Here is a 144,179-nt window from a genome sequence, read left to right as displayed (position 1 = left end):
GAAATGGGATAAATGAGTCTGGAGTTCACAAGGACATATAAATGCAGATGTACGTTATTTTAGCATAAGAATGTATATCGCTAAATTATGCAATCAGCGGTGATTAACATTAGCAAGGCAGAAGAGTGTGTAGGAGCTTCATTCAGACAAGAATAAGAATCTAGGGCAAAAGTTTTATTGGCTTTGGCCACAAGGATAAAAATGGCTGGCTTCTGGCTTTTTCAGGCATAGTGAGATTTGGGATGTAAATGGGATGGACGGGAGAGAACTGATCCAGGAGGGTCACTTCCAGTTAGGAACTTAGGGGAGAAGACAGAAGCACCTAAGGACTGAGACTAAAGGCCGCCTGAGTGGATCGCCACACGTGCGAGGTAGAGCAGATGGGAAGCAAATGTGTGCTGGCGGCCAGCAGGGACTAAGAAACTCGTTGGGCTCCACCAGCCAGGCGGTAAGTCACTGGTCCGCTGATGCATCCCTTGCACCTAGGGCTGCTCTACACCTTCCTCTTGGGCTCTCTGCAGGGAGACACGGGAAACAGGTTGCCAAGAGGGAGTCAATGAGTTTAGTTTCACAGACATTCAGTTTGAGGACACCCACATGGTATCTGGCAGGGAGATAGATAGACAAGTAGGGAAACTGAGATCAAGTTTGATGGTCTTATCAGCACCCCAATTTCTACAAGGCAATGGATAACTTTAATGCATACAATTTCACATCAGGGATAACAAACAATTTTTTAAAAATTATGTAACTAATGTGATCTAATAGGAAAAGCAAGGACCTGAGAATCAGAAAACCTGGATTATCATCCAGACTCTACCACAAATGACTCGTGTGAGCTGGATCTAGTCATTTATATTTGGAGCCAAAGTTTCCTCACAGAGCCTCTCTCCCACAGAAGGTTGAAACAAACAAACAAACAAACAAACAAACGATCAAAAACAAAAATATAAAAGTTAGAGAATAGAGTGCAAAACAAAGGGTGATTATTGTTAACTATTTATCTAGTTCACCCCATTACATAAGGGGCAGGAAGAACACACTGTCAAAAAACAAAACAAAACAAAACATAAAACAAGGAATGTTATGTTGGGTTGAGTTTTCAAATTAGGTACCTAACTGAATAAATGTATTGAATAATTAGCCTAAGGCCCCACTTGGTAAGTACTGTTTAGAAAATAAAAATCCTAGGTTTGACACAGTGGTAACAACTCATGTATTCCGTTCTCCGTTTTCATTTTAGCTTTCCGCCTAGTTGGTGGGTGGGCTAACTAAACAGAGGCCTTTTACATGGTACTTTGCTATTTTCTAAACAGAACCGCTATGCATGTTCTCTGGTTTATATACAATGTATTGTTGTTTTTTAGAGCAAAGCACCATTATAAATACACCGCGTTTCAAAAAATGAAGCATTGCAGGAAATAATTATATAAATTATTTTACATTTGCATTAAATTTTCTATGATTTCTCATTTGTATTTCCATATGTTTTTAAATAACTGTGCTCAGCCCCTAAAATTGTAATAATGTCCTTAACAGATTTATTTTTCTCTTATAGACTAAAAGTTTATGAAAATGAAAGGGTCTGCCTTGTGTGTATTCAATATATGTTAAGATCTTATTGTTTAAGAAAGTTTTGATTAATATAAGAGCAGAAAAACAAAAATACATGATTAATCTGGAATAAGCAAGATAACTCTCCTATTTAGCTAATAAAAGATTCGTTTATTCCCTAGGACCTTCATTTCTTAAGATGACTTGTTTATTGCCTTATGGACCACAAGCAGAGGAAGAAGTTGAAAATGCTCAGAGATAATAATCTCCCTTTAAATTCCGTATTAGGTGACCAAACCAATTGGAACAATCATGTGTCATACAGGAACAATTTCATGCTTTAAAAGATCACCAAACCTTGCTCACATATGTGTATAGCATTGGCTTTATTATAAAACGGCTTTAGAACTGTTTTCCCTGAAAATTCTGATATGGTTCACTCGGTTTTGCCAAGATGTGAAGGCGTCTCATATGGTTGAAAAACTGGGATCCTAGAGCTAGGAAGAATATATTTCAGAGAGTATCCGTATCTGAAAAGTTCTGCTTGAAACTGAAAACCTTTGGAAAGAAACTCAGTTTAATACTGTGAGGAAAATGTTTTCATTAAGCAGTTCAGGTTTAGATTAGACACTAATTGGAAAGGGTTTCATTTTTACTGTATAAATCATTTTCCCTCTCCCTCAGCAATGTGATATATTAAAGCAACTTTCTTCCATGACACTCTGATGTCCTGGAGTTCGAACGCAGTTTCACAAATTAAACACATGCCACAGAAAAGAGGAGACCTGGCTTGACAACATCGCCAGCACAAATACTTGTGCTTATGACAGAGCCACACCCCGATGAGACTCTGTCAGAACGGGAAAGGAGGGAGTCTTAGTCTGCAGGTAGGGAGGTGTGGTGTCCAGGGGTCAGCAGCCTACTAGAATTCTACCAGATCCTGAAAGCACTTGACGTGCCACAGCTAATTTTTGATGCCACATTCATAAAAACGAAAATATATCTCGAAGCAAACCGTATAAATCAGTGGGAAGAGTCCTGTACTCGATGGAGGTAAATAAAGTTTATTATAGTTCTACCTTTGCTGGTCAGAACCTGTGTAGTCGTAAATGAAAGTTATTCAGTCTGTCTGGGTCTCACTCTATGCTGGACATCTCTACGGCAAAAGGGTGAACTTGATGAATAATTTATAAGAATTTTGTTCAGTCCTAAAATTCCAACATTTTTGGCAGGACATTTTGAAGTAATAACAAAGGTTTGTCCTTCCAGCATGCCTGTTCCTCTCCCCTATGGAGCTACTAGCTTCGCTATTTAGGACAAGGGTAGATACAGTAAACAATAAGGTCATTTAAATTTTTATTGTTTTTAAGCTCATGTTAGCCACAATAACCTTGAAACCCAAGGCGTTTGCTTGCAAAAGTGAAGCTATTTCGTAGAGGGTTCCAAAAGCATTTTTAAAAATATGAGAGCCGAATTTTAATCTATGTCTATGTAAATAATGCGGAATGCTCTAAGAGCCAGTTCTTTAGCAAGAAGAAATCAAGTCAGCTATCTGGGAGAGAGGAAGGAGGGGATGCGATTGGTCACCTCAAATGGGGACAAATCCCTGAGTAGGAGCCCAGTGCCCATCTTCTCAGACAAGTGCCAGGAGTGGGGAGGAACAATAAAAAAACGTAAACAATTTTGAGGGTATCTCAGACCACAGAGAACCATTGGCTGGCTTCTCATGTTGGTCGCAAACCTTATAGAGAAACCCAGCACTCACTGTGACATCCTAGCAGTGGAGTGACGTTGGTGGGATGAGCTGTCAGGCGAAATGCCTGGAGCCAGACTCACAGAATCCCCTTCCCCCTTGCAAGATGGGCGCGAGGGACCACCGTATCCCTTGGAGGGACACTAAGTGGCTAAGAGAGAGCGAGAAGAGTAGAGATCTTTCAGAGACAAGAAGAAGAGGATCAAACATGACCTGTTCTGGGAAAACAGATTAAAGGGGAACATGTTCATTTGGATCTGGGTGCTTGGAGCTAGATGTAGCTCATTGAAGACAAGCAAGGATGGTGTATCTGGCCTCTAATGACAGTGAGCCACACTTCTCTGACTCCGAGATGATAAGATTCAACTGTCTATGTCTCAGAGGTGCCTCAAAATCTATGTACCTGAATGCATTCATTATCATGTCTTCAAACCTGTGTCTCTATTGTAAGTCATGGTGGATGACATCAAACAAGACTGTCTGACCGTATCTTGCTTATTAATATCGGTTGTATTTATCTATTTCTTTTTCATTCCTATTATTCTTTGCTTATTTTGGTTTCTCCTAAACTGGAATAAATTCCTAATTAGTTTTCTGCTTTCAGCTTTATTCCCTTTCTGATTAGTTCCCACAATGTTCTTTAAAACAAATCTTTCTAAACCACAAATCTGATAAGCTTAAAACTCTGTTTACCATAGAAAACAAGTTCAAATTTCATAACCTGGCATAAAGAACCACCATAATTTGATTTTTACTCACCTCCCTGGCTTTGATTCTCAATGCTTCCAGCTCTCCTTGTCCTCAAACTTATCGTACGTTTTTGTCTACAAAACTCCTCACAGCTCTCTGCTCCCGCTCTCTTCTTTAATGTGCATGCTTTACTCACTCTCCTCCCTATTCCAAGAATGCGCCTTTTCTGCTTGATGAGAACATTTATTTGCCTTTCAAAATTTGACTCAAACGACAAGACTTTACAAAGTTTTTGATTCTCCATGGAGAAACTAGATACAGTTAAGTACAGAATGTGCTATTTTCTGAGATGTCATATCGGTATTAAGAATGAGCAGGTTAAAAGAATCGAAGAGATGATTCAGTTGGTTATTCAAGACCCTTCATTATTTTAGATTCTGAGAAATTAAACATCAGTGAATTATCTTAGAATTACAATTAAAATAGAACAAGAGAAAGTATGGACTGGACCTGCAGAAAATCTTTTTTTTAAAGATGTTTGACAACGAATGACCACTTTATTGCTTAATTCTATTTTGAAAAAAAGTAAAATAAACTTAAAAAACATAAAAGTAAACGAAACTTGAAATTTTAAAAATCTCCTAGTGCCAGAAAAAATAAATCCAAATGAGGGTTTCGGCCACAGATATGGGCCCTAGATATTGGATACGTTTTTTTTCATTTTGTTTTGTTTTGTTTTGTTTTGTTTTTAACAACCTCCAGGGAACAATAGATGGGGTTTTGAGTTCAAGAAAGGTAGGGAGCTGGAATGAAGCCCCTTGCACAAAACCAAAAGCTGTTCAGATCATGAGAAGGGAAATGGAAACGCTTTTCCACTTCCTAGGAATTCAGCAATAAAGTCACCCATCTGGGACTATGGGCAAGAAAAACAAAGGTACCTATAATACACCATAGGGAGCCCTCAGCAAAGGGATTTGAGATGACAGTGCTCTAATTCGGTGGAGTCCCAGGATAAGAAATTAATGTATTTAAAAACAAATATAAAAGAAATGAATACAAAATATGAAACCACCAGGCCCCACATTGAAAAAAAAAACATGAAACCAGTTTCTGACGACATTTACACACTCTCACAGATCTATAAAGGGGAAAGGGGGGCACACAAGAGCTCATGATATAAATATATAAACTGCAAGAAGACATTAATTATTGAGGTATAATTAGCATATTCAATAGACAAGGAAGTTAGTTCCCCAAGAACTAGAGGTAATAGAATAATCTGAAAATGATTATAAAATAAATATATTTTAATGATGATCAAGGTAAAAAAGGAATAGAACCCACAATAAAAGAATAAGTTTGTATGTAAAACAAAAGGGCAAATTTGAACTAGATCCAAACAAAGCAATTGAAATAATTTAAGATATATGGTCATTAAAATTAAAAATTTGTTAAATGAGTAAAAAAGTAAATTAGACATAGCCAAAGAGAGAATTAGTGAACAAGAAGGTAGGACTTACAAAATTACGTAGACTAAATAGCACAGAGAAACAAAAAGGGGAACAATATGAAAGAGAGGCTAATAAACATAAAGCATAGAATGATAAAATCCAATGTGTTTATGAAGAATTCCGGAAGGATTGATCTAGAATTGGAAAAGAAATCAAAGAGAGAAGGTAAATTACCTAAAAAAGAAATGTCCCTTTGATTGATAGCAGACTTTACATCAAAGATAACAATGTAATCATATCTTCTAAGTTCTGAGGGAAAATAATTTTCAGTTTAGGTATTAAGCTCAAAGAAATTATCAATCAACAGTTTTAGATAAACATTAAGAATATTTATTATTCAAGACAGACCCTATTAAGAACAGCAACAAATAAACAAACAAATGCTAAGAAATATATTCCAGAACTTGAAAGATGGATATCAAAAAAGAGGTAGTGGAATGCAGCTATAATGAACTTATGTCGATCATGTATGCCAAAAATTTAGTGGTAACCATTTAAAAAATAGATGTCAAATATTTAACTTCTCAAATGCTTCTCTAAACATATTTAGAGACAGGATGGAATGTGTAAAACAGCAGAAATATATCTTGGCTAAATTATGAGCCGCAGAACTTTAAGTATGCAAAATGAGAAGATCATGCTAGATATTTGATTAGTCGTCCTAGGCTTTGTCTAGTGTGATTTTATTATCCATGATATCTGAAGTTATTCAACAAGAATCTACACTTGTGAAAAAAGAATACCTTAGAATCATAGATAGTCAGATTGTAAAAGATCTTAAGGTTATCTCGTCCAACCCATGGTTGATATTTTAATCTCAGTACAAAAATACATATTAACCTTAAATAGTTTACTTGCCAGAGCCCATTTCATTCTCAACATTCTCCTAATTGTTAGTTCTTAGAGAAGTGGCAAGTGGGAGGGGAATTGCCGCGAGAACTTTCCCAAGAAAAATAAATAGATTTCCTTTTGAAACTTAAATGAGGAAATCTCCAAGTGGATCAGGGCATAGGTTGAGAAAGTTCCTTTGGGAGTACAACGAATAACTCTCGCATCTGCAAGACTTTATTATAACCAAACCGAATCTAGTAATATTATTAAATTTTTCTTTAAAAAAAAAAAAAGGATCTGCATGATAGGAGAGGACGAACTGTGCTCAAAAGCCTAGAAAAAGCAAATTCCCAAAGCACACTCTATGCTCTATGCTCGAGTGCCTTCTGACCGAATCTGCAATATGAGAGGTACAACCTTAATTCTCTGAGACCCTGAGAGAAGAAGACCTAGGGCATGAGAGTTTTAAGAGTGACAAGGAATGTGAAAAAGAGTAGCCTATGGAAGCTTGGAGTCAGGTGGGAGCCATGGCGGAGTAGGGGATAGAGGGGGAAGGGAAGCCACAGAGACTTTGTGCAGACTCCACTCGGGGCAGGCCGTCACGTGTGGGAAGGAGGGTCGTGAGGGCTCACCACGCTTGACTCAATCTGTACATTTTCAAACATTAATCCTACTCTGAGAACATTGCTTCGTATCTTCATTGACCAGATTTGGACCTTTTCTAACTCTTCTCACAACCTAAAAGAAGTGTGAGTAATTTAAATAAAACTGCTGCTTTCTCCCGTGATATCACATAGCTATTCAATTAGATTTTTGTTAGCACTGTGAACGAACCAGCTAGCTGGCTGTGTCTGAGGACATAATGTTTTTTATCTCCTATTTTCCTCTGACCATGAAATTATTTTTGCTAACTCCCATGACTCTTGAATTGATTTTCACTCATACTAAGGTTGTAAAGGAAAATTAGGTATATTCTAAGGTTTTTGCCCAGCCAGGAGGATGGTGGCACGTACACTATAAAAGGAATTTATTTAAGGATAAGTAGAGTCATTTAGGAGCTAATTTGGGCAAAGAAATAAACAACACACACGCGTGCGCGCGCGCACGCACACACACACACACACACACACACACACACACACACAGAAACACATTTATTTTCCCAAAATTATTCTGTGGAAAGACCTACGACTGGTTTCAATCTGAATTTGATTTGCCATAAATTACAGATTTTAACTTATTCTACATTGAATCGAAGGTCAAAAAGTTCTAAGTAAAAAGCTTTTGTGTATTTTTAAAGGAAATCGACCTTGAAAATTTGGTGCGAACTTGGTAAAATCCTGGTGGTTTGGTTGTGAGCTTTAAACTAGAGTGACCACAGGCTGCCTAAACTATGCATTGTTTATTCTTTCTAACCCAGTTTTCATGCTTGATAATACTGGTGGTGTAGAATTTCAAAGTTCTTTTACCCATTCTTGTCTGCATATGAACAATGAAAAGTGTCCATTTATCAGTGCTTTGAGATTTCATTCCACTCCTTTTCTTAAAATTGAAGAAGTGTCAAAATTAAGTTTGACACATCTAGCTAATTCTCTAGAGTGAGATAACCAATCCGCACCTAGTTATGATATTACTTGCTCTGGGATGCCACCTGCCCCTGCTTAACTCAACAACTAGAAAAGAATGTAGATCATAAGAAAGGTTGTCTTTCCATTTCCTTCTCTCCTAACATATGATAATAAATGGAACTCAACTTAAGGAAATGAGAAATATTACTACTTTAGATACGTTCATTGTAACCACAAGAAATATTTAACGTCAATATAAATGAAATGTTATTAAAATAATTACCAATTCGTAGCTGGCATAGTGGGCAGCATATATTATAAGGAAAAGATGTCATTCCTGTCCTCATGTACTTACATAACATGGAAAAGATTAGTGACCTAAACATTTTGGAGATATTTCATATTTGGGGCAATTCTTTTCGGAACTTTTAAAATTGATCAAGATTGAAAGAAATGTTCAATATCGTTATTTGCAGCATTGCTTTGGGAGAAAAAGACATGAGAAGTTCATTTCTTTGATGTTTTCCCATCAGTCTGCTTTCCCCTTAAATCTTCATCTCTCCTGGGCAGGAGAATGATAGTCCTTTAGTCATAGCATCATTTTTCAACCACAGAATAAACTGATAGCCAGTCAAGAGTTGGGTGGCGGATTCTTTTTCCTAAGACATGATATAAAAATGTATGGGGAATGATATCGGTTTTATTTTTGCAGGTGGAGGGAGGTTTATTTCTTTCACCAGTTGAAAAGTGATGCCATGACTAATATGACATCATTTGGTCCCCCACAAAGTCGGCTCTTCTGCAAACTTAGGAAGAGGCAACTGTGAGAGAAGCAAAAATCTTTTCCGCCATTAAAGCGAAGCATATTTTTGTCTGTGAAAAGTATCTACAATTAAGAAGTTTGGGAGCGGTAAGACTGGTGACATCTGAGGACCTCACTGATCGTAATAGCTGAGGGCTCTATGAATACAAATGCGAAGGATTCATTGATTTGTTTTGAGCATTTTCATGCACTGATGCCAACAGCTCACAGAGGAGTCAAGAGGTTTTTGCTCCCCACCAGCCTCTGCAAACGCCAAAGCCAATGATACACCATAGAATGCTATTTCCCCAAGGGTCTCAACTCAGACACCATTAATATGCCCAGCTTTTCCTCCTGGCTCTTTAACTTATAAATATGAACACTTTTCCCCCTCTTCTACCATCAACACTAGTTCTATTTCCAAAGAGGGAATTTAACTGTGATTCAGGAGTAGAGAAGGGTATGTCTGCCCAGAATTAAATCCCTGGAGCTCCCACAACGCGTGAAGGCTAGATTAAAATCCTGACACGAGATGATTGAGATGCTCCGGCAGGACAGACAGCTCCCCTGGCTCGCAGTTGTCACAGCATTTCCTAGGAAGCTAGGACTCTCTTGACTCCAAGGAATCTCTCAGTGTTTCTTTTCATTAATTTTGCACTCCTTGGACCTGAGCTGGGACCTTTATCCCAGTTTAGTTATCCCTGGACAGAGGAGTGAGCTGGGGATTGAGACCGAAGCTGGCCACTTAGCGGTTCTGGTAAAAGCTTTGGAGGGGAAGAATTTTGAAACTAATGACTAAAACAAGACTTGAGAATTTACAAAAGACCTCCATTAGCCGTGCTCCCCTGCCCCTATCACTGTGGATAAGTGACAATTGGCTGTAGTCACCACTTCCTGGGGTCTGAGGGAGACCAGAACATCAGAGGTCAGGGGGGCCTTGTAAGTGCTTTCTCATGCCTATCAGATTTCCCTAATGATCCATTTCCACCCCCTTGGTATTTCAGAACAGGAATGTCTTCTCAAGCATATTTGCTAAAAGAGGTGTGAGTGCTAAAATTTCACTTTTCCCTTCAGAGGAAAGTTCACGTAGTCTCAGGACAGGTCTGGTCTTGCTGTTCCTTCCTGAGCAGCAGACAGCTTATGTTTCCCTCTTAATTCAAAGGATTTTTGTCACTGGATTTTCACCTGGGAGGATGCTAGGTTTGGCAGGAGAGAAGAATAAGACCGAGTCAGGAGTGTGTGCTCAGTGGGACCAACAGGTGTAGATTTCAAGGCGATAAAGGAAAGGCTGAGGGGTGCCCAGGATGAGGAAGCTGGTGACGATGACTTCAGGCAGGCCTGCCCTGAAAGGTACAGCATTATTCTCCCTCAATGGTTCCAACGTGGTTATTGCAAATGGCCCTTACAATTTTCAAACTACAGCTAAATTGTCTGCACAAGTCAGGTTAAAACCAACATGAGCCTGTTCCAGGGAGTCTGCAAAGCCGAGCATGTCAAATTTCTACACCAGAAGGAGTTTCCAAAGGCCACTGAAAGAACTTGATGTTCAGACTATCTTGGAATCTCAGGGAGCAGTAGGATGCCACCTTGTAGTCGGAAGCTTTTGCCCGTAAACTGGCAAAAATGAATACTTTTCCTCCTCTTCTACCATCAATGCCAGCTTGAGTGTTGCATTCAAAGAACAACTACAGGGTGGGAATGTGGCATCGGCTAGAACATTCAGGCAGAGAGGAAGTCCCGGAGGAGTTCGCAACTCATTGAGGCCCTCATCACGTCACTTAAAGACTTGCACAGCTACTTGAGAAAGTTTCCTAAGGACCAGATGGAACTCAGCATCAGAGACAACCAACTTGGATTATGTGCCTACCGTGAATGCTGCACAGCTAGGTGCTCCAGGTGCAATTATGTCAACGATAGTCATGGCCCTCAAGAAAGTCACAATCAAGTACGGGAAAAGAAAAATTCATATATGAGGTACACACATACACACACACACACACACACACACACACACACACACACTGCCACTATGTCAATCTTGTGTATGCATTTTTTAGTAGCTTCTTCCCTAAGGTCTCATTTTCTAATTATTCTTAAAAGGTTTCTAATGCTCTTGGATACTATGGTTACAGTAGATATTTCCTGCCTCAGCTCTTAAATCTAGTTACTCAAATGTGATTACTTCCTTTGGTTAACCCTTTATTTGGTGGCTGACTGTTGGTCTTGGCATATTTCCTTGGAATTGAAACTTTTGGTCTTCCTGAACCTTCCTACATCCAGGACTCAGACTTAGGCTTTCTTTTCTCTGTATTTCAAAACTGCAGGCCAGTGCCTTATTTTTCAATGTCAAGACCCTAGCCATGGAAGAGAGAAGGCTCAGGTTCCCTCAGGTTCAGAGGAAAGGAGGTTGGGCCCTTGCAAAAGTCGCCCAATTTCCTGAGCCTCAGGTTATCACTCGTACAAAAAAACAAACAGATACATTGTTACCTAAGGTCCTTTCCAACTCTAACATATTGGAATTCTAGGAAAAAAAAATGTGATAGTGGTCAAATCAGTGGTAGGAAAAGAAATTACTAAAGGAAATTGAGAAGGGGCTAAATCTCACAGAGCTGGATGAGTCGGGGGCAGGCTCCATGGAAGATGGTGAGATTTTGAAGGATGATTGGACTGAAGCGAGTGGGGAGGGATTTGAGGGAGAAGATGCTGCACAGATAAGCGGATTCCGAGCATAAGGGGACATGAGGCAAGGTATATAGGGAGAATTAATAAACTAATACATTTCTTTGCCTAAGACACTGATTGATGAGAATACAACTTGAGGTAAGCACTACGTGTCAAACGAGAGTTTTGAGATTCTTTTCCGTGGGCCTGGCAGCAGAGAGCTGTCGGAAGGACAGCTGTGAACTGCTGTGGCTACTTTAGGCAAGGGTGACCCCAGGACCGCACAGAGTAAAGTGTTTCGTTATTGGGGGCACATAGTCTCTCTAGATGACAGCGTTTCTGGGAAGAGTAATCAGTACTCATCAAGAGGAATTATTCTGCCCACGAACAGACTCAGCCGGAGGAGTTAGCATCTCAGAACAACAGCATCACCCGTAGGGTGCATGGATTTCTTGGGATGTGATAATGGCACAGACAGTGGATATGTTATGACCTAAGTACGGCCCAACAGCTGCTGCTCATCTGCAGCAGGTCGGAAAGGAAGACAGATGTCTTGAGGGTGACCTTCTTGAATGAGTGTGTTTGGGAACTTAGGAATTCCCTTGGAGGTTAATGACATGCCATCGCTTGGCAACCACAATGAACAGTGTAGCATTACATACCATAGGTGCAAACAAACCATAAAACTCTGAAGGGAAGGCTGCAGAAACTATAGCGGCCAGGTGGAGGAGGGTGGTGAACAGAAACTGATTTTATGGGAGAATAGGGGGATGGTAAGGAACGTAGAAGAAAAGCAGGGAAGCTAAAGTTACCTTAGGAAGTATCATTAAACAAAGGTCTACAGATTTAGATGGGATGAGAAATGAGAGATAAAAACTGAATGTGAAACAGGAAGACTAAATTCCATATAATGTTCAGACTGTAGCAGAAAGTTGTGAAGATATCAGTTGCCATAGGAGCCCTCACTTAAATGACGTGGGATCATCTCATGAGGGAGCTATTGGCAACCTGTCCCTAACCTACATGAAAAGAGATAAAATGCCATACACTGCCATTAAGCAGGCCCATCTCATACCTTAACCTTAACCTTGGCCAGAGTCTGGCATGTCCAAGCCTTTAATGACCACAAAGAAAAGAGACATTGATACTTCTAATTGCCTAGAGATGTCAATGCATCTAGAAACTACATGTTAAACTCCATTTATATACAAATATTTTGTGTATTTTACTTTACATTTTAAATACTTGAATATATATATACAAATTAAATTAGTAAGGCAATTCACATTACAGAGAGGATTTGTCCCTTCACAAAAAGGATCATTAATATGCCATTAAATTTTCAAATATATTGCTTGTACTTAATTTTTCAGTACCACATCTATTACAAAAATAATGTAAACTTGACTCTCATTTTTCTGAGTAAAAATTATTTTATAAAAACATAGTTATTTATGCAAAAAAATCAAAATAAATATGTATTTATTACCACCATAATTATAGATTTTTTTCATTTTGAAAGATTTCATCTGCTTTTTATTTTTCTTTTCAGAAGTACTTGATTCACTAAGAATCAAGAATACCATACAACGAACACCTTTAATATTCCATTAAACATCAAATTAGATTTCTTACTACCTATCATCAAATAATATTGATACTACATTATACACTAACCTTACTTCAAAAGTGGGATGAACTGAACTGGTATTTCGAAGCTTTAAATGACCCCTTACTGCTTTAGTTGGAATTGAATAGAATGTATGAGCAAAAAAAAAGAGACGTTATAATAGTAAGCACCTATATTATCACTTTGTAAGTTTGTTATTCCTAAGTGCTTTCCACGTAGTGACCCAATTAATCTTTGCTACAACTCCATTAGATAGTTACGATGTCGACCCCTTTCACAGAGGCTGAGAGAGGCGAAATTCCTTGCTCCAGTTCACAATAGTAAGTGGCGGACATGAAAATTTTACTCAGGAAGACTCGCCCTGGCCTTTATTCTCTTAACCATTCCACTCTCTACTTCTAATTAGTTGTTTAGTTTAGTTCCCTTTAGTTTAGTTTAGTTTTAACTTTTTAAAGTAGCTGGATATAGTTTTTTTTTAAATCATCACATGACTCTTGAGACCTGTTCTGCTCTATATGGACCAAGTGCCATTATCTTGTTCTTTAGAGTCTAGAATGAACCTCTCGTTTACTCCTTGGTTTTTGTTACTAAATTCACATGTTTCTAGTTTCAACTCTATAACATTTTCTAGTATGTTTATCCTCTGTATCACACTATTAAATAAGATGACTAGAAATTTAGGCAGGACTGGAACAAATGAAGACTAGTCCTCATCTTTTCTGTATCGACGTTTTCTAAGTCAGAGCAGATCTGTTTGAGAAGAGCGTCTGGGCATTGCTCCTGCTGCATTCCCGTTAGCTTGATTTTTTTTAAGCCTCCACATCCCATAGGTTGAATTCCTGAAGGCTGACCACAAGCATAGCTAAATGCCGGAGGCAGGCATAGGAAGCCCTACTGTCCATCAACCGAGCCAGCATATGCAAATCCTATTTTGACTGTCAGGAGTTTTCTCTGCATTCCTTCCTGAGTACAACATGTGCATTGCATCAAGAATGGTAATGTTCCGTGAGTCCCTCCCAGGACACTGGCTACCATTGACTGCATGTAGAATTCTGTCAACAATTCCTTCCTTTCCCCCACTCTTTAATTTAGCCCACTGCCAAGGGAATAATAAAGATGGATTTTGTGGCAGGAAAATCTGTTTCAGGGATGTAGCTTGTGACACGAGCTACTATCGGTACTGCTACAGCCCCTACCCTAACTTCTACCCCTGCACTTTTTATTTTTTGAATTGCTCTTTATCAATCTTCTTCCTTCATTTAGCAAAAATGGGAAGCTATCGGCTGGGCATCCCCGTTTTCTTAGACCCTGCTAATTAAAATTCAAATTTAGTTCTTATAAATTCCGGGGCTCTTCATCCACTAGTCTGTCATTTAGCTTAACCTGTGGCCCACTCTACAGTTTTTTAGTTTAACTCCTGCCTTATTTTACTTTATTTTCTTCAAAAGAAAAAGTGAAATGGAATTACCTACGTAAGCAGAACATGCTCCCTCACCATGTGTACCTACTGACAAAATTTTAAAATAACTGACTCATAAGAATAGACATATAGATCAATGTAACTGAATTGAAGGTTCAGAAAAAAAAAAACCTTATATTCAAGATCGGTTGATTTTTGAAAGTGAGAAAACAATTTCGAGACGGAAGAAACAGTCCTCTTTTCAAGAAATGGCACTACAACATTTGGATAATCACATGCAGAAAGATGAACGTAGACTATTACCCCACACCATTCACGGAAATTAACTCAAAAATCTATTAGATTTAGAAAAAAAAATCCATACATTTATTGTCAATTAATTTGAGACCAGGCAATTGGAGAAAGAATGGTCTTTTTAATAAATGGTGATAAGACAACAAAGTATTCACATGCAAAAGAATGAAGTTGGACTCCCGCTCCACACAATATGTAAAAATTAACTCAAAATGGATCAAATACTGAAATGTAATAGTTAAATCCATATAACTTCCAGAATAAAACATGTTTAAATCTTTGTGACCTTGGATTAGATATGACCCCTAAGAAAAATAGATAAATTAGACTTTGTCAAAATTTAAAATGTTTGTGCTTCGAAGGACACTATCAAAAAAATTAAGACAAATAATAGAATGAGAGAAAATATTTCCACATAATATATCTGATAAGAAGCTAACATATAGAATTATATAAAGAATCCTTACAATTCAATAATAAAAAAATGAATAATTCAATTTTTTAATGGGCAAAGTATTTGAATAGACATTCCTCTAAAGAAGATATACAAATGGCCACTAAGCACATGACAACGTCATTAGTCATTACAGAACTCAAATCAAAACCATAATGAGATACTACTTCACACTCACTAGGATAGTTACATATTTTTTAAAAAGGTCATTTACTAGTGTTAGTGAGGATGTGGAGAAATTGGAACACTTACACACCACTCGCAGGAACGTAAAATAGTGCAACCACTTTGGAAAATAGCATGGCATTTTCTAAAAAGTTAAAAACACAGTTACCATATGACTCAGCAATCCTACACATAGGTATGTACAATAGAATTAAATATACATAGTTACACAAAAACTTATATGTGAATATTCATAGCTGCATTATTCATAATAGCCAAAGAGTGCAAACAGTCCAAATGTCCATCAACTGATGAATGATTAAACAAAATGTAGTTTATTCATACAATGGAATAATGTTCAGCCATAAAAAGGAATGAAATATTAATATCTACTACAACATGAATCACCTTGAAAACATTGTTCAAAATGAAAGAAACCAGGCACAAAAGGCCCCTATCGTGTGATTACATTGACATTAAATGTCCAGAACAGGCAAATCACTTAGTAGTATTTGCCCGGAGCTCGTGTGAGAACAATGCTTAGGGTATAGTTAAGATCTGTCACATAGATAACTCTGCTTGTAATTCTTAAAAACCTCATAAATAAGAGCTCGTATTATAATACATTCATTAAATGCTTATCTGGATAATTGTATTGATTCTTCACAAAAACTCTGTGGAGTAGGCATCCTTTTTATCATTCTTATTTTTCAGAAGAGGGATGTAAGAAAAAGAGATCGAGTAATTCACCCAAAACCACTCAGTTAGCAAGTAGCATGTCTGAGATTCAAATACAAGGCAATTTGACTCCAGAACAATCCTCTTAACCTTTCTGAGGTGAGACAGTTTCACGGTTATTCAGTAAATCGTGCTTTGACTTTATTAGGCAAAGCATAGTCCATGCCTTAAATAATTATAAGATGATGCACTCATCAAGCATTTCCTTGGGGAAATCTTATTTCAGGGGAATTGGACAGTCCTCTAAATTATTAAAATTATTTTGAAAAACTTAAGTATGTGCAACTGAACCATCAGCTTAGCAAAAGCTGATGGTTCTGGACTGGATAAGGCATAGTTTTCAGATTTGCATTTCATTCTGACCTGCTCGTAGTCTTTCTCTATTTCATACTCTGTGTTGCAGACTGACTCCCCTGGCCTCATAGTGTCTATACATCTCCGGCTAAATTCTAAACAACGCTACCCAATCTACATTCAGACCGCTTCCATAATCCTCGCGCTACAGGTCAAGTGACAGGACTGTAATCCATAGTGGCCTCCAAATGACTAATGTCAGTCAGAGGCCTGACTTGGTGGCTCAGAGGATCCATGCTGCATGTTCATGTCCCAAGCAGTCCGCCACAGGCCACTGGACTCCAAGAAGTGATCTGAGAGAATGGAAGAAAGCTGCTTAGAGTCTTTGACACTGTTAATCCATTTGCAAGAGAGGGATAGTAATCGCCTTCTACCATGTAACAGAAATTTTTGAGCATCAAAAAAGTTAACCATGGTCTATGGCCATGCCACTCTGAACAAGCTAAGCTGCTGTCTGATCTCAGAAGCTAAGCAGGGTCAGGCCTGGTTAGTACTTGGATAGGAGACCACCCAGAAAGACCAGGTGCTGTAGGTGTAAACATAATCAGACCAAATAAATAAATAAATAAATAAATAAATAAATAAATAAGTTACCCAATGTGGCATCCTCTAAAGGCTATAAAGCACTGTAACAACCCAGTCTTGATTTTTCATGTGTAATGCATTTTGCAAATCTAATTTGATTTTTTCCTGAATTTCTATTACACACAGATTTCCCTTCTAAGCTAAGCTTAAACCTGGTCACCATCATTATTGAACGTCTATTTACAAGATCAGACCTGGCCAAAAAGGTTGTCATTGTAATTCAAAACCCTGGAAAACAATGATTTATGGCACTGGGGAAAGTCCACATTAGATCTACCAGTTTTATGGCTACCTAGCAACGTGACAAAATTGCCTACACACAAGAACCTCTTAACCAGATGTTAGTTTTTCTTTAAAATAAATTTAAAAGCATTAATATTCTAATATTAAAGGGAACAGTAAATATTTCTTAAATCCTAACATCTCAGATAAGCTTTTTGTTGGTATTCATGGTCTTTTTAGAATGTACCCTTGTTTTTAGGGGTTGTGTTTTTCTAGGCTTTTACTAATAAGACAGAGATGACTTTCTTTGGCTTTTGCTCGGGGGCGGGGAGGAGGGGGGATGGAGTTTATGTGCTGTATCTAGAGAATTTCAAACCTCATTCATTTCTTGTCTTTTTCCCAAAAGATCAGTCTATCTGCCAGTGTCTTCTCGACCCCCTTTCCGTGGAATCCCTGGGTGAGCACACAAGTGTTGGAACCCATGTGGCTGCCCCGCTTTGGATTATTTAGTGCATATCGCAGAACCAGCGTGTGTATTTTTCTTGTCCATGGGTCATTTCATCGCCACATACCTAAACAGCTGGAAAGAACTGACACTCAGTGTTGGTGATCCTACTCTACGTGACGTTTGTATCTGTGTCTTTTTCGCAATTCGAAGGCTAGTTTGGGGATGAATGTCAATTTTATAAATTATCTTTCCTTGAATTTAACTTGATTTAGCTGCTATTTAATATACTTAGCTTATCTTTATTTTTCTATCATTTATTACAAAGAAACATTCTCGTTAAAATAAATATAGATTATTGTGCACTTTCTTAGAACATCTAATAAACTAAGAGTACAGTAATAGATCAGAGGGCAAAGATCCCTGTAAGAAAAAAAAAAGTCTTTATTAGATAAATAGTTTTCTCTCTGATACTGTGTATTGATCTCTATTGATAGTTACAGGTAGAACAGTCCATCTCTTTAATAAGTTTAGAAGCAAAGTGAAAAGCACATTGAATTAAATTTTGAGACAGATTTTTAGAGGAAAGTTATTTATGGAAAGCAAAATAAAGCAGAAAAATTTTTTTTAATCTTTCTTCATAATAAGTCCTTCCTTAACACATAATCTCCATCAATCTTTTATTTTCTGCCTTAACTGATGTATCATCCTTTGGTCTGACTTCCATCCTGAATTATACTAGACCACGTCCGCAAAGTCAAGCCGCGGAGAGAGTATCAGGAAAGATCGTGTGTGATGTCACCTCAGCTACCCTCTGGCTCTGCCCCCTCCGCCAGCAATTTGGGTGGGTCCTCTTCGACTAAGTGAAGGTCAATTTAATCAAATCATTTGATTTATTTTTCACTAAATCTGTGAGTTCATGATTTTTTCTTTTTTTGAAAAATGGCGACTTCATTCAACCAAATCAAGCAAACGAATCACACACCCGATAGCAGAGCCCGCAGCACTCACATATTTTGGGAGGAAGATGCTCGTAAGGGTCTGGGTAAGGGAGATGTTCTCTTCTCACAGAAGAGCTCTGGGCGTCTGTCCCATCCTCTCTGTTCTTGTTCTACTTCCAGGCTCTAGGAGGCAGAGACTCTAATTGACCTTATTTGGCTAATACAGCCCTATTGTTAGCCGAGGCAAGCATGATTTCACTTGTACACACATCGAGTCCTCCAACCTTATTATCAATTAGAGCATCAACCTAAAACACACATTTTCTTCACCAAGTTGTCTTTGATTGTTTGGCTCGCAACATCCTTCTGTGCCAAATTTGCAAAGCATTCTGGAACGTTTATTCACAAGCCAAGCAATCAAAACTGTGCCTTTTTAGTTCGGGTGGGTTTTTTGTTTTGTTTTTGTTTTTGGAACTGCAACAATTTCATCATGAAAACAATTTCTAACAAAGCTGTCTTCTGTAGTGAAATTGCCTGTTTGCCCACATACATGTATAGGTAACTACCAGGGTTAAGCAGTAATGGTACTTAAGTAATCGTTTTTACATTGTGTGATTATATAATTGTGATTATATGTGGCATATTAATCTAGAGGTTTCCAAAGGCACCTGGCTTTTTAGTGATAAATTTAGAGATAAATTCAGGCTAACATGGTCATTGGACTTATTCGAATTCATGACACAGACTCTCAGAGAACATCAGTTCTCCCTCTTTTCTTTCTTTTTTAATGTATTGATGCAAAATAAAAATATCTGCAAAATGTACTCTTTACTCAAAAAGACAAGGAAGAGTCTGAATCTTTGTTTTTATTGACACAAACATGCAAATTAGCAGAAATATATACATGATTTGAAAAATGCTTATAGAAACTTAAATTTTGTTTTCCACTCGGAAAACGTAAAGCCTTAGACAACATCAGTGAGAATCAGAATAGACCAACGGAGGTAGAAGTGACAATAACAATAATCATAGATGCTTAAGCTAAAATGCCTTTCCCCTCTATTTCTTCCCTTGTGTCTTTAGCCGCAAAGGTGATTATCATCCCTCATCCTTGAAGAGTTCTTACCCTAACCATACTTACTGTCACGATGGATGTTTTTTCCACTAAATCTATGTTTCTTCTGCTGTAAGATCTAGCAAGTAAGATTCCTTCCAAGCCCTTTAGGAAAATAGAAAGTTTCACCGAGCATATTTAGTTCCCTTGAGACATGGAGGTGAAGCATTTGGGAAAAATTGATTGACTTGAAAAATGGTTGGCATGCATTTAGACACTTTTTTCCTGTATAATTTAAGTATTTAGTTATATATTTTCAGAGAAAACATGGTCTTTGAAAGTTTTTCAGGAATGTGCTTAAAACAGCACCTCGTGCTATGTTTTAATCAATTTATCAATTCAAACCATTAATTTTAACTAAACAATAAACATTTCCAGTTTTAATGCAGGTTTCAAAAAACACAAATTTCTAATCACTGTAACACCTCAGACTCTAAATTCTTACAGTGTGGTTTTCATAACCTTTAGGCTCATTCCCAATTTTTTGTTCTAACATATCTCTATTGTATTAACTTTAATGAGAAAAAATTAACTCCTGTAAAACAGAAATTTCAGGATCCAGGAAGTGGCTTAATAAGACCATTTGATTTCTCTTTCCCTGTGAAACTGGCCTCCCATCTATTTTGACTATTAAAAACTATAACACTCACAGGGTAACCTAGGGATTAAGGGCTGTGTCTAAATCCAAGCCTTAACACTTACCAGCCTTGAGCAAAATACTTGCATCTCTTGGCTTCCATTTCTTCCCTAGCATATTGGGGCTCATGTTCTTTCCTGCTTCACAGATGTGCTGGGAGGTATAAATGAGTCAAAGTGCTTTGCCTTAAACATAGTTTCGAACACTTGTTAGCTTTCGAGTAACATTTTAACATGCTAATACTTGCCCTATTTAACTATTGAACCATATTTAAAATTGGTGTCACAGTTTTTACGGCAGGCAGGCCATCGACCTGCTCATGTGGCTGCCATTTTCTTCCAGTCTTTCTTCGATCATCTCTTCTTTTGCACGTATGTATATTTATTACCCCAAGTCTGTGCCCCTACCCGAAACCCTGTCTCTTGTTTTTCGCCAAACTCGTTTTACCATATTGCAAATACTATTCATTTCTTACCTGCTCCATGAAGTCTTTCCAGTAGATAAGCAACTAATTATCAATTTTTTTAGCCAAATTAATTTTTATTAGATTTTAGCAGTTGCTCCAGGAATTACGAAATGCATCTGCTATTTATCCCAATGTACCTGAAGTTATCATATCACTTCAGATTCACGGTTTTAAAATATGTGAAACTTACAATAGTATAATTACAGGCATCATCCTCCAAGCATTGGCTACTAATGTCATGTATTTGAGCTCTACAACCAATATAAACACCAATTATGATGGCATTTTCTGTTTTAAACAGTAATTTGTTTTTACATTACCTAACAGAAAAAATAAATAAATAGTCCTTTACTATTCGCCACTCATTTTCCATCTTTGGTGATCTTAATTCCTTTTAGATTCTAGTTTTTCCCTAGGTCCTTTTTATAATTTACCTTCAACCTGATTTACTTTCTTGTTTATAGTAGAGCAGTTTGCAAGCAACAAATTCTCTCAGCTTTCATGTATCTGAAAATGTCTTAATTTCATATTTAGTTTTGTTTTTTTATTTCTGGTGACATTGGTTAATGAAATCCAGTAAGCTTCAGGTATACAGATAAGTTTCTTATCTATTTATTGTTCTAATCAATTGGACTGCTGCAGTTTGGTTATGCTTATTATATGTTTTCTTTGTGTGTGTGTGTGTGTGTGTGTGTGTGTGTGTGTGTGCATGTGTGTGCATATATGATTCGTGCTTGTGTGGCATATTTTGTCTAGCTTTTTTTTTTAACCCAGGAGAGTGACCTCCCAGTGTGGACCATTGCACAAGTGCTTTTCTGGAGGCCAAGCTGGATCTAGTGTGGCCAGCTGATGGCCAGAGTAACCTGAGACAGTGAGAGGCCAGCCAGGGACCCTTTTTAAACTTTAAAAATACCCATTTGCACATGTTTTTATGCTTCCATATTACAGCTCTAGAGTCAAGACTCATTCTTAAAGAAGGGCGATAAATATATTTATTAACTATATGCCCCCATATACATATAGTTTTCTTATGAAAGAAGTTCCTTTTGCTTGCAAGAAATAGAGAGACCCATTCACAGGTAGTGGGAGACAGTAATCATTTGGATGCTTTTGGGTGGGAACCAAGGAAAAGCTGAACAAAGGAAGAAAAGGAGCCGTAGGAACTGCGAGCAGCGGGATCTTTGTCTCCCGGGTCACCGGGTCACCGGGTCACCGGGTCACCGTTGAGGTGATTCAGCTGCCCGCAGAGTGTTTGCTTCTCTCTCTTCTCACTGCCTCCGGCTCAGAATTGGCCGAAGCCCATCCATCCACAGTCTACCGCAGCCATATCAGATTAACACCTGCTCAATTAGTCACTTAATAGATTTTTTAAAAAAATCGACTCACTTTTTGCTTCCGCCTTAACTAAGTGATTTCATAAAGAATCTATATTTTAAAAAAGGAATCTATATTTTTACCATAAATCGAAAAAAAGCAGTGCAGTGGGAAAGTGGAGAGGGGAGAGGTAGAAAGGGGTAGAGGCGGTCGAATGTATGGCAACGGAAGGAGAGTCGACTTTGGGTGGTGAGCACGCAGCGTGATGTACAGATGGTGTATCATTGAATTGTACCCTTGAAACCTGTATAATTTTATTAACCAATATTACCTAAGTAAATTTAATCAAAAACAAAAATCAAAACAAACGAACGAAGGAACGCAGTACGTCGGCCTTCCCGTACAGGAAACGTGAAGACGAGGACACCTTTAGCCCGCGGCTCATTCTGTCTCCATCGTGACGGAGCAGGATGTCCTCCTCCTTCTCTCTTTTCGTGCCAGCAGCAGGTGCCAACCTCGGATGCATTTCAGAATCATCTGAGTGATTTACAAAATACTTATGCCTAGAGACCACAGCCAGAGAGTCATGATTTTGCGGTGAGGCGTGGCCTTGCATATTTTAAAAGCCCCTGATTAATTCTAATGTGTAGCCAAGGTTGAGAACAACTGTCTCAGAGGTCCTCCCCTCCCACCACCTCTACTTTGAATGAACTTCAGAGACTTGAGTCTCCGCAGGCTGTAAAATAAATGTGAGGCAGACTGTACGCGCCCTACCCTGGAGTATACCACCGGACTCACATGATTTGGTATCAAATAGTGTGTATGCCACGGTTTTAGAAATGCTGGGATGGTTTAGTCTTTCCAATTATTCTATTTATTGTTCTTTTTTAAATGTGTTTGTTTTTTTAACCTCATAGCTTGTTTCTTCAGAACAGTCTGCATCACTGTTGGTGTTACGATTGCTAGCCTGTGGGTCCAGGGTCCGGGGGAGAGGCCAGGGAAGTAGCCGTCTGCTATCGAACAGTGGTGCCTTGGCAATGAGGCTTGGAGATCCTTCGAAACCTTCTTTGAGCGTCGATTGATTTGGACTGGACAGTGTTTTCCACACCTGTCTCATCATCTGAATTAACATAGGATCTTGAGGGTTCGGGTTTTTTTCTATCCAAATCCTAAATCAATAAATCTGATGGAGGGCCAGACTTTGAGAATTTGTGTTTTTTTAATGGCTGTCAGTGAAAACTTAATAGTTACTTTGGTTTGTGAACCACTGGTTAAGCAATCTCTGACCTTCTTTACTTTAAACGTTTATGGTTATAGAATAACCTTTACGATAGAGACATTAACTCTCTTTTCTGAAACCAGTGACCACAGCTCCTATTTACTGAAATTTGCAGAACACAATTTCCAGAAAATATTAATTGGTGCTTGAAAATTAGAGGATAACAAAGGGAAATGCTGAATACGAAATCCTTCTTTGCCTATTAACAATGTGTTAGAAGATTAGAGACTCTGAGAAGACCTCTTGTAAAAAGAAACCCTTTTCTTATTATTGAACTAATTTATTTGCAAATGTGACAACTTGGTCTCAAGAAGCCTATTAATACTCCTTCAAATACTTTCCCCCTAACAGGGTTTGGAGGCTTCAAGTCTGCACAGTGCTCTGTATATAGTGAATTCTCAATAAATACTACTGATTGACAAATGACCAGTGGAAAAAAAAAAAGGCAAAAGGCTGAAACTCAGATTCATCAATTTTATTAATTGTTAGCAGCCTGGGTAAAAGTTTTGATAAAGAGGTCAAAACTAATGGTTCCAATGAGGTTTTAGTATTAACTAAGGTGTCATTCATCTTAGCTGCCAGTGTATTTGATTAATCTACACTAGCGCCTCCTCCCACCCAAAGAGAGTTATAATCTTGCTTCTCGTACCATATGGTGGCGAAACAAGAACAGGACTTACAAATGTGGACTGTAAGCCATTCATCATCCTCTTAAGCCTCATTTGAATTTCAGAATTTCAAGTGCAGTAAAATTAATATCCATTAATTAAAAATACTGCATACTCAGTGCCTAATACATCAATGGTACCTAATACAAGTTTCTTAAATGAATCATAGACGGTTCTTGCATCTTTGCTGTCTGAGTTTTCTTTTTCCGCCATACCTAGAGCATATACTACAAAGAAGTAGGGCAATTCGCATTATTGATATAAGGGAGAGGGAACCAGTGTTGGCCAGAAGTTGATCTTTGTCTCGGGTGGATTAATCACAGCTGAGGTCAAGATGAATAAATCTGTGTTCCAGAATGTCCCGGTTACAGTTCAAGACTAAAAGAAAACAAAGGAAGTTAGAGGCTAAAAAGAGGAAGTGAATGACTCTCCAAAAGAAAATACAGATGTTCTACCAGTCTCATTATTGTTATAATTTGACTTTGTAAAAAGTCCAGTTAGACTCAGTGATGTTTGGTCTTAGTCAACAACATTCTCTATTGTGTCAATTCTATAATGGGATGGAAAAAAGGAAATATCTTTCGGACCGTTTTATGAAAAGTTACATTTACATGCAAAGAAAATATGTACATTCAATGCTTTTAAGTTAAAAGTAATTTATAATATATTATACATGTATTATAATTACTATACATACACATATACACAGTACATATAAACACAGAATCATTGGAATACTTGCTCTCTCCTACAGGAAAAACAGCTAAATGTTTTCCTTTAAAATTTTCCATGCTATTACCCTTCAAAATAAACTAGGACCGTGAATAGCTATATTTTTACAAAAGTCACTGGTTTAGGTAAAAACAATTTAAATAGCTAGATGCCTGCAAATGCACTTAGAATATGTTTATAATATAGAAGATTCATTTCCAGTGGTATTTCACTAAAGCAGTTGCTTACATTATTGGAAATGGGGAAATTGTTGCCACTTGGGTCCGTCCATTTTCATCTCTGACTACCCAGAAGCATATGTGCATATTAACCCTTAGAGAGCTCGCCCAGACTCATTGTCCACTGGTTTCAAATGAATGGAGGTAGAAAATTTACTTGTTGTAAAGCTTCTAGTCTGGGTGTGTAGATAGCATGGTGATAAGCATCATATAAACACAGAGAGGGATGGAATTCAAGTTACCTTTATCTACGCCTCCTTTCATATACAATATGTGTCATAGACAGACACCAGTGTCTCATTACATGACCACCCACAGAACATTACCCAATGTGACATTCTTCAGGGGGAAATGAACAGAAATGTTTTACCACATCAGTCTCTTCCAAGAACACTGATTCAATAATAGTACTTAAGAAGTGACCAGATGCCCATGGAAACTTCTCTCTTCCACTGTTTTGACTGAGGTAGGGGGGAAGGGGGACGAGTAAATGCATGAAATTCTAAAACTACTTAAAGTAGAACGACACAGAAAGAAATACACTCACACACACAAATCCACTCATGGGTACACACACACGCACACACACACACACACACACACACATATTGGTGTCAAGTTATCATCTAGTTGATATTTCTGTTTCTCCAGTATTTTCTCACTATAGGCATATAACCATTTCTCATGATAGTCGAAATTTTTCTACTAATTGTACATAATCATGGTAAACACATAGCAAATGTTTTTTTCGCCTTAAAAAACATTTTTGAAAAGTTAAGAGGCTCGTTAGAGTTCAAAGAATAATGATGATTACAAATGAAGTCTCAGATTAGGAAATTACAACAATATATGGTATTAGAAGTCTTGGAAATCTGAATTCTTATTACCTAATATTTATTTTATCTTATTACCTAATATAAAAAATTTTGTATATATTGTAAAAAATATATGAAATATATGAAAAAAACTTTCACATGCAGTTCCCAATAGCTAGTTTCTAAAATAAAGAGACCCTGGCACAGATTTTGATGCATACTGCTTTTTCGGAGACGCAGAACTGATTTAAGGGTTGATGCATTCATGGGAATGTCCGCGGCAGAAATGAAAGACCGCCATTAACCTCACTTTGTTTTTACATGGACAATATGTTTTTTTCGTGATCTGAGCAGAAAACCGTCTGACCCCTTTTTTTCAATGGCAGGTACAGAATTTGGTGATTAGGAGGGCTTAGATAAGGAGAAAGGATACATGGTACTGTAAAGAGAAGAGGGACTGGTGGGAAAGAGAAACGTGGAGGAGGGAGGGAGGCAGAACCACCGTTCTGGGGTCATGAATTGGGAACAGACCCTGAATTGTGTGTGCTCGGTGTTGTTGTGTGTTGTGTGCGATAGAAGACGGCAAAAATTACAGCACATGTTTTCTAGCTTCATGAGATACTTCATGAGTTATTGCAAGACTTGCTACAACAAGCTAAACTGTCCAATACCACACCGAGTTGAATTAAGTTGACATGAGCTATGAAGAACCTCGAAAGCCCATTTGGATAAAGAGTTGAAGCGCATTCTCTTCTCCATATAAGTGTATAATTATAGTCCCAACTTTGAAACGATCATTTGTGTGTCGTCAATTCATTTTTCACCTAAGTGAAAAGCCAGAGCACATAGGCACTATAAAGACAATCTTTATTTTCCTTTCGGCTCGATGTTATCAGTTGGCCTAAAGATAATCAATAATCCCATAGAATCTGGTATGTAATTTTTTCTCATTTCTCAAAATTAAAAACTAAAAATTTGTTGTCGTTGCTTTTTTTTTTACATCTTCAAACTAACTACTTTGGGGGTAGGAGTATTTTAGAAAGAAACTCTTGGCTGTTTGTTCAGAGTTCTCGACATGTGAGTGAAGTAATCTTAGAAGAACAGGAGGTGCTGATAGAATAATTGTGTTTACTCTTCCCACTTCATGATTTCTCTCTTATAAACATGTTTTAGATTATTGGGCTCCACGCTCCTTTTTCTCATCTGATGTTTTACAAATATTTTTCTAATTGCCTGAGACAGTGTGGTCCAATAAAGTTAAATTGACTTTGGGTTGAACTTGTTTGTCTGATCTCTTGCCAGAGGTTATAGTCACCCACTTGAACTGACTTTCACTCTGTTTCTTCGTGTCTCTCTCTCTCTCTCTCTCTCTCTCTCTCTCTCTCTCTCTCTCTCTCTCTCTCTCTCTCTCTTTTCCTTTCATGTTCTGTACTCATTATCCTATTCCCTCCACCACTCTAATATACGACCCCAGAATTAATTCTCAAGACTTCCATACACAAATTATTTTAAAAATAAGTTCATCTAAATATCTTTCTCTCTCTATTCATCCATCCATCTTCCATCTGAATACTTTAGCCACCTAAATCAACAGATCAGAGTTTCAACCCAAGTCACTAAAGGAGGTGCACTAAATGCTTAGAAAACAAGAGCGCTTGGAATAACCCATTTGTTTGACGTCTGGAAACACTTTACAAACAACCTCCAGGAAAATAACAAAGCAAATAGCGCTGGTCTACCGCAATGGAACAGATATGGTGTGTGATCAGTTAGCTGCAACCCACAAATAAACACAGACAGGCAATCTAGCAAGCAGAAACAGAAACCACATTATTGTCCATCACAGACTGAAGAGTTTAGAGTAAACTTAAAGCCTCGTATGTGTGACTTCTAGACTCTGAAAAGAAGGTTAAAAGCTTCAAGAACTCTTCCTGGTTTTGTATAGTAAGCTCCTGAGTTTCCCTTTAACCCCAAAAATCAACATTTATTTTAACATCTACCCACTTTCACCAAAGCCTAAGTCTTTGGTGCTCATTCCTTGCTTTCTCTGACTGCTCTAGGAGAATGATAGCTATGTGACACTGCGGGCCTTGGCCTCCGGTGGTGCAGTGACAGTTCCCCTGTCATATTTCAAGCAGTCAGACCCGGGACTAGTCCACAGAAACGGAACCATGAGACAAAAACTTTTCCCTTATACTCTACCTAGTTTCACATGAAAAGTTGAAATAAGTATCTCTGAGCTCCAGCTCTACTCTTACCAAGATTAATAAACATTCTCTTCTTGTTTGGAAATGCCAAACAACTTACTTTCTTTCTTTCTTTCTTTCTTTCTTTCTTTCTTTCTTTCTTTCTTTCTTTCTTTCTTTCTTTCTTTCTTTCTTTAAAGTATGCCTGTTGGATCTGCCCTGACCTTCTTCCTCTCAGTCTTTAAGGACATATGACCATCCTTATCTCTGTATCATATTCCAATTAGAAAGGTGAATTGCTCACTTCGATTCCTTTTGGCCTATTTTTAATTATAGACTCATTCTCATCTGACCCTATTTGCAAAGTGGGATTGATCATCACTGAGGAATAATTATGTTTCTCCTGGGTCTGAGGCAACAGTGGTATGCTTGTTTTAAAAACTGAGTCCCTTCGATTTCTCCTGAACAGGCTACTTGGTTACTGTATTTCTGTTTCTTTTTCCTGTGGTCTAGGGTAGGACTACATTCACAGGTTAGGTTTATGAAGATTAAATTAACGTTGCATTAGACACTAAGCAGAGATTTGAGGGAAGAGAGAACACATTTTGTCTAACAAGTTGAGATGAGATAAGTCCTGTGAGTGGGATAAAGAAGAAAATACAAAGTAACTAACTCATTTGTCCATTTGACATTTGGTGCAAACATGATGCTGGTCATCAGCTTTTACTTCTCTTAAGGCTTCTCTTACAGAAAGATGCAAAATAAACATGATCCCTCAGGCTAAGGGACCAATGGCCAACAGTCATTGGGAAGAGATAAACTCTAGACAAACTACCTTTTGACCTTTCTCACTGGTGTTCTGGTAAGATAGGACACCACCCATTCCCCTTATCCCCACAATTTTTTCATCTCCACAAATTTACCAGAATGTATCAAAAGAATTCAATCAGAACCATCATCATGCCTTGGTAAACAAAGACAGAAGACATTAACAGTCAGTGCCATTCTTAGTCGATGCCACTAGTCACCAGAGAGAGGAAGAAAGAAACTGTTAGTCCTCAGCCCAATTAAGAAGAATTATGCAGTCTATTGGGAAGAGCCAGAATCTTTCAAATAAAAGATATATTTTGTTCTTCAACATGTTGTTGACTAAAAAGATAAGTTATGCTCGTATGTAAAAGTTTTGATTATTAAACAGGGCTCAGTAAGAATCTGGTTTGCCCACACCTCTCATTGTTGGGAATATGGAAGCAGAAATGGCAGTTCCATATTTACCTTTGCTCATGTACTGGAACCAGTTCTCTCCCATTATTATTCTTCTCCCATACAGAGCTTTCAAGTGGAATACAGGTAAACACGAGCCCTTCTCCAGCTAATTCCCATGAATCTACCATGCTCCTGAGACTTTTACCGAGGCATGGAACTTTTTGAATGGGGAGGGAATGGAGGTATTGGAGAGAGGGGTTATAAATTAAGAGGTTTGAAGAAGGAAATGCTTGTGAACTGAGGCTAAACCAGCCCACATTCAAGGAGCAAAGAACTCAAATTCACCTCTTAAAAAGAGGAATCTCTAAAAATTTTGGAGAAATTTTAAAAACCACCAAAAGTAGAGATGTAGGTGTATAGATTTTGGTTGCGAGGAAGTAAAGAAATCACTTTCTGATTGCTAATTTGTCAGACTTCCTGGTGCACCACAAGTGAAAATCCAGATTAGCTAGCTCTTATGTTTTCACCTTCTTCTGAGATTTCTCTTGCTATGGAAGACAAATTTTTATGTTTGGCAGCCCAGAAGGTTATACTGGCAGAAGGAGAAGGATTGAGAAGCAAGAGCCGTGGGCAGTATGAAGTTGGCTGCAGGAGCTTTAGCCCACCCCCTGTTATCTCCGAAAACCCCTAGAAGCCGCTCCAGATAAACACACAATAAAAATATTATTTCTGCTCTGCAAGTGTCACTTCGAGACACATTCTCTAGATCTCCATCCTATTCCCATTTTCCTATCAAATTCCCACATCTAAGCTCCTTCAGTACAAACATTCTGGACTGCCCTGGGCTAAGAAAAAAGGTCTCTGCATGTTTCTTAGACTCCAGCAGCTCAGGGGGCCTTGGCTTCTCTGGAGGGCTCTGCCTCCAAGTCACAGGGGGTGACCGCCTTACGTGGAGACACCCACTTTCCTGTAGACATCTGAAATGACACGAGAAAGCAATAGGACCAACCTTTTGATTGACCTATCGGTTATTAAGAACACCCTAAATATTTAACATCTACCCTACATTGACACTCAGGATTAAGTTGGGTGCCAAAGATATAAAAAACGTCTGCCCCCTCCGACCTTATAGGACGTGTAGGGAGCCAGAATATGTGAATCGGTGAACGCATAAAATAATATAAACATGATAGATATTCCTGCAGTGAAGGCATGCAAAGGTGGGGTGCCCAAGACACTTCTTAGGGATTATGTTTGAGTTGCTGGAACAAGAGAGAAGGGCATTCAGGCAGAAGGAGCAGCAGAATGAAACGTGGAAGGAACCGATACAATTGCAAGTAGTGTGGTGAGTATCAAAAGCCTCGGAATCAGAAAGTATTGGTTTCTGATACTTTCAGGATTCCAGTGAGAAGGAGAGGAAGGAGGGACACTCATTAAATGGTTATCTATGAAGGGAAGAATTAACCACTTTTATTCCAATGAGTTTCCTTTTGAGGTCCATTCAGATCAAAAGAGTATCATCTCAGTGTTTGCCTTTTAGATACATATTCAGGATTTGTTTTTTTAAGAGAAGAGAATAAATAGCCCACTATGTGTAACTCATTTCTTTTAGGATGTGCGTACCTGATTTAGGGAAACTAAACACCTACTGAATGTCCTCTTATTCTTACCAATGAGTAACACCAATACTTAAGTAAAATGGATTCAGGAATAAATTTGCTACTTCTGGTTAATTACAAGATGTACCATGAGCCAAATCCTTGAGGGAAAAAATTTAAAGTATGTACAGAATGTGCCCGATTGAATTTTTCTAAGATTATTTTTTGAAGCCAGTCATCATTATTCCCATTTAAAAAATTGAATACTGTTAAAGAATTCAAACTTTCTTGAAAATTTTTTTATTTAATGAAAGAACATTATAGCAGATTTACTATAATAGCTTTTTCTAATTTAATTATAATTTATTTAAAATGTTTTCAGGCTAAAGATGAAAATTTGAAGTAGAACTCCTGTTCTCTTGTAATTATCTTCCTTCTGTTTAGTGCCATATTTCATGTTTTTCTTATATAAACAGCCATGTCTCTTAGATCAAGGGTCAGTAAACTACAGTCCATGGGCCAAATCCAACCCATTGCCAATCTTTTGTGGCCCATGAGCTGAGAATAGTTTTTCTATTTTTGAATCAATTGAAAAGAATCAAAAAAATAATAATATTTTATGACACGTGAAAACTACATGAAATTTAAATTTCAAAGTCCGTAAATAAAGTTTCATTGACGTACAATCACATTTGTTCATTTATGTATTATCCATGACTACTTTCCTGCTAAAATGCAAAGCCGAGTAGTTGCAAAGCAGTCTGTATGGTCCACAAAGCTGAAAATATTCGTTATCTGCCCCTTTGCAGAAAGTTTGATAATCTTAGCTTCGTACAAGTATTGAAAGTGTGTGTCTGCCTATGCAGAATACCATGGGGACACTCCTTAAACTATTAGAATATAAATATGGAGGGTGACAGTGTTTTGCACACTCTTGTCGTCTGAAATCGTATAGTGCCAGGTGAAGTATACTATGAATTGTTTTGGCATCACTGGCCTCACTGCAAACCTCCATACATTTGCACATCTGTGTCTGCAATAAGAGGGGCTAATTGTTCAGCTCTGCTGTTGCTGTTTACGAATCAGAAGAACAAAAAGGCAGCAGAATAAACAAAATGTCATGTTCATACAAATCTTGATTAGGGTAAAATCATTTGGCTGGCATCGTCCGTGTACAACACTGTCCACGGGGCTGCCAGCCAGCGAGGCGAGCCTTCTAGGTCCACTGTCTTGGGTCTTCAAAGCTTGGAACAGCTTATTTGAGGGTTTACATAAGAGCTAGATCAACCCAAAACAGTCAAGATTTAGTCTCTGAGTCTTTGCTGTTATTAACTAATCTGTCTTTAAGAATCGTTAAAGTCCTGAGAGATTTCAAAGTAACTGCAGCATTCATTGTAAGGTGATTACAAAAACATGCTTAATTAATGTCTGAGAGCAGGGCTTGTCAGCCTCGGCACTATTCATATTTTGGGCCAGATCATTCTTTTCATGAGTCCCAAGCTCTGTAGGATGTTTAGCAGCATCCCTGGCCTCTTCCCACTAGTTGCTAGTAGCAATCTCTCAGCTGAGATAAACTAAAATATCTCTAGACATTGTCAAATGTTCCCTAGGGGGCAAAATCACCCCCAACTGCAAAGCACTGTCTTAGACAATTATGAAAATTTGCTTCATTCCATAGTGTAATCAAAGGATCTCAGAGGAGCATTAGGCCCTGAGGACAGAACTAGATTTTTTTTTTTTTTTAAGTCTCTGAATCTGTGTTTTAGGGACATAAAATAAGTATCTAAAAAAGAGGAAATCTTATTATTTATCCAAATTTTCAAAACAGTCTTAAGTTTGCTCATAATAAAGATTAAAAACAGAATATTTGATGGATCTTTCACCTGTTTCATGTCTCACATGCTCTTGTGGATGCAAAGTCTGGACCTTCACACCGGCGTCCTTGTCTTCAGCATCCTCCATCCATTCATTCACCCAACATGTGTTGATTGCACACCTGCTGGGGATTCTGCAGGCTCTCTGCTAGGCAATGGGGCCCAGAGGTCAGAGAGTCAGTCGCCCTTTGATGGCACAGCCCTTGTCTCTGCTTAGAAATCTTTCATGGCCTAGAAAGTAAAGTAAATATTAAAATTAGAATGAGAAAGAGTATTCTTTGTCATTTACTCCACACATCTATTTCATCTCTAGTTGTCCATCTAAGTTCCATCTCAGTTCTGTCTGTAGATTAAAATATCTTGGGGAACTTAAAAACCCAAAGCCTAAGCCGGACCAATTGCTCAAATCTCTCTGTCATTGGACATCAGTATTTTATCAAAGCTCTCCGGGGGATTGGGGCCCAGGGACCTAAGCCATATACAGTGACCCCATTTCCTCTTGCCAATCACTAGTTTAGAAATGGGTACCTGAGAGGGGGCATCCTAATGGGGCATGAGAAATCTGTACATGTGGGAACATGATTCTGGAAAAATGTCCCTCATTTCAAAAGACTAGTCATGGGGAAAATGACCTTTCCTCCCTGGATGCTGTTAGCTCTGGGTATCTGGCCCGGAACTGCTTGAACCCTCTTGTCTCAAGCCTGAGGATGAAGTCAACATGTGGGAGAGGAAAGAGACAAGACTTCATCATACGAAGGCTTAGTGACCGTGCCCAGAGCTTCTTGTTTCATGAGATAATTCACTGTCTTTTGTTTTTAAATGTTTTTAATTTGGTTTCCATTCTCTGTTACATGTAACCAAAGCATTCCAGCATCTACTCAATTCTCCCTGCCCCATTCTCGAAACCCATCTGTCCTCTGAGCACAGGCACATGCTGATGCTGTAGCCGCTCCCGACTGCTGCTGCCCTTCGTCATTCCTCCATAATTTTACTAATATTTTCTCAGTGCAATAGCATCCTTTCTTCACTTCTAGTGCTGTAGTATAATTCTACCTATTAGTTAGAGCAAACTAAGCTTCTATATGAAATCAGTTCAAAAGATACAATTTCTAAAACTTCAGAGAACCTAAGTTCCTATGCACTTAATAGTCTAAAGATGTTTCTTTGATGTAATAAATCAGGAAACTGGATTTCATCCACCTTGGGAATCCTCCATTTCTAGAACCTTGGCATTTCCGCTTGCTTTAAGCCTGAGGAAAGATAAAGAAGGAGCTCATAGAGAGAAAACACCCATTTCGGCGGGGAGAGAGGTGGGGGAAGGCTCAGAAACAGCACATGTAACTTCTCATATTCCATTGAGAAAATTAGTCTGTTACCCACATGTAACAGTCGAGGAAGCTGGGAATATGGGCTTGCCATGAGCCAAGGAAGAAAGGAAACAAGGTTTGTGTGAATAGCGAGTAGTCTCAGCCACAAAAACCCATGTCGAATCCCACTTTTCCCAGATAGACTCTCTCTGTCTGTGGACCTGTGGGAGGTAGAGTATAACTGTGCTGGGCTTGCGAATGGTTTTTCCACCCAGTTAGCATTGTGAGTTCCTTGAGAATAAGGGCTATTTTTATGGTCTCCTCGCCTGTCCACAGTACCTAGCTTGGAATACTTGTTCTGGAACAACAGTTCTCAAACTTTAGATGCCTCAGAATCGCCTGGATTGCTTATTATAGCACGGGTAGCAGCTAAGTCCCACCTCAGAGTTTCTGATTCAGTTAGTCTAGGAAAGGGCCTAAAAAATGTGCATTTCTAACAAGTTCCTGGGTGATTTTGGAAAACCGACTTTAAGCTATACCGTAAGTCCTTGGTTGATTTTGCAATTACCAAACAGTAAGGGGCACACTTGAATTTTGAGCAGTAGGAGAGAGTTCAGAAGTTAGGCTACCTTTTTTATTCTGTACCAATTACTTTTCTCTTTTCTCCATTTCTCTCTTTGTTCTTGCTCCTGAACCAACCCAGTGACGTAGAGGTAGCATTTTGCCTTGCTTCTTTTTTATTGAAAGCATAGATGGATAAAAATATATATAGGAGAGATTTGAAAAATCCATTTTGAGAAGCAATGTGAGTTAAAAAGTGTTCGTTTAATTTTTAAAATCCTGACATTTGTCCTAGGGAAAAGAAGAGAAAACACTAACGAATTTATGATTAAAATAATTCTTTTGGATTGTTGTTATTCCTCATGATAACTGCAACATTTCTAATAAGGAAAAGAACATGTTCTTTGAAATGACAGAGAATTTTAGTTATATTTTTTAAAATTAATGTTTTTCAAGTATAAACTTATTACAGCTTTATTCCACGCAATATATTATACTCTTTCGAAAACTATCACTAGACACCTAACTTTCTCTTTAACATAATAAAGACATTTTTAGTCTGAATATTTTTGACAGTCTAACGAATTAACTGTCTTAGCTATATATGTCTGGAAGACACCGAGTAAAATGATAGAAGATTTATGGGTTGACTGAGTTGCTATGTCACAAGAAATTATGATAGAAGCCTGTTCATTTACGTCATTTAAAACTGAACCACACCCTGAATGAAAGGGGTACAATACAGCCTTGGGGGAAAAGAGGTACAAATGGGACATACTCATCTGACTTCTTCTAGAGTCTGGTAACACTTCACTCTGAACCGGTGGCTTTACCGAGCATCGACCCAATATGTGCTTAGGACGTTTACAAAATTATGGGAAGCCTAAAAAGGAAGGAAGCCCAAGGAGGTGGCCCTGGCAAAGGAGAGGATGTGTAGCCCCTTTCCTCTACATGGGAAGACCAGCTCATGGAGTTTGAGTGTTAAGTGCAGAAAAGACGTAATTGCTGAAAGCTGGAGACCAGTCCAAAGTAGCTTCCATGTTAAAGTAGGTTAAGGCACCACTACCACCCCGTACAATTAGAAAGGTCAATTTACTTTGGATTTAAAAAAAAAAAAAAAGACAGAAAATCTGCACGTCTAAGAAGCTCCATTTAAATTATACTTCTGTCCCCTCAGTGAGGGGTGGAACTTTAAGTTAAGCAGAATATGAAATAGCATAGTGGGTGATAGAGAGTAAGGCCAGAGGGCAATGCTTTTTTGGGCACTAGGGAGAAACTGGGACTGTTTCAGCAACACATGGGTGTATGTTTCCCTAACTAGCAGAAGGAGGAGGATGCTGAACGTACTATGGGAGATTATAATACTTGAAAGATAATGAGAGGCAAACCTTAGCTTACCAGATTAGTTGTAATTCTAGTACTAGATCATACCTCCTGAATTATCTAGACCAGTTTTGAATCTCGATGTTTTAATGTTTAAATCAACATTGTTATTTCCCCCATATCGCTAAAACTCATAGACACCTGTTGATCAGATAATGTGCATAGAGTCAGTGTGGCCTCAGTATTCAGACCTCAGGAAGGAGGAGTGGCTTTGCCACTTTCTAGCTGTAAGATCCTTCCCAACCCTTAGTTGACCTCACAAATTGCAAGGACCTTGTCAGTTTACAATCCCTTATTTTTTACACCTATAGCACCTGGTCTTCCCAAGTGGTCTCCCATCCAAGTACTAACCAGGCCCGACCCTGCTTAGCTTCTGAGATCAGACGGGATCGGGCTCATTTAGGGTGGCATGGCTGTAGACTCGTATATAAAATTTCAATTGAGATTTCTGCTGTTAGAATTACTTATCCTGTTTCACTAAGAGCAGGATTTGACTGAGTCTTGGAGAATGTTCCCAGTTCCTGAGAAATTTTTGTGTTGAAAAGATCACTTTGATTGAGGTTTCAGCACAGAGTGGAGGGGTGTCAGAGCGGCTGTGAATAGTTCACCTAGCAGCATATCACAATAGCCTAGGAAAGAGATAATTCTGTTTTTTCCTCCAGAAAATAAAGTGATCATTGCATCAAACTTATAACCTGATATCGTGAGATAACAGTTTGTTTGGGTTCGTTGGACAAAAAGAAGAAGATTTATGTCTTTGTTAGGTAGATGCTCAAATGAACCTTATCATGCACATTCATTTCAAGTAAATTTCCTGCTTAGAATGCCATAAACTTTATGATTGTGTGCTATTTAAAGGTGAAAATTGTTAACAGCAGAGGAAAAAATTTAGGCATAAGAGTTTAAGAGGAATATTTTTCTAATCCATAAATATATATTGCCCTGCTATACGCAGAGTACATAAATATTACCTGGGCCGGGTTCTCAGAGAATCTCCATATCTCAGACTTGTCTTCAGAACAAGTTCTCATGAAATCATTTTGAATGTAGATGCTCCTTAGCAACTCTTAATGAGTTCATAACTTTGACAATGGCTTAATCTAACTTTATATTCAGAAATGGGAGCAGAGGATTGTTTCCTTCGATCTCATTTATAAGCGTCAGCTCTCTTAACATTTAAACACACGCACGAAGACCCGTTGCAGCCGGCATTGAGACTGTGCGGAGTGTGGAGGAGGAGAAGGGCAGACCCAGCCTCTGGGGAGGCGGGCAGAGCGGAGCGGAAGGCAATCCAGGCAGGAACACACCTGTCTGAGGCATCCACTAGCGGGCGTTGCGAGGTATTTACTCCGTGCGACTCTCATCAGCAAAATACTCAAAAAAGAAATGGACCCCAGGGCAGCCATCGTTTCCTTAAATGCCTAAGAGAAGAAAATTGTCTACCTTGGTGCTGCACAGCTCTTCACACTCTGCCTAGTGTTGGTCCCCGGTGGTCAAGAGGAGAGTGGGGTTCTGGGATGTTTTTTGTCACCTGCACTTGGTCGTGTCCAGATGCAGACGGATTCCGTACATCATGTGTTTTGAAAGTCCCACAAATTACACTTCTCATTTTAAAGGCCTTTACAGCTTGTTGCTTTGAACCTTCAGAGTGAGGCGGGCCTGGGTTTGGACGCTACACTCACTCACTATTCGACCCTGAGCAAGAAACTTAACCTTCCCTCTCACAAGCAGCAAAAAGTGAAGAAAGTTGTTGAAAGAACTAAATGAGATAATGTAAGAAAGAGTCTTTGCGATAACAAGTACTGTAAATTAATGATAATAATAAAATTGGACCTTAATTCTAAGGTTAGAAAATATTACTAGAAACTTCTCATAAAGAATATAGCCACTAACTAATCTTTCATTTAAAGCAATAGAATATAAGCTTTGTTTCTCTTTTGTTCACCATTGAATCTTCAGTAACTAATACAGTGCTCAGAACATATTAAATCCTCCATAAATTATTCTCGAAGAATTAATGAATGAATTATCTAAACCAAAGAAACCTGATTTTGTAACTCAGCAGTGTTACAAACTACTGATCAACAAAAGAATTAGAAAGATCATCTATTCATCAAGGGCTATAGCATGTCTTCCAAGGAACATGTGATAATATTTAGTTTAGTGAACATTTAGTTTAGAAACGCATAGATGAGATGATCAGTAATTTATAGCTTCAAAAAGCTGTTCTAATGGGTATCACTAATTTGGGAGGTTTAATGTAAATAAGATTCCTCTGATTTCTTTCTATTCCCAGGGAAAATATTCAGTGATATTAGAATCATAAGAGAAACAAAAAAAAATCTACTTTTTTATATTTAGATCATCGTTCTCGTCTACGGCAGTCGAGTGACTCTGCTGTCTCTGTAATATATTGTCCTTCGGGCCTCACCTGCGTGCAGGTGTCTCTGTACGGTGATTAGAATGTGTCCAGTCCTGCAATGGAGGTTCTAACAAGGTCTGTAGTGGACTCCAGGGCTCACTTCCCCTTCTTACCTTCATCTTGCTTCAACATGGAGCGCTCCAATTAACTTCAAAGCCCATTCCATGCGTAGGAAAACTCTGATGAAGTGGAACAAAAAAATCTCACTGTATATTTGAAGTTTGTAGGAATGTTAATGAGAAGAGATCATGATTATCACTATGGAAAAAAAAATAGTCAGTGTCTTGCTCTAATCATATATATATTTTTTCGTTATCTGTCACAGAGAAATTCACCCAAGATATGCAAGGCCAAATAAACACAACTCAGTTAAGGTATCTTCTAGATTTATTTACAAGGAAAAATACCATATGTTTGATAACCATTCTTTAATTAAGGGAATAGTTTGTAACTTTCCCTTTGTTTCACATTTCAAACACATTTGTTTTCCATTATGAAATAGTTTGTCAAAAAGCACTGAACCAGAAATTTAACTGTAAGCAAGATGTGATTTCACCTTAGTCCAGTGCTGTTTGATAAAGTATTATTTCCAGAGATTATGGAAAAGGGCCCCCCTCCCCTCCAATTTCCCCTAAGGAATGTCTTCCTTCTCTGGAGGGGAGTGTTGAGTGTAACATACGATCTCCGAGAATCTCTGATGAACTGAGAACATTGATAACAACAAACATATCCTTTAAGTAGAAAATAATAATAAGGAACACATAACTGAACATTCTTGTTGACCCCGTATTTTGTTGCGCCGTTTGGAACTACTTAATAACACAGAACATAGACGAATCATGCCTTTTCGACAAAAGAGGATGGATATGAATAATGACAAAGAGCTTTCTCATTTCAAAATGTGTTTTGATCTCTGGGCTCTGGGGTGATTCAGAGACGACAAATCGATGTGCTTGACATAAGCTCTGGGAGCAAGCCCGCTGGGTACAATGGCGACTGCACCGGGAAGAACCAGAACTGGCGGGAAAGTAGACCAGAGTCCACTCTGGGGTGGACCACGCACTACCCCCTGCTCCTGGGCAGGTTAGGTAACCTCTCTGATCAGTACGCAGTCTGCTTGTAAGAGAAGAGAGAGCGTAAATGAAAGCGCATTGGAAGCAAAATGAAATTATTTTAACCAAGAAGCTTTGCCCATAAGCTTTATTCATAGAAGCCTCGAGAGTTAAGTCTTATCCCTTGGAGAATTAGAAAGATAATCTAGCATATAACCCGTAGTTTTGTTAGCATGATTGTTAGCAAAAGTGTTTCATTTGAAATTTGTGAGTAACGTAGCAAAGCTCAGCCCTTCGGTGAAGTCTGAGACTCCTCCTCCAGGAGCGTTGTGTGGCAAAGGAGTAAAGACACAGAGCGGGCAGGAAGGGAGTGCACGGGCAGCTCACACTCCCCCTTGCACGATAGGTTACCGTGCAGAAAAAGCGCGGGATGGCCAGGCGGTCTCTGGTTATGAGGGCGGCAGCCCTCGGCAGAGCCAGAACCAGACAATGTCAGTGGCTGCCTCCAGGAGCCGAATGGAGATGCGACTCTCAGTTTCCTAAAATACACAGAGTAGCATTTCTCAAGGGGCTGTCTCCTGGCCCGGAAGCTGATATTTTAAATGCAGATTCCTAGGCCCTGTTTCAAAAATGCTGAATCAAAATATCTGGGGTAGAACCAAGAAATTTGCATTTAAAATATAGCTCCCAAGCAACTCTCATGCAGCACAAATTTCGAGATTTTTATCCTCAAGGTAGCTTTTGAAAGTGAGTGAGTAGGCTTGGCCATCTCTTCTGCCCTCCTTCTCTCTTTCTTCTTCTTCCTCCTTTCTTTTTCTCCCTTTCCTCATTATTAAGATTATTATTATTATTATTATGGCAATGATAATCCTAATAATGAGAAGGGTGGGGATTTTTCTACAACAGGCCAATTTACTTATGAGTCAGAGCTTTTAAAAGAACTATGAAAAGGGGTGTTGCCTAGGACAGTCTCTCTACCCTAATTAGGGATGAAAAATTACGATATTGCATGCCCCTAAAAGAGCATACCGTCTCTATGACAGATGCTGCCTCCAGTGAGCTAGCTGCCCATTAGAAGAATCATTTATATACAAAGTCACGAAGAAAGCTTCTTCCCTGTGAAGGAGGTCACATTACTTACGTGAACCCAATAAATGTATCTGTCAACAAGAAGAACAGTAATAATTCAGTTTACGTGTATCTTTATGTGCAGGCATTTTCAAAAATTAAGTTTCCTGTCCTGAGTATATTGTTATAATACATGAATATTTCATAATCTGGAACATTTCCCAAATATTTTGGATTGGTAATACCACTTTTTTGACATTATAAAACCCATCTTCACTTCTCTGAGTGACTCAGGTTATAAACTTTAACAATACTCAGGGTAGTTTTACTACATTTTTTATTTGATGTTTTATACTTTTTTTTTTAATGGTTAAAATGTGCCCTTGGTCTTGACAGGAAAAAAGTAATAAAAATATGAAACAATTGAACTCACACAGGGAGGGAAAGTGTATCTCTCCGAAATGTGCAGGAGTTTCTTAAGCCAGATTCAAAATTTCCCATTACTATGAATATGCTATATTTATAAGCGTTTGATTTATCTATTGTGTTTGGTTCTCTTAGAAAGGCAGTGTACTAGAGAAAGCTTTTCAAAATCACTTTGGAAGAATTTCTTTTACTTTCTATCTTTATATGTTTTAAATCTATGGGATTAGAGAATATTAGTTCAGAGGCGTTTGTTCTAGTTTAAAATTTTATCCTTATATCTTATAATTTTGATATATTTATTGATTGTCTCTTATGTACTTCATAAAAAAAATCATGAATGGACAATTAAAAAATAAAACTGCATATATCAAATGCCAGGCACTGTACATAAATTAACTCTTTATCACAACCTCCTCAGATTCTATTTACTCCCACTTTTAAAGATAGAAATACTGATGTTCAAAAAAGTTAACTCGCCCGAGCTGACATAAGTAATGAATGAAGCAGATGAGTCTCAAACTCAAACGTACATGACCCCAAAGTCTTTATTTTCTCAGTGTACCAGTGACTTCATAACTGCAGGTAACCTTATACTGAAGCAAATAGGCCTGTTCCCCTACAAATTTACTTAAATGCAGCATTTCGAAACAAATTTCAAAAGAGTTAAAATAATTTTTTAAAACTGATACATTTCATTCTATCACTATAATTGAACAAATGATGGAAATACCAATTACTGTATTTTATGAATACCACTTACGAGAAAAAGAATTAAAAATCACATGTGATATCTTCCTTAGACTTCCTTAAGTCTCTTTTTAAAAATGTCCTCCAATTTCTATATTTTATACTTTTTGAAATAAAAAATGTAATTTTAATAAAAATTTTTATGAATTTAAGAATTTCACCATTAAAATAACTTAGAGCAGAAGAACTAACGTGTAAGAATATGACCCGTCAGAACATAAAGCATTCCCTTAACTGCCTTTTCGACCTTTTGAAATTATTCTATTAGTAATTATTGCAGTGCTGCTTCTGGTAACAGAAATGTTGAATCCAGGGATGGTTTTATTTTAACATTTTTTATCATATGTTTTATCAGGTTTTTAAATTGTAACATTATTTTCGGGAGACAAAGCACACATAACAAGACTTTCCCACGTTCCCGGTGGATTCCCTCCTCCAAAGAGAGGTTGGAGATCAAAGTTTAGGGAAGAGGGACCCACTTGGTTGTAACTCTTGGGTCTCAGCCCTGGAGACAGTGGACATCTTATCTCTGCTTAATTCCTCTCCTCCTCAGATCTTACTGTGTGAGGATCAAAACAATACAGAGATGATTATATAACAGAGGCTGAAGAATATCTATTTGCTGCCCAAAGTCTTCTATTTCCAAAAAATCTTTAATGTTTTGATTGTATTGACAAATTTCGGATTATGTTTGTATTTACTTTTTACTCAAAAGTAGTAAGGTTAAATAACTAAACGGTGGCCACATAGCAAGTGAATGGTAGAGTTGAGATTTTGTCCAATTAGAAAGCCTGTGCATTATAGGTGGGCTTTTCTGCTTCTGTGATTACTTCCAGCCGTGTGTTCTATGATTTTATTAAGTCCAGGGCATATTTTGAATATGTCCTTTTTATCTAATAAATTCCTAACATCAGCTTTTTGTCTTTGATTTGTCTCTTTCTCTGAAATGACAAATGATTTAAAAAAAAAATCAGTAAATTAAAGCTTCCAGACTCATTAATCAAACTTTCGAGCATATTAAAAAATAATTCACATGGGCTGGGGAAGTGAGAAAAAGCAGAAATATTATAAAATTTGTTTAAAGCTCTAATTGCTTTTATTTCAACCCAGCAATGCTGTGTTTTAAACCATGGCACAACTCTTGCTTTCATTTAGGCTATTTATTTATTTATTTATACAAAATAGAGTTGGTTAGTTCTATCCAGAGGTAGACTTTTGCCATAAGACTATGTGAAAATAATTTTCTTTTCCTTTCTTTTTTTCACTGATTTTATGTCTGTTTAGTTTTGTAGATTCTAAAGTTTATGAGATCTAAAAGAAACATTATTTTCACAAGGAGGATGATTCTTGAACAAGAAAAAAGAATGTGCAATATAGGAAAGATAGAGGTTCCAGGGCAAGCTCAGGCTGAGTAGATACTGCTGGCAGGAAGGTAAACAATTTCAAAAGGGCATCAACAAACCAGGTTGCTCCTGGCTCAGGCAGCTTAACATTTCTTTTCAGCTAGAAAAAGCCAATAATCCCAAACAATACATGTCAATAGATCTATGAATGTCACAAGTTTCATAATTAGGATAAAAAAAATGTGTTCTGGTAATCATTTCTCTTTTACTATCTGTGTTTATGTGTTGTTAGTCCATATAAGATATCTGCTACTTGTTTATATTGCTGTGGCTTGGGAAAAAAAAGACGAGATTTTTTCTAAAGCTATTTCACATTTTTCAATCTCTTATTATAACTCCTAAAAAAATTATTTTTGTATAGATTTTTTTTTAAGTTCTGTTACTTCAAAAGAATGGCCATTTACCCAATTTGACCCTCTTTTTAAAAATCTAATTGAAGGAACCAAAGCCATATTGCAGTGCTTCACTTAATTTTGTAATAATTATGGAAAATATTTGTATTCTACCCTTTACTGAGCGGAAACAGCAGCAGAATTCCAGCAAAAGTAAAAGCAAGTTCAAATAACTTTCTTGATTAGATGCTTATTAAAACATCTTTCATCTAAGACATTGCCCTTTCTTTCTGTAATACAGACGTCTATTTTCCTAACATGCTTCGAAAAATACCCACTTCCTGTTATCTCTCTAGTTCACTTTTACTTGGCTCCAGTAATTTCAGCTTATCACCAAACCTAATAAACAAACATATTTAGCATGTTTATGCATGTTTTTGTGTTTATTCATTTACATCTTTTTTTCTTTATTTAATTTAGCACTTGTCCCTTTTAAGGTATTTGACAGTCTATGAAGAAAGGGAATTTGCCTTTTCCTGACCTTAAAAATTTGAGCTTAAAAACTTGTCTATGTATGATATTCTCTTCATCCATTACTGATTGATTAAAAAAGAAAAAAAAATACTTCATATTCCTCAACTGGCAGAAATCAAGCCAGGAAAAGGACATCCACCTTATCACAAGAGACTTTATTATCACCTTTAATCACTTGATCGTATCCTTATTTTTATCTTGCTAGATAACTGTTAGGGTTGTCTTTCAAGCAGGAAGTCACAATAACTACTATAGGTGCAAGTCGTCATTTAAAGCAAATATAATATTAACAGACAGAATTATACTAGAAATCCATAAGAATTCTAATCTCACACACACACACACACACACACATACACACACACACACACTGTGTAGTCAGTCATGGGAGCTTATGTAACATAAATCCTGCTAAAACTTAGCTAGTTTGTTCTCTTCAAGATGGATAATGTGTTAGCAATATAATAGAGAGATTTTGTGCCATGTAAACCAAGAATTTAGAATGCAAACCATTGGACCCACAGGATAGGTTTGTTTTATCTGAGCTTGGAAGAAAAGGACCTATGAAAACAAACCAATGTGCTTCCAATCCAAATTATCAACTGGAGAGAGTCTTCAACAGAATACCAGAAACAGATGTGAATGACTTTTCTCCACGACTACAAGCCAGTAAATGATTTCTTGCCATTTTATCCCTTTATGATAAAACCTCAAGCTCTCATCCCCACCAGGAGAGAGGAAAACCCCAGAAGAAATATGATACCATTTGGCTCCATTTTTTTTTTTTTTTCATCTTCCCTGTAGATACTGGATGCGTTACCAGGTCTCTCAACTGCTGATTTTACACTGACAGTATTTTCAGGACATTGCTTCATTAGGATCTCCTTTCTTCAATCTGCAGAAGGAACTTAACTTTCTGAGTTTTGGAGAGTTGACATATTATGCATCTTTCCACTTTTAAAAGGGAGTGGGCTCATGTAGTTATGATTTGATGTACAAAAATAACGAAATTTTCTTTTTGAGAATGATTTATTGTTCTGGAGTCTATATTTTCCAGGAGAAGTTCAATGTGCTAGCTTTTGAAACTTTGGAAGCATGAGTTCAAATTTGGCCCACGGTAAGCAACAATGTTTGGCCTGGTATCAAACTATTCTCTGGGTTTCTACATCATCATACCCCACACACAACTCAACACCATTAACACAACTGGAAACATCTGCTGGAGAAAGATCCCAGATTTGGGAAGAGATGATAGCCAAATACTCACTCAGTACCTCACTATTAGAAAACCAGAACTTCCCGCCAGGGTTCAAAGGCAAAGTCAGAAAACTATTTGAGATTCACATATATTATGGGAAGCTGGCCAAAGGATTCTAGATTTCTTTATAGAAATCTAGATTTTTTTTTTAACTATGCTGCTCACGTACATTTACAACTATCTGCCCACTTGGGCGGGCCCCTCTATGAAGGTAAATTTGTGGAGCCTTGAAAAGCACATAGGTTGTAGGTTTCACGTTGCTGCAAAAATGTCCTAGGTCCTTATGATCCTGAACACAACCACAGACATTCTGGAATGTGGAAAAGGGTTGTGTTTTAAAACACAGGAGCATAGAGCAGCTACAGTCTAAAACTACATGACCATTTTCAGTAACCTACTTGTCTTGTTTTTAGCGACCCATTTCCCCCACATTTTCCATTCTTTAAAAAAAAAGAGAGAGAGAGAAATATTAAAATCTTTGGGTAAGATATGGAGGGCATTCAAATGAAATATTAAGCCTAAAACTATTTTTAAGAGTATTTTTAAGTCTGATAATTATTTGCCGTAAGTATAAAATTTGTCATCTTATAACATCTTATGGAGGCACCTTAACTCTCAGCTAAGCCGCTCATAATTATACCCATTTTACGGACTAATAGTTCATTTTATACTCTTTTAAAATCATATAACAGATATCTATTCTAGTGTATGTGATTACGAGCATTTTAAAGCAAAAAAAAATGATCATCTTTCTTAAGAAATTGTTCTTAAAGAAACAAGGCCACGTGTGAATCCGTGAGAGCAAGCACTCACAAACGTATGTCGAGGACCAAGGGTGAAGGAGAAAAGGGCAGAGTTCAAACTGGCCAAACAGTTTCACCCCAAAGAACACAGCAAAAAACCATCTTCAACATGACATAAGTGATCGCCATTGTATTTGACGGAGAAACTACCGGCAGAGGTGCAGAGAGGTCACAGGGGAAGTGATCGAAAGATGCCCTCTGGGCGGGGCTGACCGCAGGGGCGGATGGCCCTCGCTCCTTTTTCGCGGTCATGGTTCAGTTTGGAATCCGGGAGGACAGAGCGAAATCACGCTGTAGCAACATCTGTCTCCTGGGGTGGCCGAAGCAGGGAGAAACAGATACAGAGTAACTGTGGCAATTTAGTCCATGAAGGCCTCCCGCCAAGTTCCCACTGCTCAGAGCAAACCCGTGGGTGAGACGGAGCCAGGCCCACAACTGACTGTTGCTTAGGCCTGAGATGCAGCAGGAAGAGGAGAAGCAGCCTGGCGATTCCAGACGAAAACTGAATCGTGGGCACGCGGTTCCTTGTGTCCTGGCAAAACTCTAATCATAAAATCCAAGAAATTTTAGAGCAAAGGGAATGGAAATTACCTAGTAGTGTCTTCTAACTTTTTACTTAAGGATACAAACTGAAGAAGGTACAGAGCCAGCTCCAGAATTCAACCCCCAACTCCCAGTTCAGGGTCGTTTCTCCCACCCCTGGGGGCTTCTGTGAGTTTGCAGACACTGAATGGGTCAAAGTCAGAGGCAGTCTCCCCTTCAGGACATGGGATGAGAAATGAGGATGGCAGAAAGGTGAGAGCGTAAATCTAAAGATTAACTAACCAGGAATACAAAGAAAGGGGAGAATTTCAAAAAGAGCTCACACCCGAGTTTAAATTATAGGAGAATTCCAGAAAAGCTAGAACTGCCACAGTGTTTTCAAGATACAAATTCTATGTCCCGTCCTCATACACAAAACAAACTAACAAACTTTTTTTTTTAAGTGGTGAAGATAGATTTTAATCAGTAATAACTATTGCAATAGGAGAAAGAGTCCAGTGTGAACTGAATTCAACTTTGATTTGTACGAAGGTGACTAGGTGATTTAAAGGAGGATGAGGGAACAGGGAAGGAATAGAGTAGGGATTCAATACATTTCCTCAAGGAAGTCTAAAAAAAAAAATTACAAAAAATAGAAAGGAATTTGGTCCATGTGAAATCTATCTGGGTTTGCTATCTCCACTTACCAAACCCAGCCTCATTCCCTCTGGAGACAAGCCTTATCCTCAGGTCAGACTAACAAACTCTTGATACTTAACTTCTTTGATATATTTTTGCAGTAAATATATTCTTCAAAATGCCATCTATTTATTCAGATAAACAAACATACAAATATTGCTAGTATCTTTCTTTCTAATGAGAGTACTTAGAAAAATATACATAAACGAAAGATACAAGAACATTTTCCTGAGTCTTCATTTCATTTGATTTTATTCTCCTCTAAGAAACAAGCCAGTACACTCACGAAAGCATTATGCTGACAGAGTATCTAAGGCCCTGCCCACTTCCGCCACTGCTTAGCTAGGGGAGGAAATCATCTAATCTTCTATGTTAGTTCCCTCCTTTTTAAAATTATGAGGTTAAACAAGTTAATCTCCCGGACTTTTTTTTTTTTTTCAGCTTTACCATTCCCCAATTGTAATTCCTTAGTCCTGTGACATTGGAAGGAGTTTCAACTACTTGGTCTAGGTGGTCATAGATAAAAGTACTTTGGGGTAAAAAGAAATGAAGCTGTCTGTAAAACTTTGGGAAACAGGGTCTGCTTTTTCACTTTGGTATACAGCTATTTTTACAGACTGGTTTCAACGTTATTCAAGGGATGAAAGCCACAGAATTGACTGTTCTCAATAAAGTCAAGTACTAAATCTCATTTGAATCTATGCAGACAAATGCTAAAGGAAAGAAAATATTTAAAATAAAGTACAACTTTTAACCCCTAATCTTTGCCAAACGTATAGAGTCCTTGTTTCTACAAATTCTATTTAGAGAGTATTTTTTCCTTTAAGGACATTTACATATAAGTATGTGTATATACATATACATATACACAGATGTGCAGAAATTGAATACATACCCAACGTAGGTGTGTGTGTGTGTGTGTGTGTGTGTGTGTGTGTGAGAAGAAGTGTGGTATGCACACAGTATAGAAAAAGTTGATCAGAATACCCTTCACCCTCAGAGATATGAGACCTACCAAACTCCTGACTAAAGAGAGAATTACGGTTACTAATAGGGTTCATTCTACTCAGAATGAAGGTATTATAATTTGAGGGTCAAATATCTAATTGATGGTTTACCTTATCTCTAAGAGAATTTAATATTTCCAAAATTTAGACTCTTAAGAACATATCTAATGCTTATTGGCCCTTGCAAAATTGTTACAGGGGCGTGACCTAATCAAAGAGTCTGGGATTATAGTTGACAGCAAATTGCATTAAAGGATGTACCTCTGTTGTTATTTGGTTGGTTCGAAACCAAGCAAACGTGGCACTAAAATGTTGAACTTAGAGTCATAGCTTGTAGGAACTAAAAGATAAATGTCTAAACGTATTTACCACATTACTTTACTGACATCGGATGCACTTCTAGAACTGTGTAATTTAAATTGGTGTAGGTAATTGAGATTAAACTCAGAGGAAATAGCTACAGGCATCTGTGGAAAAGATAGAGAGAGAGATTGGTTAGCCAGAGTTTCCCATTCTTCAGCCATGGTACCCTTGGGTGTCACAGCGTATGGATGTTCTGGGATATTGATCACCCTAGTCCTCTGAGCAGTAGGTTGGACCTGGAGTCTTTTGTAGGTCACCTCCAGCCTCAAACAGTTCCATCCACATAGCTCAATGTGCTGCACAAATATTGTCACCTCTCATGTGTTCCATCTGCAGAGTTAGGAAATGCTGGTTTAGTCTGTACTTGAGAAATACAATGGACAACCTAGAAGCCCATTCAAATGAACATTTGTTCTACCTCCTTTCTAACACCTGAACGTTCTGAGCATCTATTGCCACCAGATAAGCGTGCACTTAAATGAGCTCCTAGGTACCCACAGACACCCCTTGTCTCATAGTAAATAATGGGACCAGCTGCTTTCATCAATCCATAGTACAGAAACAATAAACTCATCTCCCAAATGCTCTCTGCAAATCCACACAAAGGCGTTACAGTAAGGAAAGTCTTACAGAACCTGCTGTAAAGTAGCCTATGAAATAGAGCTGCTGAGCCGTGTACTGAAATCGTGCCCCCGTGTGCACACTTGTTCCAGGAATCCAGAATCCACCTATGCGTGCTCTCTGTGCGGGCTGCTCGCCTCCTCAGCTGATCGCTGGAACTCTGATAGCGACTTAGGGGAGCAGTAGTCAGAAGGGTGAAGCTCTGAGCTGTTTTCTACTTACAAACTAGTATCCTGAGAATTTAGAACACTTATTAATAATGATTACATTACAAGAGCACATTTTCCATTTCTAAGTCAGAAAGATTTATGAAGCTGTGTGGTCATGCCTTGTAGCTGATGTTTCCAGTGAAGACTAATCTAATTTCCCAGTGCAAATCACACTGATGTGACCTAGAGACATTTCTGTTTTGTCACAACAGCATTTAATTTGATCTGAAATTAGCCAGAATTACACCATGTTCCTGGCGAACAGTATGATCCAAAAATATCACCATAGTAACATGTGTATTCTATCAACAAGTCCCCTTTCATATTTTTTAAGGTCTCGTTCTATCAATAATTCTGAAATGCATGAAATAAATTTGTTTTGGAACACCAACCTGTTGCTCTAAGGTATTTGTAACTCAATTTAAATGGTGTATAGGGTTTTTAAAAAATATATTTCCTTTACTTAAGGAAACATTTACTTGCTCATTAGGCCAGATCAACTTTGCAGATGTAGTGAGAGCTCCCAGAGATGTTTTATATGACCAAGTGCTGAAATTCATTTTCTTTTTACTGTTTCTTTCATCACCTTCTAAGAAATTATATGTTCATTCCAAAAAGTTAGGTCTCAACTGACCATGGAAAGGTAATTTTTTAGGTTTGCTTCTTTCAGCTAAGAGAAATCACAGCGGCAACACTGAAAGTTCATATTCTCAAAGAGGCTTCAGTTCTCACTTCAGAAATTGAATGAGAAATCTCTTTCGATTTCGTATATACATGAAGTGGTTATAATTGGCCCTTCGCAGGTTTGAAGGAGTTCATTTCCTCCTTTCATCAGCTAGGTTTGATCGATGTTTATAGAAGAAATAACTTGTACACGGATGAATTTGAAAATGATAATTAAATTTATTGCACTGCTCAGGTTGATGTGTGGGTGGCTAAGAGAGAGAGAAGGGGAGAAACGAGCAGAGAAGAGATAATATTTTAATGCTGTTGGGTGTTACACAATGAAAATCATATATACGACAATTGAAATTTTTTTAAAAAATTAAAAACTTGATGATTTTCCCAAAAAAGGAGTAAGAGTTATATAATGCTGAACACAAGTGTTTGTGGGTGATAGACAAATAATGATGATAGAAGATGGGAAATAATTTCCAAAAGCTATAACTTGGTAAAGGTTTGAAATGCTGTCATCTGAAGGAGGGCCTACTATGTGAAGATCGTGTGTGAGCACATCACCTTTTCTGTGTATATTAAACTTCAGCTTGATACCATTAAGAATGAAAAAAAAAGATTATTTTTTATAAAAAGATTGCATTTGATTAATCATGCTCAGGGCACAGCAAATGAACAATTAACTTTTCAAAATGTAAGCTTTATCCTCATATTTTGTCACTGTCAGTAAATTAATCATCTAAAAAGCAAAACATTATATGTAAAGCCATTTATTTTTTAGTTTGACTTGAACTCCTTGAGTACATTACACATCTATGTTGGTGTTTTCACTTATGAAAACATACTTCGCGAGCTCTACGGCCTCATTTAAAATAGCTCTCTGTTTGTTTCTCTCTGTTTGTGTTTGTTATCTTTCTGGTTGCTTGTATCTTGTTCCATGAAGTTTATAGCAATGAGGACGGTGACCCATACTTTATTTCCTTTTGCAGAATTCTTCACTATTCTTTGATAAACAATCACTTGTAACTTGTGGGAAATTTTGACAGAAACTATAAACAGAAAGCATTTCTTTGGTATAGCATTCAGATACTCAACAATCGTTTAATTAATAACCATGCTGTGCTATGTATTACCAATGTCGGTGGATAGACATGTGTGAACACAATGGACCTGGTTCCTGCCCACCGAAGCAGATATCGAACAAACACATTGCAACGTTTCCAATGATAAACATTGGTCAGCGTCCTAAGCAGGGGTTGGGCCTAGAGAATAAGAGGATGGGACATAATTGGAAAGCTAAGAAATGGCTCTTTACAATTTATTCAAAGAATAAATTTAGTCAAAGAAAGAGAGTGAGTGTGACAGTGGCTGGTGAGGGCCATGTAGTGGGGACACACAGGGATCTATGTCATAAAGAATTAGGAGGGGTACTGACAGATGAGGTCTAAGAGATGGGACGGGGTCAAAAACAGTAAGAAGTTTGGATTTTATTCTAAAAGAAATGTGGCATGATCGTGATATGTTTTCAAAAAGTCTGAAGAATAGATTAGAAGGAAGCATGAGTAGAGACAATACATTAGAAGACTACAGTCCAGGCAAGATATTATGGTGGACTTGACTGGTGACATGGCAGCGAAGATAGAAGAAGCGAACAGATTTGAGATATATTTTGGAGGTAGATCGACTGGACTTGATGAGACAATGAATCAGAAAAGAAGAAAGATAAAGATGACTCTCGAGTTTCTTGTGTTGGGAGGGAGCCTCCACGATAGCTCTCAATCTTTGCTCTCTCCTGATATTCACACCCTTATGAACTCCCTTCCACACCATAGTTGGTCTGTCAGATCAATAGAAGGAGGCAGTAGTGACAGCGTGTGATTCCCAAGGTGAGATCAAAAAGACTCTGTAGCTTCTGGCCTCCTCCCTCCCTCTTGGATCACTTGCTCTGGGTAAGTAGCCCTATAAAAATGGCAGGAAACTGAGGCTTCCTGCGAACAGCCATGGAGGAAATAAGGCTTCCTGCTAAAAACCCTGTGAGAGGGCACAGCTTAGAAGAGAGTCTTCTAGGCCTAATCAAGGTTTCAAATGACTGTAGCCCCAGCCAACAGTCCTTGGACTGCAACTTCATATGAGATCCCAGGACAGAGCCACCCAACTAAGCTGCCTCTGAACTCCTTACCCACAGAAACTGTGAAATAACAAATCGTTCTTTTAAACCATTAAACTTTGTAGTAATTTGTTACATGGCAAAATATAAGTAACGCATTTACTTAAGCAGTTGGAGGTACTATTTACTAAGCTGCTAAAGACTATGGAAGGAATAGATTTGTGAGGAAAGATCGAGAGTTAATTTTACTCATATGGAACTGCGAATTCCTTGAAATATTTTAGAGTTGATGCCATGTGGAGGACAGAATAAATGAATATGGAAATCAGAAATGTGATCTGAGCTAATGATATACGTAATAAGCTTATAGATATAATTTCAAACATAAGAATAGACGTCATCACCTAGGAAGAGTATAATGTATTAAGAGAGAAGATCTAGGAACCTCAATATCTAGATGTCTGTATATTTGCACCTCTTTTGCACCCTTTAGTTTATTTGACCTTGCTCTTATTTCAGCCACTGTTACAGTGACTGGTGCCGTGCTCTCTTCTATGGCCATCGCACAGGTGCAAAGTGACAAGTCCTTCGATCAGCCCACACTGTGCAGCCTGGGACACTCTCAGGAACCACTCTCCACTCATGTAAGAGCAAATAGAAGTCAAGAGCGCTTCTCGCCCATGGGATCACCAACAGGAGATCACGAGATGACGGAGCTATGCTTCTCCTTTTCAGCCCCAGCAGACAGTTCTGAGATGCACTTCATAAGGCTCCTCAAAAGCTCCTGCAGGATCTTGGACTAATTTCCCAAAGTTATTGCACTCTCCTGTCTCTCAAGCTTGCTTCTTGGGATCACTGCCCAAAGAAACTGTCTTCCTGCAAGCCTTTGTCTCCTTTCTGGGAACCCCAGGCATCAATGGTCTAGTACAAAGGACGAGGGGAGACAGCTCAGTAGATGTTAAAGGAGAAGCCAAAGTGGTAAAAGAAAACCCCAAAATGAGTGTCACTAATGCCAAGAGAAAATAAGGGGTCGACTATGTTGAGTGGTATTCGGAGGCCTAGTCAAATGTAGAGAGTTGAAGACACTTTGCCTTTCATCAAATTGTCACATCATCTGACCTTCGCATCGATCTTATGAAGTAAGCGAGACTATTTTTCTCAAGGTCCAGGCAAGATTAACACAGCCAGAAAAGTCAAGCGATGGGTCCAAGTTCGTGTCTTCATGTTCTGACTCGAGTTGGTTTACTTCACAAACCACTGCTTTTATCAAGATCATCAGAAATCAGCTGCCCCGAGTATGAGTAAACCCCATCGTGTATGAGAATTTAATTGCAGACACATGTTGGTAACATACAAATAGTTTAAATTCTAGAAATTCTCTGAGAAATTTTATATTGTAGAGAATCGGAGATTTTTTTTTAAGGACTTATTTCTGACAAAATAATCGTATGGCGTTATAAACTGCAACTATTTTACAGCTACTAAAAAGTCACCTAATAAATTCTGGAGGAATGCAAAAGCAAACACCTCCACATTCTTACCGAAGATTAAGGCTACACCGGTCTGACATTTATTGTCAACACTTCCTTATTTGAGGAAATTTCTAGTCTAAGTAAATCAGTGGGATAACTAGAAAATTTAAATTATCATTGCTCACATAATTGTTGAGATTTGAAGATGCCTGGTAAACGACACCCCTTTTATCCTGCCTCAGTTCTGAACAATCGCCTACATTCTGAATATTTGAAAGAAGAGTTGGTCAGAGGTTACAATGCCAGTTTTATGCAATGACTAGATTAAAAGACATGGCTTAGATATGTAGGCAGTTTTTATTGTTGTTTTGTTTGTTTTTGCTTTATTTATTTATGCTTTAACCATTCCTGCCCACACCACTCTGAACCTACCAGGCTTTGTGAAAATACAGATCCACAACACCTAGTATTGTTGCACTGAATTGCTCAGATAAGGGAAGAAAAGAGGGGCCATCTCTAGTACATCCAGCTTTTGAATAGACGTGCCTTCCCAATTAAGAAATGTTGACTAATAGATGCCATACACCAATCAAAGGTAGGAATGAAAAAGGAGAAGTATGGCAGCCTAGTGAGATAAGATGGCATGGAGAACAACCCTCCATAGCCTCTACAGAAAGTGTGCTTTGGATACACACAATTGCACACGTGGAAACGCACACCATGGTGATCTTAGAGCTTCCTCGAGAGTATGCGTTTCATCTCCTACCAGGTAACCAGCGCCCTGTGTGTTGCGGGCTTTGCTTCCTTTATGTCGATGCACATTACCTGAACGTCCTTACATCCAATATGGTATTTCTTAAGTCCTCAAAACACATCAGTTTGAAAGAACCATGCTTATAAAACTCTTCTTTCAGAAAACCAGTTCCGATAGTATAAAAGTGACACTATTTCATCCCTGCTACACCTTCATTTATCAGATCAACAACTTCTTTTTAAACAGAAAAGGTTTTTTTTAAGTATTTCGAAAGTTAAGTCTTTTACCTGATTTTTAGAGACTGCTTCATATTCCTTGCAACAAATGCAATATAAAATTACCATAAAAGGGGGAAGGGTCAGATGAAAATACCTGGGAAATATCAGAATAATTAAAGGAAAGAAAATCATGGGGAAAATCCAGTCTTCACCTTTTGTAATTAACAGTAAAGCTAATGATAGCTGAAGATGCTCTATTGCTGTATCCATGCAAGAAAACATAAACCAAGCAAAATATTTTTTCCTATGGAATTTACAAATAAACTAAAAGAATTTATAGTGGTGTCCCTTAAATTCCATGAGCAAAATTCCAACCCCAAAAACACATCCTAGCGATCATTATCTCTGAGACTAACAACATATTCAAGTTCCCAAAATTACTAATAACAATGCTTAGATTACACTTGATAGTTATACCTTTTCTTTCTCTGGCTACGTCCCAAGGCAACCTATGTACACTGCGAAGATTATTTTTGTTAAAAAGACTAGAAGAAAGCACATGCTTGGATGCCTAAATATAATTGAGAAAAAATGTTAGGGTAAATCTCCAAACCAATAAAAATGTGATTATGGTTGAGAATCTGTTCCTAGGATGTCTTCCTGCCTTTTGAATTTCAACACTCAAAAATATAATCCCTGTATTTCAAGCCTGCCATTGTTCATTGATGAAAAAAAAAAAAAAGGATTTCATGAATATGTGTTTATTAACCACATTGTGTTTAAATGAAAAACTTTCCATATACATAAACACTCAAAGGGTTGTTTTTTGCCGGTGATGGTTGATACGTATTGCTCTCACTACGCCTAATGAGCATCTGACAGAGCAAAGTTATGCTAGTGGGGGTTTTACAAATGCTAGATCATCTAGTTAATAATTAGGAATCAAAAGTGATGAGCAAAGGTGTTCTACTTAAACTGTTTTTGAAGAACACTGCGTGTGTAGACTGAGAGGTATTTTCTGGGTGCTTTATCTTGATTTTAATGCAGGCTGCCTGCCCATGGAGCATTGGGTCCCTGAGGGGTGGCTGCAGGCCCAGTTCATCATTCGTGGTGGGATTGCCCTGGGATCAGGACGTGATGTAGGTGCCACTGCTACTTCTTCACTGACCGCTTTCTGCAGACTGACCTCACCTGCATTTTCTCAGCTCGCATGCACAACATTTCAATCTGAGCTCAGTAATTAAATATTATACCTTGCCCTGGTTTCCAGTCAATCAAAAACTCTACTCATTCCCACCAAGGACCCTACATTTGGCTCAGTTCTGAAGGAGATTTGAAAACCCTTTCAAACACAGCCCCTGGCTTAAAATCTACAATCAGTTTTGGGGAAAAAACTCATACATAAATGCAACAGAGTGCAATAGAATTGCTATGCTTCTGTGCATATTTTATTGATATTAATATTAATTGCTTAAACCTATCAAGTAGGTTTGATGGACTCTGTACTAAGTGCCTTACATACCGTATCATTTAATCCTCATACCAACCTTCGAAGATAGGCTTTATTATCATCTCTTTTATAGGTGAGCAACCAAGATGCCGTACAAACAATTCTGCCTGAAGACATTCTACTAATAAACACAAAGCAAAGACCAGAACCTAACCTTCCCCAAGTGCTCTGCTCACACCCTCAGCTACTGGGGGATGGGGACTGGCAGCAAGGCAGAAGGTGCCGGGGTCCTAGGTAAGCACTAGCAAAAGAGATTTCATGTTTCAGATTCAAGGTCAAAGCTCTTCTTCAGCTGGGAGAGGCAAGGTCGGGGCCAGGCCAATGTGAATCTAGGCACAGTTCTGAGCTGTTGGGTTTTAAAGACCTAACGCCTGAGGAGCCAACACTGAGCCTGCCAGAGGAGTGAGTTGGCCCTTGGATGTGTGCAAAGGAAAGAGAGGTCAGGAGCAGGCAGGGTCTGACACACCGAGCCTCTCTTCTAGGATCCCCAGTTGTGGAAGCAACAGGCCAGTGCGCCCTGATGCTGTCTCCACAAGAACCTAGCAGGCTGAGAGTTCACTCAGCGAATGGAAGAGAAGGCTGTCGTAATCTTGCATGACGGCCATTTGAGACCAAAATTATATCTCAGCTGTACAGTGGATACAAAATGTATTCTGCATGAAAAATGTAAAATGAAGGCTTTTCATAATATGGTGTGATCTCTTTATTATAACCAAAAGTTTTTCAGGGTAGGAGATAAGCATTCACAAGGCCCAGTAAAGCGAACCATCTTCACAAACTGCTCTAGGGGAAATTGCACTGGACTGTGAGCCAGTTTCCCCCTCCTTTATCCTCACTGACCTGAGTACATCAAAAACTTGCCTTGTTCTCTCTTATGCTGCATTAGAAGCATTCCAATGGCCAAAGGATTAAATGCTTTTTATGTCGCAATCTCCTCTCTTTTCTCCAAACTTGCCTTTAGAAAACTATAGCTGACTTTTCCAAGTAACATTCTCATCACTCTGAGGCTTTCACTTATTATATAATGCAAAATTAGTAAGATCATTTAGACTAATGCGTTTAATCCACTAATCCAAGTTATGCTCCTCTGAGCATGTTCGGGGTTGGAGAAGATATTTGTTCATTGCAGGGGATTATTCTTTGTGTCTAGTGCTTGCTTGTAGGCTGTGCTTCAGAGGTGCCGGGGCAGGTGGGGTTCACAGGGTAAGCCTATCTAAATGCTAGAAAGACGTAGTGGGAGCTCCAGAGTCAAAGGTGCTTTATCTGTGGGTGGCAGTGACAGTGGAGGCCCTTTCATTACACACAGCCAGATTTACCGCTACATTCTGGAAAGCAGTAGAGGAGAAAGAGAGAGTCCCAGCCTAGGACTCAAGGGGCACGCAGGCCATTCCTAGCCTACTGACTCAATATTTGACTGGGGACAAGTGGCTTAACTGTACTCAGATTCCTCAACCCTAAAGTCAGATGAAAATAGCAATTAACATGTTCTAGTGCCTTAGGCATCCTGTCGCTTAAGTTAGTCTATTTCTGACCTAGAGAAGTGAAGTGACTTGTCCAAGGTCAAAAGTTCCTTAATGCCCGGGCAGGGGGGAGTTCTTAGGATTCCTGTCTTGCAAGCCAGTGCTCTGTTCACTGAGCTGCCAGTCCTGGTTGGAGGAAAAGTTTTGAAGCAATTTAAGTGTGCTTTTGCTGAGTATTCAACTCAGCATTTTATGAAGACATAAATCAATGTTCCTTGTTGAGGCAAATGTGAAAAATATATAAATAAGCTGCTTCAGGCTTGAAAGTAAGCTTCATAAACTTGAATTTCATCCTTGTTTAGAATCTGACTCAGCCTAGATTTTATTCAAACTCCTGTTTGAGCTCAAAAGAAAAGTGACTCCCAAATATTAGCCTCTCAACACTTGTGTTTCTCACTGGCCAAAAGGTCCTGGGATTTCAGCGATCCATTTGGCTCCGAATATACAAAAGCTCACATTAAGGTTCCAAAGACAATTTGTCCATTTGTATGTAAACCTTCCTGTAAGTCTGAGTTGATAAATTTCAGTGTGTAGCCATCGATGTATTTCCATTAAATAGAATTGTGAATCTATCTTTCGTATCGTTAAAACCAAGACTACTTTTTTCTTCTTTGCTGATATAGTATCTAGTGGGCGTCATTTTCCAAGAGTCTAGTGTTATCTACGTTGACAGTCTGTTGGGAAGATTGTTTCTCCTCTTGGTAATTTCTACAAGCTGACAGGCAGCCCCTTGGCCACTCTGCTGTCTACACTGGCCGCCTTGTCCCTTACCTTGAGGTTGGGTAGACTCTCATCAGCAGCATTCTCAACACGCTTAGTCTTTCAGTCCTTGAACCAATGCCTGGCCATACGGTGAATTAATATAAGTTCATAGGCTTTTGCCATTGATACTGGTCCTTTGGCTTCACACTTCAAGCCTTTCATTTCTTCCCTGCAGTGAATATGATTGATTGCATCTACTCCCTACTTCTTCCTCCGTGACAGAACCCTGACTGTCTTTAGGCATTCGCTGCCATGTCACGCAGCCAAGTGTCTTCCAGGAAGCTAACACTTTGCTTCACCTCTGCCACCTCGGTTTCAAGAATGAGGTTATTATATTTAAAGGCTCCAATTGCTGTGATCGATTCAGAAATAGACGTGGACGTAAAGCACAAGAGACGATGCATGAACAAACAAAGTGACTGCATTATAGGCCAACGGATAGCTCAAAAATCAAGAATTAAACACTTGCATAATGACTAACAATATCTGTGTTGATCAACAGTAACACAATATTCCTTTGGGGAAGCTTTTGTATCTGACATGAAAGGTCCTAAGAGGACTAACGCTACATAATGTTCTTAGTCTGTCAGTGAGCTTTGATTGGAATTTAGAGGATTTTTTTTTTCCTTGGGTAATTCAGCTTTGCTCATATAGGCTTTTATCTCTGATCTGTGTAGTGAAGAAAATAAAAGGCTGAACTGCTCGGTCATATATGGTATAAGATAAGCAGGAGGGATCGCACTATAGACTCCGATATACCTTCAAGGGTAGAGGTCTTATAACTTAAAATTGCTGGAATATTTCCAGGATTTTGGTCCATTAAATTGGGCAGGGGAGAGAGTGGAAAACTTTTTAATTGTAGAATTTTTTAAAAAATAATAAAGAGAGAGAGAATCCCATAGAAAGAGCCCATTTCAAATAAGAATAATGATATTGCTTAGCAAAATTATCAGAGAAGAACAACGATATTTTTATTCTATTTTTAGTTTTGTTGTATGTTTATTGGAATAACATTTACATGTTAACTACATAAAATAAAATGCCATTTAATAATATTAGCTCCCACCACCCCCCTCCACCCCCACACACACATTATTACTTTGGTCCTCCACCCCTTCAGGTAGTTAGATTTATCTGTAGAATTTTTTACTTCGGGGAAGAAATGTGACAACAAAAGTCAGAGTGTTCTTTGTGCCTCTCTCTGGCTTTTGGTTTCCAGATGCTCAGGCTCTCGGTGAATGGAAGGGACTCGTGGTGTGGGTAAAATATTTTGGAGGAGACATCATGAGTCAGAGCAAATATCCCTTGTCCCTTTTTCCTACCCCACCCTGGGCCTCAGACTACTGACAAGCAAAATCCTCAAGTTGAAAAAGAAAACAAACATGACAGATAAGTTATAAGAGAAAGTTGGGTGGTTTTAAAACATAGCTCTATAATTTTTTTGGCACTCCTCTCTTTGAGAGGTAGGGGTCTATGTCCCCTCGTCTTAAATCTGTGCAACAGAAGTGCCTTAAATGATTATAAGGCTGGGCCATAAAAGGCAATGCAGCTTCCACTGTATTTCTAGAATATGAGCTCTTGGTACCCGGAACTGCCATGTAATTATTCTGACTACCCTGAGGCCACTTTGCTCTGAGAAAGCCCAGCCACATAGAGAGGCCACAACAGGTGTTCTAGTCAGTATTCCTGGGCTTCACCTCATTCCAGCCTGGCTTCAGACATGTGAATGAATAAGCCTTCAGATCATTCCAGCCCACAGTCATTGAATCCCCCAGAGGAGGACCTGATGTCATGGAGCACAGTCAGTATACATGCTGTGCCCCGTCTAAGTTCTTGACCCACCAAATGCTATAATAAAAGATTGCTTAAGCTGCTAAATTTCAAGCTAATATATTTGAAAACAATTGTCATTGGAATAGGGGAGATTCTTTACGGAGGACAAACTTTTCCAGTTCATTTGTAGCGTCTGGAGGCAAAGGAGACTTGTGTCCATCTCTAGAATAGAGCTCAGGAAAATAAAAGTCCCAGTGAAGAAACACTGTAGTATTTCCAGGCATAAAGAACCAGAGATAGGCTCACAGGGTTGTCCTGTTCCCTGTGACACAGGCTCCCTACAGTGACCCCTATATATCCCCAAATAGTCTGGAGGTAAGAGAGGGAACCATAGATCTTTCAGAGCCTGTGAATTGTCTCATAGGGTGTCTGGGTACCTTTGTACTAAGTCAGCCCTGCAAAGCTTATACACAACTCTCAAGTAAGGAGGTAGCCCTAAAATTATTGATCAATTTTTGTCATGCTTATAAATGAGGGTTTAAGACAGAAAACAAGTTGAATTATAGTAAAATTGACTCCAAAGCAGCAGAATATACATTTGCTCAAATGCACATCAAACGTTTTTACACATTAGGCCATAAAACAAGTCCCAATAAGTTTAAGAAGATAGAAATCATATTACGTGTGCCTTCTTTGACCACAATAACATGAAACTAGAAATCAACTACAAGAGAAAAAACTGGAACATACACAAACATGTGAAAGCTAAAGAACATGCTACTAAAAACTGAAGGAGTTATCAATGAGATCAAGGAAGAAAACAAAAGATACCCAGAGACAAATGAAAATGAAAACACAATGACTCAAAATCTATGGAACACAGCAAAAATGGTACTAAGAGAGAAATTCATAGCAATAAAGGCCTACCTCAAGAAACAAGAAAAATCTTAAATAAGCAATCTAAACTTGTACTTAAAAGAACTTGAAAAAAACAGCAAACAAAAGAGAGTAGAAGGGAAGAAATAATAAAGATCAGAGCAGAAATAAACAAAATGGAGTCTAGAAAAACAATACAAAAGATCAATGAAACCAAGAATTGGTTCTTTGAAAGGATAAACAAAATTGATAAATCTGAGTCAAGAAGGAACAGAAAATCTGAACCAATCAATTGCCATCAATGAAATTGAATCGGTAACTTAAAAACTTCCAAAAAACAAAAGTCCTAGACTGGATGGCTTCACAGGTGAATTTTACCAAACATTCAAAGAAGAATTAACACCTATTCTTCTGAAACTATTCTAAAAAATTCAAGAGGAGAGAAGCCTAACTATTTTTATGAAGCCACCAATACCCTAATTTCAAAACCAGACGAAGACAGTACAAAAAAAGAAAACTATAGTCCGAAATCCCTGATGAACATTGATGCAAATATCCTCAACAAAATAATAGCAAACTGAATTCAGTAATATATTAAAAATACTATACACTATGATCAAGTTGATTTATTCCTAAGATGCAAGGTTGATCTATATCCACAAATCAATTAATGCAATATAACACATTAACAAAAAGATAAAAATCATATAATTATATCAATAGATGCAGAAAAGGATTTGACAAAATCCAGCATTCATTTATGATAAAAACTCTCAGCAAAGTGGAAATAGAAGGAACACACCTCAATATAATAAAGGTCATATATGACAAACCTACAGCTAACATTATACTCAATGGGAAAAGGCTGAAAACATTTTCCTTAAAATCAGGAACAAGACAAGGATGTCCACTTTCATCATTGCTATTCTACACAGTGTTGGAAGTCCTAGCTACAGCAATCAGACAAGAAAGAGAAATAAAAGCATCCAAATTGGAAACGAAGAAGTAAAACTGTCATTATTTGAAGATGACATGATACTATATATAGAAAACCCTAAAGATTCCACAAAAAAACTATAAGCACTGGTCAATTAATTCAGCAATGTAGCAAGATACAAAATTAATACCCAGAAGTCAGTTGCGTCTTTATACACCAATGATGAAATATCAGAAAGAGAAATTAAGAAAACAATCCCATTTATAATAACGACAAAAATAATGAAATATCTAGGAATCAAATTAACCGAAGAGGTAAAAGACAATTCTCAGTTGTCTGCGCTGAGAACGAAGCGGTGTGAAAAAGAGAACAGAGAAGAAACAGAGCGTGGCACCCAGTGTGAGTGGGGCTGGCTAGACTTAATCGCTGATACACTCGTCCCCTAGTGCATAGCCTAAGCCTTTTTTTTTTCCTTTCAATATTTCCCTTAAATTGTTTTAGGGATTGCTTTCTCAACTTAATTTTAGACTATACCTGTGACATTAACTTGGCAATTCAGTGAGGGAAAAGTAACCCAATTCATTCAGGCAGGAGAATAATTTACAGCATGGATATGTGATTTGTATAAAGCTTTACCTTTGCTTGGCTGTCTTGATGTCAGAGACAGCGATCAATCACTCCTAGAAACATCTGTTACTGGGAACTGTTTCGATGATACTAGTATCATTCTGAAATGAGAGTCCATCCCTTGTCTCCTCACTACTCAGTTCCCTTTCAAAAGAACTCTACAGAACAGATTAAATACATTGTTCTTCTGTAATTCTCTGGTTACTCTAACAGAGTCGGGGTAAATTTGAAGAGAAAAAATGCAAACCAGCTTGAGGCAGCACTGCCCAATTTGATCAAAACGAAATGCGACCATCGTGGGTTCGAGTTTGGTGGTCCAAAACATTGGAACGTTTCAAAGACATCTAAAATGCAACGGCAATGTTGTTTTATTTGGTTTGGGGTTTGCTATCCCTTTACGTTAAACAGGAGTTTGGAAAAATTACACAAAAGACTAACTGTCTATTTGGATGCCTCCATACGAACTAGCCAGTGTTACTGATAAAGAAAAACATCAAATACACATGCACAAAGCCTCCATTCACCTACCTCATGAGCTTAAAAGAAGCTGAGGATGAATCTCATCCGACCTTTATTTAGCATCCTACCTCACAGCAGCAACTCTCTCTGAGGACCCAGATTCTGAGCCTTAGAACTGCACATAAAACATTCACCTGCATCCTCCTCAGTTACCCATGAAGTGTTGAGTCCTCCACGCATTGAGATAATTCTCCTCGAGGCTGGACCAAGAGTTGAATTAAATGCCATTCAGGCCTTAAGAAAGATGCAGGAACTAAACGCTATCTTTGAACCCTGGAGGAATATTAAACTATGATCCAGGTTTGGAGGAACGGAAGTTCAGCTCAGAATCCAGAGCGGCAAATTATACCTTTGTAATTCACCAAAACGTCTTCTTCTAACATACTATTTTAAAACATTTTATTTTATTTGTTTAGCCCAGATAGCAAAATGCAGTCTTGTCAGTCAAGACAGACTTCAAACTGCCTGCGCCCGTTAGAAACGTTTCATTAATAACATGTGTTTACCATTGAGAGAACTAGACTTCGTGTGCTAAGATTTTGTTTGTCAGTCATTCATTGGAACCCCACTGTTAATAGCATACAATGGTTTGTGGTCATGCCACAATTTAACCCAGGTTTAAAAATACAAACTAGAGCCCTGGTGGTCTAGAAGGAGCAGGGAGCGAGTGAAGGTATTGGCTCGACCTGCTTTGTGGGCTGGTGGCTTGGAATGCTTTACAAACTAATCACATTTATTGACTATGATCCTGAGGGGGGAAAAATCACATGCTGGGGTGTGCATCCTGGTTTGACTGCAGTTTGGTGAGGTTCTGAATGTCGGAAGAGAGAAGCAAGGCAACTATTTGGCATTCCTTTCCCCAAAGACAAATTAGAAACAGATATCACAGAATATGAGATTTTTTTTTTCAACAGTGTAATAAGAAAAAGAGATTTTCCTCTATAGATTTAATTCTACTGAATGGTAAGGATAAGTAAACAGAATTCATATTGCTCTGGGATAAATAGGCAATGAAAATTCTATTAATTCAGTAGTTCAAGCAGCAAATATTCTACGTAGAGTCCGGAAAAAAGAATCAGTTTTTCATGTGATATCAGTTGACCTTCACAGGGCTATCTGAAGGTTAGTTGGGATTAAATACTGCTAGTTAAATATGCACTTACAGTAAATACATAACCGGAAAAAAATATATATATAACCAGAAAACTTTTACCTTTTGCACAGATCTATGTGTAAAGTGTTCATTTAAAATACAACAAAACACAGCTATCTACAGTAATGGAGAGAAAACGCCTGTGTGTTTAATAAGCAACCTTGGTTGTGCGGAAGCATACTGAACCATAAATGGTTGCTATATGTTTATAAAATCTCATAGTCATGAAAATAACACCATGATCCTAAACGTTTGTGAAATCTTATATCACGTGTGCTTTAAACCAATTTTCCAGTTGCTTACAATGTATGCTTTTAAAAATATGTGTATTTCAAAATGAAACGAGACCACATTTAGAGAAAATTTAACCCATAACAAAATTATGGTAGGCTGCCCTTAAGTTATCTCTTTACATATACCTAGAAGAGAGATTTGGTACTTTAAAACTTTTAATGTTTTGAGTTTGTTTTTCTTTCTTTTTATCACATTGAAAAAAAAAACATATCTAGAGAGAAGAGTTTACTACTAAAAGATCTATTTTCCAAGTTCCTAGGAGTGAGAAAATGAAGAATGAGAAACAGTATCTGTTAAACGCATACTTAACATTTTCGGAAGTTAAACTTGACCTTTATTCAGTTCACAGGTATAAGTCATGCACGTGCCACACACACGGCAACCCTAGGGACAAGGACAGCCATAAGGCGGACAAAACCGCATCTATCGGTGAGGAGCTGACGATTGACCGAAGCGCAGAAACACCTAAGGGCGCTTCTTCGACGTCTGAAGGAGTAATCATTCAGTCTCCTATTTCTACTCCTGTATGATGCTTGGAGGTATTTCCTATGACGCTTTCCTTTGTTTATTCGTTTTGGCTAGGGCTTTCCATTCAACAAAATTTTCTATAATCGACTGTGGCGGAAACATAAAAAGGGCACAAATAGCATTTAGGGTAACCGGCCTTTTCTCCTGGGAATAGTACAGGCAGCAACAGACAATGACCCTGAGGTCTGCTGAAGGCGAAAGGGCTGAATGATCTTTGGCATCCAGACTAAAGGAACAACTTCGAGAAACTACGTCCTTTGCGTCAACTCTGACCAGACCACATAGTACAGCCAGCTTTAATCCTAACTTCTAGCTGGTCCACTATAAAACAGCATTTTGAGGTTGTAAAATGTTTAATAATATGACAAGAATTTATTTTGTTTTATGAGGAAAATAATCATTTCACCAAATCACTTTAGAGCCAAGACTTTTTAAAATATGCCTTATTTACGAGATTTCACATAGTAAATTCCATTTTCCAGGGAATATGCCCATTCATTCATGTTATTGCACAGAGAGCTAGAATCTGTGTTGTTTATTTGTTTTTTCCTACGTGAATCTTATGATGGACATAAAGCAATTCTAGGCATTAAAATAATACTTTAACACTATAATACTATCTCATGTCCTGATTTTCTTTAACTAAAAATATCATTGATTAGAAAATCTTACGACTGACGGCCTAAAGACTCTTACAGGTAAATTTTGAACTTGAAATAGTACCTTTCACTGCCATCCTCACTGTACTATAGAAAACTGAAATTCATTTTCTGAGTTATTATTTTCAGAAGACTAACGGTTTCTTGAAGGAGTCTGTGGCTAGTATCAACATGACAGTGAAAACCACACAGTGCCCTCTCTGTTTTAACCACTTTTGCTAAGATTTTCACACTGTTTAAATCTTCAGATGGGAATCCTTTGAAGATAGTACAATTTCAAAAATATCCCCATTCTTCCTATGACTCCTAGGGGCGACCGTCGCCTTTCCAACATGATTATCGGAAAGAGTAAGTGGCAAAAAGACGTTAAGTGACGTCTGGACGTTTGATACACAGCCCAACAGTGCTGGGAATCCCAACTCCTATTTATGGAATCACATTGCCCCGCTTTTTAAATCTTAGTATAGTATTGTTCTTGCTTTTTAGTTCCCCTAATTAAAATGTAAAACTTTTGTTGGTCAAAAGACAACATTAGGAGAGTAAAAAGCAACTCTCTAAGTGGATAAAGATATTTAAATATATATACGTCGCAAAGGACTATTAGCTAGGGTGTATAAAGAACTCCTACAAATCAATAAGAAAAACGCAGTCAGTTCAAGAGAAGTGGGTTAAAACACTTGAACAAGTACTTTATAAAAGAAGATATCCAAATGGCTAACAACCATATGGAAATATTCTTAATTTATTTTAAAATGCAAATTAAACCACAATGTAAATACTGCTAAATACCCACCAGACTAACTAAAACAATAAAGATAAAAATTTCCAAATATTGGCAAAGACATGAAGCAACTCACATCTTTATACACTGCAGGTAGTCGTGTGAATTAGATATAACCACTCTCTAAAACTGTTCATCAGTATCAACAAATTCTTCTTTAGATATATATGTATATATGTTTTTAGCAACAACAAAAAAATTCTTGAATTTACCAAAGACTTAACCAGAATGTTCATAGCAGCACTATCTGTAATAGCCCCAAACCAAACTGGATACTATCCAGATGTCTGTCTATCAGTGGTAGAATATATAAATAAATTGTGGAGTATTTACTCAGTGGAATTTTATACAGCAGTGAGAATGAATGGTCTACAAGTATATGCAACAAAAGGGTAAATCTTGCAAAAAAATATTCAGTACAAAAGAGTACCTACAGTATGACTGTATTTGTATAAATTGCATAAAGGGACAACATGAAGTTCTGCTGTTGGAAGTCAAGACAGTGGCTCATCTTAGAACTGGAAAGGAGCGTGGAGAGTTTCTAGGGTGTTTGTTATATTTGTTTTCGATCTAGGTGTTAGTTCCACAAGTCTGTTTAGTTTGCGAAAAATTTAAGATGTACACTTAAGATAAATATACATTTCAACATATGTATTTTATGTGAATAAGAAGTTTTAAAAATAGCTTTGTTCAGTTCATATTGGTTGGGAAAGCTGTTGTGATATAGCTTTTATATTATCAAATAATCATAAAAGATGAGTTTGATAGCTGACAAAATCAAACATTGACTTCCAGTTCATTTCTTCTCTAACCAATTTCCTTCCTTCCTTCCTTCCTTCCTTCCTTCCTTCCTTCCTTCCTTCCTTCTTTTCTTCCTTCCTTCCTTCCTTCCCTCCTTTCTTCCTTCCTTTCCTCCATTTTAATTATTTACTTAGTGACAGAGCACCATTAAACAAATTTTGTTTAATTCTGGGAAACAACAGGGTACCAGCTTTCCTGTCTAGATTAGGGTAATCATTCATTCCTAGACTAGTTGCTATTTGAAGCTGAGGAGGAAGTGAAGGTTAATCCTTGAGATGAGGGATATGACAAAAAAGCAGCAGAGCCGGAATATAACCTTTTCTGCTTGTTTCTACAACCCAATAAGGAAACAAGGAGAACATCTTTGTCTCATAAAGAGCTCTTAACAACTTATCACAGGGAATCCATAAATTAATGCTTTCTTTCTCAATGGACAACTTAATCTTCACAAAGATGAGTAATAATTCCTTCCACTAAAAGGCAAGATATGAGTATCAGAGAATTAACACTCTTTTTTTTTTTCTCAAGGTAATAACAGAAATAGCAGTAAAATAGTTTGTGCAGAGCACCTACCACATTATCATTATGACCTTACAATAGGGTTCAGGGCGGGGTCCGGGGGTGGAGCTGGGGATGGGGCCTGGGGTGGGGCAGAGCCCAGGAGGGGTGGAGGTGGGGGGTGGGTAATCCCAAACAGCCAAGTCCAGTGATCTCATTCACATTTCAGAGAAAGGCATTCATGTGTCCTTAATTCCTGGAAGCACCAGACATAATATGAAGACCAGAGTCAGTTTGGACTGATTTGAGATAAAGAGGAAGAGGGTAGAATGATGATTTGTTCTTAAAAGAGATGCACGATGTCGTCCACTCATCTGTGGACCATTCCTTGGTAATTCTTGGCATGTTTATACATTTAAAGATTTGGTTGGGAGAAGCCAGAAGTTCATGGCTATGAACCAATGTTTGAAAGTTGGACTTCTAAGTAGGCCTTCTCCCATCTTACTCTATGTTTGCTTGTTATTCATTCATTTTCATTTTATCTCTGAGACAGGCTGTTGTCCTTTGGGAAGTAATTAGAGAAAGATGAGATTGGGGGGGTTGTTTTTTTTTCTTTTCTTCTCAGATGAACTTTCATGGATTCTCCTCTGCCTTGTGACTTGACCACGGCCAAGAAGTTTCTGCATCCATGGGCACACTGATCGCTTTGGTTTAGTACAAATACATAGCTTAAAGCCCCACTGTGCTCCTGGTGAAACAAACCTGTATTAGCCCTCAAACTGGAGCCTGAATGACTTTGCGTGCATTGCTTTACAAGCTATTTTGAGAGTACAGTGCCCCCTTCTTTTAGAATGTATTTCTCAGCACAGTATACACACATACTCCTAAATTTGTCTCTTTGACTTAGTCGATTGACAGTAATGTCCCCAGGGCATGTCTCCCTCTCTGGTAAGTCCTTCACTCCCCGGAGCAGAAGTCAGAGTTTTCTATCTACAGGGAAGCACCCAGTCGCTCTCAAGAGCCCAATACACAACAGGTGATTGCACATTTAACTATTTATCTGCACTTACAGTCACCTACGCCCTCGAGGTCCGGTTGTAAATTCCTTTTTCACACTGGCAATAGTTTTAACATATGAGTAGCACTTTGAGGAAAGTTTATCGAGTTCTTTTGACTAGATTTTATCATCGTTCATTCATTTTACTTGTTTGGTAAAATCAGGTCTTCATTTTCCCTGAACTTACCTTTCCAACTTCCAGATCTCCTGTACCTCCGACACTGAGAAATGCTCTAGTGATTACATTTTTAAAAACACTCACCCACTGAAACCCATTGAATTGCAATCTCGGCACCTCGGTGACACAAACGAAATATCCAAGAGTGTCACCGTAATGGGCATATTTGGCTATTGAAAATTTGAAAGACCACAAGAACACGTCTCCTTTGTGACATCGAGTGCCCGTTGCCATCAAAAGAAGTGACGTTGTTTTCTAGAGAACGGTTTATGTCGCCACAGGATGGAAAGCCCTTCCCAGCTGCCTCCCTGCCTCCAGCCCTGAGATCTCCCTTTGAGCTTCGCCTCTTCTCTCAGCATCTCGCTTCGAGTAAATCCACGCAAAGAAGTTCTCAGGAACATCTGCGCTCTCTCATGCGGGAAGACAAGCAGAGCGGATATCCTGCAGAAGGAAATGCCAGGACACATCCAAACAGCAGGAAAAATCTTTGTCGGGGTATCTGCAGACGCTCCTCAGGACCATGTCAGTCCACAAATAAGCCCTGCTCCACGTCGTGAGCGATCGAAACTTCGTAAAACTTCTGCGTTGCTTTTCACATCTCCAAATAGCAGCCTCTGGTGTGTTGAAGCAGAGCCTGGATTTCATGGTGCAAGTAAAAAATAAACATTTGCACCAACTTTTCTTTCCAAAAACATCTTCAAATTCCTCATGAATCTTGGACTGTAGCACAGTCGACTAAGAAAGCACTGTGCCTTGCACTTATTAAGTATTTAATACAAATCTCCTAAAAATCAATGAATCTTGGTATTAGAAGTTTTCCCTTAATGATGCTCTAGCCCAGGCACATAGAACTTTTGATAAAGTGGGCGAAGTAAAAGCAAAAACATCTTAGTGTTCATCACCATAAAATCCTAGATATTGCATTTGAATTCTATGAAATACTTACTGTAGGAAATATATTGGAGCTATTTAGTAAGAAATCTAAGTGTAATCTCTTGATCTGGAGTTTAACTAATTGTACTAAATTAGAGTACTTCAGTATTTTTTTTCAGTAAACAACATGAATTTTATTGGAACATCTTCCAGTTAATGTAAAAATAATTAATATTAAAAGCTCGACGTATTTTCTGAGCTCTTTGAACATTTACGAAGTACATGGTGAATAAAATACGTGCAGATTATAAAAATTTTTTAAGTATGTAAGACTATAAAGAAGAAAATAAAATAAACTGCGGCCCTGGAACAGAGATAAACTTAATACTTTTATGTTTCCACTCTGTATTTCTCTGCGTTTCTCGAATAATGAAGGTCTCTCTCTATTCCTTACTTCGCGCGGTTAACAGTGTGTCCTCAGCACCGCGCCACCGTGGGCGCCGGTCTCCAAGGCGCCCCGCCTCCCGGGACTCGCACCTTTGTGCGGTCCCCTCCCGCATCGTGCCAGGCTTGGTCTGTGTGGACGGAGGCACGTGACAGAAGTGCTGGAATGTCACGTCTGGGATTCGGCCGTAGACAACTGTAGCCTTCACACTGAGCTGGGTCTCTCGCTTTCATCTCTGTCTCTGCGGGAAGCAAACGGCCGTGTCGTTAGCGGCCTTATGACGGGGCCCACACAGCGAGGAGCCGAAGCCTCCGACCGACGGCCGGTCTGCCAATGACCACACGCAGGAGCTTAGAAATGACTTCTCCAGCTCCGGTGAGGCCTCTAGAAGACCGTAGACTTGGCCAACAACCTGACCAAAATCTCATGAGGCACCTTGAGCCAGAACCGCTAGCAATTTCGATATCTGATACTTCAGCCATCCATGCAAGCACATAATCTTTTCCTCCATACTTGTTCTCATTCTGTTTTTTCTCATCTCAGGGTATAGCTCCACCATCCACATAGTCTAGCTACTCGGAAACCTGAGAATCATCTTAGACTATCTCTCTGCCTCGCCCTTGGATACAGTCTACACCTTATCTTTATACCCCTTCTTCTTTTCAGCCCCATTGATACTACCTTGCTGCAAACCTTGTTCAGCTTGCTCTCTCTATCTTTATTTTTAATCTCTTCTTTTCCGTGGCTCTACTTTCCCATCATGGATTTGTTATTCTTGAAAGAATTAATGATAGCTTGATTTTATTCAGCTAAAATCACTATTATCTTCTACTTTTATGACTGCATTACTCAACAGTACAATACTAATATTTTATGCACGAAAGACTATAACTATTTTTATATTAAAAAAAAAAATTGGACCGATGATACACCACCTAACTGTGGCAAGACATAGGCTTAAATGACCATGTCAATGAATCATCCAAGAGGATTTGGGAATTAGAGATGCAAATCTTGGCAGCAGCGAGACAGCATCTGCCCCAAGGGAGAATCATTCCTTCTTCCACCTCTCTCAGAGCATTTATTCTAGCTGGGTTTTGTTTTCCTTCCTTTAGGAACCCCCCAGCCCCACCTCACCCCTCCAGATAGACATCACAATAAAATGGGCACAGGCTATAGGACTAGGCAGCACCAGAGTAAAGTATAGACAATGAGGAAAGGTAACTCCATGAAGACAGTGTTTCCATGTCTTTCAACAATTGCCTACGTGGGAACATTTCAGTGCTCAGAGGAAAAAAGATGGTAGTTGTTCTAAATAATAAAATTAATTCTTTGTTAATTATTATAAAATTCTTCTTGGGGTAAAAAAAAAATGGATGCTGTCTTAAATTTGTCTCTTTTTTTTTTTTTTTTTTGTAGATTATTTTGTAGAATTCCCAGAGCAAGTTTGGGTCATCTATTTTATTGGCTGAAGTTACCAAAAAGAACTAAATGTAAATCAAATATAAGTTTAAATGAATTGTACAGATATTTACTGGAATGCAGCATTTTTAGTGTAGCTCCTCTAGCTGACTAGTATATAATAAAATAAAACATATTTTTAAATGATGCCTTCTCCAGAGCTAAAAACAAATAGTATGTTTTAAGTACTATGAGCAAAAAGGCAATTTCCACAGTTAAACAGATGCATCTTCTAGATTGAGGCTGTTTCTACTTAGTGTAATATAACCATTATATGAAGAGACATTCAAAGAACATATTAAAATAAGATTCTCATTTTATTTGGTTCTTGTTATCTAAGCAGTCATTTTTCACTCTCAGTTAAAATTAGCACAGAACATTCTTCAAGACAGACCCTGCATTCCTAACATATTTCCACAAAGGGCCCTTGATTGGAGGCCTCTATCCTTATGATAGAGTATTTTTTTGTGTGAGTATTGTATTAATAATATCATTCAAAGTCACACCTAATTAATTATTGTGTACAGGGTTAAAAGCTTTACATGCATTTCCTCATTTAATCCTTACACCAATGTTGCAAAGTATTCATTGTTATCTCCATCTTCTAGATGAAGAAATTGAAGCTTGTAGTTTGAGCGAGTTGACCAAAGTCACAGAGTCAGGGGCAGTGGCAGGCAGGGTTAACTCCAAAGCGAGTTCTCTAAATCTCGATGCTGTTTCTTCTCTTGTGGCTCAGTGCCTAGTAATTCCATATCAGATTGACTTATGATCACGATTCTTCTAAAGCGTCTTTTAAGACTTTGAACAAGTCACTGCACTTTAGGACCCTGATTTATGAAGAAACGTCCGCACAGACTACCAACTTGGATTTAACGAATTCCAATCACTTCCTGCTCACAGAAGAGGCCTGTATATATTCTGTGCTCTCATGACTTACACATTCAGTTTCTATTTTTAGTGCTCCCTCAGAGACACACAATACTAATTCTCCTATAGCACTAAACCCTCGAGTGGCATTGGCTTTTGCCTGAATGGACTTTCGACTTAGACCACATGGTTTAACCTTTTCCTACACACACGAGATCTTACTTCAGGAATAGCCTCTGGCTCCTCAGAAGTGTAGCTTCGACCTCAAACAATCAACTTTTTCCAGACGTATTAGTGATGTTTATCTAACTGTAGGTGTCAAAAAATGTGTCTTTCAAAATACACTACATTTGAAAATGACTTTCCATTTCTCTAAGTAATGAAGATCATGTCCTGTATCAGTCATCAGCATGGTAGAGAATTAACGCTGCTCCTGTGTTCCTTCTTTCCTTTCTTTCTCTCGCCCTCCCTCCTATATATTTTCTTACCTATTTTTGAAGCACTTTGGTGTTCAGAAGAAGAAAGTTGGTAGTCATTCCAAATAACAAAGCTAGTTCTTTGTTAATTATTATATGATTTTCTTGGGAGGAAATGGATACTCTCTTGAATTTGGCTTTGGATTTTCTGGTAAAATTCCCATCTCAGGTCAAGATCATCTGTTTTATTGCCCAAAGTTCCCAAAAAGAACTAAGTGCATGTCAAATACAGATTAAAAATAATCGTCATAATGCCTGATATTTGATTAGCATTTTGTATTTCACAAAACACTTTCACAAATATCGAGTCGTTTAATCCAGTAACGATTTTCTGTGGAAGGAAACCAACGTGTATGAAACATTTATTACGAGCGAGACATGACATCAGCGCTTTACATTCAGACTCTCCCTTAATCTCCGCAACAGCCCTTTGAGGCATATATTATCTTCATTTTACAGATAAGGAAATGAAGGTTCAAAGAGATTAACTCTCTTGTCCAGTATGACACCGCGTTAGGATTCTAGCAGAGAGTATTGAAATCCACAGCCCAGTGCCTGCCCCATACTGTTTCTGACACCCCAGTCCAGTCTAGTGGTCGCCGGTGCCATCCCAAAGAACACAGTCCAAGCCATGGGAGCATCTACCATACATCTCATTCTACAGTAACAATTTTCCTCTAGGAGAATTGGTAGAGAGGCTTACCCATATTTATCTACATCACTATTATAGCTCTAAATTCTCTTACGTTTCTTCCCTAAACTTCTCAATTACAGACAAGTGAATACATTCCTTTCTGGCTTTCCTCCAGATGTTCATGGGAAGGAAAAGCACCTGTGTAGGAATGAGACCTCTTGTCTCCAAGCACCTGAAGTTTTTATTCCACTCCAAAACATGTCTCAAGCCCCTGGGCAACTCAACCGTGCAAAGTTCTTATGTGCATCACTGTTCCAATAACTATATCAGATTTGTACTTTGACAGGATCAGGCTTACCCAAAAGAAAATTTAGCCCTTCTAGATGGCCTGCAAGGTGACTCAGACTTTTTTCTACTTTGTGGAAGAAGACTGAAATAATAACATGAACTGCCCTGGGACATTCTGCTAATGACCTGGCATAGCATAAATGTGCTGTTTTCTTTAATACAAGGAAGTTCCACTTGGCAGATTTTGACAAAGAAGGATGACTAGACAAGTGAGGTATCACAGAAAAGATAAATGGTACCTGGGTGGGCTGAATGTTAAAATTTCTCAAAAAAGAAAATTTTCTTTCTTAATACTCTCTAAGACAAATTTTACAAACAAAACATAATGGGTTCTATTTTTGTGCCAAATAATAATTTCATATACAAATGCACATATACATATATATGTGTGTAGTTGTGTATATGTACTTTACTATGAAATGAAATTGCCTTTATGATAATAATAGAACCATAAATCTAAAGCATAATAAAAGGGAAAGAAAATTAATGAGCGTTTGACATAAGGGTCTGAATCAGTTTGTAAACACAAATGTAAACCCAAGTTTCTAGTAGACTTTGCAATACATAGTCTGTAAAATTTCATAAAAGAGCCAACTTTCACATATAAGATCACCAATATTAGAATTCCTGGGCAAATATTTCTTTTAAATTAACAGCTATTTTGTGGTAATAGTTTTTAGAACATCATTAACAACCACCTGTAGTTTTGCATTTAACTGAAATTTTCACACAAACCACACAACAGGCTCCCAACAGCATGTTCTCCAATGTATCTCCTAAGATACAGCGGGAAATGTGACTTTTATTTACAACTTAATAAATAACTCAGTGATAAGTGTTTTAAGTACAGCAATGTGCTACTTTAAACAAAGTAGTGAAAATATATAACTGACTGTGTCTAGTTGTTTTCACTTCCTTTAAGGTTTAGATTTCCTTTGCCCGCCTGTCTGATTTAACTTAAAAAAAAAAAAAAAAAAAACCTCAAGGAAAGCGGGAACCTTGGACCCTTCAAAGTTAACCAAGATCAAAGTCTAATAAAGTCCACCGAATAAAAAGCAAGCCTGAATGCAAAATGTGTCACATTGATATTGGCTTGAAGTCTCTTAGTTTATGGTTTGTACCAAAGCCTTGACCTTGAATTTGTCAGGTATGGAAGCACTGGGAATTCTTAAGGAAAAGAACAATTTGCTTAGTTTCTCAGGAAGGCAGATTCAAACAGAAGCTCATGTACCAGGTAACTCATATATCTATTGGTAATCAAAAAACCGAAACTACCTTTTTGCCTGTTGCGTCTTCGTCCACAGTATTTAACTCCTGACAAACACACACTTCCCATGCGCTGCATTTTGTTTAATTATAGAAACCTTGTTTTTTAATATGAATTACAGCTCCTTGAAAGGTGGGCATGCTAAGAATGTTAAAATGAGTTATTATATCTTTCTTCCTCTGCTTGACGAACTCTTCGAAGTGAGACAGTTTCTTCGAATGTTTGTAGGATTCCAATCTAGCATTTGAATCTTCCCTGCTTCTTTATAATTTTAGGATCTAGGGGATTTGGGTTTATGCTGAATTTTTAAAAATGCAGAATTATTAACATGCGAAAAAGTAGTGTGGTCTGCTATTCAAAAGATGCGATGGGTGTTCTTGACTGTTCTGCTTCGTTGAAGCCCTCATACACCACACATGTTACCAGTAAAGGCACAACGTTTTTTCCTTGAAATGGTCCATGCTGTTTCATTTGAAACGGTGTGTGCTGCTGCTGGGTGTTCTGTGGTTCTGTCTCAACAACATTACTCAGAACTCACATTCAGCAGGTATCGGCCAATAAGCCCTTTGGTATCAGAGGAGAAAATAAATCACCTTCCCCAGAAACGCCCATCTGTTTTGAATAGTCCCATAGATAGACGGCTGTCTGTTTCAGGAAATATTTAATGTTAGAAAAAACTAGTCCAAACAGTTTGCTCCTTTTAAGACTAAGCAGCAAGAGGTCTTCCAGTAAATGCTTCAAAACGGCATAACAGGGGAGGGCCAGAAACATCCCTCTGCGACTCAAAATGAAAAAGACGGAAAAAACATTACTAAAAATCTTTATGACTTTGGTGACCCCTAGTGACCAAAATTGAGAGCAAACTTACCGGGGTTTTTCTTGTTTTTTGTTTTTTGTTTTTTTCTAGAAAGGAATCTTCCAAAGTCAGAAATTATATATTTGCTTTGATAAGTTTTCTACCCAGTCTTTAAATAAAATACAGTGGCTGACTTTTTTATGAGTAAACAGCAACGTATTTTTATGGTAGAAAGTTTAATATGCGAAGTATATTATTTGAAAATAGATTATTTTTGGTCTTGCTTTATGCATGTATGTACAGGTCCCCAACAAGACACAAAAGTAGGCAATCGTCCTCAGAAGGATCACACAGAGTAGTTCACAGATGGTCACGGGGATGGGGAGCACGGCTTGGGAACGCAGTCCGCAGTTGCAATGGCTAAGTGGAGAGCCAGGGGGAGTCACAGAGTAATTGGCGGGGATCGTTTCATAAACTGCATACATGTCTAACCAATGTACTATATACTTGAAACTAATAATAAAATAAAATAAAATGCTTTAAAAAGAGGATCACACAGGACACGCATTTTGCAACTTGTATTTTTAAACAATATATTGTGACTATATTTTCATGCTTCCTACCCCATTATTTGTACTGGCCACTTACTATGTCATTATTGTTTATTCAAACATTTCCCCATTATTGATTATTTAGGTGGTTTTAAATTTTTTTTTTCTTTTATCTTTGGAGCTAAGCCTTTAAACTCTTCCAGCCTCGTGGCGTTAAGACAAAGTCTTAGACGTAAACTTTCTGGTTCAAAAATGTGCAAAACGGAATGGCTTTTGATGCATAGCATCCAATTTCAGAATAATTAATTCTAAGAGAGAAATGGTCACGGAGACACCTGTATAATGTCGTCCACAGGACGCCTGTGCGGTGAGCGGGAAGCGGTGCAGTCTGTGTGCGTGGCTACGGCCAAGCGCTACGGGCAAGCGGTCCTTGAAGGCCCCGTGGCCGAAGAGGGAACCAAGAAGAACCACAAACGCTATATGTGGACTGTATAATAGCCCTTGTTCATTAATCCAAGGCTATGCCGCCTGAAAAAAAATAAATTGGTAGCGAGTCATCAGGGTCCAAGGAACTATTTTGTAAACACACAGAGAAATATGGTTCCCACATTAGCGACAACCACGAACCTCATAAAGTATCCATTCACTAGCTATCAGCTGAAGGTTCTACTTGGAGAGTGTTTGCTGAAGACTTTATTTTATTTTATGGTTTTTGCATTCACGAAGAAAATACATGGTTCTCTTTTTCTTCTGTTTATAAGATAAATAATGCCCAGGCGAAGTTTGCAATATAAGGGTTAGCAGGGAGAGGAGAACTTCTGGACATCTGTTTTCACAATTATCAAAGTAACGGCAGCGCATTCTGAAATGCTTTCTGAATGTATACATTACATTTCTTGGCTATACTGCTTTCTGAGTTTACACGGTCAAAGAGACGTACTGTATTCAGCAACAGCTCTGCATACACCCCCTCCCTCCCAGGGGGACAGATTAGAATATCGTGGGACTGTATCATTTTTAAAAAACATATTCTTATATGCTTTGTTTCTTAATATCAAATACAGAAAGTAGAAATCAATTGTATTCTGAGTTGATTAAAACTGAGAATGGCTGGAAGGGACAGGTGGCATGAGCTATAAAGATTGGGAGATGCTGCCTCAGAACAATGCACGTATGCCAAGTCTTTGCCGTAGGAGCATCATTTAGTAAAGTTGAAGCACGTGTTACGAGCGCCAGACGCTTGCCCCTGCTCTCAAGCCACAGTCTCAAGGCACTATTTGCCTCCCAATTACCACTGAGGCCTTTCCCTAAGATTAAATAACAAAGGCAGAAGCAGTATCTCCAGAGAGACAGGGGCTCTCAAGGCTGGCTCCTTAACGTTCTCCCAGCACGAAGATACAGGTGCTTGGATTAGAAGATCCAGGCCGAACCTGAGCATCCTGGACCTCAGGTGTGGCATGGATTCAGACTGAATTTCGGGCTACTTCTTTCTGATTATGTGTGCTTTCTACTTATTAGTTACGATACAGTATGGTTGTCACCAAAATAAATCAATGCTGGCTAATGGAAGCCAAAAAAAAATTTTTTTTAAATGAATAAGTAAATAAACAAACAAGCAAGCGAGCAAGCAGGGTAGCTCAGGAGCTCCAGGAAAAAGGTATTAAAGAGGAGTCTCTCCAGGGCCTGGTTAGGAAGCACCAACTCAACCCTCGTTCTGTGTTCAAGTTCCTCCTCTCAAAATGTCAGAGGTATCTCTTCGACCCTGCTCACCCGAGCGAAAAGCTCTATATGGAACCAAACTCATTTTTCTTTACTGAATGGTACATGTTATCAAAGTGAGACATTTACTTTGCACTTTAATGTTCAGATTAGTAACGATGTCAATTAGGTGTCTTCTTGAGAGTATTGTGTTTTTTTAAGGAATAACTTTTAGATAATTTCTAAGTTCTAATTTGTTACTAGCTGTGGCCTTCTGAAGAATCATTATAATCTATAAAATTAAAATAGATTAAGCCCAAATAGCTATTGAAGTATTACCTTACAGAAACCCGGCTTTTCTTTCTTGGGATATAATATTTTCTTGTATAGTCTTTTCAACCGTATCTACCATCAGTCACAATTAGAAACACCGCCATATGACCTATTTATGAAATCATACCAGGTAATAGAAAGTGAGTCTAGTAACATAGAAATTAACCGAGTATTTGAAAATGCCTTCTTCCGTCATTTCTTATTCTGAGAGCTTCTGTCCTATAAAAACAGACACCAAAACTTTCCAGTAATTTCTTCTTCTTCCCCCCCCCACCCCCCACGTTCAGGATCCGAGTAGAATGCCCAAATAAAAAGGATACCGGCCTTCTGTCCTGTCACATTCTATGAGGGAATAAAAACAACCCTGGCGATTTGGCTGAACCTCGTAAATGAGAAACAGATTTGTGCAACACGAGTTTGTTCCAAGCCACAGAAGGCCAGCAGTATCTTTTGGCATATTTTTAAGGCTAAAGGGTAATTGAATCCCTTCTCCACTAGACAGATAGTTAAAAAACCAGCAGGGTTTGTCTGGAAGAGATAGTGCAGGCTCACATCTCACGTATGGGGGTGTCACAGCAGGACTAAGGGGCATAGCGGGTTGTGCTAAATGCCCCCACGTGATTAGCCATGCAGAGAGGGGCCTTTAAACGATCTACAGGGACTTTATAGAGTGCAGTCACCACGCTCTTTACTCCTGTCATGGAGACCTGTAAAGCTGCCTCCCTTGGTCCCTGGCCAGTTCAGCTCAGCCTCGGCCTTTGCTTCATTCTGTTGATGATCCCCTAATTAGACACGTCAAGGTCTGTCCTAATTAAGACTCTTTTAGTTATAAGGACCCCAAACCCACTTCAAAACAGCTTCACAGAATGAGAGAATTTAATGGAAGGGCACTGGGCTATCTCACAGACTCCAGGCCTCAGAAAGGGTGGAAACCCAGGTGGTTCGGTAGAACTCAGGAAATTTGTGTTGATATTACCCGAGAACTCCATCGTTAATAAAGCTTAACTTCTGACTTTCGGTTATCTGTATTTCTCAATAAAACGTCCCCCAGAGGGGAATCAGATATGCTCAAGTCGTATCAGGTATCTATGTATGAGCTAATGAGCCGTGGCCAAAATTAGTGGTCACATAACACAATATATGTCTACTGTTGGCCCACCTCTGAAGGGGAGGGAGGTACTCCAAGAAAAAGAGTGAATTCAGGGCTGAAATCATCCTTTTGTAAGGCCTCAGCTCCACACCACAGGAACCTAGAACATAGCTGAGATGACATGGCCTAGGTCACTGTCACGTCTCTCATTCTCAAGGCTAGACTTAAGACACTTTGGGGCTAGACGGTCCAGCCTAAAGACCCTACAGACTGGCCCTTGTCTCCTGTCCGTCACTACTTCCATTCTCTCCGTGTAAGCCCTGGTGACCGCCACATCTCTATTTCTGGACGAGATTCCTCTTCAGAGTGCCAAATCAATCATCCGTCTTCCTACTTGACTTTTCCATTAGGGTCTTCCAGACAAATCTAAAATTTAACATATCCAAGTGATACTCATGATCCTCCCTCATAAACCTAGTTTGCCTCCGGAATTTGCTATCTCCATAAATAAGACCATGCTATGCCCAGCCATGTAAGCTGGAAAGCTTAGAAGCAACATTTAGCCCGCCTCTCTCATCTCCCTTATTCAATTAAACACCGGATCATTCAATATTAAGTCCTAAATGGTTATTGAGGCAATTCAGCTAACTCCACAACAGCTACCTTATCCAAACATCTGACTTTCTCTTACCTCCATTTCTGGCTCTACCCCATGCTGGGGGAATAGTGCTCACTTTGTAGCATCACGATGAGGATTAATACATTACCCACAAGAAGTAATTAGAACAATTCCTAACACTTGGTTAGTATTTAATAATTTTGCATTCATATCATGGATTTGTCAGAAGCAAGAGTAACAGAGCCAACAGAATAACAGCGTAATAGGCATCCTGTGGTATTACAACCTAAAAATACCTAAAAATAAAGGTATTATTTTCGATTTAGCTGTCTCTCAGGGCCCGCAGAAGCTCAGTTGTATTTGTTACTACAGCAAGCCACCCAGATTCCACCCTCGAAGCCCAAGAGTGCGGCCAAGAAGAGAAAATAGAAGGGCTATCACCATCTGTGATCCCGGAACTGTATAAAATACCACCGGTTTCTTTGGGGCAGTTTTTCGGTCTTTAAGAAATTAGAAGATTGTCACTAAAAATGACCCTCGGCTCATCGATATTTAAAACATGATACGAATTTGGTGTTTTGGAGAAAAGGGAAAATCAATAGGAAAATCCTGTTAATTAGCATCACGATCATAGGAAACCATAAGAGATAATAGGGACCTAATCACGGAGACGGTAGCTCTTCCGTTTCCCTGGGGAAATTTGCCTGTTTGTCGGTTTATTCCCTGGGGACATTAATGGGTTGTAAGCAGAAGGACGCTTTCGAAGGGAAAACAACTGTCCGAGTGTTGAGTGGTTAATCAGGGCAGTGGTAACAGCTGAGAAACTGAAAGAGACACAATTCGAAGCCCGTTGACTCCCACCGGCCTCACTTGCTGAGTTCTAGAGTGGCAAAAGCCTTCGGAGGAACGGGCCTGCAGAAAACCAAGACACTAAAGCTGCATCGATGGATACCTGAAAGGTTGAGGTCAATGTCCTGAAAAAAAAAAAGTAGTTGGGAAAAGACAGTCTTTAATGAAGGTTGCTGAGTCGGTCGGATAACCGCAGTAATATGAAAGAAAAATCTACTTATCCATGCAAAACCAACCTGAATGAGTCTCTCAGACTTTATGTCAAGGGGGAAAAATCCAGACACAAAAGAATTCATAATGTGTCATTCAATTTCTATGAAGTTAAAGAACAGACCAAACTAACCAACAGTGTTTGAAATCAGAGTAGTGGTTACCTCGATGCAGAATAGGTATTCACTGGGCAGGGACAAGAGAGAAATTACTGGGAGAGTTAAAAATGTTCTAGATCTTGATCCGAGTGGGGTTTACACACACACACACACACACACACACATACACACGCATGCATGTGTATGTATGTGCATGTGTGCACGTGTATAACTGATTTATTAAATTGCACACCTAAAATCTGTGTGACATCTCAATAAAAAATAAATGTAAGAAATTACTGTATATTTGTCCTTTACCTCTATCTGTGTAAATTTGTTTTGCAAACCAAATGCAGAAAGGAAGTAGGCAGAAAGTATAAATGAATATGGCCGATTGTATTGTTCTCAATTACTCACTGCCTTTCCTGTAGTGTTTCATATAGTCTCAGTACATCCATATGACTTGTACGACTTCTCTTCGGAGGAAGTATACTTTCTTGCCTCACTGTGTCAGTGTGACCTGTGATTTGCTTTGGCCAGCAGAAGGTGAGCAAAAATGACATATACCACGCCTGCGCAGAAGCATTAAAAGCCAACGCCTCATGCGGTTGTTTGAGCAGGAAGTCAACCAGTGTTGGTGTAAGACACTGAGGGTTTGAGGTTTTATTAAAGTGCGACATAATCTGACGGCTGCAAACGTCAGGTGGAGGAATTGGCTCACCCAGGAAAGGCCACCTGTCCCGAGGGACAGCCAGTCTCTAGCTCCAGTGATCTATGTGCAAATGCAAGCTCACTCTTGGCAGGTCTTCTTGTCGTTTAAGAGGAACCAGGTTTTTAATTAAATCCGCTCTTGATTTTTAATTTATATGTACTTTCTCTTAAACGTTGGCAACTAAATCAATATGTTTTAAAAACACATAGGGCAAAATTATGGTGATCTTGCACATGTGTTTCAGTAAAGATATAAAGAAGGTTGGGGAAATGCCTGAAAGGGAAATTTGTCAGATGGTGTATATTTTTTTCTGTTGCATTTTCCATTTTCACAGTTTTTCTTCCATTATGCAGATTTGCCACTAGAGGTCACAATAGAGTTCTGCTTCCACACACCCCGTGTTTAATGCCAGATCTGAATTCCAACATCTACCCTTACAGGTTTTGAGTAAATTGTCCCTGAAACACCGCTGGAGGCAAAAATGATAAAACTGAAACTGTCCTTTGGGCACGTCGTGAGAAGGCAGGGTTCTCTAGAAAAAAAACAATAATGTTGCAATAAACAGAAGGCAGCAGGAAAAAAGAAGAACCAAATATGAGTTGGATTGATGCCATGAAAGAAGCCATAGGCTTGCGTCTATAGGTGTTGAGCAGGGCTTTGGAGAAGGGGACATTGTGGGCATCGCTCGTCATAGTATCACCTGGAGTCAGAGCCGACTCAACGGCATGTACCAACACCAGTGATCAGGCCGGGCAGTATCAACAAATCTGCCTGAAGGAGGCTCTGAACTCATACTTGGCCAAAGGTCAGTGCCCGCTCCCCACATTATAAAGACTTGACTGGTCCTTCAGGTGACCAAGAGTGAAGCACTCATTCTTTTCCTGTGGCCTCATGTTCACATAGGTGGCTACCTATGTCATCTGATTGCCAGCGCTGATGACAATTTACTGACTGCCACTCAGCCTCTGTAGGGTATTCTGCAAGATGCCGAAAATAGAACAGGACCTACAAATACAAGGAAAAGGATCATGCAGGACGACAAATGAACTAATGACAAATTCCAACAATGATTAATGAAGTGATTCTCTAGGAAAGCAGGAGGTCACATGAAGAAAAGTGTTCTCAGAGGCCAATCAGTCCAGGCAGAAAAAGGGATGAAATCTGGATTTTGGGCTGATTTTCATTTCCTCCTTCCTGCCTTAGCAAAGGACCTCCATCTTGGGGTATCCTGAAGCTAAGATATGGCATTGGATGTATATCAAGATCAGCCTCTGCTCTCCTTCCCACGACTGTCTAAGAGAAGTCGCTTTCCTCTACATCACAAAATTCGTTTGTCATTTATTGACTCGACAAATATGTATTGTCAACTGTGCCCCAAGCACTCAGTGTTAAATTAGACAGCCACAGGCGCGATAGGCCCTCTTAGACATTATAGTCCAGTGGAGACACAAAGATGGCCTCTGATTGCAATGCAGTGTGGCAAGTCCTATGAGTACAGAGCAGGGGCCCCTGACGAAGACAGGAAGTCAAGGAAGGCTTCCTGGAGGAAGTGCTATTTAATTGAGACCCTAAGCAGAATGGAAGTAGGCCATGTAAAAAGAGAATAAGTGTGTTTCAGGCAGATATAACACAGCCCAAAATAAAAAAATATATATATATCAAAAAATAATTAAATAGGGTTTTATTTTGTATAAGCAGTTTTGGATCTTTTACACTTACCTTTTTTTACCCTGAGTCTCCATATCAGTGACTATTCTTGAAAACATGATTTTAATAGCTGCCTAATACTTCATTGGGAGTCCAGTGACTAATTAATTTACCTGCTTTCAAAAGGAAATAGCATTTTTAAGGCCCATGTGATCACTCTCCCCTTATCAATATAAAATCACGTGGAATCGTTCTTTGCTAATTATGTTAATATCCACAAAATCTCCTTCGTTTGATTACCTGTTGAGAACAATTTCTGCAAGCTAACCTGATATCCACGCACAGCAATACTGGATCTCAGCAAGGTAGAAGGTACTGGCTTACGAAATACTGGTTAAATGTAACTATTTGTAAATTTCGCTGCGATTGTTTTGAATGAATCGCCTCCGGGATTCTGGGGCTTTAAGATTCTTGCATCATCCTCAGAGCCCTCCCTCTGTGTCCTTTAGTTTTAACCTCTCCCAAGTCTACATCTCAGCCGCCCATCTCTGCCCTCCCCATCTCTGGCACCAACCGCCCCTCCTCCCTCCGCCCCTTGAGGATATTAGCTATATTTATATCCATCTTTTCCCCACTAAATGACATTTTTTTCCCTCTGTGGCCCAGTTTCCTGACGTCACACACATCCCTTCGCACTCTTTTTTTTTTTTTTTTTGCTAACCATGTGTTTGGGTACAAAATTAAATATATTTGACAAATTGCCGATTTAGCAAATCGATCTTCTTTCGCAATCGACTTTCACAAACAACTCCTCTACGAAGTAAGACAGTTTAGGTGGAGAACGCAGTCACCTTCTTTTGAGCCGTTTCACATCTAACTCATGCCGTTTTCTGTTTTGTCTCCCTTTAACATGGGTCTTCCTCAGAACGCCACAGCCTTCATGTTACCCCACTTCAGGGCAAAGGTTTTCGTTTGCTTTTGTTTTTGAGTGTGCATATTTGTTGTCTTGGCATGAACTCATGCTTGCTCAGGGAGGCACGTTTTAGAGAGAAATGACTCGCTGGTTCTGAAGCTGTGTGGGCAGCTTTCGGTTTAAACTCTATATTCTGAATTAGAGGTTTCTTGTGTCTCGTGCATTCCTCCATTGCCGTATGACTTGTCCTGAGTTTGAGAGTTTTTTCAAACCTCAGAGTACTCAAAGAGTCATTAAAGTTCTCAATTACATTTATTTCGCATGTAAGAAGTCACTCGCATTCTGGCACCCAGAGATCTTCACATTAAACATGAAAGGTTTTTAACCCCAGTGCAGCCACAGCAGCCTGGCTCAGGTCCTGACCTCAGGCCCTCACAGTCGAGCTCTTGTATGTCCACTTCCCAGGCTGCTACCTTGCAGCGCCCACTTAATTAATGCAAAGTAAATTTAACGTGTAGCTGCCAGTTTCTTGAAATGAAGATTTTACTTAACACTTTCACAATCCCTGTTCAACGGATGTCCATATATCTTTATTGACAGGCGTTGAACAACTTTGCATAATTCAAAATGCCACCCAGGCCTATCAACTGCGATGGCCTCGGGAAGGTGGGCCTGAAAGATAGCGGGCAGGCTGGGGCCGCAGACTGCCACACGCAGTCCTCCCTGGTGGCTTTCCTGCACTGACTTGTGAGCCAGCTCATGATTTCAGGATGTACGAAAAAGTAGTAATTGGATTACTATTGTTAGGTAAGTGGAATTTTTTTTTTTTTTAGCTTGATGCTTTTGTATTGGACATGAGATTATAGATTAAAATATAAACTACCCCCACTTCTTGAGTTCTACCTTACTTAAATGAATAAATAAATGAGCAGTATATCAGATCCCAATCTGCTAGATGGATTTTATTGGGATTCAGCTGCCAAGGTAGAAGAAATGGCCTCAGAGAGCTGGTGATCGTAGCTGGGTCACAGTTTTCCAGTAGTGCTAGAATTAAAAGGATTTTATCAAATATTATGAGAACTATTTCTGTATGAATCAATTTGTTGCTTTGTTTGTGTTTAAATGAAGTTAACTTCTAAATTAAAGAGTCATAAATGAGGGCAATGGTGGATATAGCATCCTTGGTTTGTAAAAAGATTTCCAGAAAATTATAATTTCTTCCTTCTCCTGTTGGAAAGGTACAAGCCACAGCATAAACTCTGAAACCGTGGAGGATACGTCTGTCTCTCTGTGGGTCCATTACTGAGGTGTGAGACAGGAAAAAGAAAAAATAACTCTGTTGGCTGAGGTGTTATGTGGTTTAGAAATCGAAATCTAAATCAATTCATAAATAAAAAATAATAATAATGTAGAAATATTCTTAAGTTGTATTGAATTACTATTATTTTTGGTCTCTTCCTGAGAATGCTATGGTAAATGTCTTCTCAAAACACAGTGTTTATGTGTTAGAAATTCTAGTGCCCACCACATAAATAAGAAGAGACAGTCATTTGAAACGTATTTAGCCCATCAGATATTTGCTTTAACTCAAGTCAGAGCCAAGTGCCAGGGACCTCCCGGGTGCTCTGTAGGAGACGGGGAAGTGATCCAGTGTTTGCCAAGATACATTAGGGCATTAGGGCATGAAATACTGCGCCGGCATGAGAGACAAAGAAAACTGGGTTCAACTCTGGTTCCACGTGTGACAGGCTGGGGAACAACAAAATCAAGTGACTTATCTCTCTGCCTCAGTGTCCTCATCCACAAAATGTAGACAATCTTGGTCCCTGCCTCATGGTAAAGAGGACGAAACAAAGCAATTAATGTAGCGTACTCACTCCAGGGCCTAGCACGTGGTAAAGTACTAAACGAGTAGTCTATAATTAATGATAATTATAGACTAGGGAACTGACTTGTGTATGCAGTGTTGATTTCTGAAAAGGCAGGGAGAAGAGAAAAATCACACGAAAACAGACTAACAAAGCCTCTCTAACTCTTTTCAAGTAGCAAACTATGAAAACATTTAGCTTGAAGAAAAAATAAAAAACAGAGTAGGTGGTGTAACGTTTTACTGTAGTCAAATATTTGTAGAGTTTTACACAGAAGAGAGAAGAGGTATTCTTTGCGTTGCCTCAGAGGGCAGACTGTGATTACTCAATCGAAACAGACACAGTATTTGGGGGAGGCGGGGAGGGACAAGAGCTGGAAAATCTTTGTGTGTCCTCGAGCTGCGCAACATCTGGAAAGAATTCCTGGAAAGGAAATAAACTCTTCACGTCTACACCAGCTCGAGCAGGTAGTGGATTAAGGCCTTGAAGGACACTTCAGGAGGAAGTCTTAGAGGACATGTGACTCCAGAGGCCGCCCTGGCGTTCGTGGCCAGCGCTGTCATCCTCTTTGCATCTTCTGAAGCCCTTCAAAGAAACTTTCTTGATGTGACGACTGTAGAGTCACAGAAATGTATGAAGACAAGGTCTCTGCCCTTTATTCATTAGCCGAAGAGGGGAAGAAGATGAGGAAGAGTATGAAGAACCCTAAATATCGTTGTCTATGGCAAAAAGAAGCGATTGCTTTGCTTTCTCCAGTAATCTTAAGGCGAAAGCCACTATTTCTAATTTCAAACGTCATCTGCCACATGGAAAGTAAATTTTTGTAAATGATTTGATACCCGGTCATTCACTTATCCGTTCATTCAGGACTTCTGTCAGGTTCTGAACACCGAGGCCAGCACGGTAAAGTAAACCATTGCCTGTGGAGGGGACATTCGGTTTCTGTAGGGGCAGATGACAGGAGAAACCACAGATAGTCAGCAAAATGAGAAAATTATTAGAGTAACTGACAGTGAAAAATAAGACAAAGAGAATCAAACCAGGTAAGGTGATTATCCCAACCTAGGGGCTCTTTTAGGAAAGGGTAGCAGGACATTTTTCTCTAGGAAATGACATTTCTGCTGAGAGTTGAGCAATGAGAAGAAGCCAGCCTTGCAAATTCTCGGGAAAGGGCATTGAAGAGGGAAAGGACAGGGGCAAAAGTTCCGAGACAGGAGAGAAATCAGTGCTTAAGGAATAGCGAAAATTTTTAGTTCGAAAAATCAGATTCTGAAATTAAGAATTTAAGAATGTAGTACTATATCACTTCAACTAAGAAATTATGTCAAAAACCAAGCCCTTCTAAAGATTCCTGATTTTAATTTTAAAAATCATGCAAAAGTTGCCTTCTGGGTCATAATATGTTTATTTAATTGAAATATTCAAATGGGCAGGTATTGTTGTGTCTATTTTATTCATCGATGTCTCCCCAGAATCTAGCACAGTCTCTGACATGTAGTAGGATATTGGTGCGGGATGTAAAGCGGCGGGGGCTGGGGGCGGGATCACAGGGGGCAGAAGAAAGGAAGGGAGAGAGGGAGGAAGAGGGAAAAAAGAACATTGTTTTCATCTGATTAGGCAAAATGAGAAATCCATGTAGGTAGAGCATTACACCACCTACTAAGATGTAGGTAATGCATCTTCCTACATATACCTGCAGGCTCGCTAGCTTGAAATGAGCACACGTAGAATGACACAAAGAAACTAGGCATCTACTTTTTCATCAGTGAGCCAAAAAGGGAGTCTTTCTGTCCATTTAAGTTACAGGAGGAGTTCTGAGCTGGGTTTCGGGGACCGCGAGACTATATACATCTCTTAAAAGTAAAACTTGGGTCTTCGTTTCTGTATCCCACACATTGCTAGGCACATAGTAGGCACCCAAGAAATAATAGTTACAGAGATGACAACCAGAACGTGGTCGCCAACTATTTAGCAGTGCAAAACCAATTAGCGCCCCCGTGGGACTCGGCTTCCTGTGCCTATTAAATAGAACACAGAATAGACGATATCTAAAATCCCTTTCATCTCTAAACTTCAATGAGCCCTCAAAGGTCAGCCTCAGATGAGCTAGAAACTAATTCTCAAACCTATAAATCTCTTGAGCTCAGTGTGAAATTGGGTTTTTGAAAAGCAATGGACACTTCACTATGAATTACCTTGAAGGAATCCTAAGGGACAGAAAGAATGAATGGTATCTCAAAATTAGCTTATACTAACTCTAGATCGTGAAATTGAATTTAACATACTTGTGATAAAATTATTTTTACTTTGGTTTCTGGAGGATTATTGAAAACATCTATGAACCTATTTAGGAAGCACATTTTAAGCAATTTCCCCCATCTTGTCTTTATAGACTGTATTTCTATAACAGCTGCCCAAGCTTTGGAAACTACCACGGATGTGAGCAGTCACACTAAAGAACAAGGTACGTTATTAACCAAAGAAAATGAGTAATAGATTTCAAAGCATTATTATCAGATCCATATATTTAATAAGTACCTATTTGTTTGGTTTTTATGATAAATGAACTAAATTAAAACTAAAGCTAAAATACTGGGGGAAAAATCTCAAGGTTATCTCTGGGTAAGGGAATTGCAGCGAACTTTTTTTTCCTGCTTTTTAATATTTTCTAAATTTTCTGCAAAGAGAATCATAACTTGTAATCAGAAAAAGTTTAAAACTTTTTGCTAGAAAATTGAACAAACACAATCTGTTTTCTAAGAGGTTGTTATTAAAGCGATGCTGACAAATATGAACAGAGGAAAACCAAGATAGCATTCATTTCATCATGGCTTATTACTACTCAAACAAAATGGGTTACAACATATGTTGAAACATATTTCAGGGATCTGGTAAAGAAAGAGCAATAATTGACTGTGAACATATGAAATAACCCATCATTCATAATTACTCCTTTTTCTGTTTTTTTTTTTTAATATAGCTTGTTTCTGTTATGATACCCAGGTTTCCAATGACCACACTGCGGTAGCTAAGAGTATCAGAAAAGCGGTCCCCTATAGAAACTCGGACACTTCATTCACTGAGAGACTTCTATCACGTCGTGGAAGTCAGGCAGTGTTCTTGCCCCTCCCTGTCTCAGAAAAGAAAATGACTCCCCAGATTGTAAGCCCCAACTCATAAGACGTTGGAGTTCTTCTCTCAGTCCCCTAGCTTCGTGCCGAGCCCCACCGCACAGTGCCCGAGAGGTCTGAGCCTCAGTAGGTCAAGAGCCCAGTCTCCCTTGAGGTTTTAGATCATTCTCCAATTCAGCAATTTGCTCTGAAGACCCAAAGCAAAAGGTCTGGCTTTCTCTCCGAGGTGTGTGTAAGCCTACAGAGGTGTTCTTATGTTTAATCGCTTAATTAGGTAGAGCAAGAGAAACAAACTTGCTTGACTCAGGGAAGAGAAGCTTAGATTCCTGGTAGTACATTGGCGGGGGGGGGGGGGGGGAAGTCAAGTTAAAGGTTTTCTGCTGAACTGTATTTCTTCCAATCCAGTTTGAAAATGAGACCTCCTTATAGGTAACATTACGTCTGTGTATTCTTATCTTCCTGTGATCTTGTTAATAGTCCTCAACTGTTACCAAACAGGTAGCAATGACAGGTCTTCCACGTTACCTTTGAACCACCTGTGTATGACCTTAGCTACTGGGAATCCAATGATACAAAAAACTTATCCAGTGAGAGAAAATGAGTTCTCTACTTTGCAAAAACCACGTGTAAAGAGAAAAGAAGGTTGGACTTATATTGTATTTGTTTAATAGGGTCATGGCATATCTTTTAAGTTTCCACATATTTATTAAAGAAAAACGAGAATTTGATGCTATTAATAGTTCTTACCGAATACATTCCATGTACCGGGCACTATGACAACTCCTTTGCATAGATTATTTCATTTTATCCTGACAAGAACAGTATGGAGTAGGTATAATGTCCATTGTACAGACAAAAAACACAGAAGTTTGAAAAGTCCTAAAAACTTGCCTGGGGTCAGCGAGCAGTGAAGCTGGGTGCAAAGCAAGGGAATTTGACTGTTGCTCATCCTTAAGCAATGCGTTTTACTTCCTTCCCCAAGAGAGGAAAACAATTCATTTCCTACTCTGCTCTCCAGAAATCGGTACTGTTGACATTTTGGAACAAATCTTTCAGATATTTTTTTCTCGATGTTTATAAAAATAGATACTTAAAAATTACCCTATAGTATTCTGAATCCCACCTTTTCCTCACTCGTAAAACATGTTAATGGCTTCACAATATTACCTAGTATGCATAAACCATGCTTTACTCAGCCCGTGCCATGCTTTTGAATATTTAGGTTGTTCTTACTTTATACTCTTTAACAATGCCGTGATGGACATCCTTGTAGACTCATCTTTCCCTGTCACACAGTATGCACATTTTAAAGGTTTTGATGAATATTGCCAAATTTGCTTCCCCATCATAAATTTTGAGAGTATCTGCTTCAGCACTCTTTTGCCAAATTGTGCGCCGAAAGTCTTTTTATCTTTGCCAGTAGGACAAGCAAAAGATATAGTATATTTATGTTTTAATTTTTATTTCCTTGATTACCAGTGAAAGTCAACCGTTTCTCTATGTTATTTTTTTTAACAGCTTTACTGAGGTGTAATTCGCATGCAATAGAATTCATTCATCTCAAGTGGAGGATTCAAGGCAGGAATTAGGGTGAAGCAAGTGAGGAACTCGCCTCAGGCCCAAAATTTAAGGGGCAGCACAAACCTTAGTCATGGAAAGAGATATTGTAATGCAATACTTCAAAAATTCTAAATTAGTTTCAAAAAGACCGACGGTGAATAAAATATTAAAAATTTAAATATAGCTGGGATCCATCAGAATCAGGATTAAGGTGACATGCATGAAGTGAGGCAAGCCAGCGCCCGGTCCGGGCCTGGCATCTGGAGGGGGGTCACGGGAAGGAAAACTCATATCAATCCACTCAGCAACTGAGCCGGGTGGCAACTAGGATTCAGTCTCTCTCTCTTTTTTTCCTACGAAAAGTACAATTGTTTTCTTATGTGTAACATAGGCACAATTATTTTAAATAAATTTTTATTTAAGGAAGTCCCCATGTTGCAATTTCTTCCACTGCCTTAGTTCTTCCTGAGTCTTCATCCCTTTTAAAAATAAATTTTGCTTAATCCAGTTGCAGTGTCAGTCCAAAATTCTTTTAGTTAGATTTCTTTGATCTCCACTTGAATATGGATATACTTCAAAAACTCCCCACCTGTGGTCGCTGGTACCCAACCCCTTCCGTTTACTTGAGGGCCATGATCAGTGTCCGAGTAGGTGGATCTGCCTAGTTCTCAATTTCAGACACCCTCTAAACATGCTTAAGATCAAATCATATTCACTCCTAAGCTATCACACCCTAGAATAGTACAAAATCACTGGTCTATATCAAAACCTAACATTAAAAAAAAATTAACTATTACATCTTTCATAGTTCGGGCAGCTGTCACGTAGTTCCTTCCCACAGATTTAACACACAGTTCTGTGAGTGAAGGAAGGCACGTATTTAATCTATGAGGCATTTCCAGCGATGTAGGTCTACAGAAAAAGCCCCATCGGGATAGACTCCAACGGATTTGGTCTTTTTAAAGGCCGGCCATTGCTTAGGGAGTAGTCTTTTGGAGGACCCTGCCAGCAACTTGCTGTTTGCTGGAGCTCCTCCTCCTCAATGGGCCCTGAACCCCATTCGTTGTTCCCCTAGTTCTGTGAGACCACCAAAATCTCTGATAAGCTTGACAGGCTCTCAGGCCCCCACGTACAAAATAGACAGGTGGCTGATGTCACGCTCACTTCTCCACATTCCCCTCCTCACCTCAAGCACCCCTGTCCTGGCAGCCTTGGAAGCCCTACTAGATGCTCCAGATTTGCTCTGCTTTTCTACTTGTTCTGAACAGGAAGCTTGGTTTGCAAAAAGCCAGTCTGCCCTGGCTGGAAGCCAGAAATCTCATCTCTTCAGATGAGCTGTAGAATCCTTTGGAAAAGTTATCCAGCATGCAACGTCAAAATATTCCCAGCGTTACTTGGTTAGAATAGAATTAAATGAATAAGATTAGCTCACAGAAAATAAAACATTTTATAGTAGTAAATCTTTGAATAGGGAATAGTTCATATTTTTTCATTGAGTTGTATCTTCTTTAATGTCTTCCAAAGAGTTTGAAACAAATCCTGAAAAAAATTACTGTAGTAAATGTCAGATAAAATTTATGTATTTTATTTTTAAGAGGGATTTTACATTATCTCGTTATCTTAATTAAAACATGTTTCATTATATTTTAAAACTGTTTATTGACGGCCTCAGACAAATCTATTGTTTTATGTATAATCATTTAATAAGTGATATCATTAACCTTTATTTTAACACAATAGTTGGTCTTTCTTTCAGTTTCCGAATTAGGCAATCATAGTCCCTATAAAAAATGATCATTTTGTTTCTTTGCTTGAAATAAATATTTAGAGCTACTCCTTCACTTATCACATGCCATTTGTGAGGAACTTCTAAAACAATGTTATATAATGATCATGATCACAGTCATTCTTATCTTGAGTCTGTCTGTATTAGTGTCACACCATTAATTATGATGTCTGCTTTTTTCAGTAAATAATCCTTATCATGTTAAGAAATTTCCCACTGGTCCTGAACAAAGGGATTTAATCAAGAAAAAATATTGAATTCTATAAAATACTTTTTCCGCATCACAGTTGAAACTTTGGATGTTGACTGCTATAGCTTAATGATATAAAAATAAATTTCCTAACAGTTAAAAGAGAAAATATCTGTTATACCAATTCTAACAGGAACACTTCTTAAACTTTTGTTGTTGTTTTTTTCTTTAGGAATGTCTGTTAATCTTATTAGTTTCTCTTGATATCACTGTGTTTTTATTCTTTAATATGTCGAAGGGAAGATTTATATCAGTGAGTATTGTAATACTACACTGCTTCTATCCTGGTATAAATCACTTGGCTATCATAGAATAATATTCTTTTAGTATTGTGCTGTATTTACTATTTTGTTTTAAGATCTTTATATGTATATTTGTTATACATAAAAGTTTTCTGCAATTTATTTGTGTATACAGATGCGCCTCTGCTATCAAAAAGCTAAATAAATTTTGTCCATTTTATTCTTAAATAATTTATTAATCACTACTATATGCCAGTTGTAAGTAGGGAAGATATGTAGAAGTAGCTGTCCATTCCAATTGTACTAGAAGAGGGTTTTTTTTTTTAAACAAGAATAGGTGAAAAAATATGTTAAATTGTTTTATCATATTTCTTTTCTCCAAATTTTCATTTAAAAAAGTTTTAAGCACATGGGGAAAAAAAAAACAAAGAAAACTTAAACAAATTTTCAAATAGTATATTCCTTGATTTAATAATTGTTAATAATTTGCCAAATTTGCTTTATCTCTCTATTAGTATATAAATACACATACGTTTCTTGTATCACTTGACAGTAAAGTACAGACATCATGACACTAAACATTTTAATATGCATCTCCTAATAAAAAGGACAATCTCCTAAGTAACCACAATTATTTTTAACATCTAGCAATGTTAATAATAATCTCATATGACAAAACTTTTGCCTCTTGGTAGAGATCTCAGAAACATCTTGTCAAGCAATTCAGCAATGTCACTTAAAAATGAGTGCATGGGAATGCGGGAATGCATGGCAAAGTTTGTCCCCGTTGATTTATTACCCAAAAGAAGTGCACATCAATCACCTGAGATTGCAAGGCAGATATTTTTCAGATTTTTTCGGTGTTTATTTTTTGTTTCCTTGATCTATCGTTATTGAAGAAAACTATTAAATTTTCTTGCTGCTCTTCTGCTAATTTCTTCTTTGGGTTTATATTTCCTGTTGCTACATTATTAATATACAATGGTCTATATTTATTTAAGAATTATTGTGTAACATATCCTTTAACAATATAAATTAGTCTTCTATGTCTTTTTTAATGCCTTTCCCTTTCATTCTACTTTGTCTAATATCAAAGTTATGGTTTCTGTTTTTATTTATTTTAATCTGTTTAATATTCTTTTGCATTTTTTACATATTTTACATTTTTATGTTTTATTTGAATTCCTTGTGATCTAATATACACTTTATGTTTTCCTGTTTATTTTTACCCAATCTACAGTCCTTTGTCTTTAATATGGAAATTTAATCCATATGCATATATGAATTCATGACTGACTTTTAGTATCTTTTTTATTATCTTTATCTCATACTTTATTAAATGATTTTTTATTTCTAATCTTTTGATGCTATAGTTTATTTACCCTTATCCTCTTACATATTTCAAAGGTGTATAGGACACTTATAATTATCCTTTGGCTAAATTTACTCTCTCAGAACTCCCAAATGATTTTAATGGCTTAACACACATAGAAACTTTAACTGCTTTTATGGACCCAATACAAGCAGAATAAGATTTTTCTAGGCTGGAGCCAATTAGCCCACAGCTCATAGGTGCCTTGAATGGATCTCAGATACATCATGGACTCTTGATTCCCCCAGCTCTCTGGAGACTAGGTATTCAGATAGGGTGTAACCAGGTATATCAACCTCAAGACATAGTCAAGTCTCCTTAAGACATAGTGAGTTACACTGCAACTCATTGTGCAAAGAGACAGACATGTAAACTCATATACGTATGAAGTAAAATTTCACAAAAGAAAAATTGTCTTTACCAAGTGTGGTGCAGTTTGATGCATTCTCTTCTATTTTATACAATTTAATTTCTTAATGTCAGCGACGACCCAGTGGACCGATTTCATGCCCTTTAATGCAGGAATTAATTCTCTTGACTGCATTGTGGAATCATCCGAGGGGCTCTAAAAAGTACGATGATTGAGTTCCACAACCAGAGATTCTAATTGCACTAACGCAGGGGCAAGGAACCTATAGCCTGTGGGCCAAACCCAGGCCACTGCCTGGTTTTGTACAGCTTGCAAGTTAAGAATGATTATTACAGTTTTAAGTGCTTTTTAAAAAATCGAAAAAAGAATATGTTGTGTCATGTAAATATTATATGAGATTAAAACTTTAATATCCATAAATAATTCTTGAAACAGTTATGCTCATTCATTTATGCTTTGGTTTACCTATTGCCTATGGCTGCTTTTGCTCGTAGACAGAGTAAAGGAGTTGTAACAGAGACAGACCATGTGGCCCACAAAGCCAAAAATATTTATTCTTTATCCCTTTCCAGAAAAAGTTTACCAACTCTTGCACTAAGGGATCCCAACCCGCAATTCAAAAACTCATTTGTAGACAGGATTTTCGAGCTAAGTTTCTGTGGAGTTCCTTAAAGCTGCCCTCAGTAGGCTGTAGACTGGGAGTTTGAGGCCCCAGGCCTGTAACCCCATTTTCCACCAGAGCTGTTCCACTGTGTTGCACACACCAAGGAGCCGACTCTTGAAAGTGCCTCCAGCGAAACCCACAGGGGGAGGAAAAGAAGTTTTCTCAGTCAAAAGCACAAGAAATACCAACATCGAATGTGGTAAATTATAAATGTTGTTATTTCTCAAGCAAACCAGGCTCATAGCAAATTGTTTTCTGAAGCTGTTCTACTTCTAGATAAAGGCGACATGAGAATCTCGCGTTGGACGCCTGGCCCACTCACTACACTCATTAACAGGCCGTGCGTGCCTTTCTTTAAGAGCTATTGACTGGAGAGTTCAAACAAAATATTCACAGCACTCCTAGGCTCAAATGTTATCATGCCAAGTACTTAACCCTTTAGAAATTTCAGTTGTTCTAAATTTTAATTGGCTACTTTGGCTTACCAAAATGCTTCCAAAATGAAAAAAAAAAAAAAAATGAACAACAGACAGATGGACATCTGGTTATATATTATTACACCTTGATACAAGCTGAATTTGTCAAGCCTTTGGTTCAAGAGCAAAACTGAATAATTCCTTTAAAATATTGCTTCATGGCAATAGACTTCTCTAAACATCATTCAGAACAGGCGAGATCCCCGTTTGTATGTTCATTCCATATAAAAAGGTGAGGTTTAGCAGAAAACGCATGAATTAAAAATCAGTGGATGTAAGTTTTTGTTCCAGTTTTACCACAAATAAGCTGGGCAGAATTTCCACATAGAAATTTATTGATCTGTTTTCATGGTCATCGCAACGATGAAACACTCTAACACTTAGAATATTTAGTTTTCTGACTTGGAAACTATTTAAGGCATTTTGTATGCAGGCTGTACTCTGGTAAGAGTTTGTTTTTGGAAGATAAGGCTTCTATCAACTGTAGGTCAGGAAGGAACCGAAACCAAGCCAGCAGCTGCATGAGCTGACGTTATCATTTCATGACAGGAGCTCAGCTACTGGAAGTTTCAGCACAGAGCAAACCCGAAGGGTATTTGTCCACCATTGCATTTTACCGTTATTCTTTCTCATAGCATTCCCTGTTAGAAGTGGTGACTGTTGGGGAGAGCCACGTGGTTTTGCGGATAGAGCATAGAAGAGAATGTTAGGAGGCTGGACCTCCATTCCCAGTTGTATCTACTGTTCTGGGCCCACAGGTCTCCCCACTTTCTTGGTTCAATGGGAACAGTGGCAGGGATCCCCTAATGCTCCCTCCCCAACACACAGACATCTCAGGCCAGCAGAGTTCTCCTGAGCGACTGTGAGGTCTGGGCAGTGAGAATAAGAGACAAAAGAGGTGAATGTTCTGGAACGATTCAGGTGTTATGCAAGTGTAAATTGTGAGATGATAAAACCATGCAAATTTGGAATATTTCTGACTTGGGAACTATGTAAAGCATTTTGCATGCAGGGTGTAGCCTTGCAAGGGTTTGCTTTTGCAAGATAAGACTTTTATCAAATGCAAGTCAGGAGGGAACAAAACCAAGCAAATTTGGAATACTTCTGACTTTGAATATTTAATATTAGAATATTCATTCATTCATTCATTCATGCTACCCTTCTAAAACCTAAAATCATGGGATTCAGTTCAGGTCGCAAATATGTACTTTGTACAAAGCACTGCAGCGAATGTCATTTGAGTGTCTGGAGACTGAAAACGATGTTTTAATTAGGAGTGCGAGGCCCGGCTAAATCCATCCTTCTATTTCATCTTACGCTAATTTGCCACTTGATCTTTAAGCCCTGGTCAGTCAGAGCGGTTTGCCAACTTTTGCCCGCTAGTCGCCCCCTCGTCTCCACGCGGAGGCACATGCCCTCTCCTTTCTCTGTATTTTAGCCCATGCTTTTTCTCTACCTTCATTCTTTCCCTTCCACATTTCCACCTAAAACTCTACCCACCCTTCAAGATTCATCCCGTGCTCCATTGCAAGGACTGCAAAGTGAGCTTTTCAGAGCCCAGTAGCACTAGGGAAACGTGCGGTGTTGGCCCAAAGCCCGTCTGGTGCCGGGTGGCCAGATGTTGGACCTATCTTTCATAATTCCTCAAGGTTAAGCCGCCACTCTTGCAGAAAGAGGCTGCATTTTTTCAGGTAAAGTCTGCATGTGCTCTTGTTAGAGGGGAGGGAAGGGAGTAAGAAAATGACCCTCATGTTGATATTTCTAGAGCAGAAAATAATTCTCTTAGCATCTCTAGCAAGAGGACACTGAGGGCCAAGAAACACAAGCAGTGTGATGAATTGGTGTGAAACGATTAGCAAAACAAAGACTGTATAATTATTATTAAAATTCTAGAGCTCGGGATGTCTGGGAATCTTAAGAAATTTAGTTGTCTTTTTGTGTTCAGTGCATCCCAATGTTCACCAGTTAATAAGTTACAACAGCAAAGAAATCTTGCTGATGAGATCTCACCCAGGCAGAGATCTGGGAGAGGAGAATGAGATTGGAGTCAGCAGAATGAGGTCTGTCCTTACCAGCCGTGTTAATCTGGGTTAATCATTCAATATTTATGTAAAGTAAAGAAGTTGGATTAGACATTCCAAGTGACTCTGTAATGTAAAATGTAAAAGTGCATTCTGAATTAAATAGGACAATATTTAAATCGACCTTTAACCTGAAAACACTGCAAACAGACTTATTAAAAGCTGATTCAGCTACAGAAATGTAAGGGCCTGGAGTATAAGAGAAAAGGAAAGAGAGAGAGTAAGAAAGAAAGAAAGAAAGAGAGAAAGAAAGAAAGGAAGGAAGGAAGGAAGGAAGGAAGGAAGGAAGGAAGGAAGAAAAAGAAGAAGCAGGCAAGATGCTCTTCTTATAATCCAGTCCCTAAGAGATTTAGAATAACCTGTGTTTAGTGGTTGCAAATTTACTCGGTTGCTTTCTACCTAATTGGTCCAACTTGAAGAGTCTACTGTAAAAAGCTCTGTTTAAATTAAATCCACTTGTTCACAGAAAACTTGCAACTTTGCATAACTAAGTATGTCCACAGATGTCTATTAGCTGATTAGGGCCTGAGGATCCTGGGAGAGCCAGATAGGCGTGAAGGCTGCTCTATCAAGTGCAGCGTCACAACGTTCTCGGTGGTCACCAGGGGTTCAAGCTGTGGAGTTCTCGTTTCCTTACCTTGAAATCTGAAAGTAGCTGAAGCATCTGAGGATGTATAAAGAAAGAAAAGAAGTATGAGTGAGGAAAGTTAGAATCGATTCGCCTTCTATCACGGTAGAAAAACATCTGAATTTATGAGCGTCTTTGTTGGTTTTAATTTTTACCGAGAAAGTTGGATGTATCTGGGAGATGGAGAGAGGGAGGCACAGAACACGTCCCCAAGACAATGCCCCCACGTCATGTAAAACCCCAGGCAGAGGCAGCGTCTGGAGCAGCCCCTGGGGAGGACACAGGATAAGTCTGTCTTTTGTGATATACTCTGTGGCCTACTCAGTCACCTCCTTCGTGATCCTATCTCACCTTCTGTTTTCTGCAGTAAAGGTGACCCCATACACCGAATTACCAACCATTGCTACTCCTGAAAAGGAACTGGAAGAAGAGTCATCTACTGGAAGTCAAGTCCCCAGAGATAGGGGAACAGGTTTGTCCGTATATTAAAATAGTTGTTCTGGAGTTATTGGTATGATGCAACTCTATGTCATAGGACCTGTCGCTTTGATGAAACTGTGACCAAGACTGAGAAACAGGAACTAAGGAGACACAGTCCCTGTTGCAGAAGAATTCTCACCTCTGGAATATCTCACAGAAATTATACTGTAGATTAAAGAAATTGAAGTAGTTTAGTAAAGTACAGAAAGGATGAATGTGACCATGAAGTCGTGGGCCAGATCCTGGGAGCCGAAAGTGTAGGGGCGAGGAGAATCCGAGTGGGCCTCGGCTGCCCCAGGGGCTGAGCCTGAGCGGATCTCCTCAAACGGGGCCCACAATACTTATCTCACAGTGTTTCTCTAAAGATGAGCTAGGAAGATGTGTGTAGAATTGCTTGGCTGGGAGCCTGACGCATCACAAGTGCCTAATAAACAAGAACTATAAACCTTGCTGAGAGCGGAGATAAGGGTGGTCAGGCGGCGGTCACTCCTTGGTTACTTCTCTAGGGAGAAGATGACATTATAAGAGCAGGTGGAAGTAAAAAGAAAGAGGTTCTCTTGTAGGTGGGGTTTTAGCTAGATACTCCAGCATTTAGAATAAAGCCTCGAAGAAGACTTAGAGTGGCTACAGGATCGTTAGCGCCAAGAAACATTGAGAAAATGCAGTGAGATAGATACACGGGAACAACACATTTTTAGAGACCAAGGGAGGAAAATAGGGCTAAGTGCTTGGAACTAATGATTAGGGCTTCTGGGTCCAATTTAACAATTTAATTTTCAAAGTGATTTTAAGGCGAAGCCAACATGATGGTGTTAATCCAAAAAGTATTTAAGGGCCAGCTACACACACACGCACACAATTCTATATGCCATAAATCCTACAAATAATGACTAGCATGGTAGAGCATCATGCTAAGAGTTTTCATGCATTATCTGATTTGATTCTCATAGGAACCCAAAGAGATAGAAATTATCCTCTTCACTTGCCCAAGAGAATATAAAATGCAGAGAAATTAAGCACCCTGTCCAAGGCCGCCCAACTAGGAAGAGGCTAAAACTACCTCTGTCCTATTCCTGAGCTCATACACCAACCGCGGCTATCAACTGCCCAACGAAGCAGAAACAAGCCCAATCCAACCTTTATACGTAACTGCTACGGAATGACCAAACACAACTGAGTCCTTGACTATGTGACACATGATCGTGCAATATGCTATTTGTGATAATGAAATTCAAGAAAATCGTGTGGCTGTAGCAGTAAGAGCGTTTCAGGACATAAAATGGCACTTGGAGACAGAAGAAAAAAGAAACGTGAAATGCAGACCAGTGGGGGAGGTTGGCTCCCGCAGAGCATTAAGGTTGCTGTAGGAGAAACTTCGGAATTTAGGGGGACTGTTGACAACAGCTCAGATGAGACGCAAGAATGGTTTGGATTCAGTGGGTGTTGGGAGCATAAGCCTGGAAAACCGATAGCAACACAGACTCTTTGGGGTTGGCCTGAAGTTGATTTTGGGTGTTGGCGCCTTTCTGTTTACCATCTTAACATTTTAAAAAAATATACTGTCTACAGCCATGCCACCCTGAACGTGCCTGATCTCGTCTGATCCCAGAAGCTAAGCAGGGTCAGGCCTGGTTAGTACTTGGATGGGAGACCACCTTGGACTACCAAGTGCTGCAGGCATAAAAAAAAAGAAAAAAATGTATGGCTTCTTGTAGAAATCAATAAGGGTTTCTTCCAATATTTTCTCATAGTCGTCCCCTCAGTTAATGAGATGGATTGCTCATTTCTGACCATGAAAACTCGTTGGGTAGTAGAAAGTAGATATCAAAATATCTAGTGTTAATTCTGTGTTAATAACTAGTGTTGATTCTGATGCATTATTTCATCAGCTTTACTAGCTCACTGTTAAAACTTGAGCAATAGCACAGTTAAGAGAAAGGAGCCCACTGTGTAATTGAATTCAAAATGGTATTTTTTAGACATGACCTATGTATTCTGACTTATTTTGAACTTTTGTCTTTTCAGGAACAAAAAGGCAGCAACTTGTCCACGTTTTCTCAGAAACGGGTATGTAAACGGGTATTTGGCATGGAATGGCAATCATTTCATTATAAATTATGCCTAAGAAGAAGTGTCAATTTTAAAAACAAAAGAGTATGTTAATAACTCTAGTCACACAAAATTGTAAAGGCAAAAAATATGCTCTTTTTAGTCGAAATAGGGATCTCTTGTTTTCTTGAAGATTTTGGAAATAGCAGTATATAACTTGATGATAATTTTTTTTAAGTTAGATTTTTTTGGCTTTCTAACCAATCATGGTGACTTCAGAAAAGTCTGTTAAGAGCTTTGAAAGCAATTGAACTTCTCTTATTCCTCCTGTAAAGAATGCAAGGAACTTAAAATCATCTAATAATTCGGTATCACTTCAAAAATAAATATAGACCTTTCACATCTCAATCCTAATTCATTTCTGGCCCCATGCTACCACTCGGGGGCTCTCTTCCCACCCCTTTATAACTGAGGACCTCTCTCTCCCCTGGAGGAGCTGTGGTAGCCCTGACTTGAGTTCGCACGTGCGCCCATTTCTGGATTTCTAAGCTTTCCTGCACACTGGGCCTGTGTCCATACTACTTCGCACAAGAAAAAAAAACAATGGATGGTAGAACTGAATCGCTAGCTCATAAATTAAAGCTACGTGGACAGGAAGGCTGGGCAATACCAATGGGAGAAAAAGTTAGCTGTAGTTTTTATCAATAATGAGATTTTTAAATATAAGTTAGCCAGATAAGTGAGTCGTTTTACCTGTATGTCTTGCCTTCAATTCTATTCATTTGGAAGCACTACGAATACTACAGATATGCAGGAGCACCTCTAACTTAAATTTTGTTTTATTCCCAACATGTAAAAGATTTGAAAAATGTTTTTAGTGATTATACTACAGTATATGCATAAGGATACTGTGGAAGGAAGAGAAGCTTAGAATGTAGGTGACCTGAATTATGGTTATAATTACTTCTAACTAGTTGTCTCACCTACGGTAAGTAACTTAAATTCATTAGACTTCTCGTTTGTAAACTGCTCATACCAGTTTCCTTCCAAACTTCTGATTCTATGATCAAGACGATATTTTCTCTCATCACTTTGAAACTATGAAGGACTCTATGGTTTTTCCCATATCGGGGTAACCTCGCTGTCATCCAAAATTAAGGCCGTGAGGCTCTGTAAGGAACACTGCACTTGGAGATGGAACCCTTGGGTCTTGGTTCTGTCAGTTGTGTGACCTTGAACCAAAAACTTTACTACTCAGAGTTTCGGTTTGTCACACGGTTACTGTGAAAGCCTCATTTTTAAAAAAGATAAAATATGGTAAAGTGTATTATTAACATAATAAAAGTAGATTGATTTCTTTCTATAAAAAGGCAAAGCGATATTACCTTGATTTTACCTGTTTTATTTTTCAATTGACACGTGGTAGTTTATTTCACACTTTTGTAATTTTCTGCTTTCTTTTTCTCCCAAAGCAATTATAGTCATTATTTTTGGTGTGATGACCGGTATCATTGCAATTATACTCCTTATTGCTTACATCATTGGCCGCCTGCGTCAGGTGAGAATCCAGTTTTTAATTTTACTATAAATACTGGTGTGAATATCATCAGGAGGGTTTATTCCTCTGGGTTCAATTAAATTCAGAGAAATAAAATTTCATAAAACGTCACCTTTTTCAACTGAACACAGAGACGTCACTGAGATACTCAAGCAGAAATTTTCTTTTTGCATTTACCTTGTAAAGGAATCCCCAAATAGGAATCTCTCCCCATTTCCCAAGGAAGGAGACTCCGAAGCTTTCATCTAACTTGATTTAATATCTTTCGATGTCTAGTCATGTTTGAAACAGTCATGTTTGAAACAGTCATGTTTGTAATGATAATATTTAGTTTATTTAATTTGAGTATGAAAAATATTTAAAATAACATGATATATTTACATATATTTAAAGCATTTGATTTTTTTCATTCTCGTATTTTCCAAAACAAATATTTCAAACTTCGCCTGTGAATTTTCCAGCATGAGTGATGTTTTTCATCACTAAAGCAAATTTGAAGTCCATAGGACGGAGCTTCCCAAAGCACATAACTTGACTAGAACCTTCCATTTAACATGTTTCAGACATAACATTTGTGCGTGTATTTATCACGCTGTAATTAGAACTGTAATCTGAGATCATGGAGAGTCCAGTCTCAAAAGAGCAGTACAGTTGAGCTCTTGTTCCTCTTCTTCTCGATCTCTCTTTGTGATCGCCATGTCACTACGTAGATATTCTTTTAAAAAGGCCCGTTTAGAGGAGTAACAACACTAAAATTGTGGGGCTCTAACCAGATTGATGGTAAATCTACATTAAATTCCTTTTCTTTCTTTCTTTTTTTTCCATTAGGTGACTTATATAACCATCTAAACCTACAATGAATTATTATTACTCTATATAAATGGATCCTCTCTAAATAATACTTTCTTAATAAAAGTAAAGGAATGGAAAGCATTTGCTCTAATTTGAGTGATTCTGTAAGAACTTGCATGGAAGATGATTTCTCTCGTCTGTAGTATAAATATTGAGGAAAAATTATCTCTTTGTTTGGACATATATGACCAACTGAGATATCTTCTTTCTTGATTGATGATCTAAAGTCTGAAAAAGTCGATGAAATACTTAGTTGACAAAATTCAGAGAAAATCCTCTATATGGATTGGATGTCAAAGAATTTGGTCATAGTCCATATGACTAAGAGATATTACTTCTTTTTGAAAAACATTTCCATGTTAGCTTTTTATGATAGTAAGGAAATATGACAGAATCAATGTTTGGGGTAATAATTCATCTATGGAAATGACAAATACTATTTAGAAATACAAATACAAGTTTATATCAAGTTTGTAATTATCTATGAAACAATGATTTCTCCCAAAAAAGAACTCCACAAAGTGAATTTTGACCGATGAGAAGAACCAACTTTAGCCAAAAAGTTTTTCAGTCTGAGGCATTTTTCTGTATAATGTCTTAAGTTTATAAAATTGTGACATTAATATTTTTCCGGGTTTTATTTATAGAAACGTGTACATGAGGAACCACCTCCGTTCTTAGAAGATGAAGGCGCTCCCTTAAGTTCTGTAGAAACAGAAAATCCAGGTTGGTGTCAATATCCTTATTGCTTTTTGTCTTTGGGGAAAGGAAACAAATCAATGAGTTTCTTCTTTCTGAGCTAGGAGGGCTGTGCTCAGTTAAGATTCATTTATATTCTATTTTATCAATGCTATCTCTGTAAGATTTTTATTTTTTTAAATGTCTACAGCATAATGAAATTCTCTCAGGCATAAAGTATCCTTAAAAAAAAAAAAGTGAGACCAATAACTGTAAGTAAAGCAAAAACTAAGTTCTTTTGTGTACTTATTTTCCAAACTGCAAAGTTGTACAGACTTCTAGTTTATGTCCAAAAAAAAAAAAAGTTATTCCCGAGGGAGATTACAGATGAGAGAGCTTGCCTTAATTTCAAAACACACGTATATATAATTCAACTCACTCGCCACTACATTCTGCCCCTACACAAATTGTCAGTTTCTACTCTGTGTAGAAAGTAGGAACGAGGCAATTATGTTTGTTTCTTACTAGAGCTTTTAGAGTAGATTTGTTATGAATTTCTATACCTCTATACATAACTCTGATATTCTGAATGAAAATTCATTTCCTAACAATTATATGTAAGGACAACTCTGTAAGAATGTAAAATTCTGAAATGTATTCTATTCCCCAACTTCCTATTGTATTTAAATATAACTATGTCTCATACTATTATTTTATTTTTTTCTCTATGCTCCTTCTACAGAAATTTAATCAATGAGAATCTGCTCATCAAGCCAAATTTTGGAAGAACTAAAAGACACAAGACTTCAGTAGAGTGAAAAATTAACATGTAAATTGGACACACAAATCAATTGTACATCTTCCTAAATTGTACAACTTTAGGATGAAATTTCATCATGATGAGTCCAGTGACTCAATGATGGAAAATGTCTCTACTCGTTAATATATCAAAATAAGGAACAAATATTTCCTTTCGTGCTTGCTTTTCTGTGTTAGGATAATTTGTAGAATCGATTTGGAATTCTGATCCAAAACTTCAGCAGGCATTATCTGCAGTTCTTTAAGACTGATTTATTCTATGCTATAATATTTTAATGATTATGCTATTAAATGAAAGGCCTTTCATGTGATAGATGAAATTTAAGTTCTCTTCTCATACTAAACTTCTGAGTCTATTTCCATTGTTTTAAATCACTTGAGGAGACTCTGAAACCCTATCAAATCCTGGTATTAGATTAATGATGGTGATATTTATCATACTAATAAAGTTTGTACTTAGAAACGCCTTGCATACATACATATATACATCAATACACATATGTACATATACATAGATATATAAAATTCATAGATATATCATTCTTCCTTGAATGCATAAATCAATAGAAAAATTTTTCCCTTTAAAAAAGGCGAGATGTTACATATGTATAAATGGCTCATTTAAAATAATTTGTCTGACAGCAGAGTATTAACTCCTTCAGGCTACTGACTGATGCTTTGTGTTCCACTGGAAGAGTTAGGTAAATGGTCAGCGTATCCCGAGAAAGAAAAACAATCAATGACTTTCCCTTGCAAAAGAAACTTAATAACTCTGTAAGTGCAACATGTCAAGACGTACAAACTTGACACGCAGGTGAACGTTTTAATAGTTTGCCACTGAATTCTTTTTTAGTGCTCTCAGTTAAATTCTTCAATCCACCCGGTTCTGGTTTCTTTTATTAATGAAGCTTTGAAAATTGGTTTAAACAATCTAAAAGAAATTTCTAGATATGAGACTAAGGCTTCGTGACTATATAGCTTTCATTCATTTATATTCAAACTTAAAAAGCAGTATAAAAACAAAGAAGTAACTTCTTGTGATATTGTTTCCACATTAATACAAATTCATGTTCTTTCCCTTGTGTGATAATTAAATGAGTTATATTATGTACATATTTGGGCCTGGCAACTTAAATTTTTTTTTTAAATAAATTAAAACATCTGAATCTTAACCTACTTGTTTATTCAGAGAGTGTTCTTATACCAAATCAACTATATAAAGAATAAAAACAACACATTTCTGTTGGGGTATATATTTTTAAAATAGTTTTAATAGTATTGTTGGATTAATTTAAGAAAATGAATGCCCCAAGCACCAAGGCAATTTTTAATGTACTTTTTTCAATAAATTGTTGAATCAAAAGAGAACAGGAGGCCAACCTTATCTGTAACAATTTACAAAGGAAAGATAGTAAGAGATTGTGTCATCTAGATCAGAGCGAGAGAATTCAGAGAATAATTAAAGAATTGCCTTAACTTCCTTGAACTTGTGCAGTTAATTCATTTGTACTTCTCTCTATGGACTTTTCACATTTAAATTTAATGTGTATGGGAAGAAATGACCTTCACTCTTTTCAAATTTTTATTATTAAATCAGCATAAGATTGCGATAAAGAAATCTTACTAATGAAGCCATCATGACCCCCATATGTAGCCTGTACTGAATTTCTTAAAGTTGGGACTGGAGTGGGGGATGGGAGTGAGGCTGATTAGAACATCTTATCGTTCAGGCCTTGGGTGGCTGCACTCCCTCGGGCACACGTCCAACACACATTTTAACGATTCCCTCAATCCCCCTCTCCATACCACTACTCATGCTTTGTAAACTACCTCAAAGCAGATTTTATTTCTAAAATGGCGACTGCAAGAGAGTGCTATCTCTATACAATTCATATTGAGAGAGAATGCAAACAGCGTTTGGAAAAAGGAGGCTGGACTATCACCAGCCCATACACCCTTCTTTGCCGGGGGCCAAACCTCGAAATGCAGAACAGCCCATTCCGAGTTCCTGGCTTTCTCTCGACACAGGTGCTGGTACAAACAGGGGCACTAGTGTGCAACGCATCACCCTGAAACCTTCTAAACAAGCCACCTCCATTCGACTTGTTCCCAGGCAGCATGCTTTTTAAAAGTGCGTTTCCCTTTTTCTTTTACATTTGAGTCTTCACACTCAATGGCTGGCACTATACTTGATTCACTTTGCATTTCCACTCTTACTCTTTCAACTCCCCACCTCCCACACAGCATTAGGCGGCTTTTCTTCCTCTTGAAAACCTTACTTTTTTGGTGACCTCTGTTATGTTTTCTTCAGCCTTATATTTTTCCAATTATTTCTCCCAAAATAAGGTTGCCACTCTGAATGATAGCTCCTTTCGTGGAAAAAAAAAAAAAAATCCTCAAAATTCCTATACATTAGACCCATGACTGTTATTTTAAGAAACCAAGGTAGTAAAGAAATCAATTTTGGGGGAGTACGAAATAAATCCAAATTACAATTTGTCATAAACTGTTTTGACATTGATAGCAACAATTCCACATTTTGGAAAAGTATCAGCTTTACTATAGAAATCAGCATTTAAATAAAAATCTCAATTATGTGTGGGCAGATGTACACAACTGATAGAAATTTTAGGGAAAGAAGTCTAAGGGGGGGAAAAAAACCATCCCAAGGAAAAAAGTGAATAAAAATCAAATGACAAAAGAAAATTAAAGAAATGGAAAGAATAGACCACTTAAGGATTATAAAAGTTATATTTATTCACGATGCTACATTTATTGCATTCCCTTAGAAAAATGGAGAACTGTTTCTGTACCCAATTTGCACATATAAAACTTTATACAAATTATGTGTAGCACATAAAGGCCTCTGGTACAGCGAAGATCCTGCCACTGCGGTCTGTGTAATCCTGCTCCAGGTCTCCAGTTTATCAAGTCTGTCCACAGAAAATAAAAACTGGAATAATAGTCTTGCTGCTCACATTTAAAAATTATTTTAAAATATAATAAAATAAAATTTTCAATTACTCTAAAACTCAAAAATGGTAAACTGGAAGGGGATACATTTTGTTATCAATTTCTTGTGAACAGTATGACAAATTCACACTTTATTTTGGTTGGATCTTTAAAAAAAAACAATAAAACAAAAAATTACCTTAGTTTTGACATTATCTTTCTAAACTGTGGCTGCTTCAGAAGGTTATTTGTCAAGATTTTTACCAAACAATTAAAAAAAATAATATTCCTCTTACAAAATGGTACAATAACACCGTAAGAACCAGAAAGTACTAAATGTCTTTGGCTATACAACTAAAAGGCCATTCTTCCAACAGAATAGGGCACATTCACCTCAGAACCAACTATATAGAAACAGTGTAACAGAAATATGCATAGAACTTAATGATAATTTATCTTGCCTTTCCCCCCCATTCTACCCATATAAGCAAGGAGAATGCAATTTACATAATCTTTCCAGGTGAGACTCAATAGCACTACGAAGATGATACCCAGATTTCTGCGAAGGCAAAGTGAATTAAAACAATCACACAACTAAGTGAAAACTGAAGGGACAAATGTCATTTGCCATTTTTTTTCTTATTTGCTTGTTTTTAAGCCTTACGAATGTAGAAATTATAGCTAATAAACAATAACCACAATCTTCACATATGGAACTATTATAGAAAAATAAATCAAATGAAACATTTATTAATAAATGAAGCCTATTTTATTATTTCAAGTGTTAATGATAAAAAAATTTCAGCACAGCTGTTGCATTTAAAAAAGTGAAACTACATACTATGTTTCTAGCTCAGTAAACAGATGAACCTGATGTCTTTGAATGACATAACAATTGAGCGTTGTACAGTACATCTTATGAAGACCCGTAAATTAAAGAACTACTGGTTTAAAGTTAGTGATTATGAAACAAATGTTTATTCATAGTTTCAGCTTCTTTTTTCTTCCTCGACCATCAGGTGCTCCATCCATTTTACGTTTCTGTGTCTATAAACAAACAGAAGGAAGGATTACTTTTCATCAGAAAACTAACGTTAACATCAAGTACACTGACAGACACAGGACGGCATTTTAGTGCTATGTGCTACATAGAACAGGTATTACATTTTCTTATCCAGAATAATTTTATCAATTCTTATTACTAACACCATGACAAATTTTAATTCTAATAATGAAATCAATCACAATTAGCAGAAGTAAATAAGTATATGTAATAAATGTGTAAAATGGCATCTAACCAAAAGAAAGTAGTAATAAGTACTTTGTAGTTACAAAAACACCAGATATTATCCAGAAACATTCATTTATTCATGATTTTACAAATTAAAGAATAAGATGGCTTTTTTAATCTTAAAACTTTTGCTTTTACATTGCTAAATTATTATTAGGACAATAAATCAAAGCCAGAATTGAATTGCAAAAGTTGTAAAGCCATTGTTTTCCTAATAATACTTTAAATATTCTAAAATTATAATTTGTATTCCCGTAAGGTCAAATGTAGGGTCTTGGCACTCACAAGACACACTTCCCCAGATTTTCACAAATCCTCACATTATGGACTATCATCATAAATGGGATTTTGCCCATACAATGCAATCAAGTTTAATTTATACTTTAAGTGGCCCAAAGCTACATTATTTTAAAAAACAACAAAAACCTAACATGTCAATGATGTTCAAGTCATGTTCAAATTCTTAAGAAAACATTTCCATATTTGGGAATACTCACTGAAGGCTTTGGTCCTCTTTTCTTTTTCTCTGCCTTCTCCTTTTCTTCTAGTTCCATGTTTTCTCTTTCGATCAAGGTTATTAAGGTGTTACACCTCCTCTGGAGCTCCTGAGTTGTAAACGAATTTACAGGGTGAACTTGCATTTTCCATCTCTAAGTTTTCATGATTACAATTTTAAAACAAAGGTATGTTTTAATAGGGTACTACAAAATCACTTACACACCCCCAAGAGATAAAATTTTAAAAAGCAAAAGGAAGTGATTTTCATATACAATCCATGCTCTGAGGATAAAGCATGTAGTTGTACTAAATATCTGTATTTCATTACTTAAAGCCACACCATTGTGTTTTCTTCGTAATCTGTCCTTAAGAATTAAAACAGAGAAAATCAACATCTCATAATATATGCAACATTGCTATTTGGTGGCTATGCCTGAAAACTGTCATTTATATCCAAATTTAAGAAAAGTAAAAGCTTGCATATGAGGGTCAAAATCAACTAGAACTAACATTAATAAGAGGTGTACATGATCTTTCCCTTAAAGCATTATCAGTAGAATTATGATTACACAACATACCAGGTCGCCTTTCCTAATTCTGAAAATCGGCCATGGCAGTCTGCAATGAGTTCTGCCTCAACTCTCTCTAGTAATTTAAACCTCCAGATTTAGATTTAGCACAGTGCAGTAGCAGTAGATAACCCTGAGGAAAACACGGCTGACTACTGGCTCCCCTCCTTACTGAGAAAACTTCTTTTATTTTTCTTGTAATAAGTGACACGATCACAACAAAATAATTAAAAATATTACTTTACAGAATACACCATACAAGGTTTAGAAATATATGACTAGTCTATAGAAAGAGGAGGTGGTATACCGTATTTCCCTTAACAGGTACACTGAGACACACACACACACACCGGAGTGTGTTACAGATGTGCTGACGTATGAAACCTCCTGGCTCTTAGGCAAGGATTACGCTTCAATTATTTATCACAAAGGGCTATCCAACCATGTTATCATCTTTTATGTGTGCCTTAAAAGGAATCATGTTAGGAAGTAACACAGTTTTAGTCCACGGTATTGTACTGGTAAATCAGTGTGACATTCTGCATCTTTATTTCACTAAGTGCAAACTCATTCTTATTGATATAAGCTGTTCCTGCTTAAAAAGACATAAGGTAGAAGTTTCAGCAAGTCAGTCTATCTTTCCTCTAACTACGTATTTATAGTGTATTTGTGGTCCGACATTTCCTAAACTAGGATTTTAGAACAGTAGCCCCGCTGGGCATTTACTGGGAAAAAAAGATCCTTCAGTGGCCAAATATAAAAAGACTGTACACTGTCCTGCATCCTGAAGAGTGACGATGTCCTTTAAATACACTGAAGGAAGCCCTATTATAAGGATGATTAAACTATGTTAACCCAAGATATCCCAAACTTGGGACTACAGAACTTTTAGGACATTATCATCACTCCGCAGAACACAAAATGAGATTAGAAGTTCAGGTAAGATACGTAAGAAAAAGACCAATTTGCCAAAGCTAAACTGATTTCTAATTTTAGGTTACTAGGAACAATTTCCAACAGGAACAGCCAAACATTGGAAATAAAAAAGCAAAACCCAGCATTTAAATCAGTACAAATAGAGTGTTTACTACATTACGCTATATCTACAAATAATCCAAACTCAGCATTATTATGGGCAGATGTTAGTTACAAAACCAAAGTCTGAACAGAAATCACCTAGTTTTAAATAGTAATCATCACGTTCAGAAGGAGAAACTGATGCTGACATTTCCTCCTGACAACGTGATTAATGATTAAACTAGTCCTACTACAGACATAGTGATGTTAAAGGTTACATATTAAAGGATGGGCACAGTAAAGTTAAGTTACCTATGATATTAGGTTTTTAAATGTGGATGTGAACTGTTTTCTAAGGAACTGATTTAACATACAATACTAACGATATTGTAACAAAAATTTTCTTCAAAGATATAATGGAACCATAATCTTCTCTTAGTAATAAAAGAAGAACATTAAAGAATATACATACTTACTTACTCTGAACCATCTGCTACATTACACACAGAGGCCCAAACACTCACCATTGCAGTTCTGGACTTAAGAAACCAGTCAAATCTGAATTGAGGAGAGTTGCGAATACACTGTCGCAATTCATCATAAACATTTTCTTTGTCGAATCCAAGTTTGTGAAGCATACAGATCAGAAAACGGTCCTCTTCCTCAGTGTAGTTTTTTCCTTTGTTAGTACCATATGATATCCTCAGTTGATGAAAAGGTGCTTTGTACCGTCCAATCTAAAAGTCAGATATTTTATCATATAAAATATTATAATCTGTATTTCAAATTCAACTTTAGTAAATTTAGCTATATTTATTTCACATCAGAATTTTCTATCCAGAGCCCCTCAACTGCATTATATCGCCTATGTCCTGAAAGAATTTTTTGGTCTTTTTTATTCTAGAGAAATGCAGACCCAGACTTTCTGATACTATGTAGGAAAGAGCTGTCTTAGTGTCTCTGACCCAGTTATATCAACTGAAAACTGAGATAAAATTTGATAAGAATACCTATAATATTTATTAACTACCATATTTATTAATATGCAAAGTACCTTCGTATCAAGTGCTTTTTTGATACTAATTCTTCTTTGAATTCTTGCCTCTCCCCTTTCAATCTGAGCCATAATCTTCTCTATGTCCTGTAGCTCATTGCATCTTTCCCAGAATACAGCTGTAAAAGAGTAAAAAGTTGGGACAGATGGGATGGGTGGAATAAGGGAGAGAAATATAAAAAAACCTGTCATATTTTATTTGGTGAGAATTAAGATATGTTTCCAGATCTCCCACATCTAATACTAGAAAGTAAATAGGTCACTTATAATTTGTTTCCTTAATTGTAAAAAAAAAAAAAAAAAAAAAAAAAAAGATGAGCAAGGCGATTTATCTTCCAACTCTTAAATTTATGCTATTCTGTGATTCTAAGCAGACTCATCGCAATACAACTACACATATTCACTTGACAATCCAACTGACTTCAGGAAACTGGCACGTAATACTTGAAATGTCACGGAGAGAGGCTAATAAAAACGAAAGCACAATTATTCAATAACCTATTTTTATTTTCTTGGCTATAGCTACTTAGTGTAAAAAAAATAAGCCATTATGCCATTTAACTCAGTTTTTAAGAAACAAGACAAAACAAGGCACTCAACTGTGGCAAAATTTAGCTTATCTAAAAGTCAGATCAGAATAAGAAAATATGAACATTCTGGCAGCTCTCCAAAACCCTAAGTACATTCTTATACCTATCTATTAAAATAAAAAAAAGAATTACCTGAGTATTCAATGACTTCTTCTGGAGTTTTCCCTTCTACTTCTCTTGCTATATTTTCAATATCATCACGACCCCACTTCTCATTAGCTTTGATAAACTGGTTAAAATCTCTCTTATTCCAATTGGTAAATCCCTTCAAATCAACAGAAACAATATTTACACACAGAATAATCAACTTAGAAAAGATGCTGTTACACTTTACCAATGCTTCTATTACAAAAAATAATTTTTGGTTGCTTCTCGTTTATTAATTACATTCATCTAAAATGGTAACTTTTCATGTACATACATATATACATTTACGTCATATACTATTTATTTATCCAATTAAACCTAAGTGAAAGAGACTAAGGAATGCTTCAAGAAAAGGTGACATTTTCGCTGAGCTTTGAAGGATTAGTAGGAGTTTGATAGGAAGAATGAACAATGGTTAAAGAGTGGGGAAATGGAAGGAAAAGATGAAGCTTTAATTATAGGTTAAGGCCAGACTCTGAAAAGCCTTTATTGAATCCTAAAGAATATGTTGAACAAAAAAAGTACTAAGCAGAGATGTATAATTGAGAATTACGACACAGTAGAAATGTGGACGATTCAAAGGAAAGGAAAGATGGAAACACTTAAAGGCGATCAATAGGATGCCCACTCTACCAAGGCTGGTGCTGCAAATCTAGTCTTCTCAATACCGTAACAACGAATGACAGTCTAAACGTAGCATATGCCCATGTTTTATCATCTACAATTATATCATTTTGAAAGAAAAAACCTATACTTCTTTGTATGCCCCAACACAACCTGACATAGTGCCTTACAAAATAAATTACTAAATTCGGTGTTGATGGAAGGCTACCCTATACCTGTGTTAGAAGCTTCTCTTTTTCTTCTAACTCTTCATCATTAAGGGGTTCCGCTTCATCGATTTTAAGCTGTTCTTCTTTTTGTGCCTGTGCTGCATTTGGTAGGTCAGGATTTCGAGGTACCTACAAAAATATTTTGCTATGTCACTGTAAATTTTAGAAAATATGTGGTAGAGTAAATTTTTAACCAATCAGATGACATATTGCAAATTTTAATCCAACAGGACAGAAAACGAACCAATATCTTATATTTATTTATTACGTTAAAAACAAACCAGATTAGTTATAAACAAAGTGTTATTTCTAGTACCTTGTACCCAATAGTTTTTCTGTAATATAGAATTTCTTTTTCCAATAATTCAAATAAACGTGGAGGAAAGAACTGGAAATCCTGAACATTGGGTTGTTTTGGAGGTCGAGGCGCCTAAGAAAAATAAAAAACAGTACTGTCCATAAAAAAGAAACTATTTTGCTTTAAACTTATGTCTAATCAACTTTATTTCATAAACCATGACAGCCAATTAATTCTCCAAGCAACTGAATGTATCTTTCAATAAAACTGAAATAACAATCAAAAATTTAAATGCACAGATTCAAAATTAACTTTCAGAAAACTTAATTAAAAACTGAATGAGGTCCACTATAAATCACACAATATGTAATTCCCAGTTTTTACTGTAATAACATAAGAAAAATAACTTATATTATCTCCTGAAATTTTTGTGCTGTCAACTCACCTTGGGTGCTTTAGGTTCACTGACACGAAGAGCTTCCCTGAAATAGGCATCGACAGCATAGTTGGCTTTTCTTTCTCGTTTAGGTGGTTCGATCCACTCTGTGAATGCAATCTAGCACGTGGGAAACAGTTCAAGTCACCAACTGTTACTACACGCAGCTGCAATCTTACATGGATGCAACTCACACTGTGTACATCATTAAGACTATTTGTAAATGGAAGAATGATACAAAATCCTGGGCTATAAGCTCTGTGAGGCCAGGAGCTATGTTATTTAAGTACTGTAATTAACACACAAGACAGTGTCTAGTGAATAGTAAATATTTCTTGTCCAAATTAATAATTCTGTTGGGTGAAAAAAATGCTACAGAATATATGCTACAACCCAAATTAAGAGAAAAATGTAGATATATATTTAGCCTAGAAAACAGTCAAAGTATGTACATGTCTAAATGTTAACAAGGCAAACACTAAGTAGAATTATTTTTTCTTCTACCCTGGAGGTATTTTCTAATTTCTCTATATAATCCATGGTATTGCTTACGAAGTTAGGAATTTTTTCTTTAATTATTATCGCGTGCAGTTAAAAAAACTTCAAATGCGATTGTGACAATTTTTTCCCAATAACTTTTACTTTCAAATATCTGTAATTACTATATTTGCTTCCCACATATTTCACTATCATATTTTTTATAACGTTATACTGAAACGTATATAGTAAGCTTCATCACACAAACCTTTAAAACATTTTGAACTTACAAACTGAAAATTTAGCATTAAATTTAACATAAAAATGAAAATAATTTAGATGTGAATAGAGATAAATGACTGTTGAGACAAACTTACAAGGCATTACGCCTAACATTTAAAATTCCAAGTTTCAAATAAAAAGAAGCCTTCAAGTAACCAAAATGTCTTTCTAAATTACCTTTTGTTTTTCTCTATAATCTTCTCCCTCAAAGTTATAAACACTCGACTCTGTGTCCATTGTGAAGTTTCTAAGTGAGCTTTCACCCATCTTGGAGAGCTTTTCATTCATCTCTGCTGTCTGGGGAACAAAAAAAAATACCTATTAGATTAAGAATTTAAAAAGTATGAGAACTATAGCCAAAATGAATTAGGCTTTACAGGACACAAAAGCTTCTTTTCGTGGAAATAGGGTTATCTATAATACGCATAACAAATATTTCCTTGGTTTTGGTTTAAAATATTTTATATATTAAAAAACACTATCATATGATTTACATCTCACCTTCTTCGCACCTCTTTCCAAAATACCATCAATATCCTCATCAGTAATCTCACTTTCTTTTGAAGCAAACACATGTGTTGCCCCATGTCTAATCATTTGAAGCATTTCATCTTTGCCAATTTTGTTCAGATTCTGATCCACAAGTCTTCCTGAAAAAAGATTATGTTATATAATGTTAACTGAATAAACTTCATTTTATTGGAAACTTGAAATTTTAAATGTTAGATTTAACACCGTGTCATTATGTCTCAAACATCCATCGGTTACTTATTCACATGTGATAATTTCATTTTTACGTAAAACTTAAAGCCAAATTTTTAGTTGGCAAACTTTCAAATATTTCTAAACCTTGTTTAGTATTATGTAATAAAGTCTGTCGTACACTCAATACATATGGGGCAAATAACGGTAATTTGGGTTATGTGAAAATCAAAATTATTAGGTTTTTTTTACAGTATCAACAGGTGAAAGCATTAACATGAGAAGTTTCTGGTAAGCAGAAATATTAATACTAATACTCTCAAATCAGCCTTTTTTTATTTAGAAAGGTAAAGTACAAAAAAAACCCTTCATAATGCTCAACAAAATTTCTGTGACTTTTAAAGATACACAGTAGCCCCTTCCTTTCACAAGAGAATACATTCCAAGACTCCATTACTGAACCCTACATATGTCATATTTTTTCCTATACAAACAAACCTATGATAAAGTTTAATTTATAAATAAAGCACGGTAAAAGACTAGCTACAATAGCTAAATAATAAAAAAGAACAATCAGAGTTACATGAATGTGGTCTCTCTCTGATAACTAAGACAGCTAAGTGACTAACGGGAAGGTAGTATTTATAGTGTGAATACACCAGACAAAGAAATGCATCACATCACAGGTGGAACAAGGTGAGAGATGCTATGACATGTAATCATCTGTATCATGAACAGCATGCAATTGAAAAGTTATGAATTGTTTATTTTTGGAATTTTCCATTTAATATTTTTGGACTGAGGTTAAAGTAGTAACTGTAACCACGGAAAGCAAAACTGTGGATAAGGAGGGACTACTGTATCAACAGAACATTTTTCTTTGGACTGAAAGCTACCTCACTGCTAGGTTAATGGAGATTACTTCTCTGTTGAACAGGGAGGGAGCTTTTCAGACATAGAGTACTTCTGTGTATGTCCCTCATTCCACAAGACTGTAACACAGAGATATGCATCCAAGGTTTGTCGTCTGACTAATGTATCTATAAATAGGATTAACAAAGCTACTAGAACAAAATTTGCCCCATTAAAAAAAGTTGAAGAGCAGCAATTTTTTTTAATCTTTAAAAAACGTTTCATAGATAAGAACTGAGAACACGAAACACGTGGCAGTTGTTTTCTAAATGCATAGGCGAATGAACGTGAGGGGGGAAAACCAACTAGTCAGTACACAACCCATGAGACATCTCACTGTAAGTCGCCGGAAACTTTGTTGCTTAAGTACTTCACCCTAAAAGTTTATATAGTTCTTGATCCCGAGTTACTTTCTAGCTGTATTAATAGCAGACAAATGACTTGCTTCTACCTCTGATTCCAACATCAAGCTGGCATGAATAATAAAAGAGATAATGAGTATAAAGTACTTACGTAGCACACTGCTTGGGACCAAGCAAGCACTCAATGTTAAGCTATTAACAAAAACAACTAACGATAAGCAATCATTTACTGCCCTCAAGTACTCAGACATGTGGTTAACACCATGGCTGGCATTACAGGACACCACAGAAGTGTACATTCCCTTAATTACATGGAAATTAGAGATGGTTGGCAAAGCCAAGACATGTATGGGAAATAATCAGTGAACAATATTAACAGTATATCTCCTAACTTTATAGACAGATAAAAAGTAGATGTTCATGATGCAATGTGAGAAGAAAAGAAACTAATGTGGGCTTGAAGTATTGAGGATTTTTTTTTTTCATTTTGGCATTTTACATATTGCATCCATCACCAAATATACTGTAAGCTTCATGAAAACATAAATGTCTTCCTTAAAAACTGATCTGAAGTGAGAACTTGAAGTTCCCTTCAATTAATCCAAAATAAAATCCCATTTCCATTTTCCAATCCTAATTACTTTAATATTTATTCTATGTCTCCTGTTCCCTAAATTATAAACTTGATGAAAGAAAGAACACATCAGTTTCATTCACCACTGAATTCTCAGCACTACGAACGTCTTGCATCTGCTGGGTGCTCAATACACAGCTGCAGACCAGATAAAAAATATAATCAGTCTCCTTGAGTTTCATTTTATATGTCTTCAGTATCCCTCAGAGTAATCAACAGAATGCTTAGTACAAGTTCATGTAAATCATAATAAAGTTCTATTTAATATGCATCATGCTGAATAATGCTAGGTTATTTTATGTACATTATCCTCTTTAATTCTTTAAAATCCTAAATTGCTGTTATCTTTATTCCCATTTAATAAATGAAAAAACCAGGCTCAGACAGTGTAAAAGAATTGCTAACTGGCAGTCACTGTTCAATGGCAAGCTTCCTGAGCCCCAATCCATCCTTGTCAACTAACCTAAAGCTTACTGTCTCTCTAGAATACAAATATTGTTGGCTGTTAGCTTGATTCAAAAGACATAAAGCTTCTCCTTAAAATCCAGAAAAAAAACATGCATCAGTCTAAAGCGGTAAGTTTTTAAGGCTCAAGGGCTCACCTTGTTGGATGACTATTGAATCCAGTCTGAGCTTCATCTCAGCACGTTCCACTATTCTTTCTTCTACAGTGTTATCGGTTATAAAGCGGAACACTCTGACTGTCTTGGTTTGTCCAATTCTATGTGCTCGGTCCTAGGAGAATTACCATGATATTTAGAAGAAAATTAAAAATTTACATAAATAACATGTGAATGTGTATAACAAGAAACAAAATGTAAATATTCTCAAGTACAAAACTTTTAAAACTATGTAACAAAACAACTATATCATCTGTTTTTAAACATTGGATTCATAGTATGTTAATATTTCTTAAATTCTCAGTTTCAACCAAATTAGTTATCTCACAAAGAAATCTTTTAGGCGGTACAGAACACATCATGGCTGCTGAATCTGTGAGAAACTATCAAATTAATTTTACTAGATTATGTAAAATGTATGTAGTATCTCCAGACAAGAAAAAATTATAGTTTTTAAGCTTGATAGTTTTTTAAAAATCTTTTTTTCTTATGTTCAAATTCAAAATGTTTTTCTACCTAAATCGAATCTAAATTTTCATTGTTATTAGGAAAGTGACGCAAATAAATACACTTCACAAACAACATAACAATCCCAGTCTTTTAAGTATTGCCAATTAATTACATACAAGTAGTCAAATTAATTTGAATTCCATTTTCTGTTTTAAAAGTCTGCAAATCACATTCCTGCAAAACATCCCCATTTCTAATGGACTAACTTTCCCCGGCCACCCTTATAAAACGTACAGGATGAAAAGTGAGCAACACCCAAATTGTAGTAATTGGTTTTATGGCCCCTAACACCATGAGTCAAGTCAGTAGCAGTATTAAACTTAAGAATTTTTAAGTTTTCATATTAATCTACAAATCATAAATTTTCTTTAAAAAAAATATCTTTCTGATCTGGTCAAGGTACTTCCCACTCATGGGCATAAATTTCAAGTATCTAATGTGGCAGATAGGTAAGCATCTAAACAAACCGTTTCCCTTTCCTCTTAGGGCACAACCCTACTATCAGTCACCATTTCTTTTTCAGTTATGCTATGTGATTAGTTTTGGACAAGGAATGTGGGCACTTTCAGCTCTGACCCATAAAAAAATTTCCTAGGTAATCTTCAGGTCTCTCTAATCCTCCTGATGTCACCAGAATGCAGAAGATAGAGGACTCCAAGGTCCTAAGATATGGCAAAGCTGTAAGATGCAACTACAGATGGTCCCAGACTTACGATGGTTTGACTTAGGATTTTTCAACTTTTGACGGTAGAAAGCGATATTCGCTTAGTAGAAATGGGCTACACTAAACTATAATACTGGGTTGGTTAGATGCATTTTCGGCTTAGGATATTTTAAACTTATGATAAGGTTACATCCTGAGAATGTAACCCCACTGTAAGTCAAAAAGCATCTATACTGATTTAGATGGAAGACCACCTGCAAATTTTTCTCTGACCCTGAACTAATATGTCAGAGAAAAATAAAATCCTACTGGGTTAACTCACTGACACTTGTAGACTGTTTCCTTGCTTGCTCTAATTTAAAAAATCTATAAGCACAAAATATATTTATCTCTTACCATAGCCTGGAGATCTACTTGGGGATTCCAATCTGAATCATACAAAATAACTACATCGGCAGTAGCAAGATTGATGCCAAGACCACCAGCACGTGTGCTTAACATGAAAACAAACTTCGTGCTATTTGGTTCGTTATATGCATTGATGGAATCCTACAGACATATAAAATAAAACAAATGTCAGACAATTATTTTATCTGATGTATTTTTTCATCTCCCCTCCCTGGGAGTTTTACTCACTTGTCTCTCATCATGGGGTGTCTGCCCATCCAATCTACAGTACTCATAATTTCTCCACATGCAATAATCTTCCAAAATGTCCAGTACTCTTGTCATCTGACTGAAGATTAGTACTCGTGAACCTGTTGGTAAATATAATAGCAGGTTATTGAAAGGTTCAAAAGTAAAAAAAAAAAAATCCTTTAAAAATTTAAGGCTAACTGAAATTAACACTAATCAATTGCTCCTTAATTCCAAGTTACCTAGTTGGATACGAGAAAAAACTATAAACTATTATCTAAAAAGTCGTTCCTTACATTTTTCCCACGATGGTACAAATAGAACAGGGAATATTTCTATGCCACACTAAGTTAAATAGAAAAGTGCATCAGAGTCTGATTTGGGAGGTCTTGCCATCCCCAAGGCTGAGAAAATCATCATCTTTTTATCACAGATATATTTAAAAATAACTTACCACTGCAACTCTTTCACGTGCCAGGACCTGCCACACAAACCCCAACACACACCCAATACCCTAGTCTAATGGGCCTTCTGAAGACCCAGTCCTGAGTGACGGACTTAAATGTGTGCCTCACATCTTCACTGATCACCCTTCACTCATCTGCCATGATTCAAATCATTCCACTGCTGTTTCTCAGCCAGCTGCACAATGCTTTCAGTAGAATTTATGAAGACAAAAGGATTATTTTTAAAATAATGGTTATGAAATTATCTTGTCTTAGAAGTTAAGCTGTTAATTTGCTTTTGTCCCACTGTCTGTAGCCCCAAATGCATAAGGATGTTCAACAGTCTCGATTTTGTCTGCAGAGTTTACTACAGCTTTCGTTATTATCTGAGTATGCCTACCAAGTTCTTGCCACTGCTATCAATTCAATTCCTTTATGTAGCTTTCAAGAAAAGTATTTTAGAAAATATATTTCTATAAAAAGGTATTAAAAAAAAATTCACTAAGAATTTTTATAACGTTTTTGAAAGGAGATTCATCTACTGGTACAATTGTCATCCCTATCAAAATATAATGAGAAACACAAATGGAGAAATTGAAATCTGACTATATACTTCACATTACAATTTATGTACAAAATGTCTTGATGTCTGGGATTTGCTTCAAAATAATCTTGGGAGGAGGCAAGCAGGTACACTATAAAAACAAGTTTTGATATGGCTTCATATTAAGTTTGTTTGACATTGATGTAATTTAATTACGCCAATACACATACCAGACAGACTCATTTTCATATAAAAAGTCGACATGTTGTAAGTAAAACTGCTTTGGATCTAGGCACATATTTAATAAAATAATTAAAAAACAACACTACAAACATATCACCATTGTGTACCAAAGGATGTGAGGCCTGCATATGGGTGTGAAGAGCATTCCTGGCACTTTATAACAAGTTGGTATTTCTGGGAAAGCATATAAAAAATGAGAACTCTCCTCCCAAATCCGGGGAGCAGAGCTGCCTCAACTACTGATTACTTTCTAAAAGTTTTAAGGCCTAAAATTGGAGGTTGGGGCGAGGGGGAGGTAAAGCTGAGATAATGGGTAGAAGTTAGAAATACCTCACACTTCACATTTATGAAATGCTGGAGTTGTCTTTTCAAAGTGAAGTGCTGTTTACTTTAACATTGCGTTTTTAAAAAAGTTTTCATAACTTTTCAATTTAATACCAGTAACCCAGATACCTTGTTCCTTTAATTTAGGAAGTAGCTTGTCTAACACCACCATTTTACCACTATTGGTAACTAGATGCATATCTGTTGTATAAGGTGGACCAGGTTCAGCTCCATCAAAGAGATATGGATGATTACAGCACTTCCTCAACTGCATCAGGATGTTCAGCAACCTCATTTTGTCCATCTTTCCTGCAGAGTTTAGTATATCTATATCCTTCATTAATATCCGAGTATACCTATTGAGAAGAAAAATAAGAGAGCTCAAGTGTTTCCTATCCAGTCAGTCACTTTACATGCTTAATCCCTTTCCCCATCTCAACCCCAAAATACCTGTAAGAAACAACCCATCAACTCTTAAAGTGTGCTTAAGAATTTACTATATATCACCTCTTTCTTTTTACTGTTTTTCTTTATGGCCTACGGTGTTCTAATGTTCACATTTATGCTTTAGGCCTTGAGGCCTAAAATAGTATAAATTCGTCTCCTTGGCATGAATTAAAACACAACAGTATGATACCATATTTTTAAGTAATTAAGCACAACTTAAATCATAAGTTTTAAACATAATTTGAAATATAATTTCCTAACAGAAGAGTGTCACTATTTAGTTACTATTCAATGTAGCTAGTATAGTGTTTGGGTAAGAACACTAATGAGGAGGAAGAATCATGAGAGGTAAGGCATGATGATGAGAATAAAATGAACATAATATGACTTAAATATAAGTAAAAATTCAAAGGGGAGTGGGGGGTATATGAACAATGAAGCTATAGCCACAGGCTAGATTATAAAAAGCCTTGAAAACACGCTAAGAATTTAGACATTGCCCTGCAAGAAAGAGCAATCTGTCTAAATAACAAAGTTTTAGAACCCTGAATCCTCTGAACAAAGTAATTTAAATAAGCTAAGCAAACTATGCTTAACAACTCCAATTATGGGATGCAAAATATTTTTCAAGGCAAACCTTTCCATCGCAATTCTGATATAAAGTTTATCAATATTTTTAACTAAAAAAGATCTGTCTTCTCTTAGCACTGACTCCTGTCTTAGTTCTGTATTTTAGAGCCATACAAGATAAGCCTAGCCTCTTTGCTACCCTATAAAAGCCTTTCAAAAGTTTTGAGGACATTTAGGATGCTCTACCTTCTATGGTGGTTTCCCTTTCCCTGAAACACACCTATTTCCTAACATTACATTCTTTCGCTACACTTCCCAACAACTCCAGTCCCTTGCAAATAGTTTATCAATATTAAGTACAGAACTGGATGTACTTGAGATGTGGCATAACCAATAAAGAACAGGATGGCTATTTATTTCCTGCTTTTAAACACGACATTTAAATCAATAATGTGCTAAGATTCCAGTATCTGCAGGTACTTCACATTGTTGGTTCACGCCGAGATTTCTATTGCCAAAACAAACAAACAAACAAAAAAAGACCCTAAGTCATAGGTTTCCAGTCTTTTGGATTTCCTATACCGATAAAACTTAGGGAGAGAAAAAACAAAAAAAGAAGAAGATTACATGGCTTTCAAAGTTATTTTGTCCTATATAGGTATTTAAAAATAGCTACCTTGTATCATCACCATAATTTCCCAAAAGGACATTTTATCCTGCCTAAAATAAAATATAAATGTAGCTTTATGGGGTAAAAGCAAGCAGTGAATTTTTCTCTCTGTATAAATAGTCTCCAACTTCATCAGACTAGTTGCAATCCATAATCTAGAATTTACGACCTACCAAATTAATCATGTGCCACGTCTATATAACCAAAGCTTCCTTAAAAACAAAACAAAATAAAATAAAACCCTCAAGTAGAGGGCTTTATATTATATCCCTGTTTGTTTAAATCCCAAGTTTAATTTTTGGATTCATAAAATTCCCATCCTGATTCTAATATCTAATAATGTCAGGACTTTGTACCAAATTTGATTAGCAAACCCTATGTTATATGACCAGAAAACTCTTCAGGTTGAGTTCAATCCAGCAAACAGGAATTCCTGGAAGAATTAGGAAATTAGGAAAACAAAATACAAATGAAAGTTAGTTAAGAATCAGTAGTGATATCACATACCACTCCCTTTGCATTTTGCTGAGACCCACATAGATTTTCACTTCCTTTTTTGGAGGCAAACTCTTTTCAACATCAGCCTTAATTCGACGAAGTAAGAATGGACGCAAAACCTTAAAAGAGAAGGAAAAAAGAGATGACCTTTTCTGCAACCTAAGTATTTAATTTCAGGATCTCAAACCTGTCCACTAAATACATGGAAAAGAAATTTATCTGCTTGAATATCAAGTGATTTTTAGGATTTCTCCCTTCCAAATATATAATAATTTATTAGTGAGTTTCTCAAAAGTAATACAATATCATTATTTATTCAATATACGTGAATATGACTTGCTATACTGACATAAAGGACTAAAAATAATAGTAGATTTTCAAGATGTTTTCAACATTCACTGCCTTTCTTTCAGTTTTAAAACTAGTTACTTGCATGTAGATTATCTAATATTACTTAAGAAACGGCAAGGTTCACATGAAGATGTCTTTATGGTTAAAAAAAATTTTAAGTTTACTATCCTTTTTAAAGCATATAAATCATGAGTTTGCAGTTCAATACATTTTAATCAAGTAAGCATACCCATATAACCATTATCTCGATAAGCAGAATACCCTAGAAATCCTTCTGTACTCTTCACAATAACCATCCCCTTTTTAATCCTAGAGGGTAAGCAATATTCTTACTTTTTTAGTTTTGCCTGTTATTTTTTAACTTTATATACAAAGACTGATATCTAGTTCATTTTATTCAATGTTACATTTGTAGACATTTCCATGGTGTATGTAGCAATCCATTTTCATAAAATAAACTGTAAAATGTAAAAGTACAGACACCTTGTTTTTATTTGTATCTTCCTTTGTTCTATTTATACTGGCTTATAAATACACTATTATTACAAAACAAATTAAAAGCCGATGAGAAAACTAATCAGCAACACTTCTTTAATACCATGTAAGGAAGCTGGTAGAGCTCTAGTCGACAGCCAGCACCAACTGCCAGACATGCGAGTAAAGACGTTCAGCCCCGCCAGCTCTCTTCCAGAATTGTCAAGGTAAATGAAGCTAAATGAATCCAAGTAAAACCAGCAAAACACTCCACTCAGCTTACCCATAAATGTGGAGTTATTAATACATATGCTATTAAGGTTTTATTTTTTTTTGGGGGGGGGAGGGGTGGTAGGGGCTGTTTTGCAGCAAGAGATAACTGATATATCAAGAATTATTATCTCATTCCTAAGTATACCCATGCCGATTCTGAATAGCCTTTCATTGCAAGACCACAGCAAGTATCATAGGCATTTCAGAGTAAAGACAAAGATATTAGAAATGTCGCTACCAGACCTCTTCTCCTGGATTTGATAAGCATCTCTATACTACACTCTGAACAAAATAAAGAGATGCTAAAATTGGTTGATTTGGTTGTATGAGTTCTTTCAGTTTGTTTTACCTACACATTCCTATCACGTTAGTAAAGCAAAGTGTACAGGTATACCACAATCCTTCAAATAAGTAAATCTAAAGTGAGTGCTACATGCTTGAATGCCATCCAATTTGAAACAAAGGCACCTAGGAGATTATCACCTTTGAAAAGTTATTAAATTCTACCACACAAGAATTTTAAAGTATATAATTAATTTATATAGTAAGAAATATTTGAACATTCTTATACTTAATTATTCCTCCATTCAAATATCCACTATAAGCCAAGCACTGTGCTAGGGGCACAAAGATGAATATAAGTTGTATACCTGAAACTAATAACATTGTATGTTAACTATACTTTAATTTAAAAAGACAAATCTAAGACATATATCTAGCCTTTGTGTTTACAATGCAGCAGGGAAAACACCTGTAAATTAATCATTTCCATACACTGCACGAGGGCCTATAATGTTAGTTCTAAGATTACTGAAGATGGAATATACAGGAGTCCCTCAACTGTCCTCAGTCTTGGTATTCAGTGGAGAAAGTGACTTCACCAGTAAGTCTTAGAGGTTAGGTATTTAATAAAGAGGGCAGAAAAGGTGATACAGAGATGTAGCAGAAAAGATATGCAAAGACAGAGAGAGTGGAATCTGCATATTGTTTACAGAAAACTGACAGTGGAGTCAGCAACTGTAGCAAATTAAAGCTTGACATAAATGAAATGATTGGAGAAATGTTAGATCAAGCAGGGGATGGGGGGATTTGCCCTCCCAGGGAACATCTGCAATGCCTATGGACATCTCTGATCATCACAAATGGGGGCATCCAGTGGGCAGAGGTGTCAGGATGCTGTTAAACGGGGAAACCCCCCAAAGAATTATCCAGACTGAAATGTCGATAAAAACTGAGAAATGCTGAGTTAGGTCATAAAAGGCCTTATATGCCTTGCTTACAAGGTCTGGCTTTAACCTGCTGGCCAGGAGTTCTTAATCTGGGGGTCTGTTAGACAAATTTCTCTATTCACCAACCTCTACTTGTGAATCTTCATAGGAAGAAAAGAAAAAGCTACAGTCACAGCAAAAACTTAGCAATTCTGCTCATAATGCACTATAAGCAGTTGCTTACAGTCACTGAATTTAAGAACAGATAGAGGTTAGCCTTTCGGAATGGAACCTGTTAGATTCTTTTATGGAAAGTAAATGAAATAAGCTTTGAAAACCTGTCTGTGTTAATCCTATGCAACTCTTCCTTCCTCCACTGTACTTCTTTTTAACCATGAGAGATTACTATCCCCCCTCATTAAATCAAGATTGCAAGGTAGGGGGAGGGTGAAGTGGGTAAAGGGGATCAAATACATGGTAGCTGAAGGAAACTAGACTTTGGGTGGTAATTACACAATAGAATACATAGATGTCAAATTATAATGTACACCTGAAAATTATATAATTGTATTAACTGATGCTACTCCAATAAACTTTATTAAAAAAAAAAAAAAGATTGCACCCTAGGTTAAAGTTAAAACTGCCATACATCACTCCCTCCCTGGCATTATAAGATCAAACAGTTAAGTGGCTGGATTCAAACAGATCTGATTCTAAAAGCCACTATGCATTTTTTGCTAACAAAAAGTAATCCGTAAATTTTTAAAAATCTCTATCATTATTTCCATTAGAAATATGCTTTAACCCTATTCCAAAATACTTACCATATGAAGCCTCTCAACTAGCTTTTGATCCCCAAGGCAATTGTTTGTATCAAACCAAGAATCAAAGTCCTACATTAACAAACAAAAAATATATTAAGATCAGAGATAATATTAACTACAAACACCCTATTATGCTAGAATGCTCTATAACTTTTTAAAATTTGAGTTGTGAAAAACAAAAATCATTTAGTTTAATCCATTTTTCACGTGCATCATTGTTAGCAATTCATTTTATAACTAGTTTGAGAATATTACTTAACATTTTTCTCAAAAACGGTCAAGATGGAAATTTTCAGTGAAAACAGTAGAAAACAAGTTTTATAGAAATAAAAAAAAGCTTAAAAATTAAAATCACTTTATAGTTTACCTAAGACCACTCAGACTGCTCAAATATAAGGGTTTTCAAAGCAATGCCCATTTCCACTAAACTTACTAAAAGTGAAATTGAAATTACCAATATTTAAATAGTATTTGGATTGGATTCCAACAAGAATAGTTTTCCTTGCCTCTTGAGCATATTTATTATATACGTATTTGCTTTGTTAGTAAACGTAATCTTAGAATTCATTATGTTAACTGAAACAAAGCTTTAACAGTACTAAACAAAGTGTAAATAGAGTAAGAAGTTATCTCAAAACACAAAATATCAAAATACATAAATGCAAAACTAAAGCTTTCTGAGACTGATTATATGATCCTTAACATACTAAACCCAAATTTAACACCTAAGTACTTGGTTAATAAATGTAGTAATGTAGAGCTCATCAAAGACACAAACAGTTTCTCTCTCTCCCCCTCTCCTTCCCCTGCTCCCTCCTTCTCTGATAGCAGAGACTGTGACATACATTTTCAGTTCCAAGGTACAACCAACAGTTCAAATAATTACGCATTTCTATCACTGCAAATAATCTATAGAGATGAAGATTAGGTTCTATGTTTGTTGGACCATAAAAAATGGCTAGATAGATTTGGTCAAATGTGAAGACCATCGTGGGGAGAGGTCATCTTTGGGGCCTAAAACACAGGTTATGTGAGGTACACAAATTCACATGGGAAAAACCCTGAGCAGCACCTAAGAGTATCAGCGGTCTACCTAGAGCCACTGAAACAAAGTCAGGCCAACATGATTATCAAACAAGGAATGCAATTCTATGGCATTCCAAAGACGGGAAACAATGATTTACAAAATGAGATTAAATTTAAAAAGTAAAAACTCTCAATGCATAAAAAACTTAGGTTACACCAGGCTAACCATGCAAAAGCATGAAAAATTAGTAATTATCTTAAGCAGTGCTGAAAGGCAAGACAGGCCAATTCCATTACAAAAACGTATAACATTAAACAAACACAATATTATTATTAGTCCAACCAGAGAACAATTAGAAATACTTACATCAGCTGAATTAAACACATCTGGCAACAAAAAATTAAGAAGTGACCAGAGCTCATGCAAATTGTTTTGAAGAGGTGTTCCAGTTAATAATAATCGATTTGTAGTCTTGAATTCTCTCACTATTTCTGACAACTGAAAGAACCAAATTCATCATTAGTATATTCTGAATGTTTATAAAATTCTAAATAAAGGTACAAATAATGTTCACATTTAAATATCAAATTACCTTAGATTTTTCATTTTTGATCCTGTGAGCTTCATCAATAACTAAATATCTCCAATTAAATTTTTTGAAAACCGACTTCTCTTTAATAAGCATTTCATAAGATGTTACACATACATCCCATTCTCCAGGTAATAAAACATCTCTGACAAAAGCAGCCTGTGTAGCAAGAGAAAAAATATATCATGCAAAACAAACTATAAATTAAATCTGTATCTGATACATAATAGGTGGAAATGTTAAAAAGGGCTGAAGTTAGCAATATTACGGCAAGCATCTAGAACCAGCTTTCCTATCACTAAAGTAACTTCATTTAAGTGTTAGAGCCATTTAGTAAAAAAAAAAAAATTGAAAAAATTAATCGGTATAAAATTCAACAAACTAACTCTTAGAATGTTTTTCTTCCATTCCACTAGGTCCTGAAATTCTAAAGAGACAGGTTTGGGCAAAGGAAAGGCCAGTTTCTGACATAATGTAAGAGAACTGAAGGATAGTTTGCAAGTAAGCATTTTCATGCCTTTCATGTTTATGGATGCATTAACACATTGCTATTGTTATTCTCATTTTTCAGGTAAGGAAAATGAAACAAACAGTATGGTTAAACAACTGGGCTGTAAAACATAAAAAGCAACTTGGTAACTTAATATATACTCAAAGCTATCAATAAATAAAGAAAATCTAGAATCGTTACTGAGCGCTGAATATAGGGAAAACAAAATTAAGCACATATTTCTAAGAGGATTTGTCAATTGACGAACATTTTATTTCGATAGCTATCATACCGACTTACCAAATTACTATAACTGAATTCATCTTGAACCCATTTCCCATTTGCCTCAAGAATACTTGCTGGCAGAATACTGCTTGTGGTTGCAGTGTTTACCTCGAGATAACTCACAGATTATAGTCCTAACCTTCCCCCCAAATTTTGCCATGAAATATCTCCCTTTTATTATTTTCTTATCACTCTAGCATATCAAGTCTTTGTAAATAAATTACATCATTCTATTTTTAGCATTCTGTTTTTAGTGGTATTTCCATTTACAACATATAGTAATTCTTGATCAATGAAAATGTCAAATATCAGAAAATGTAGCATTCCTACACTTGATATTAACATCGTTCTCTAACACTTGTTAGCCAAAAATTCATTTGATGAATCCAACTTATGTACATTTGTTCCATTAGGATTAGAATTAAGTTTAGAAATAACTCCAAGAAGAGTTTTTATATTTTATTTTCACACTGAAACCCAGATTTGCTTCACCCTCAAGGAATGTGTTTATGTAAAATTAAATTAACTCTGGTAGTGAGCTGTATTTTTTTTCAAGATGGGAAATGGGTTAAAAACTGTTTTGTGACTATTATCATTACATACATCAATCTAAAAATCTGGCTCCTTAAATTACCAACCACCTCGCACATGTAACTTCTTTTAAAAACAGACTGAGAATACAGCCTCTGACTTTATACAGCCACTCCCAAAAGCAGAGAAACAACTACATTCTTAATAGCTCTCTATAGTCTACAACTCCTCTTCTCTAGTATGATTGGTCACCACCAAGATATTACATTTGTAAAGACCAAGTTTATTATCGGATTGCTGTTCTTTTATTCCTCCTTTAGCTATGTCGACACCACCAAACCTAAATTCAAATTCTTTTAATACCAAAAATATTAGAAACTTACTCTTTGTTCTTTATCTCCTATCAAACAAACAGATCTAAGTGTTGGTACCCATCTCTTGAATTCACTCATCCAGTTGTGTAATGTAGACTTAGGAACCAAAACCATATGAGGACCAGGAATGTTTCTATAGTGTTTCATGTACCCAAGAAGAGAAATTGTTTGAAGAGTCTTTCCCAGGCCCTGAAAGATTTCAGAATAACCACAAAGCAATGAAAAATAAATATAAAGCAGACTTCCATATTCGTACTTCCTGTCATATATAGGAATACTTAGAAGAAAAGCTGTGTTTCTAACAGCTAAACAAATGGCAAGAACTTGATATGTATCAAGTTTATGAGTACTATGTCATTTAATCTTACAAGTTCATAAAGGAGGAACAATCTTACCAATCCCTATAAGACCCAGAACTTTAAATGACTTTTTCAAGGTCACCCAGCAGAACTAGAATTGAAACCCACTTCTTTTGACTCCATTCCATACTTTCTCCAAGCAATTAAGTGTTTTAATACTAGAGCTATACAGAAACATTTTTAAACATTTACTATGTAACTAGTTAAGTATAAACAAGAGATTAAAACATTTTATGAGACAACTGTACAAACTGCCACCCTAGAAAAAATAAATATTATGATAAAGTCAATGACCTCTCGTTTTTTACAGAAATGAGAATAACCAAATTATAAGTCAACCAAAAGAATGTTTCTACAAATATATTTTTTAAACATATTTAGATAATTCCTTACTGAAATATAGATCTTGCTTATGAAACTAAAGCATAGCTCCTTATGCCAGTTGAACAATTAGTTTGTTAACAGTTCTAGATTGTAATCAACAAAAGTATATGTTATACTGTCTAAACTTTTACAAATGGTATAAAATATTTTAAATTACAAAATATGACCTTTTAAACAACTACCAAACACATACCATTTCATCTGCAAGGATACCATTGATGCCATTCTCATACAAAGAAATGAGCCAATTTAATCCTCGGACCTGATAATCTCTTAGTTTACCCCATTTTACATCTAAGAATAAAAGAAAAAAACACATGCACATTTTAAAGATAAGAAACAGGCAGTACTTTTCATCTGATACTCAGAGACTTAACTTGGGCCTACACGTTTACTCTGACTTTACTAGGTGTAAGAATGGGAATTTTGTAAGTCGCTAGAGGTAATTAAATAACAAATCCAAATAGCATGTCCTGTATTGACCTTTATAATTTTTTTTTTTCTCATAACGACTGAGAGATCATAAACTAATTAGTTTATGATCACACAAACTAGTTACCAAGTAAGAAAGAGGAAAAAAGTCAGGGCAAATGGTAGGCTTCGGTAAAGACAAATGGAAATTTCTGTGTCAGCAAACAATCAAGATTATATATAGGTAAAACTTAAACCTGGTTATTTATATTTTCTTTTGGAAAAACACCAGTAACAAATACATTTCAGAACAAAATTTAAAGCAAATCAATATAAAATCAGGGGATAAATAAGCAAAAGTTTTCACAAAGTGCCTTTTTTTACACATTGGTTTCCTTATCTGGGGCAAATATAAGGAAAAAAACTATTTCTAGTTTTACCTATAAATTCAGACAATAAACACAATGGCATTTTATATCCCTTTGAAATATAGCACCACTATCACTAATATACTATAATTTCCATTAAAAAATCTGCAGTTTATTTTATAATCAATAAATTTCAAAGGATTACTAAAATTTTGTAAATTATAGCCAAGATAAATCTAAAACATTAACCAAAGGATGTCTCGAAAGAGGATTTTTCCAAAAGTCAAGGAAGTATGTAAAACATACATGAAGGAGAGTCTTCAAATCGAGTGCAAACGTTGGTTGCTTTGGAGCTTTCTGTTAATAGTTCTTCATCCTCCTCTTGCTCTGTTCTACGGTGTCGGTAGCTGTCAAGTTTAAAATAAAATCAAGTGATGAGTTTTGACTTTAACTTTAACCACATGCTACTGTTTTGAAGTAATAATCAAGTTGGCTAAGTAGAACCTCACAATAGTAATTTTTAACAGGAATCTAAATTTAAACTAAAAAAGTGAAGAGTAGATATTATTAGCATTTTTAAACCTGAAATGTTTTACATGGTTTTCTAAAACATATTTAGAACAGTACCTTAAGTTAACCAAAACCTGATAACTTTAAATATGATCTTTTCAAGGAAATACATAGCCAGAAACATCTCATAATTTGTATTTCAAAGTTAACTTTTTAAGTATTTTCACTAGGAAAAAAAGTTCCAGAAATCACTTTTTTAAAACAATTTTCACCAAAAGCTGCAGAATATGCAGAACAGACACTTAGGAGCTTAAGCAATGACTCTTAACCAGAGATTCGTCAGATTTACCCAAAATTTTTTAAATACACAAGCCCAGACTCTATATCCCAAGAGAGTCAGATACATCTCCTTAAACACTAATTTTCTGAAGTTCTAATACAGCCGGATTTCCTAATCTCTACAAGGCTCAGATTAGTAAAACTACTTAACCCTCCAATTCTGAGGCATTCAATTTTATGCCTTTATACTTTCAACAAATGTTTTCATTTAAAGTAAAAAATTTAATAATAAATTAGCAGATTATGCCACTCTTGAGACCTCTAAATTTAATTTACAGCTTCATTTCCAGCAAGGGTAAAGAAGAAATCCATTCCAAGACTTCTTTTCTACAGTAACACTAATAAGGAGATCAAGCTAAACAATTTATATTACTACAGAATACCTTTTTCATCTTATAGGATCTCAACAGAAGTGTTTTTCATGACATCCTATACTGACTACTCATTACAATACCCCCTTATCATAGTTTACATTTCCAGAGGATGAGACTTATGCCATTTAAAAAGCTGCAAACTTCTCAAGACTGAAACAATTTAAATACATCTGAAGTGTAAAACTCTCTTAAGAAGTTTCTTAAGTATTGAAGCAATAGTACCTTGGTTACATACAATGGATAAGGAAAAAGATATTCGGAATGAGTGGAATACCCAAACAAAATTGGCATTATGCTTATGCTTTCTAATGATAAGGCCTTTGAGACAGAGATTATACTTGTAGTAAATTTAACATCGTTAATAATAGTCTGTAATTTCTTTTAGACGACCCTGAGTATTTTCATTACTGATCACGTTTCATTTGTCATGAGATTGCCCTAAATCTATTATTACTAATTAAACAACTTAGTTACCCAACTAGCACAAAAATTCTAAAAAAGAATTTATAAATTCAACATATAAGAGTTATTTTACACATTTTGAACAACCACTTAAAGGTAACATACAACTTAACACTTCAATTTACATAAAGATAACTAAGTATCTAACAAAAATTTAAACTGCTGTGTCATAAATCAGCACCACATTCCACTCAGCAGCATAGACCTAAGATAAATGTAACACCCTCAATGCAGGTATGTACTTTGGGAGACTGGAGCAGACCCTAAGCCGGGGCTAAATTCAAGCTTGATTATTCTAATTACTTCTATGTAATGTTAACAAGGCAACTCAACCTCTCTGCATTTGTTTCCTCTCAAAAGAATGGCCCGACATCTGAATTCCCTATTCAATATAGTTGTTGCAGTCCACGAACTACAAAAATGCTATAGAAAATAGAGCATCAAGCATATTTGTATTTACTTATACCTGTATGGCTACATCTTGCCCAAACCAACTGAAACAATTTTTTTTTAATGAAACGATTTTATGATTCTAATAAAGATTATGAAAAATAAATTTGGTTCAACTATGAAGTGTAAACTATTACTCACTCGCCAACCGATAGCAAGTTCTGTTTCTCATCCTTTTTTATTCGTGGGCGCCCTGGTTTCATCTTCAAAGGTGAGGTTGGAGTCTTCTGAGCAGCTGGTTGGATGAAATGTGCAAACAGCTCTGTCTGCTTCAATAAATACTCAAATCTATTTGCTCGATCGGTTTGCTGCAAAAAATTTTAAGACCCATTTTATTAGAATGTTGATATAACTTCAGCAATCAAAGTTTTAATATGCCTCCATACAACTGAACACAGGAATAAAAAGGAACAAACCACTGATACATGTAACAATTTAGATGTTTCAGGAGCATTATGCTACATAAAAGAAGCCAATCCCAAAAAGACTACATACTGTATGATTCTACTTATATGAAATTCTAACTAGTGATAAAAAGCAGATCTGAAGTGGCAAAGAGCAGGAGCAAACTTTTTGGGGATGACAGAACTGTTCTATGTCATAACTGTGGTGGTAGCAGTGGTTAAATAACTGCATGCATGTGCCAAAACTCATTACAAACTTAAAATTGTTGTGTATAAATTATTATATATATATACAATTATTATATATATGTACAATACAAGCAAGTTGAGAAATGGGGGGAAATGCATTGGTCATTGGTAGGTTGCATCGAATTTTAAAGAAGTATCAGGCTAGAAAAACATCTATAAAGTTTATGACTTATTCATTAACCCAATGCAGTTCTTAACAATATTTCTTCCTTTCATATCTAACATCTATCACCTTCAATGTTTAGCCTTATAATCACACCAAGAGAATTTAAGAATTTGAACTAAAACTTAAGATCCTTGAAATCAAGTTTTTTCACAAAAATATACAAGGAAATCTAAAGCCTTTACAAAACAGACTTTTTACAGACACACTAGTAATTTGGTTTAAAAAAGAAGAAATAAGACAAGAGCTCAACAAACAGAGAAACCAGTTATTCAACATCTCTGCCTATAAATGTTTAAAACGTCAGCTTTAGAATTAGACATTTTATCTAGTAAAACAAATACCAGAGGTATCCAAACATCACACTGCTATAAAAGCTATATAGTTTTAAAGAAAAACACAATTTTAAAAAATCGCACCAATATAAAAACTGAAGATCAATTTGCTATTAGGAAGGCACATGGAGACATTATTTCATTAGGTCAAAAGTGAGTCATGGATGCAGCCCAATGTACACCTTTAACAGGTTGTTAGCATGGTTCTCCCCAGTAATGAGCTATAAATCAGTTACAGTTGCCTGTTTTGCATATTATAAAGTGTTTTAAAATATTAAATTAAGATGCGTACGTGTGTGTATGTATGTATGTATGTATGTGTAAGTTACATTTCTTAATTCATATATGAGAAGAAAAGCCAGGAACATGCACTAGAAGTTGGGGCTGAAAAAAGACTACTCAGTTATTGGAATTGTTTGGGATCAAGATAAATATACTCTGGAAATAAATTCAGATAGGTCTGAGCCTAGACGGTTTAAGATAACAGCTATTCTACATTGTTCAAATCATTCAGTCATTATTCACTTCTTTCACAACATTAGCTTCTTAAATAGCTGTTCAATTCAACAAATACTTTTGTGTTTATCAGAAAAGGCACCGTCTCTTTATGAAATTTTCATTATAGTCCAATATTAAAGATAAACATAATAGGTAAATTATGTAAGATGTCAGAAGGCGATCAATGCTCAAAGGTAAAATAAAGCAAAGGAAGAGAAGATGGGAAGTGAGAGTGGCACTGAAATTTTAACCAAAATAATCAGAAAATCCTACCAGAAGTTATGTTTCTACAGAAAAAGGAGAGGGGTCCCTCTTCTCAGATCTTATTAGCATACCTCTCTAATGCTCACAAACCTTTAATGGCTCTAGATGTCTTAAAGTAATATTTTTTCAAAGTGTGACCCATCAGATCAAAAATATTCAAGGATCCTTATAGTATCTTTTATATGGTTGTTTGAGAACTATTGTCTTAAAAAATTAAGTATAAATTTCAGCAGGTGTTCTACACAAAAGTAAATGATTTAAAAATTCTCTCCCACAACTCATTCTTTCAAGTAAAGGTGGGGTTCCAAAGTAGTTGCAAAGAACGAAGGAATTCAGAACATTTACAGAATAAACTTTCAGAGTAGTATTGTGGCAAAGGTTAAAGGGGAAAAACAGGCAAAGATCTGTTGTTTGAAATAATGAGATGGTTAAAATAAAAATGTCTCGAGGTATTAAAGAAAACAGGTGAAGGGAGAAAAACAGATTCTAAAAAGCAGAAACAGAATAAGATCAGGAACCTGAAAGAAATGAAATTAAAAAAATCAGCAGCCTTGGACAAGCTGCTTTCTCTGGGGCAGGAGGAAATGACATAGGACGGCACAGGCCATGCAAGCTTGGAAACAGAGAGGAAATAAAGTACAGACAGGCCTGCAATTCTTTGTGGAGGAAGAGGAAAAGGAGGGTATTGGCAGAAATGGAGGAGAAAGTTTAAATCAGAGTAGTAAAGTTTTAGAATGGCTAAGAGGGATTGTTGAGTAATAAATACTGAAAGAGAGTAAAACCTCACAAATTTATTCAGGCATAATCAGCACAATTATTTCATTTTCTCAAATAGTACTCAGCATCCTGGGCTGAAGAATGAAAAGTGGATAGATAGGTATCGCGATTTACCTGTAAAGGAACTAGCAGATGATAGGAGAGTTTGCTTAGAAGAAAACTGTTAAGTGAAGATCATGATGTTGAAAAAAGAAATAAAACCAGGAGATTGAAAAACTTGAAAAAAATGAGAAAACATTTGCAATAAGGCCACCATGAAGATGAAAAGCACTGTTGAAAAAAAAAAAGCTCTGAAAACCTCCAATATATAATCAGATTTATGTTATAAATATTACTGTGCAAAATACGGAGATTTCTGGGAGAGTCCAGATCAGAAGAAAGGAGGCAAATAAAAGAAATCAACAAAATAATTAATGCAATAGAAGAATACTAAAGTAGGATGATGGGGAAAAGATAAGAGAAATATTTATGAGATTAAACTTGCAAGACTACTAAAAATTACAAGGTACTGGAGACAGCTTGCGTATATCTTAAGAGGAACTTTCATTCATTGAGATGACACTAAGTAGTAGATATGTGGGAGATAATGAATTCCGTTTTGGATATTACTAAATAGAGGTACAACAGGACTTAAATATCCAACAAGCAAATGAAAATATAATAGTTGGAAGCATCTGGGTTACAAATAAATATTCAGAAGTATTCAGTTTGAAGACAGCAGATATAAACCAATAAGGATCGAAATGTCTCCGAATATGCAGAAAATAACAAAGGACAAAGGAATAGTCAAGTAAAGAGGATTTCATCTAGAAAAAAAGGAGTTTTTCAAGGCAAGTAAAAATTGTTCAAGAATGATCAACAATGTCAAACTCAAGTGAGATCAAGGAGAATGAAACTAAAATTAAGTCACAGAACTGGTGATTAGACTCACTAGCAGTTTTTACAGCAGAACCAAAATTGTGAAGGGTTAAAGGAATGAATGAAAAAAAAGAGCTGGCAAATTTATGTTTTTCTTTAAATAAGTTTGACAGCAGATCAAAGAGATGGGACAGTTATATACATATAAAATGTACTAGAAATCATATATAATAAATCATTTGCATTTTGCATCTTGTTATATGTATTATGCACACTATGTAAGTGGACACAAAATAAGTATTATGGGGAGTTTTAATATTCTGAAGCTATTATGAAATTCTAAAATATTTAATAATCTTGAAGAGAATGTCAAAGGACAAGGAGAAAGTAAGTTTCAAAAAAACATGTTTGTTATCTACTGTGTCAAATATTGGTCTGAGAGCTGAAGACAGCAAGATTGAGATGGCGTTCCTACCCTTTACGGAGCATGCCATATCGTGCTGTTTGGTGGTGCTGCTATTTAACACACATTATTTCAACTTTTTAAAATTTCGAAATGAGTTTAATCCATATAAAGCACTTACAACAGGGCCTGGTACACAGTAAGCACTCACTGTTAGCTGTTATTATTACTAAATCTGAATTTAAATTTAAAGCTCTTTTTAAGTACAAGTTATGGTACAAAAAAGTTTCCTTGAAGATATGAAAGGTGAGTTGGATCTTTAAGGATTCAAGTATAACTTCATGTTCTCGTTTGTAAAAATCCCATGCATACTATAAGAATGCTATGGGCAAGGAGCATGTATTTCTCTCTTTGTAACCAGTAGTATGCATGTTAGACAGATACAGAATAAGCACATTGTGAGTAACTACTTCTCTAGTCTTTAATTCATCTCACTAATACTAGATCTTAAAACAAAGGAGATGTTAACATAATCCATAACATTATATAACACTTTGTGAATTATGTGAATTCAATACGTCTGTATTTGCTTATCATAGCCAAATAATATATAAAAGGTATAGTATCCCATGTTACACATATTTCTACTGGATATCTGTGCCTCAATTATAGAAATCAAAAATAGAAGTTAGGTACATTCAATCATCTAACAAAAAGTTATCATTATAGACTCTATTCATATATCCAGAACATACCATTTTTTCTTCATAGGTAGGATCTGGTTCTTGGATTTCTTTTTGCTTTCCAGGAGATGCATCATCAAATACTTCCTGGTAAAAGGGAAACAGCATGGATTGTTCTTCAGAAATAGTCAACACACCATAATTTAACTGATTTCTGCCCAAAACACACTCTAATATATTCTCATCCCAAATTCCTAGATACTTAAATGGCTATCATCTAACCTCATAGGAAACCTTGATGAAATGAAATACCAAAATTACAGACCCTATTTAACCCAAATATGTGAACTATATGGCTACTGCCAAGATTAAAACAAAGATTACCTAAAGATTATTATCCTAAAACATAATTACTTTCGGTCAATTTGTTTCTTTTTCTAATGAATGAAAACTATGAAATCAAATAGTATAAAATGTGAATAAAATGTTCCCTTTTTATCATGAAACTGCAGTATTTACTGCGCCACTACACAAATATATACCTGGAAAGTATTATTTTTAGTCACCCTGATTTTCACCTTCTGGAATATTACAAAAAAATTATCAAGTAGCCTAAGTTGAACACAATCATTCCTAAATTACTAACAATGTGACATTCTTGCAAATTTATGTACCTGGACATTAAAAACACCACAAAACACACATATGCAAGCAAAAAGCAATAACTTCTACACTACAAAGTTCCAATCGTCCATTTAAAAAAAACAACATAAGAACAATTGGTAAAAACATAATTTTCATTAATGATATACAAATCTGTTTGGTAATACATATCATAATGAAGCTATCAGTGATTAAAAAGTTAGGGGGAGGAGCTGGTATAGTACTAGAATTAAGAAGCTGAATGATCTAAATTCAAGTCTAGCTTCACTGCCAAGACCTTTAGGCAACTGTGTGACCTTAAAATCATCTCAAATCTCTGGCCTCCACAAGTAAAACTGACAAAAGTCACCTACCTACCTAGCCTACTTCACTAAATGGTAGTAGAATACCATTAAAGTCAAATACATATTAAAAAAAAAAAAATGAAGTGTGCTTTCCAAAATCGGTCATTGTTTCTTTCATAGTTTAAAAAAAAAGACTCAAGGACTTGAGTTCATAGGATTATTGGCGCATAGAGTGTGCTTATCTATCAGTAGTCTATTGGCATATGCTGTACCTATCAGACTGATCAATAGTGAGAGATGAGGATGAAGTCAGGCTCCATCCACATTGCCAAAAAGATCATTAACAACAACAAAGAAAACTAGACTGCTCCCTAACTTATTAGTACTAAGCAAAAAGGAAAAATTAACTGAATAGGTAGGGAAAGTTGGCTAATATTTCAGGGAAGGTGAGCTCTGTCAGAAAAAAATCATGAATGCAAGGTTTCGTTTATTTCCTGATTTTGGATAAAGCTACCTTAAATTCTACTTTCAAAAAAGCAAACGGCATTAATATTTTTTTTGCCAACTGTGAAACAAATTGTCAGATACTATTATGCATGTATGCTCAAACCTAGTGTTTACCAGTAAATCTCAATGATTCCTGATTTCAATTAGGAAAAATTAAAAAGACTAAAGGTACATTTTAAAAGACCAAAAAAAAAATCACACTATGTGAAAAGAAAAACTAAAACTAGTCAGTGACAAGAGACTGATGAAGTTACTGATAGTCCTACACTGAAAATGTAAAAAAAACTAAGTCTTCAATAAATTTGTTAACCATCTTTTTTGGAAGACTATGACAGGGCAAGATATGCTGGAAAAGGGTCAGTTCTGGAGCTAGAAAACTCAATTTCCTCAGCTGGCAAATAAAAATATCACTGATTTCATATGGTTACTTGTTATCACATCAATATTCATGCTTAACATAAAATTTAAAAATTGCAACTGAAGGCCAAAATATTTAGTTCAGCTTTACTCTGCTTTCTGATATTTAAATAGGATCTCTAACAAGACATTGGCTGTTACTCCTAAATTTGAATGACAGACCCTTTTGAGACGCTAATAAAGACTGCGAACCTCACTTTGCTGCACATTTAGACACAATTTCCGTGTAACAGATTTTCAAACTCCCTTAAACCATGGAGCAGGAATCCAAGTTAAATAAAGTGCTCTGGTAATCCAAAAGAACCATTTAAAACCTTAAGGAAAAAAACATGTAACAATAGGTAGGAATTCGAAACAAATCTCAAATTACTGAAAACTACAGAATATCAATGCCTTATTCCACTAAAACCTACCTCACCACTTACGGTTCTTTAAAAAACATTATAACAACATAGTGTTACTTCACCCTAGATTAGACCTTTGGTGACCAAACAGAACTACTGCGCCAAATGCTTCACTGGAAAACTGCGCTACCATTTCCTTATCGTGTTATATCCGTAAAAAGGCTCGTTTTTTAAAGCAGTATCTTGGATCTGTCTATCTAAGAATGAAAAAAATCCCAGAAATCGTTGGGCTGCGACTATAAAATATCTCAAAACAGATCTAAGGCCAGGAATACAATTTGGAAGCAGCAAGCAATCGCGTCGTTCCCAGACATCGCAAAATCTTAGAGCACGCCCAAGAGACCCGCCGGGCAGCTCCCCAATCTTTCTACCTCCCGAGTACTGTCACCACCCCCTGACCAAACCCAGCACCAAAGGCAGACCCGGCGACGAGCGGTACCAATTTTCAGAAAAAAGCCAAGGCCCCAAAAGAGGAACTGCGCTGGACTGAAAGCCCACCAACCACCCCTGACTTACTAATTCATTCACCAGCCCATCCATCCCCCTCCCCCAAATTACAGGGGGGTCCAAGACAGCTGCTGCTTCCGTCCCGGTGGAACAGTGCCTGGGAGGGGCCTCCTCTCCCTTCACTGGAGCAGCTGCGCCCCGTTTATCCCCACTGCGCACTCGGCCATCCAGCTCTCGCCATTGTTTTCTGCACAGACCAGACACCGCCCCCGCAAGGACAGGGACGAGGAGACGGGGGACCAAGTCATAGGACGCGTTGCTTCAAATGCTTTCTCCACCCAACCGTCTATCTCTCACTCCTAGGGAGCATCTCCCACGCCTTTCCCTTAAGTTTGCTGGAAACTACAACCTTGATTCAGAGATAGAAGAGGGAATTATGGGAATCTAGGGGAAAAAATCGGGTAGATTTCTCTCGGCCCCAGTAATCAAGAACATCTGTTTATTAAGAGCGCTCAAAGATCCGGCGAGATTCGCTAAAAAATGTTAAGTGCCAGAAACCCATGGTCGGCCCGGGCAGGTTAAAGCACAGGGCACAAGGATGAGAACATCCTTTCAGGTCCGAGGGGCCTGCGGCCAATGTGGGGTAGAGAGGTGAAGTACGGCTCTGCGTCCGATCGCTGAAATGCAGGCGGGGGAAGCGGCTCCTGGTCCCCACTGCGCCCCCTCTCCGAGCCAGACGCCACCCTTACCTCCATCTCGGAGTCCGCGGGCACGGCGCCGGCCGCAGAGGGGGCCGCCTGGGCCGCGATGCCCTCGGGGCCGCCTTTGTTGTTGTTGCTCCCGCTGCTGGCGGCCGAGGCTGCGGGCTTGGAAGGCGCGCTCTCGGGAGGCGGGGGTGGCGGAGGCTCGGCCGCGGACGACATGTTCCGTCTGCGTCACCCGCAGCTGCCGGAGGCCAGGCGCGGCAGGGATGAGGCCTAGGCCTGGGTGGCTACGTCGCAATGAGCTGATGGACGAACAATTGGGCCCCCCAATGCCCCCTGCGCAGCGGATCTGCGACGAGCCTGGACCGGGCCCAGCAACCTCCCCCTCTCGACGTCCTCCTCTTCCGCGGGGCTCGGGTTCGACCGGTGCTTACCTCACGGCGGGAATCACGTCGACGAGTGGGCGGGGCCACCCGGGTCACTGAGGTCAGGAAAGGCGGGCTGATTTACTGGAGGGCGGAGGGTCAGGGGAAGGGGAAAAGAAACCGAAAGGAAGACCGACGCGGGGAAATAGCTTCGCCGCCTCGTCTACCTCTGGTCGACAGCCTCTACCTCGCCAGCCTCCAGGACAACTACCTACGCCACCGACTTTCAACCCTCGCGAGATTGATAGTTGGCTAATTGACAAGGTTCCGAGTGCGCATGCGCATCCTCCTCGCCTTCGCCTTAGCCACGCCCCCTCAGAGTACCCCGCGGGCTCTAAGGCGGTGAGTGCGAGGGGCCTCGATGGAGAGCTTAGACCCTCAAGTTTGGGCCTCGGTCCCGTGGCACGACGCGAGCTCTAGCTCATACGCGTTCGTAACGGCTGTGTCTTCAGCCGCGGTATCTTCTTGGCCTGTCCGGTGTGGGCGCCGTTCG

The 144,179-nt window shown here is 37.3% G+C and overlaps 2 protein-coding genes, 1 non-coding gene and 2 pseudogenes across 4 annotated transcripts; 2 read left to right on the top strand and 3 right to left on the bottom strand.

The window, feature by feature from the left end:
- Positions 1–36,278: 36,278 nt before the first annotated feature.
- Positions 36,279–36,397, bottom strand: LOC118612719 (annotated as a pseudogene).
- A 49,197-nt stretch (positions 36,398–85,594) lies between these two features.
- On the top strand, positions 85,595–109,449 carry GYPA (glycophorin A (MNS blood group)). Of its 2 annotated transcripts, none has more exons than XM_016123304.2 (7): positions 85,595–85,835; positions 89,289–89,360; positions 99,827–99,928; positions 101,962–102,003; positions 103,458–103,543; positions 105,043–105,121; positions 105,816–109,449. In XM_016123304.2, exons 1-7 carry the CDS (start codon positions 85,799–85,801, stop codon positions 105,821–105,823), a joined length of 426 nt encoding a protein of 141 aa, XP_015978790.2. In that variant the 5' UTR covers positions 85,595–85,798; the 3' UTR covers positions 105,824–109,449. The 2 variants fall into 2 exon arrangements, with proteins under 2 accessions (XP_015978790.2, XP_015978789.2); XM_016123303.2 differs by having other exon boundaries at positions 85,617–85,835; positions 99,824–99,928.
- LOC118612516 lies at positions 92,403–92,533 on the bottom strand. Its single transcript, XR_004955046.1, has one exon. It is a non-coding gene; the product is annotated as a small nucleolar RNA SNORA18 (small nucleolar RNA).
- Positions 101,498–101,616, top strand: LOC118612643 (annotated as a pseudogene).
- SMARCA5 (SWI/SNF related, matrix associated, actin dependent regulator of chromatin, subfamily a, member 5) lies at positions 108,625–143,904 on the bottom strand. The gene is made up of 24 exons (XM_016123302.2): positions 143,307–143,904; positions 139,908–139,982; positions 135,343–135,509; positions 133,373–133,473; positions 132,481–132,581; positions 131,554–131,733; positions 129,868–130,023; positions 129,642–129,773; positions 128,249–128,317; positions 125,128–125,237; positions 123,063–123,289; positions 121,377–121,498; positions 121,137–121,289; positions 119,549–119,681; positions 116,838–116,986; positions 116,514–116,633; positions 115,587–115,697; positions 115,160–115,273; positions 114,850–114,972; positions 113,996–114,128; positions 113,274–113,392; positions 112,744–112,956; positions 110,633–110,740; positions 108,625–109,891 (listed from the first exon to the last, which is right to left on the bottom strand). Exons 1-24 carry the CDS (start codon positions 143,478–143,480, stop codon positions 109,826–109,828), a joined length of 3,156 nt encoding a protein of 1,051 aa, XP_015978788.1. The 5' UTR covers positions 143,481–143,904; the 3' UTR covers positions 108,625–109,825.
- Positions 143,905–144,179: the final 275 nt, after the last annotated feature.

This window comes from Rousettus aegyptiacus, unplaced genomic scaffold, assembly GCF_014176215.1.
Source record: "Rousettus aegyptiacus isolate mRouAeg1 unplaced genomic scaffold, mRouAeg1.p scaffold_m13_p_16, whole genome shotgun sequence".
In the NCBI taxonomy this organism is placed as follows: domain Eukaryota; kingdom Metazoa; phylum Chordata; class Mammalia; order Chiroptera; family Pteropodidae; genus Rousettus; species Rousettus aegyptiacus.
This window is presented reverse-complemented; position numbering and strand designations above follow the sequence as displayed.

What these genes read in the sequence shown, in the direction of transcription:
- SMARCA5 (XM_016123302.2), bottom strand. Translation starts at nt 143,480, where the DNA reads ATGTCGTCCGCGGCCGAGCCTCCGCCACCCCCGCCTCCCGAGAGCGCG. An exon ending in CCGCGGACTCCGAGATGGAG is followed by an intron (nt 139,983 to 143,306) that starts GTAAGGGTGGCG and finishes CCCTTTTACCAG; the next exon opens with GAAGTATTTGATGATGCATC. An exon ending in ATTATAGAGAAAAACAAAAG is followed by an intron (nt 115,698 to 116,513) that starts GTAATTTAGAAA and finishes CCCACGTGCTAG; the next exon opens with ATTGCATTCACAGAGTGGAT.
- GYPA (XM_016123303.2), top strand. Translation starts at nt 85,799, where the DNA reads ATGTACGAAAAAGTAGTAATTGGATTACTATTGTTAG. An exon ending in AATTGGATTACTATTGTTAG is followed by an intron (nt 85,836 to 89,288) that starts GTAAGTGGAATT and finishes TTGTCTTTATAG; the next exon opens with ACTGTATTTCTATAACAGCT. An exon ending in TCATTGGCCGCCTGCGTCAG is followed by an intron (nt 103,544 to 105,042) that starts GTGAGAATCCAG and finishes TTTTATTTATAG; the next exon opens with AAACGTGTACATGAGGAACC.